The 144179-nt window shown below is 38.5% G+C and overlaps 1 protein-coding gene across 1 annotated transcript; it reads right to left on the bottom strand.

Annotated features, from left to right (window-relative positions):
* Window positions 1-37231: 37231 nt before the first annotated feature.
* PLCL2 (phospholipase C like 2) lies at window positions 37232-136670 on the bottom strand. Its single transcript, XM_041411412.1, has 7 exons — window positions 136372-136670; window positions 135141-135678; window positions 80109-82595; window positions 76517-76720; window positions 61157-61232; window positions 47097-47206; window positions 37232-38491 (listed from the first exon to the last, which is right to left on the bottom strand). The coding sequence occupies exons 2-7, from the start codon at window positions 135447-135449 to the stop codon at window positions 38312-38314; spliced, it is 3366 nt and encodes a 1121-aa protein (XP_041267346.1). The 5' UTR covers window positions 135450-135678; window positions 136372-136670; the 3' UTR covers window positions 37232-38311.
* Window positions 136671-144179: the final 7509 nt, after the last annotated feature.

The following is a 144179-nucleotide window of genomic DNA, read 5'->3' as shown; positions in this document are numbered from 1 at the left end:
TAATTAAAACCAAAGAAACCTCACACCAGAAACAGGACTATAATATTGCCAAATAGAAAAAAAAAAAAAACTGTATTTCTTTCCAGATATATACAAATTATAAGAGGCATTTTCTAAACTGTGCTTCAGGTAGCACTTGTGTAACTTGTTTGACTACAACAGGTAGCTTTGTGCAAACCTATCTTTGTTTTTAACTTGTAAAAGCCTAGCTGATGCCAGGATGTGGGGAGTGTTAAAATATATCAGCTGCAGAGGGAAGACATTGTGGTTCCATTTTCTGTGAATGGTAAGAATTTGATCCTTCAAATCCTGCTGATTTAACACTTTCACTGGCTTCTGTCGTAACAATGTGAAAAACCCTGTAATCATTTCCAGAGACCTGATGGGAACTCCACTGCTTAAGTCATCACATGCAGTTGCAGAGCTTTGAGCTGAGAAAGTTTTCACAGCTTTGCCTTTGACTGTAAGCTTTGGGGGCTGTAGCAAAACCAGGTTTGTCTGCATTTTTAACTCAAAGACAATACAAAGACACATTTGAAGATATTACAAATTATCATGTCAGTATTTGAGACCTTTTGAAATATAAATGCTTCACAGTTTTGAGATGGAAGAATAGTTGTCAAAATATCTGGACTGCCCACCTGCTGTGTTAATTGAATTCAGCGGATGGGGAATATAGCAGCATTCCCAGAGCATCATTAAGCTGCCCTTTCAAATAAGAGTATATCAAGCAAACAGATACTAGAAGGCAGATTGTCAGTGGTGTCATATAGCTTTCTGGATAATATATATCTCTCTGCAATAGTCAGGAACATGCATCATTTCTGTCCACAAATGGAAGGGCTTGCAACATTCTGGAACACGTGGCAGAAAATGTAATTGAAGGTGAGCTTGTTCATAAAAACATTTTTAAACTTCAAGGATTAGAATACACCAAAACGATTTTTAAAATATAAAATAAATACACACAAAGCTTATTTAGGCTTGCAAAGATTATCAGGTCTCAAAAAAGTTTCATTTAGTTTAGAGAAGTTCAATGGAACTGCAGCCTTCAGGTGATAGCACAGGGTGACTGACAGGAGCACCCACAGGAGGTTGCGACTGCAGTGAACTTCTTGTGCTTCGGACTTGTAACTTTCCGATTCTGGAGAGCATTAATTCCAGCATGTAAGCAATCAATTGCACATGTTTACTAAGTTGCAAAGAAGTCATGATGGGGGAATTCCTCAGCAGACCCTCTTTCCAAACTTCTTTTGTTCTCATTTCCCATACTCGAGCCCGTCTGACAATTTTGTGGTACCCATAAAAACTTCAGCTGTTTCATCTTCTTGAGTAACTGAATTCTCAGTCACTGTGATCAAAGTTAGCTGTTAATCATCTCAGGACTCTAATACCCTGTGCCTGCAGCCTGGCCACTAGCCCAACCAGTGTGCTTCTTGTTCTCATGTAAAATCTGAAATCTTATGAAAATCTCACAATACTTCTACAGCAGGTGGTATCCATATTCAGTCCTCATGAATTCCCTGTGGTAAACTTTATTGTAAGTTTTATATTCTGATGTTTTCTCTAGCTATACTTCCATTGCAATTCTTGCAATCAAGAGAAAAATAGAAGAAAATCTTGGCTTCACTCAGAAATACTTGGCTTTTTCTTTTCTGCCTCTACTGTTAAAGTCTCTTTGCTGAGAATTTTTGGTTCTGCTTCTTGTAAAACAGCCTATGTGTATTTATACTGCTTGTGGGGTAAAGTTCTGATATATGTTGCCTTTAAAAATGCTGAAACAAAACACTGATTTCTCCAAATTTTTTTCTCATAATAAATGGGGCTTGAGTTAAGCATAAACTGTAAAAAATACTATGAACACGAATAGTGTCTGTTTTCAATTTCTAGAAGACAACATCTTTTAGTAAACACACTGGAAGGCAAATAATGCACTCTACCAAACTATGCCATTTTCTTTTTTAAAAAAAAATTAAATTCCCTTTTCCACCTGGTGAAACATGGAGAGGGAGAACTCTATTTGGGGCAGGGTGCTCCTGGGCACAGGGAGGGTGGCCCATGGTTGTGCTTGGAGGAAATGTGGGGCACCCAAGGCCATGCCACACTGGCATGTGTTCCCATGTCTGGAGCATGGAAAGACCCACCCTTTTGCAGGGAACACAAGCTGCAGTGTTGCTGGACAGATGGAGGATCAGAAGATGGAAATTAGTGTATTTTACCTTCCATGGATCTTTTAGCTTCAGAGGAAATAAAAACAGGAAAGCAATTGCAAGCATCATTAACTGTGCTGGCATTGCAGTCACTGAAATGTGCTTTCCTCAGTGTTTTCTTTCTGTGGGATGCAAATTTTGCATTGTAGAGGAGCTTATAAAGAGCAAATAAAAATGTCTTTTTTCATATTCTGACATTTTTGCTGTATGTGAATATTATGTGTTTTTAAAGAGATGTTGTTATCCACATAGAGATTGCAGCAACTTGCCTCCTTCTCTCTCCTCCATGTATCAGACATTCTGATGTAAGCCAAAGAAAAGAAAGAGAGACAGAGCATCTTTAAAATTCTTGTAATCTATGTGCTGAGTTTTTATGTGATGGTATTAGCATGCTTGGTAGCTTGCACTGAGTAGAAAACCAATGTCTATTAAAAATTGCTGGAGAGAGAAAAAGTGTCCCAAATTTTTCATCTACATGAGCACTGTGTGTTTTGCCAGTGCTTGTTATGTTGCATCTGGCCTTACTGGAGGAAGCTATATGATGAATATGCCTTTTGTGGAATTTTTTTTTTTTTTTTGAGAAAGAAAATTACTTCTTGCTTTTGCATATAAGAGTTCTTATTGTTTTCTTAAATCTTTGTTCTCTGAAAGTACCTTTTTGTTGTGCTTCTTTCTGTTTATTTTTCTTCCTCACCATCCTCTGTCTTTTGTCTGCACCCTGGCCTGTACACAACCTGCAGAACCGTCTCATCTCCCCATCTCTGCCTTCCCTTCCCCAGGTTGGGATTTAGGAGAGATCCAGTTGCAAATCATTTGGGGAAAACTGCACCAAGGGATGTGAGGGTACAATGCAAACTGCAGCCTGACGCAAATGAGCAAGTCACACCTTGCCAGCAAACATTCACTGGTTCTCTGACCTTGCAAAGCCACAAGCACACCAAAGGTCTCGGGCTGTTGAGTCTGGCCTCTTGTGAAGGGGGAGCATTTATAGGAAGCAATCTGCATGACAGATTGTACCATTGTTTGAGAATAACTGTATCCTTTACCTTCAAAATCAGGAAACAGGAGTCTAACCTTCAGCAAGTTTATAAAATGCACAGCAAAGACCTCAAGCACAGAGAAGCAGCCCAAAATTGTCACATTTCATAAGCCTGTCAGTGCACACTGTGGATGCTGCCGTGGTCAAGATAAAGACATGCACTGGGAGCTGGTGATAAAAACATGAACTCCAGTTTCTGCTGCAAAATGCTGATGAGACCACATAGGTGAAATATATACAAAACTTTTTAAACTAATATATTTCAATTCATGATGTTTTAAAATTCCTTCATCAATTCACTGGTTTCTGGATGGAGGGGAGCTTATCTTTAATAAGAAATAAAATCTACATGAGGCAGGTGGGCCTGTGCTGCAGGATGATCCTTGGGAACAGAGCCAGGCAAGTTTAAAACTGAGATACTTAAAACAGAAAATGGGGCTTTGCAGCTTACACTCAAAGGCAGGACTGGCATTTTATGGGGCTGGCTGCTGGAGGTAGATGCTGACCTGAAAAATTCACTCCTCTAGCAGAGCTGGTAAGCAGCACTGTCAGGGCCAGCTCATACACTGAGGCAGATGGAGCTGTCTGTCCGTCAGTCTGTTGTCTTTGTACGTCCTGTACAATATCAAAACCACTAGCTGTGTGATTGGCATTCACCATATTTTGGATGAAAGACCTGTAGGTTAACCCAAGGTTTTAGCAGTGTGCTGGGCAATCTTCTCTCTAACTTTATCACACTTGCAGGGCCACCATGGGGAGAGCTAAATCCCCATTTCTAGAGCCTGCAGTGCAGACCCAGCCTGCTTGGATCAGATCACCCTGAGTGTGAATCAGCACACTTTGACTGATGCCCACTGCCACAGCAGCTTATTCAGATCAAGGTATGCTTTTTATCCAGCATCTGCTGGCCTAGATAGCCGTGTGCATCAATGGTTCATCACAGGGCTTGGGGTGGCACTGCAAGCCAGCAAGTCAGGGGAATGCAAATGGTCTCCAGAAGCAAAGGCACCACAGGGAAGTCTTGATTTATTTTTGATAAGAGGATCTGTTAAAAATTGAGAGTCTTAGCATAACAGAGGACTAAGCTTATTGAGAGTATTTTGTTTATCAGCTACATTGCTGCACTGGTAACTTGGGTAACCTGGGTATTGGGGAGAGCCTCCTTTCCCCTTCCTGCTCCATCAAAATAGTTCTGTGTTCGCACTTGTTCATCTCTGCTGATGAACACCCATAAGAAATTAGAGATCCTTGTCCTGTCCAGGGTCACTGGAAATGCCCACTGCAGACACAGCCCCTAAGTACCCCTTGGTCTTCAAAATACCAGACACTGATCACACTTGGACTTGTGGGTCTGCTTGGTTGTGCACAGAACATCCGAGCTGAAAGCGTCCTTGCATCTCTGCTGGGAGCAGTTCACCGCAGAGCCTCCCGTCAGCGCCCGCCGCAGCGCTGGTGGTGGTGCACAATCACGTAGCAAACCCCAGCGAGGGCGGCAGCAGCTCACACTTCTTGGAAGTCCTCGCCTCAGTTCAGGGGAAGTCTCGAAGAGGAATCACAGGCCAGCCAGTGCCTCTGCACTGGGGTGGGGGTGGGACACTTGCCAGCAGCCCAGCTTGAGCGCTAGCAGCACACGGACAGCAGTGCCTGGCCCTTGCCCGCTCCCTCTGGGGCTGCGCTGATTTTGGGGGCTGTGTGGGGCGCTTGGCACCCGTCCTGCAGCGCACTCTGTGTCAGACATCCTCCCCATGCTCTGCTCCCCGGCCCCCCAGCATCACATGTCACTGTTCTGGGGCTGCTGTGGGGGTAGTGGCAAGTTTGCAAAGGCTTTTGGTGTGAGTGGGCACTGAGCCTCATCCAGGCTGATGTAGTCTAATTTTCATACATCCATGCGTCCTCCGTGGCTACATCTGGGGAAAAATATTTCCCTTTTGGTTGTAATTGGCTTCCTACTGAAAATCTTCATAGAGCTGTTCTTGGGACTTGAACCCATCAGGGGGGTGAAGCGAGGGTTTTGGTGCTCTTCATTTTTCTGGAGTCAGGGAAGTGTTGGGGATTATTTTCTTTCTTGTAAATGTGCATAGTCCTTCCTCCTGGGGATGCGCACGCTACCTCTCCAGCTGCTCTGTGCCACGGGTGTTGATCACAGGGCTCCAACAGGCCACTGAGCATGTTCCAGAGGGAGCAAGGGATCACCAGGGATGATAGGAAAAGTTTGCATCTGAACAGGTAGAGCCATGGCCCTTGCCTGTCCCATGCACACCTGGAGATCCAGGCTGAGCCCCAGCCTGTGTCAGCAGGGAGCCGTGCAGCACAGCCTCCGAGTTTCCCTGTGAACCAGGCTCTTCAATAAGCAGAGCGTGAAGAGCCCCATCACCAAGGGTCCTCTGCCACGCAGTGCGTGGGCCAGGCAGTGCCCTGTGGGCTGCCAGTGCCCCACAGCACAGTGAATCTGCACTGACCTGAAACAGCATTAAAAATAGATCCCGAGGTACAAGACTGGGGAGAGCGGAAAGGCGAAGCATGAGCTCATTGCTGCTGCTGACTTTTGCATTTGAATAGATTTTCTTAAACAGTAAAGAAGCAGCTAACATCTGGTTAGACTTTTGTTATGGAATCCATGGTTTAGCACCATAATTACGGTTGCATTCAGAGTTTTCCTGAATTCCCTTATTTTACATCTCATATAGCTTAATGAAAGTGACTAAGAGATTGAGCTGAAAATGCTTGTGCAATATTGATTAGGAGGATAATTTTAGGAAGGCTTGGTAACTAGAACATTTCATTAAAAGATCTTCTTTTTCTAAAAAATGTTATACAGTGTCTTGTGATTTTGTGACCTACCTTCTCAGCTAAAGATTAAAGATGATTTTTTTCAAACCAAAGGTGTTGGAGAGTAAAAGAAACTAACTGTACCATAATAATAATTAGGAGAGGCTGTGAGAGCAGTGTGAAGGCTGTTGACTTCTAGTTGCCTCGAAACAGATTTACAAACAGCTCAAAGAATAAATTTAAGTACACATGAATAACAAGTGCATTAGTCGCATTAGGGCTTAATGAAGTGTTTATGAAGAGCAGCCTTGTAGCACTGTCCTTCAGAAGTAATTCACTAAGATGGGCCTGATAACATGTTCTGGATTTAATTTGTCCAGTGTTTAGGTCTATTAGGAAGGGAGACAAGGATAGGATACCCAACATTGTTTCAGGATTAACAATCAATTGGAGAAAGTCAGAAATTCTCTGTGAGCGTCTGTGCTTTATCAGATTGAACTTTATAGGTTGTAAGTTCATAGAAGCCATTAAAATCAAGAGTAGAATCTACACCGAGCTCTGATTTTCACAGAACTCTGGGTAGGAACAGGGCAAGAAATGGGGAGTTGAAGAGAGATTCTGTTTATAACAAAAGGAGGCTGCCAATCACCATTTAATTGCCTCAGTGCAAGGCAAAGCACTGCCTTTTCTGCCCCTCTTTCTTGGACACTTGCCCATGCTGTTTTTCTTTTGTGGATGTTTCCCTGTGGCCAGGGAGTCTGAGATTGTAATGCTGCCATCTCTGCCATAATCTCTGTGGTCATTATGGAAACAGGGAACTTGCTGTGCTCCCACTGCAGGTGCATCAAGTTCCACCAGCTACCCTTGGGTCATGCGGAGAACTGAGGAATCAAATGCTTCTCCTTGGCTGTTGGAGAAGACCTCTGTGACAGCTCATCAGCAAACCAGGTGTCTGAATTCACAGACAGCAGCAGAGCCGCACCAAGCAGGAGCAGGAGCTGGTTTGTCTTTGGTTTTGGTGTCATTATGACCCCATGTAATCTGCAAGGGTAAAGCAGGCTCTGCATAGGATGCTGAGGTGAGACCAGAGTTGGCATTGGAATGAATTAGCTGCCTCAATACCACTGAAGTGGATATTTGGATTTAATAGCTAAAATGCTTTGCTGCTTCTGAAAATACTGCCAGCAGCTTTAAAGTCTTGTCTGAGCTGTTCTCTATGCCCTTTTCCAAGCTCTGGAGGGTATAAATATAGCTCTTCGCTAATATTGCATAACGAATACGTGAAAAATGGTGTCCTCTGCTGCTGAGGTAATGGGAAGACCCTGCTGTACTTCAGATTGATAATGGAGTAGGTCTACTGATTACAGCATTCCTGAGAACTATAAACTCAGAAAAAAAAGAAGAGTAGTTGGCTGCAGATGTTAAGTCTAAAGGAACTATAGATCTATCACTAGTGACACATATTTGTTTGTATTAATGCAAAGAAAAAACTGCAATGGCCTGGAGGCTGAGAGCATCATGAATCTGCTCTGGTTTGATTTTCTTTGGAATTCAAGATTAAGGCCACGTTTGAAGAATAGCTTCGATCAAATAGGTACATGCAACAGAAGTAATCAGATGAGACTGTATTTGCCCCACTGAAAGAAAGCTGCTGCCCCAAAAAATCATTCTGTGACTTCAATAACTCTCAGGGCATGGAAATATTGACTGATAGATGCATGACTTCTCCTGAATTATCACTTGCCTATGTGTACAAATGTAGAAAATACAGACTGACTATTCTTTGCCAATGACTGGAAAAATAATTCGTGCTCTAGGTTACCTTTGTTGTTTTCAACAATAAGGGCTGGACGAGCTTTATGCTTTCATTAAGGATTAAATCCAGCACAGACAAAAAAGGGTGTTGGGTACGTCAGCCTCTGCACTGTTACGTGCCAATTTAGCCAATATCATGTCGTGCAATCTCTCTGCAGCATGAGAAAATGAAATAATTTAGAGCAGGTTCTTTTCCTCAGAGTCTTTCACAAAGTACATTTCCAGATCTTTGCTATTCAACCTATTCTGAAAAAAGGAAGAAGTAATTCTCTGTTTATGTGGTTTATTATTTCAGGTTGTTTATTATTTTTACATAAAAGTGCTGAATGTTGTTTGAATTCACTAGTTCATTTAATTTGTGGGAGAGGAAGGTTTCTGGAAAAAAAAAAATTAGTTGTAGAAGTCTGTGCAGAACAAATATGGTATGCTTCATGTTTGAATCTGGAAACCAAGACTTCTCCTTTTAGAAAGTGTGAGAAAGAATACCAATGAACTCTCAGAATGGGATGACTTTAAATAATCTTTCACCTGGGAAGCTCTAACATTAACAGAGGACCTAGTATCTTTGGGGAGCATAAGCAGGCCTTTATGGAAGGATGAAGGACTTTTGGACAAGGATGACCTGTCCAAGATCAAAAACCAAGCATTGGTTTGAAACATTTTGGCAGTTGCTGAATTTTAACTTGTTCCCTTTGTACATAATGAAAACCATCATTAAAACAATAAATAACTAGCTTGCAAAGTTTATCTGGCCTTAAATAAGGTACTACTATCATGGTATTTGAAAGTCACCATGGTCATAGAGACGAACTGTTCCTTAGCCTTTGCTTTAAAAAGAAAATCCCTCAGTGTGTCTTTGGTAAAGTAAGTTTTAGGAAGCAAAGAACTTACTGTAAAATGACGACATTTCCAAATTGGTCTTTTATAATTATTTACAACTGGTCTTTTACTTCCTCCGCATCTGAACATCTTAGGGAGTGAGATCCCTAATGGACCTCCCAATCTCCTCTGACCTGTCTTCTTACAGTAAAAGACAGAACTCAGCACTGGGCACAAATATTACTCTGTTGGTACAGATTTACCCTTCTTTTGTGGAGTGGGAGGAATGGGAATTCCTCTCCATCTCCTTTTATGATGGAGATGAATTTTCCTGGCATTGCTGTAGTTCTTAGAGAAGAGAGCTGTGTCCAAGAGCACACTGGAAAACATCCCTTGAGGATCAGGGCTGGAGTTTACCTCACCCTTAGATATCTGTTTTGAAGCTCTGAACTATAAAAATGGAATGACAATTAATAATTAACATGCTGTTTCCTCCAATTATTTTCCTTTTTTTTCATTGTTTTTATTGTTATTACTGTCTCTTACAAAATACCCAATGTGATTACTAAGGGTATGAAGCCCTTGCCTTGCAGATCATATGATAAATAACATAGATCAGGGTACTTTTAGTGGAGAAAAAAATCACCTGCTCACAGTGTCCTTCAGGAAGCAGGGCGATGTCGTTCTTGCATGTTATCTTACTGTATTTCCTGTAAGACTCAGCATGTTGGTTGGAGCAAACAAGGGTACACCCAGATCAGTGCTGCAGGTTGTTGTGGGTTGAAATAGCAGGTAGCTCACGTTATTTGTGTACAAAGTTTCAGTTCCTTAATAGCACAGCAAATCTTGAAACTAGATTTACACATTTCTGTGGTACGTGGGAAGAACGCCTGTTTCTCTAGGCTTTGATTATAAATTCTGTACATTGAATAATTTATGTTAACCAGGACTCTCAAATAAAACCAGTGAAAATGCAAATAATGCTTCTTCCTTTTTATGAGAAAACTTCTAAGAGCATATAAATATTTTGTTAGAAGCTCCATTTCAGCTAGCAGACCTCCAGAAATTAGGGCACTGAGCTGTAAATTTCACATCCTGTTTTTTCCTTAATACCATCTGGGGAAAATAATGGAATCTAGACTTTACTGTCTTTCCACAGATCATACACAAGCAAAAAGGCTATCGCTTGCTTTGTTGTGTTGGGACTGTCACCATTCATGTGAAGCCTAAACCCCAGATTAATCTATGAACCATGATGGCTTTATTTTCAAAGCAGCGAGCTTAACTTAAAAGCTCTGTGTGACTTGAGGTTCTGGCTGCTCTGGTCTCTAGGTCTCCTTACAATGGCCATATCTCATCCAGCTCCTCATTAAAAGGTGTTACACCAACTCACTGGCCTGGCAGGAGAAACAGAGGTGGAAAACTGACTCTAGATTTTTTCCTTCCCAAACATTGCAGCAAGGTCTATACCATGGGGGGTTTTTAGATCTTTTGTAGATCTTGCATGTTTTATTGACAAGTAGGGATATTTCATGCGGACTCTCCTCGAATTACTAACAGCCAGCAGCCAAGGAGCTGCATTCCCAGCCTCTGCCATACAGTCATTGCAGCTTTGTCACAGAAAGAGGAGACCCATCAAGGCTCTTGTTGCCACAAAGGATTTAGATGTCATGCAGAGGAAACAGCAGTCCTGTCAGTTTTTTTACCTAATTCTTCACCCTTCGAAAAGAAAAAGAATTTTGGTTCGTTTCAAAAATTCGGCAATGTGACAGTTCATGATCTCCATCTTGATCTGTGTTTTCAGAAGCCTCACAGCTGATTACTGTTAAAGACTTGAGTCTTCTTTCTTACATTTAATGTAACAGAATAATATTAATGGGGTTTGGGTGTTTGTTTGCTCATTAAACAGTCAGCAGGAGCTCACTTAATGGAGCTCAAACTCGTAGTTATTATATTATCACTTAATTATTCAGCACTGACATCACTGCATCTTCACAGCAGGCAGCTGCACAACTTGAAAAGGGGTGTGATTCACTTCAGCCTTGTACATCTTGATGAAAATAGGGTAACAGGAGTGGCTGGAGGCAGCTCTGTGCCAGACTGATCCTGCCTTACTTCATATAGCCTTTCAAGCAAACAAGGCCCTCATCACAGAGCACAAGCCATGGGAAGTTATTGTGAAATAGGGCAGATACAGGGAAGAGTAATCAGAGGAAAAGATCTGCCAGTAAAAATGTCACCTTGCTGTACAACTGTGCTTGCTGAGATATTTTTAGGTTGTTTAATAGAGAGGAAGGGGAGGGATGGATGCTTTTGCAGTGGTAAAAAGTGTTCACCTAAGTTTCCTGAAATCTCGATGCTTTAGTTAATCCACAAGTGAAACAAATTTAACACTATGAAACTGCTGTTTTGCTGTGAGTTAACTTCCAGTGTAGACTTCCCTGTAGTCCTTGAGGAGTTAATTGTTTCTTGTGTCTTTCCCAAACAAAATCTTTTCAATTGGCCAGGCAATACAATCCAAGATTATCCCACCACTCCACAAAGCTGTGTTACAGGGGGATGCTGTAGAGTTTTTGTTCTCATGGTGGAGTTTTAATCACTTTCCTTGCAAACACGCAGCACAGCAAAGGCCAGATGCCAGGCAGTGTAAGGTCTCAGCTGAGTCTCTTTGTACAAAAGCTACACTGCCAAAGTCAGTCATTGTTCAGGTGGCAAAATTGGGGTGAGTCAACGGTGTTCAGCTTTACAAGGCCACACACCAGCTCACTACAGAAAATGTGGAAAAGCAGCAAGGAAAAGAGGCAGTAATACTCTGCACAAGGGCTTGTGGGGTTTTTTCATTGTTCTGTGCAGAAGAATATGTTCTCTTAGTGCTTTCTCAAGGGAAAAGAAAAATCTCTTTGGGCAGAATTGTCTCTAACAGAAATGATTGGCAGACTCATGCAGAAGCACATTCCTGCAGATAAGTGATTGTTTCTTATATAAGGGAACAGCTTTGGCAGGAAGTCCTGAATGCACAACTTTTGAACATCTTGTATTCAGTGTTGAGAACACGTGACACAGGAATTTGTATTCACCACAGTGAGAGACCTGTAAAGTTTCTGGCAATGACTTTATAGATTATGTTTGTTGCTGTGTCATTCTGAGATTTAGAGGTGATTTTAAAGGGTGATGTGCAAAGGCAGAAATGGTTTTGTTCCACTGATGTTATAAAGGTGCCTACCTTTTTGTTGAGTCTATGGATCAGGGTCTGGGAATTTGCAGCCACAGAGGGATCTCTTCAACCCATTCCCTTCTTTGTTTAACTGTGTCTGTCTTTTTGTTGTTGTTCTTGTTAGCAAGACAACACAAAGGTAAAGTCCTTAAAGCCATGTTTTGTTTAGCAGAAATTACTAATTCTCTATTGCCAGAAAATTTCTTGAGGAGAGGAAGCCAAGAATGTTAGGGGGAAATACAGACAAACGACAGGTAACACATGAGGCTTGGGGAAATGGCTCTGATGACTTGTGGAATATTGAATTTTAGAGAAGAGTGATCCCATATCTGTAGATATGGTTTGATATCTACCTGCTGGAGAGGTTACTGCCTGGTATGATTTCATTAACTGAGTTTTTTGGATCTTTGGGATGTTTTGAGTAGACTTTAGAAACCTTTTGAGTGTCTTACTACATGGAGGCATACATGGGAGGTACATAAGATCACTGATATATTACTGTATAGTCTACATATTACTTCTATGGAAGCTCATAGAATTTTCATGAGGGAAATGTCCTCTGTATGCAATACAGGAAAGGCAGCAGGTCTGGCAGAAGCTGGGCAGCAGGAGGTCCTGAGGTCTATTGCATGCAGATGGTAGGGTTATGAACCCCACAGAAATTTTCTTCAAAGAGATGCCTTAATTGTATATTTAACCTAGGTAATGGCATTTGGGAGTAAGCATCCCCCAGATAGATAAATATAAGTAAATTCCAGTGTAAGGAACTGAACTGGCAAACTAGAATGCAGACTGGCATCACATTCAGTCTTTTGGGTCTTAGGGCATTCTGCAGGCACAGTATCTTCTTAACATTGAACAAATTACTCAAAGTCATCCTATGACTTCTTTTCCTGCCCCTACAATGTTACAGGGAGACCTGACAAAATTGTTCAGCCACACAGGCAAAGCATGATCCTAATTCAATTATTTATTCAATAAACAGTTCCTGACTTTCAATCTATAGCTTTGTTCCAGTGGAAAATAGCTATAAACATCCAAGGATAGTGACAATTTGAACTAGTATCTGGCATCAAGACAAATCTATTTTTGAGAAAAAGAAGAAGTGCCTAATAAACCCAGGACATACTTGGACAGTCGCTGTGGCCAGATGCTCATTACCTTGAGAAGTCTGAGAAGCTGCAGCCCTAGAAGGGCTTGGCCAGCTCTGCTCTGCTCCAAGGAGGCCAAGTTTCCCAGACATCAGGTGTTAGCTGTGCCAAAGCAGGATAGACATACATACAAAGGGTTCTGCAACCTCAGTGTTTCTGATGCTGATGCTGTTCAGGAGTCTGTATGTGTTACGAGTGTAAGGGAAAACAGCTACAAGGTGAACAGTGTTTAACAATGAAAGTGCAGAAGTGACACCAGGAGTGGTATTTTTCTGACTTTCAAGGCTCCCACAATAAACAGAATACCTCTGTTCTATGCTTTATTTTTGTCACTTCATTCTGCCTTCCACCTAAAAAGTGAATGTTTTATTCTCCCTTAGTTTGTTTTGTTCTGCTGTCAGTCAGAATAGTGACTTGTGACCTTTTAGGGTTGTGACCAGTTTTCCTGACTGTGCATTAGCCCAAGTTATTTCATGCATTATTTGACAGCATAGAGATGAAACAGCTAGCAGTGAGTTAACTGCAAAACATGACTCTTGCAAGCTCTGCCTTGCAAGCACTCTACCACCTTGGGAATTCATCTGCTTCTTTAACTTGGTACAGAGAAAGTCTCATCCTCATTGCTTACAAGTGTGCAAAGAGATGGCTAATTGAGCTGTTGTCATCTTTGTTGCAAACGAGACCAGCATTCCGGAGCTGTAGTCTCAAGAGCACTATTAATCATCTTAAAGTGTCCTTTTTACTGCAAGCCTGGAGTAATGTAGATTGATCAAGGAACTGGGGGAGAGATGTGTGAAAACAATGCATGTGACAGATGTGCCTACGGCCACTGGATTAAGGAGGAAGGAAAACTTGCTTTTTCTGGATTTGTATTTAGAGCTATTAAATGTTTAAAGAAAATTAATGTAGCTACCTAAAATGTTCAAATGGTAATAGTTCCCCTCAGATAGATGGAGCTGCCTCTGAAATACCCCTGTGAATTGCAGAAGGGACATCCAGGACGGTGGCCCTTCCTCCTGTAGCATGTAGAAGTGCAGCCCACTCTGATGTTCTCACTGCTCCTCCTTACTTTGTCCCTCTGATTTATTCCTGAGAGGCTGAGGCTAACAGGGGAGTGATAATTATGTGCCGACTGCTCTTGTTAACATTCAGTGACGTACTCCTGTTGCTTCACTGGCAGGAACCCCCCTTCCCATATTGTAGGGAAGTGACAGAGGTGCTGCTGGTGCCCCAGTGGGTGGCTGCAGTCTCACACGTGAGTGCAGCCATCTGTGCTCCCTGTCGATCTAACACATGTAAAATACACCATTAACATGATGAAGGCATTGGGGGTAGGTTAATGTTAAGCAGGAGAGATACTTTTTCTTCCCCTGTTCTTTTATTCTGCTACGTTGTTTCACCATGATCCTTTAAAGGGTTTTTATCTGCTGTATATTGATGCTTCTGAATAGTGCTGCTTGCTGAGAAAGCTGTGCAAGATGTGCCTCTTCGGGGTATTTAATTTTGATCTCATGTATGCCAATCTACAAAGGTATTGCTAACAGGAATTACTGCATCGTGGTTCACGTAATCTGCACTTCTATAGAGTCTGGGATGAATCCCACAAAGAATTTAGGAGCTGCTTTCCAAATAGTTATGGCTGGAACAGAGAAGCAAGGCGCTGCCAGCGTGGCTGGCACTTCCCATTTCAGCAGAGAGAGGACAAGAGACATCCCTTGTCTCCACCAAAGGATGCCCTTCGGAGTCCGCTGGCAAAGGGCTGGTACTGATCTTTGCCCTAAGAAGGAAAAGCACAGTTCAGATGCCAGCTAGGCAGAAGAGGTAGGTGCTGCAGTCTGTTCCCAGCCCTTTATGACATCTGTGGGGAAAGCAAGGACAGTGTATCTTTCTCCTTCAATCACCTACAACAATTGCTGTCATGAGCAGCTAGATCACTTTTTTCATGCCTTTTGTTTTCTGAACAGAAACCAGGCAGAATTACTCATTATAAGTTCTCTGTGGTTGCTTTAGCTTTCATCTCCCTTTTGCCCTGCCTGAGTTGATTCTCTATAAAAGATAGTTTTATTTCTTGAGCTTCCACTCAAGCTGTGAGGTGAGGGTGCATCTGGACAACACAGCACAGTGCAGAGACCTTCCAGTCTTGCACCAAACAGATGATGCCCATGGCTGGAATCAGGACATGATTACCAGGGCTAGCTTCTCCTCCCTCCCAAAAATATCCCTGAGACTGCCATCTGAGCACCAGGAAGCAGCACACTCCTAGCAGTTGTGCAGTAACAAGGACCATTTAAAACCATGTTCTTGGCTGTGCTGTTCAGGACCCTCAGTATACTGTGGGTCCTGCACAGGTATGCAGTAAGGTGGCAGCTTATCCTCGAGAGTGCCTCTGTTGAACACTTGCATTCCACTCATGAATTATCTTTGGATATACATGATGGTTTACACTAAGTCATTTTCTTACATGATTGGCTGTATTAACCCTAATTCACCAATCTTGTCCTCACCAACACATGTGTTTGCTTCACTTGAATAGCAAACTTTGGGTGTCTCAGCAAAGGATGCTGAGTTACATTTACAAATTGGCACAGAAAAAGAGTAGTTTTATCTCCAAAGAGGACTTTACTTCCAGGAGGATTAATGAATGAGTGCATAGGAATTAATTTTGAGTCTTTGTTTCTTCCCCTTATTTTGACATCCACATTTTATTTTCAGAAGAGCGGGGATGCACCTAGTCAACCTCGCTGTCTCTTCATGGAATATACTTTTTCTGAAAATGAAAGAAAAAAGGATCCATAGAAATGCAGTCTAAAACTGCCTTCATAACATAGCTTATCCCACCACACCCCCAAACCCCAAATTACTAATTTTGCTCAGCCATGAGGCACAGAGAAAAGAAGAAAGATCAAGGTATCTTTGACAGGGAACTTGAAGCAAACAGGGACTAAAAAATGAATGAATAACTGAGTTTACTCTTATTTAAGCAATATTGGCAGAAGTCCTTTGAATGACCTTCACAAAGCTTTGCTGAGGCATCCTTTTATACTCTTCTAGAAGATTAAAGCTAACTTTCATAGATTTAAATCTCCTCTTTCATAGATGCCATATGTTATCATCCTTGATATGCATAAAAGAGAGCTGATTAGAGAGCCACCTTGAAGACATGACTTTACCGAGTCATCCAATTTTGGAGACACATAAAATGGTTGCTGGTTTTTGAGAATTTCTCCTGAAAGGGTGAATGAACTGATTAAGCTGGAACTGTCTCTGGCTTTTTCTTGCCCAAAGAACCAGGCACTGCCTCTAGTGAGATGACAGAGAAGAAATGCTGCGAGCAGCTATTTCAACAGCTCTTTACCAAACAGATTATGCACGATTTGTCTGGCATTGAATCACTGGCTTGTGTAAACACCAGATGCAAGTGAAATGCGATGTCTTAACTAAAATGCTGTGTTTTGGCCTGTGAAAGCAATAGATTATTAAAGTTAGTGCTACGGTTACCTATATTTATGATGTGATATGTTGTGTGATTTTATTATCTTCCTTGTCTCCCTGGCTGTGCAGGGGCTGCTCTCACACCACTGGTCTAGTGCCAGGAAAGGGTGCTGCTGAGACCCCCATGTGTGCTTTGCCCTTGGGGTGGGCTCAGAGGGAATGTTTCTTGATGTCTCCAGAAGTCAAGTCTTGCTGTTTGATGCCCTGAGGAAGGACCTAAGCACCAGCAATCTTCCTGTTCTCGCTCCAGTGCCTGCATCTCTGTCCTTAGGGGTGTGCTGAGTCTAAGATCCCAAGGGAGAGGCAGGCACAGGGCCTTATTCTGGCCAGAGGGAAGATGTGACCTGTTGGGATGAGTGTGGAGGAAGAGAGACATCTGCAAACATTTAAACTGCACAGACACAGCCCATGGGGTAGATGCCTGCCATTCTGTCCTCCAATGGCTGCCAAGCGAATCTGCACAGAGATGCAGGGAAAGCACTGTTGTCACAGGGCTCTTGCCTTCCCAACCCAGTCTCCTCTGCAGCAGTGCTGTCCACACTTCCATGGAATGTGTCCAGGTAAGTGCAGGCCATGGGTCTGTGCAGCACAGCTCTTGCTGGGTGCTCAAAGGAGCTGGAGGAAGGCGTCCCACCTGGAGGTTGCTCCTGGGGCACCTGCCCACAGCCCTCCACCAACATGCATCTCATCAAGCAGTACATGTGCAGATGTAGTGGTTCAAGGTGCTCAGCCCTGAAACAGCAAAGCATTCAGGTGCTGGGTGGCTAACGTGGAGCCAACAGGGTTTTTGTAGCTGTTCATAGTAAACACAGCCCTGGGGATGAAGAGGATATCCATGAAGATGATATATATTCATGTGTGTACATATATACACACAGTCTACACCCCACCAAACTTTTCACAGTCTCACAGCAACCACGTGCCAGAACCTAGAACCACACCTGCTCTTGCAAGACCTTGCCTTTAATATTTTTTTCTAGATGGGCAACAAAACATTTTATTTCCTTCCCTTCAGCTCTTAGAAGAACTGCATTATCAAAATACTGCCTAGAGATATGGAGAAGAGAATGAGGAAAGCTATATGCAAAAGGACAGCCAGTGATGGTAGTTCCCTGCATATCTGCTGTGATGGGGGGATCCAAGACTGCCAAGAAGAGTTGCTGGTTTACCTGAATGGTGTGGCCAGCTGAGCAACAGCAGAATTAATTAATACAGTTTGCTTTACAAACAAACAATAATAAAAATGCATGGCATATATTCAAGTATGAAGGCTGATGTTACAAGCATTAGGTGGTGCAGAGGCTGAACTGGCAGGGCAGTAGTGATATATGAATATATGACAGTCTGAGGAGTTTAGTCACAGACACAAAGAGACTTCTGGAAACTGAGCTAGTTCTGCATCTTACGTACTGCCCGGCTAGGGTGGAGTATCTAGTCCTGTTCAGCTCTGCAGTTACCACAGCCAGTGAAGCAGTGCCTGTGGTAACTTCTTGGTTTCTCCTTCCAGTGGCCACATGTGGCTCCTCAGCTGGCAGGGAAGGATGAAGAGCAGCTCATGCTCAGCATGATGCCTGCTTCATGGACAAATTAGCAATTGAGTACAAGACCTGAGGTTTTCCAGTACTGTTCTGCCATGAGAAAAATAATTCAATTATCTGACAAAAAATATGACTTAGAGGTGCTGAAATGGGTTCCTTCTTGATGAAAACACATAATTATGGAAAGTCATTAACCTTGCTGCAGAAGAGCTGTATCTTGATGCTTTAGTAATCCAAAGACAAAAAGTGAAGTACCTGTTTCAAGCTCTCAGCTTTACTTAAGCCATCTGGGATCTGCATAAGCCATCTGATAACAGGTTTGCACCACTGGTCTGTTAAATGAACTTCATTAACCTCCCACTCTATAACAGTGTGTAGCTTTGTGCAGCTTTCTTTTTCTATCATGCAATTCATTGAATTACCAAATATGCAAGAAATCAGCATTCTCTGAGGCTGGGAATGGACAGAAACTATAGCTTTGATCACAGTGATCTTGAGTCTGAACTTTTTAAATTAATCCCCTGTTCCTTCTGACCTCTTTACCAAAGTAAAAAAAAAACCTTTTGCAAAAGGTTTGCAACCTTCTTTTCTATTGCTGTGGCACCACATAGCGAGTAGTGAGCTAGTGTTTCCATTACAAAGCACTTTTTCATTTCTCAGCATGCTGAAGCCTGGCACACAATGCTAACCCAAGATGCAGGGAGGTTTTTTAGCAGCTTAAAGCGAATTAAGTTTTCTTTGAGTTTTGGGAGCAAACTGGGTTGTTTGTTTCTGAGGGGAAAAACTGTGCAGCTTTAACTGGAGCCTGGCAAAATTGTGCATAAATAGAGCCAGGAAAACCAAGTTGTTTCTCAGGCTCTAAATATACTCTTTTCCCTTGCTCTAACAGAGATTTTATTTTTAAAAACAGACAAGATTCCAGCAATTTTAGTTCTTGCTTTGAATAAGTTCCCTCTTTCACTCATGTAATGTGTTTGCCTTTTTTTGTTTTCCTTATTTTGTTTTGCCAGTTCAACAATGAATAGAGCCATCCCCTGTCCTAGATTTATCTGCACAGGAAATCCATCCTGTTTCCACTGCCAGCAGCTTCTTTGGGTCACCCTTAGCACAACACTCTGTGGGCAAGGTGATCACAAACAACATATATATCTAATCCCTGCATGATTTCCAGGGAATGAAGAGAAGAATCACACTGGTCTTGCAGTAACTTTATCAAGACACAATCCTGGCCTGAGAAACAATGTCAATGTAATGAACATGCAGGGCAAGTATTGACAGGTCCAGTTTCCTTCTTAGATCCCCCCAACCTGAGATGTAGCTCTCATTCCCAAAAGAGGGAGTGGGCTTTTCTCTCCTCCACCACTTCTGTTGAGAAAATGTTAATAACACCACTGGTAATATCATGTGCTTTACGGTCAGTTGCCTCTGTTTTATTTGTAAAGTATTCTGAGATGCTTGAATAAGTCCAAAATAACCTCCAGCCATAAGCCATGCTGGAGGAAAATTGATTGAGTAAACTGAAGTCATTAGAGGAAGTAAACAGTGTTAAGCAAGATACATGAATGTATAAATCTACACTGCTGCTTTGTCTATTTGAAGATCACTGTGTAGTATAGATTTATGATCTCTAGATTAATTTTGACTTGCATTGGTTTCTGACTGTATTGGATGCTATTTTCTTACTAAAATTATGTTTTACAAAGAACTGGATTTTAAAAACTGGTGTCCATCTAGTTCCCCTTAAATCACTAACAGCGCTTGCAGAGGCATGGGTTGTTTTCACTTTTATAACACCAGTACAACAGAAGAAATTTCCAGTGTGTGCTGCCATTTATATGCTGCCTCCTCCTAAAGGCAAAATTGTCTGTGTGGCCATGTGCAGTGAGCATGATGAATATTCTCTCAATGTAAATCCACCCTCAAAAACTAATCTAAGACAAAATCTAAATGGAAAATTATTAAAAATATACATCACTTGTCACTAAAACCACAACACGGAAAAAAAATCACCCTTCTATAAGGTTAACCCTTTTGTGCTCCTTGGAGCCTGTAGCTCTCAAAGTTATCTGCCCAGGGGGAGTTTTCATCAGTATGTGCTTCATCCTCATGTAACAGAGGGAGGAAGCTGATACAGCCCATCTGTTTCACTTTTGAGGCAGAGAGCTAAGGAAGCTGATTTGCCCGGCGTAATTTGATGCGGTGAATGACAGCGCCAGGAAGAGAGCTCAGGTCTCGTGTGTGCACCACTCTGCTCTCGCTGCCTCAGATCAAAGCAGCCCCTTTCCTTTGGTGCATCTGTCACAGACAAGGAGCTACAGAAATAGCCCTGCAGCAGCGCTCGTGCTCTGACGAGCACATGATTCAATCCCTCGGAAGAAAGCAATGCTGAGCATAGTCACAGTTGTAGTTAGTGGAAATGTCCCATAGGAGAAATAGTGTCCAGTGCACAACTTGCAGTCCCATTTTTCAGTCCAAAAACTTTAAGCTTCAGTATCATTCTTTTTGGCTAATGATACCATATTTCCTACATGAAGAACCTCTTGTGATATCACTTCTGAGTCTTGTCAATAGTTCTTGTGTCCCTAAAACCACACTGAACACACAACAGCAACAGAAAAGTAAGTAGGTGGGGAGTTTTTCCCTGATTTTTATGACCAGACTTTCTTTTTGGTGCAAACAGAAAGCTTTCTGTTAGGGTCATAGCATAGAAGTCACATAGAAGTCACATTGTGCCATTGCCCCTCTTGGTGGCACAGCTTTGCTGGGACAGCACCTCTGTGAGTGATCTGCTGTGTGCATCTGTAGGAGAAATTTAGGTGTGAAGGTGATGAAAGTAAGGACTTAAATAAAACCTTCAAAAACCTTATAAAGCTGGCTTCTCATTTTAATAAAAGCTGTAATTCTCTTTCCTTATTACATGAAGTAACTTTCTAGCTCTAACAGCCAAGGACAGAAACCAAATTAAATAAAACCCACTTTAATGGTATGATACAAGGAATGAATACTTTTAATGTCCTTAACAGCGTCAAATTCCCATTTAACAAATGAACAAGAAACAATGGTATGCTTTGGTATATTACCTATTGTAGCATTCAGGCTTGCAGACATAGCAAAAAAAAAATAAAGCCCAATCTTGTGAGTCAAGTCACCTGCTAGAAATTAGTTCAATAGATCCAGGTACATGGATTCAAATGAAAACACTCTCTGAATTCATTGTGAAAATTCTCCAAATTAATTTTGTCCAAATATTCCCTGCCCAATGGGATCCCTGAACACCAGTTTAGCACTGACCTGGACTATCATCTAACTTTCCTTTTTCAGTATGGGCAGCCCATGCTCAGAGATCTTTATAGAGCATGGTGTATTCCATGTCATATTGATGGAGATTTGAATGAACAGTTTTAAGTGGAGATGACAGATACCTGCCTCAAACAAGCCAAGGGTGATCTGTAACATGGTACAAAATTCACCAAAACCCAAAGCTACTGTGATATTTCAGACTTGCTTCTCGTTGTAGCCCAAGTTTTGTTGTTACCTCAAGTGAGTTTTTTTCCCTGAGTACTTCTCCAGACTGGTGAAATCCTTGTGCAACAGAGCTGGCACCCATCCACCAAGGAGAACGGGCTCTGCAGCAGACACTGCCCCAGTGCCTGACAGCCTGAGAACTGCTGTGGTTAAAGGATCAGGCTGGGAAGTAAAACAGAGAAAGCAGCCATCCTTGCTACAAGCAAGAGGATATTTCCCACAAAATCAGGAGCTAAGATAAGCTTTTTACCAGTGAGGTTAGGCTGTGCAGAGAGGGAGACAGTGGCATCTCTGTGGCCACATCCTCAGGACACCCTGAGCCAGTAGAGGAAAGGAGATGAGCCAAGGAAAAGAGGTGAAACCCAGCCACACCAAGCTGTGGTTGTCTTCTTTTCTGAGAGAAGATAACCAGGCATCTTAACTAGACTAAGCACAAGAAAATCTCCTTGTGGCTGCTACAGATGCCTCCATTTACAGAGGTCCCCAGAGCCATCAGAAGGACACATAGGTTTGGTCACTCCATGGGCACAGCTCTGTCCTGGCTGCGTGAAGTCACCACTGAACTTGCCTGGAGCTTGCTTAGACCAGGGACATCAGCATTTCCTCACCGCTGAGGACTGAGGGGCTCCTTCCTGCAGGGACAGAGGAACACTTGGTCCTCCAGGGCTGCTGAGCCCACTGGGTATTCTGCAGGCAAAACAATGCCATTTGGGAATTCTGTTTTGAAAAAACCAAAAAAACCTCAACCACATCCTGCTTATTAAAGCCTTAAGGCTGGCAAAAGTCATCACAATGAGCTTTCCCCACCTCTTCCTCCAGTGACATTTATCTTCTCGTCGGTCCTTCTTGTATCCAAACAATAACAAATATGCCAGCAGTTTAAAGCTCATTTCCCCAGCCTGCCTAGGAACCACTCCAAGTCCTGACATTTACCCGATCCAGAAGCTGTTTATTCTGCCAAGGTTTCTCCAGACCCCACACACCACATTCAAAACCTTTTCTTCTCAACTTGCACCATACCTAGATAGTAGCTGTTATTCTTCAAGGCAAACTCGTCAAAGCACAGCAGGTATTAATAAACAGCTGCTGCTTTTCTTCTCAAGGAAAGCAATAAGAAGCTGCTGAAAATCTGTTTACATGATTCTTAAAAAGCAAAGTTCTTCTTTCTCCCCAGAAGCATTATTGATTTAATTGGAGAACTCCCCTGGGGGAGGGGGTTGCCTGCAGAAAGGTTACAGCCTGTTAAGAAAAAATTATCTCCATCAATTGTCAGCTCTTTAACCTAATGATGACAATCTTGAATAGCTTGCTCTACTCTGCAAAATTACATACAGCACTTAATTAGATTAATTAGCAAAATAGAGTTATCATAAAGAGTCTAGCTCTGTATTTCAGTGCCAGAAAGGAAGGAGGGGAGAAAAGGCAAAAAAAAAGTGCATACATTAGTCTGAATGAAACCTGTCACTCATTAAATAATAATTGATAACTGCAGTGGTTTGATTGTTGAAAATTTGTTTTCATTTCTATTCTGAAATCAGAAAAATAAACTTTAAAAACTTTTTTGATGGATACTTGCAATGAATGCAACTTAGCATTGCTTCTGCTGTCCTTCCAAAGGATAGTGTTTCAGAGCAATGACTCCATCCTTAAACAAGCAGAGAGGTGCTGTAAAGGGAGGCAGCATGAGGCAATGAGGTGGCTCTGACAGGTTTCTCAGCATCATAGCCCTATGCCAGCAGAAGCTTTACCAATTTCTTCAGAAAAAACATACTTCAAAAAATGAAAGAAGTGCATAAATTGTTGGTCTTTGCCAAGCCTGAGACGTGTGAGACTCAAAGAATAATGTTTTGTGGGTTTGCAGTATACACCAAAGTGAGTCAATGTTATGTTTCATATTTCCTGCTGGGGAGCATCAACACTCACATGATGCTCTGCAGCAAAACCCAGGCCCTGGTCTGTGTTTTGTTTATTGAGCATAAACTCCTGTTTCACACTGAAAATGCCATCTGCTCTTACTGTGTCAATCGATGTTTCTGAGTTGTACAACATTACTTCAACCAAATGTTTATTACTAAAGGAGTGGTACCTTTTAAGTAAGAAGGATGGATTTGGATCTCTTTTTTCATGTAGAAATATTAAAAGAATTGTTCAGAAACTTTCTGAACATTTGAATTTGTTCCTAAGTGTGGTAAGCTGAGAAAATTTCCAGGACACAAAAGCCAGAAGACCTGCAGTACTCCAAAGGAATAAACATCAACATTTTCATTATCTGGCCTTCATGGAAAAAACCAGAGTGTGTTATTTATGTTGGACAGCTGGGTAGGGGGAGAGAGGGGCAATCAAAGAGTGACAACTTACTCGATTTCAGTTAAAGTTATTTTACCAAGCAAAATGTCAAGTAAGCTTGCCTTCTTCTTTGATAAAATTTTAACTTGGTAATTTTGTACTATGCTCCATGCCATGCCTGATATCTTCAATTTTAAAATAATTCTAGCTATCTGAAATTAGTTTAATGATACTGATATGTAGTTAACTTCAAATGGCTAGACACCACCCAGGATTGTTTCTGGATGAGTGCCATGTAGTGCCTGATGGCTGCTTTCAGTTTCTTTATACTGATCTGAAAAACAAGATAATTAAATATCCAATTTACAGAGAACATATATAACTGTGTAAATAAGTGTAAATGAAAGTGAGGTGAAATCATTTGTACAGATGGATTTGCATCATTTGACCACCTGACACCATTAAACACATCTACAAAAGGAAAAAGCCTTGTGACCAGTAATGGAAGCTTATGTGATATATCACTATTAGGGATCATGTCTTAATGTCTCTGACATTCCCAAAAACGTTTTCGTAGTGTCAATGCCAAAATTTATGCTGAGAGATCAAAAAGGATAAATAATGAGAGCAAAAGTGTAGTGGGAGGCATTGACAATGCACTTCAGTGAGATACTTCAATCTGTTACACAATAAATGTTCCATCATGGTTAGACTACAGGAAAGATTTCGGATTATAGAGGGAACTGTGATCTTGGTGGATGAGTGAAAGCTCGAGGCAAACTCAATCTCAAAGTGCAAGTTCTACCATGAGAAAAACCAGCCTTTGAAAAACATAACCTACAAAAATTCTTTAGTTTTTAATTTTCATCATTTCAGGGTTCCAAGGGAGGAAGGGATGTAGATTTTAAAAACTGCTACAGGTGAAGAATCAGGCAGGACAGCTAGGAGAACTGGCGTTTATGTGTGGTGTTAGGCAGACTAAATTACCTGAAGTGTTTCAACTCAAATTTCTGAATACCTCTTTTTCTCATGTATTGAAAGGATAATTGCCAGAAATTTTCAGTAAAGTGTATCTGAGACCAACTTAAGGTTGCAAAGTGGCATCCCTCATGCTGAGGAAATGGAGCTGTGATGTTTTCTTTCCTTTCCTGCAGAGGTGCAGAGCAAACAGCGGCTGGTCAGTTCATAAATTTAGCTGTGTGGCAACTTTCAGCAAAGGAGACAAGAGTGTTATAAATAGGGGCAGGCAAACCAACTGAGATAAAGTTAGAAACAACCTCAGCCTGGACCACAGACTAATATTTACACAAAATAGGTGGTAAAATTGGAATATAAATAGCTGTCAGTGGCAAAAGTCAGGATGTTTTACATGAGTGAAGCACCCCAGGGAAGACATCTAATGGCTATTTGAGTCATGAATTGACAATTTCAAAGATGGGGTCCCAGAAGTGTAGCCCCACAAACCCTCATTTTCAGTGGTGCTTCTCTATTTTGAGAATTTTTTTGTCTGTGTATAGCCATTCCCAACAGCAGTGATGACATCCATCTGGCCCAGCTTTTGCTCACCTAGAGCTGAGTTCCTTCTAAACAGCTCATGAGATCTCTCAGTGAGTGAGGAAGTTGTTTAGTTTTGTTAAGCATTCTCAGGGAGACAATCCACAGCTCTGCACACAGGGTAGCCATAAATAGATTGTGGTGTACCCCAAGTAACATGTTACACATAAATCATACAGAGCCTTCCTGCCACATCCCAGGATGCCAGCACACCTATATTCAGTCCACAGACACTGGACTCAACAGCTGGGCTCAAGAACACAGTATGGTTTGAGGTCTACAAATATATATTTCTTTCTCAAATTATTCCAGGCCAGACCAGCCTCAGCTCAGTCTCCAAACACCCATGAGATCTCATTTCTCCTCTCAATTACAGGCACTAAACAACTCTTTCTCTACGTGCGACTGGCTTCCTTGGGAAAGCAATTTGGAGGCTGAGCTCGGCAAGCACAAAATTTACGATACTTGGAAAAAGATGAAATTCTGTTTCTTAGAAGGGTGTTGGCCACTCTTTATGAGACAAAGCCATTTGATTTCAGAGTTTTCCTGGCTCAGTGACAGAACAAGCAATAAACCAGTGCAAGCATTTGAAGGTCTCTGGAGACAGACAGCTCTGCAATGAGCTGGCAGACATGGAAACTAGGAAGAGCCCATAGTGGATTTCACCTCAAAATGTCTCTGATGCACATGATACATGCAAGACCCATGCACAAGGTCTGCTCATACCCTGCTGGAGTTCTGGATGCTGAGAATTTCAGACTTTCTGTGCTGACAGACTCTGATTCCCAGGACAGCACTTCATTTGACCTGAGGCTGTGGAAAAGTCTTCCAAAATTGATTGATAGCACGGGGATTACGGGTGTATCATTTGATTAGGAGTGTGTAATATCACAGGGTGGAAAACTTTTTTAAGGTTTTAGAATACAGCAATACATACGGGGCAAGATGGAGGTTTTAGGGCAGTGGCTGGTTGCTCTTCTTCACCTTCTTCTTCATGGGTTTGGGTGGCATTTTTTAATTGGACAGAAAAGTCCACATTGTGGACTTCGAGGGATTAGTTATTGGGTTAAAAGTGAAAACAATTTAGGTGTCGTTTCTTAATTTGATTAATTTCTTAATTGGAAGACTTAAAAGACCTTGAAGAGAAAGATAGCCATTTTGTAGCTTGTTAGTAGAATGCTGTAGAACTCACAGCTTGTAATATAGATAAGAAATAATAAACATCTAAGCCTGAACACGAAATAACCATCTCAAGTGCCTTCAATCCTGACCTTGACAGAGGCAAGAAAAAGAATCTGAGAACCAGCAATACCCATCTCATGTTCTTACGTATTTGCACATATTTATATGTTAGAAGCTTCTTTAATTAAGGACAGGCCTCTCTAATGCTCCAGCAAGACTCAACATCCTCTCCTTCATCAGTGCTGCATGCCAGCATCCAGCTTGGCAGAGCAAACCCAAGGAAAGCACCCAAATAACAAAGGCAACCATTGCTGTGATTCTTTTGAATTCATTGCACTTTCTATTAACTCCTTTTCTGAGTCCTCTCTGCATGGCTGCGAGGTGGAGGTGCAGCAGGATGGATGAGGTGGTAGGTCACGAGACCGTACGAGGCCTGGTGGAAGACAGGACACAGGTGTGAGCTGCTGACAGCACTGAGCCAAAAATTGTGGTGTTGGTGGGGAGTGTGTTCACACCTAATGTGTGGAGCCAGTGAGAGAACAGTGACTTGCAAAGTGCCCAATCCCTTTCCCCTACCAAAGGGCAAAGACCTGACCATTCTCCTGCCCTGCTCTCCACTCACTCCATGTGTGTGTTGGATGCAGAGGCAGCTGCTGTGCTGGGGCTGGGGTCTGGGCTCCTTGCTCACCACTGCTGTGACATTAGAGTTTGATGCACTGCAGGGAAAACAGTTAATAAAATCAGTTCACTCTGTTTCTCAGTAATTTAAACTATTTTCACATGTGTCAGGTTTCATTTCACAAACCTCTCATGGTGACTCTGAAACAGGTTGGCAGTTTGAAGCTTTTGAGAGCAGTTTCACAATGGATCATATAGTATGTGGTAATATGGCTTTATGGTACCAAGACTAGTGTTTTGTATTTCTGCCCTTTAGGTCTTCCAGCTGAATGTAAATTTAACTTAGTTTTCAGTGTAAGCATCCTTCCAACTCCAGATCACCTCAGCATGCTTCAAACCTCTGGAGAAGCCTGAGCTTTCAGCTTAAGTTTGCAGTTCAGCTGACTACAACAATTTACATGATAAACAGTTGGCAATCCATCCTATTTTGTCATCATCCCTGCTTCGTCTGCAATGTCTTTTGCTCTTTCAGTCCTAGAAAAGCTGTGTGCATGAGGAGAGCAAAGTCCTACTGATGAGACATTTAAATGCCATAAAATGTCACTACATCAGATAAACTTCAAGATCTTAAAAAAGGATTAAAAGAGAGTTTATTGGATGCTGACATGCAGTTAATAGCACTTTTGCATGCAATGACTTCACACACTGTTTCTATGAAGTTTTAAATGTCATGTAAGTGTATAAATTCCATTCAAATATAACCTTTATTATGAGAGCATCAATAACAGAAAAATCTAATTAAAGAATAAAAGGCTTGCTGGAAACATAACCTTTTTCATATCAAATTGGTAATGAATTCATAGAACTCTATGAAGGATATTATTTCAGAGGAGACTGACAAGCACAGAGAAAACCCTGCTTTCCACCACATGGTTTAGTGGAAGTTCCTCCTTTCTCTTCAGCAGCCCATCCTCTCTCCCTTTGTCATCCTGAGTGAATTATTATTCAAAATGGCTGCATCAAAATACATTAAAACAGCAGCTGCACCTTTGAAATCTCCCTGGTTTTTTTCAGCTTGAATTATCTGCACTGGGACACTTGCCACCTTGCCACAGCCTACTACACCCAAGCCTTTGGCTGATGAAATACAGCTCTGTGAATCGTCCTGTATAGCAAATTGCCAGCATATGAGAAGGAACCAAATATCACTACCAGCATTACAGAACACCATGGACAATGTAATGGCAGGCTACATTTCCTTTGGTCAGTGCTTACCCCAGAAAAGCAGGCCATGGTGTCCTTCAAACCATAATGAGAATTACTATGGAGAGGGTTGTCAATCTACATAACAGAAGAAATGAGGCTTGGCAGTTCAGAAAATTGGGGATAAGTACAGTAGCAGAACCAATTACTGCAAAAGGATTCATTATTTTCTCCATGCTCAGTCTAAAACAGCTAGAAATTACTCAGGCCAAAGTTGCTGCCTGATTTTGACAAAACATGCTTATCTGTTTCTAGCTGTTGATTTTGCCTGGAAAGACAGAATGTGATAAAGTTGTCTTTGGGGTCTGTCTCTCCCTAAACCATAGTTAAGTCCAAGCTATGAATCCACCACATCACACTGCAAATATATGATCAGGATCACTCTCATCTCTTTCTGGGTTTTTATTATATCCTTAATAGAAACATCATAAATATAAATATGATTATATATAAAAGTATTTTTATCTTGTTCTTTGCATTGCCATACATCACTTGTTTTTCTTCTGGACTGATTGTTCAAAATTTATTACGCTTCTCTCCAGACTAACCAAAGATATTACAAGCCACTTGATACATACTGTAGACTGACACTGAGAAGAAAGACTCAGAAGGGCATCTGAAGAGCACCAGATTTCACTTGCCTTTCTCTCTGACCCTCTGCTCCCTAATACTGCAGGGTTCCCTCACTCCTGTCTCAGAAATGCTTTCACTGTCAGTCCCCAGCCCTTTTCTTTCTCAGATCTAGCAGAACAGTCCATCCTGCAGCTGATCACAGAATCTTTGGGGTTGAATGGGACCTCTGGAGGTCATCTAGTCCAACACACCTGCTAAAGCAGGTTCACCTAGAGCAGCTTGGATAGGATCATGTTCCGATGGCTTTTGAATATCTCCAGAGAAGGAGATTCCACAGCCTCTACAGGCAATCTGTCCCATTGCACCTTCACAAGGAATAAATCCTTCCTTATGTTCAGGTGGAACTTCCTGTGTTCTAGTTTGTGCCCACTGTGCCTTGTCCTATCACAGGAACAACTCCAAAGAGATGACATCCAGGACGAGTGGTTCCATCACTTTTCCAGGGATTGAGGTGAGGTGACTGGCCTGTAGTTTCCTGGGTCCTTCTCACTTTACTTGAAGACTGGGCTGACACTGCTTTTCCTCCAGCCCTCAGGCATTTCTCCAGTTCTCTGTGACTCCTCAAAGGTGACGGACAGGGGTTTAACAATAACATCTTATCTTCCTTAGCATTCATGTGTGCATCTCATCAGGGCCCCATGGATTTGTGAGATCAAGTTTGCCTAAATGATCTCTAACACAATCCTCCTCAACCAAGGAAAAGTATTCCTTTCTCCCGACTTTCCCTCTTGCTTCCAGGGCCTTGGGATAAAGCCGCAGTTGCTGGACCCCACAGTTCAGCAGCAGCTCATGAAAACTGTAGTTCATTTCTGCCGCTCAAAAACTGCTCTATCCTGCCTCAAAACTGCTCTGCAGGGTGTTTTGAGCCCTGCTGCAGCCCACGCCAGGTCAGTGGTAGTTGTTGGAGGAAAGAACAGTAACCACAATGGCAGTTTTGGAAGCTGATGGCACTGGGGAAAAAAGAATGTGACCAAATTGTGTTTCTGAGCTCCCTACGAGTCTGTAAAGCACACAGCAGCCATCAGCAGCCCTACTGAGCTAAAGACATCTCTTCTTGTCAGGTGCTTCATGGATGCTTTGCTGCACCACTGGGAAACTCATTTAGATACACAACCTGGTCTCCAAATTCCAGTGTACAGGCAGGGCTCATGGGACTCAGTGTGATCATGTGCTTCTGAAAAGATCTGAAATCTGTGGGAAGTCCCACCTACTGTCACTAATGCTGGAGGAGGGAGCCTTGTTTGCAACATGTTTATGGTACAATAACTCTAATTGCAAGTTATGTGCACTAAATGTGACACAGAAATACCTATACAGAAAACAGAAGATCTCCTGCAGCAGGAGATCTGGCTGGCATGGCCCTTGACTTGAACCAGTCATTTCAGTAGATAGCCTAAAGTTCCCTCAAATATCATGAAACAGAGATTATTTAAGGCCCTGCTGCATGATATCTAATCATTCTTTATTTAGTGCAACACACTATAACTCTATTATTCTGTATAAATTGCGTGGTATCCTTGTTGAGCTTTCTAAACCTCAATGAAATCCTGTGGCTTGTGATTACTATCTACTATGGAGAAATCCTCTATGGATTTCAGTATTTTGCAGCCTTTTAATGTGTTTCACCATTTACTTACTTTATCTGTATCTGAAACAGCTCAGTAGAACCTATGAAACAGCAATATTGAATATCAAATACAGCAATTCTTACAGCATTATAGATACTATTACTTCCAGCACAGATCATAAGATAATTTCAATTTGGATCCCCTAATGAATAGTCTGTGAACAGAATCTTAAATGTGAGGGTCTAATTTTCAGAGATTCAGCACCTGGGGGAATTGCACCAATGTCATTTGCATGTTATATGCTTAGGCAATTTACAAAAGCTGCAATTCCAGCTTTCTTATTACAGTGTTATTTATTAACTATTTTCTAGTTTGTGTCTGTACAAGGAAGTAAGTATATGGCAAATATAGCACTGCTGGAAACTGTGGATGTGATGGATTTTAGAGCATATAGTGCTCCCACCCATCATGTGCATCTCCACCATTATAGGTGCAAGTTGTCTTTTCAGGGTCCTACTCTTGGATCATTCTACTTTTGGTAATGTAGCTATGGTGGGCAAAGTACATCACTGATTAGCTTGAAACACTCTGTTCATATTTAATCATTGTTCTTGTAGTTTTCCTCTGGGCTTTGAGCTGTGGCAGATCTTTTGTGTAGGTAGAAAATGCCATTTTTCTTTTGCAAGAATTCTTCTAGGGAAATGCTGTCAGAGTGCTCCATCACATGTGACAGATCATCACTTACAGAGAATTATCTCCAATACAAAATTGAGTTTTTATCTTGAACTGTCGTGTCTGAGAAGTCTTGGCTGTGACATGGGGTAGTGGAAGGAGCTGAATTTAGTAGCTGATTCCTCTTCCAGGACTGAACATATCTCTCATACCCTATCTCTCATACCCAGGTCTCCTCAGTTAATACTACTTCCAGTGCAGCCTCCCTGAGCATCAGACTGTGCTCACATTATAGTGACCAGATTTTCAGTCCAGAACTATGTGTTGTCACAGTGCTGACATCACCAATGCTCTTCATGCACTCTGGCTCTTACTATTTGTAAGCTATTAGGTGTTAAAATCATGTTGAAAATAGTGGTGTAAAAATACTCAGTTAGCAAATAAATCCAACATTCTCCAAGCAAATAAACTTTGAATACTGGTTATGAACCCAGGCTCAAAAAAAAAAAAAAAGGACAAAATATTGTACTGTATCTCAAGAATGATGTTTGTGAAATGCTGTTTCCAGTCCTGCTTGCTGACTGCTCCCTGACAGAGCCACGGGGCTCTGAACTGCAGCAGCAGCCATCACTCTCCTGGGAAATTTGCTACTCACCTCCACAATTACAGATTCCTGGTCTAAGATGAGATCTTTATTTCTCCATCCAACAAAATTGCTTTTTTTCGGTAATCCTGGCACAACTGACAGCATCAGTAATATCAAAAATATTTGAGTACTTTGTTAAATATTAATAGTTGAAAAATTTAATCATTATTTGGCTAAGAACATACCCAAACCACAGCAATTATCAGCAGTTCTCAAATTCAGAACAGAGACAGCTGAATCCTAAGGCTTTTTCTAAGATTTTTGTGAGGTTTTGGTTTTTTTATCTGGAGAATAACACATCTGAGAATAAAAGAAGTGCTCATGCCGTGAGCCACAGCATAAAGTCTGTATTATAAGATTATAACAAATTCTTTTTTAGTCTCTTACTAAACAGGAAAAATATTGGAAATCTCCAGGACCTGGGACCCCATACAGACATGCTTAGCTTGTAATCAGCTGATAGGATTTGTATTTCAAAACCCTTTTCACCGATCGGTGGCATGTTTAAGAATGCCTGCTAAGTACATGCCACGAACAGCCATGCAGGCATTAGTGTGCTCCGTGAACCAAGATCTAGCGAAACCTGAACGTACACGGCATTCAAACACAGAGTGCTGCCTTCCCGCAAAGCACTGATTTACACGTCAGCGTATTTCGCTCCCAGCCACCTCCTGAGGGGGTTGGTTTTTTCTGCCATTACACAGTATGTTTCTACTGCTACTTTAAAAAGTGGTAGATGTCATTTCCTCCAATTTATCGATGGAGGAAGCTGAGGGCTGGAGAACAAAGCGCAGGCCAAGTTCCCGCACCATTTCCTGGCCGCGGTGCTTCCCTCTCCCAAACAGTCCCCAACGCACAGGCCAACGCTGCAGCCAGCCAAGAAGAGCCTCTGCTCCCCCACACTTATCCCCCTGGAAAAGAGGTAACTAATTAAACTCCCAAGCTTACTCAGAAAGCTCTTCCACAGACTGCAGATAGCTTAACGAGGCCGGATTGCTCTTGACAAACAGGAGAGGTTCATGACAGCTGAATCACTGTTTGGTCATGCTATTCCCACTCCAGCTCAAGATGCCTCCTTTCATTCCACCCTCCCACACCACCTCTTGAACACTCTCCTCCTGATCACAGACACACACATCCTCCTTCCTCCCAACTCTGCTGTGCCAAAGTGGCACTCAGTGGGAAGTCCTGTGAGCTCAAGTGGCAAAAGTATGAACCTCAAAGCAGTGCATGCATCTAGGTCCAAAAAGAGAAAGTATAACAGTTTGATGTTTGTATCTGACCACTCTCCCAGCATCACTGCTCTCTTTTCCACACTAGATGATATTGGAAAGGTAAGAAACACTATCTTTGGTCTCAAAGTACCAGTAACCAATGGAAACATTAGGGATCTGTCAGGATGGTACTGGCACCATGCCATCATCTGGCTACCCACAATTTGGGCTAATTTTTTTTTTTTAACATCCAATTCTGCTTGTCTTTCTCTTTCTCAGTGCTGCCTTTCAATTCTTAAGTGTGGTTCAGCTCAGTTGACTACAATGGACATTCCCCCAAGCCTGTGGACTCGTTGTTCACTTGTATACCAAGTCCTATTTCTAATCTTTCTGCTGTGCTCCTTTTTGCTACCCTGTGCTTCCTCAGCCACCCACAGAAGAGGTGATGAGTCAGAAAGGGAAGTTTAATAGGGTCCTAAAACAGAAATAACAAGAAAACCTCAGGAGTTTTACTTAGGCAGTTTACTGACTTTTTCTTATTGAGAACAAACAGGTTGCAATTACTAAAGAACATCACACAGATTAGTTTTGAAAACTATCAGACTGATCTGTCCCACAGCTGCTTTCATAATACCGAGAGCAAGAGGAATCAGGGAGTGTTGAGAACGGTGCAGGGTTTGATTGAAGTATTTACAGGAGCTCAAAAGACTGAAGGCCCTAATAGGATACATGCAGATCTATTAACCTTTAACCAAGTTGTTAGATACTCCATTTAGAAAGTTTAATTGGTCAGAATGAGTAGGTGTGAATAGAGAGGGAAAAAAAATGTGGTAAAGCCCTACACTCATTACAGTCAAAAGAAGCTAGCTGTGGACATCACCAGTTTCAGAATTCTGCTCATGGTATCAAAACCCTATGGGCTCATCATCCTCCAGCAGCAGCACTCACTCCAACTCTTACATATATAAGCATAAAATTATTTCACAGTGAAGAACATGCCTTTGCAAGGGCACACTGTGCCACAATTATGGCTGTATGATTACCCTTCTTGCAAATATCACTCTTTCTATTAGTTTTTAACCTTCAGTTAACACAAATGCAAACCTAGCTAGGCTAAAGCTTATTCAAAGGTTATTACACCATGCACAGGACACTCAGGAGCTTCCTTGATTTGTGCAGCAAATGAATACACCAAGAAGAAATCAGCATTACTTTTAAAATCCATTCCAGAGAAAACTGTATCTGGAAATCATATAAATTGAAGGGATACTCAAGCACTGAAAGAGCAAAGGATTGGGTCCTTTCAGATTTGTTTATTTGATTAGTAGACCAGTGTTAAAATTTTTAGAATTCACTTCCATTTTTCACGCTGGCAACTCTGAATCATCTCTCTCTGCTGTTTCAACTTGAAAACAGGAAAAAGTGAATACAGTAACTGGCCATGGAGTCTTATAAAATTATTCTTGTGCTGTACAAAGTAGCTAAAAAAATGGTTGACTCATACAGCATCTTCATCATGCCTGCATGGGCCAGCTTGTGAAATTGTGCAGGGCATCATTTTTTGCTGCAGCAACAGAACAACACGAAGGTATAAAAGGAAAGGACCAGAGAAAAAAGGGAAGTTTTGCAACATTGCACTTAAAATCCCAGTCCTACTGACTCGAGTAGAAGACTACCATTGTCATCAGAAAGGCCACAGCTTCAACAGTACAGCCTAGCCCTCACCTCTGCTTTGAAGGCTTTTGCAGTTTTGGTGGCTTCACTAGGCTCAGAAGTGCCCCTTGGTAACTGCTGCTGGGGGAATTCCCGGAGAACAGAGCTGTCTACTATAGCTGGCTGGTGTGTACAGAGGATGGAAGGCACAGTCCTGGCTCTGTGGTTAAATATCCAATGGCTGCTATGTACCACACCAAGCAAAACCAATGAGGAACGGAGGAAGAATGCAGATGAGGTTTAGAGGTGCTCCTTTTTCAAACAGGTACTGTTTAAACTTTTTCTTGTCTTCAAAAAAAGAATTAACTGTTAGTGTCTATATGGTTAATCTGTATGTGAGCTTTTCCTTTCCCAATTACCCTTTAAATAGAGCAATATATTGACATAAACCTGTACCCCCTCAATGATTATTGGAGCCAAACAAAAGCTAAAAAGGCAGTCAGATAAATAGTCACTCATATTTTGGATCAATCTTCCACAGTTAAGGACTACGTAAACAATTCAACTGCATTAGAGCACATTTAAGAAAATAAAGGTCCCAAAAAAGTGCAAAGTCAACCTGTGATTAATTTTATTTTGAATACTTTGCTGGGTCTTGGTTGCATCTTTCTATATAACCTAAAATAAACATTGTAAAAAAAATGGACTAATAATATGGATGCAAAGAATGCTTTAAGAAAATACAACTGAAAAACAGACTAATACATTTGCTGTTGAAATCATCATCACTGGGCTAACAATAGAGCCAGATACTTCGCTTGCAAGTGGTTATCCTCAACTCTTTTAACATGCAACATGTAAACTTCCTGGAGCACTTTTAGCTACACATCATCTTTCAGAGTGAAAGATGATGACTCAGCTCATTTTAAGACTTTATGGTACATACAGTTTTGGACTGAGCATGAATAATGCACAAAAGTGAGTTCCATTTTAAGGAATCAGCACTAAAATCAGATGCTAATATATTTAAAGTGTCAGTTAGCTAAATGCATGTATATTAACTTCTTAAAAAAGATATGTATCTATATTACTCAAAAAATACTATCTTCCTTTTTAACAAAGTAGAACAGGATCAGTTCTGTAATGAACAACTACATGTATTGTAAGAGTGAAACACGCAAAATCTCTCAGGCCTTGTCTATGTGATAATCAATTTTCGCTTTTTGCCTTCACTTTTTTTTTGCCCTAAAACCAAGGAAAAACCATCAAACTGTGTTGAACCCTTTCAATGTTCCCTCACCTCTGTTCAGGTTGTAATGTGCTAAACAGAAATACGTAAATGCTAAGAATGCCCAAGACATCAGTTCTGATAACCTGGTTGGAGGAAGAGACTCTACAGAAATGCTTCATTTGTGATGTAAATTATATTGTTCTGTAAATGCCATGCAAGCAGTGCTGGGGCAGGACTGCAAAAGGAGCCTTACTGGTTTTTACATCTCTGAAGCATAATGTGAACAGTGATGGCATTTTCCCACAGCCTACATCTTTCAATTAGGACTAAAAGTCAGAAATAAAATTCCAGCAGCCTAGGTTTTGGGATTTCTGATAAAAGTGAAACTGACCTTGCATATTTATGATGCAGATGGATCTTGATCTAACACAGTTGTTTTGCTGTAGATAAATTTAAATCTAACTCTAAATCAGATTTAGATGTGATAGATTTGGGCCTGGAAGACTAATTTCACAGTGGCTCAGAATACAGTCAACAACGTGAATTTCAAGTTGTTTCCCATCAACTTCAGGTTCCATCAGAAGACTTTCAGCTGCCGACACAGAAAAGGACTGACGAAAAAGCAACACTCACAGATGTTTACCACAGGTTAAATGCTTCATTTTGTACTACACAGAATAGAACTCAGACCTAGCAAGATCCTAACATTAAGGCATACCGTCTGTAACTAGACACTGAATGAGCTTAGGACCTTCTAAAACTGCTCCTAACCCATACAGTTTGACATTTAAAAGTGCAGGCTCAAGATGTGACATTTACTATGCAAACTGTTTTCATCCCACCTTATCCCCACTTTAATTTTATAATGACTAGAAAATAAATTGAGTCCCTAATAATTCAATGACGTGCAAGTGTAATGGCGTTCTTGTTCAGAGCTATATTGAGTTTTACAGGAGTTATATGTAGGGAGATTTCATTACCCTCAGAGCAGAAAGAGCATCTTGAACTGGTTAAAACAAAAATCCATGTAGTATGCATGTCTTGAAGACTTCTGCTTAAAACAATGCTTTTCAACAAACATCACCATGTTCCCTTCCCCCCCGCAACTAAACAAAAAGTGCATTTTGATCTCCAGAGGATTTCACTTGTTTTTCTTCAAATTTATTAGCTTCTGTAATTATATAGTCCATTTTATTGTTAAATCAGAAACAGTAAGAGAACACTCTAGGTTGGTATAGTCATTTTACAATGAGCATATCAGCTACAATACCTTTACCTAATGTTGTCAGAAAACCAAAAAAGATCAGAACAGCAATTGATTTATTTTTTTGACAAACCTGCTTATTGAGATATCACCTATTCTGTAAGGAAGAAAATACTCAAAAAATAAAAAAGTTAAAATTTAGTTAAAAGCTTTACTTGTTTGGGAGCAATCTCATAAAACTCTTTTTAATATGAGCACTTCACTTCACAAAATGAAAAACTATTTACATCGTTTTGCTTACGGTTTGGTCACTTTATCTACACACATTTGCAGAAGATCTTAGGCAAAATAGGTATGTATCTTCTTCTGACATAGGCTATCAGATTGATTGCACATTTTCCTTTTACATAATGGCTCTCCTATAGTGCACTGAAGTCAGTGATCACTGTCTAATTACATTCTCATTTTAATTTATGGCTCAACAATAAAATCAATACCACTTCAAACCCAAATATCCAAGCGGCTGAACTACATATAGTGTGAAACATGTGGATTCCACTTTTTTAGACCTGATTTTCAAAAGAATTATATATCTCACTAGCACAATTAACAAACTGTGCAAAGAAACAACCTTTGCATCAAACTGGTTTGAAAATCAAGGCATCTTGCCAAATTCTGTCAACTGATTTCCTGCTATTACATCTCATTTAAAAAATGTTCATTTCCTGATGGCACTACAATGAACTTTTCAGCACGCGATTACTGAATTACAGTATCTTTTACATATATATGCTATATTTAGGCCAATAATGTAATTTCCATGTTACACAAAATCATTGCCTTCACAAGCAGAGTTGCTACATACATTCACAGTTTCAATAGATTGTAATTAGCTTCTCCAGTTGTGCTTTAAAAATTCCGAATATTTTCCAACAGTAAGTGCAAAGCAAATGTCCTATGCAGCTACAATTGGTCACAGAGTTATAAACTCCAAAATTACGAGAAGAGCCTTCTCTCATTCTCCATTTTCATCACCTGCTTTTTCAGGTATGACCTCCAGACTTCGACGAGGCTTTGAGATCTCTGTATTTTCAGTGCCTGGCTTATTAAGTCCACATGAAAGAGTGGCATAATGGATTTGCTTCAGATTCTCCAGTGCTTCATTTTTAGCATATTTGAGAAGATCAGCTTGCCCCTGTAAGGAAAAAAAATGCAGTTAGAATACACATTTGATAACAGCATTCTCTTCTCTTTTACCCTTCTGCTTGTTTTGGATTAAAAGTATAATTGTCCTGCTTAAAAAAAAAAAAAAAAAAAAGACAAAAAACCAAACCAACCAATGAAACAAAAAAAACCTCCTCAAAAAACAAAACAAAACTCAAAACGGATTATTTAGTGTTAGAAAGAATCAAGTTCTTTTCTTTCTCTGAAGCCAATCAGTGGCATCAGCAAAGGGGTAGGGGTAATTTCTGCCTAACAGTTTTCAAGAAAAGTAATCTGTGCTGTATTTTGAATCCATGGGGACTATAAATGTTTCTGCTTAACAAAAACTGTGACGATTGATTTTAATACCTCAGGGAGCCATTTAAAACTTTCCTGGTTTTTTGGTTCCTAGGGATTTTTTTTTTCCTTAGCAATGTGATTCACTCAATAGCAGGATGGTAAAGGACCAATGCTTGTCAATGCATGAAATATGAAAACACAGACTGGCGAGCAACACATAAAAAGGACAGTGATGACAAAGACTTCAAGGGCTGTCTGCAGCTCAGCACTATTGCTATCCCTCTTCAGAATGATAGAATCGTTTAGGTTGAAAAAGCCCTTTAAGACCATCAGGTCCAACCATTAACCTAACACTGCCAAGTCCACCACTAAACCACGTCCTTAAGAGCCACATCAATCTTCCTCTTCATAGCAATTAAGTTATAAGCAAAGCTGTAAGAGAAATTGTCCCAGGCTCAGGTCATTTGGCTCTAGTTCTACAGTCCTCCATCTCCCCATATTGATTAAAGCCCTCTAACAGCAACAGCTCACTGGGAGACTGTGGCCAGCCTTCCCTGCAGCTGGTATCTGCCTGCCCTGCCCACCTGCAGCAAACGAGCAAGGCTGCAGCACATGGCGACCCTGTCTGTCTTACTCGTGTGCACAGAGAAGTTCAAAAACAAGAGTAGCAAGTCTGCAAGGGCCAAAGTGTGCTGTGCTCGTGTTCCTGAGGGAGAACTGCTCCACAGCTCACAGGAAAATACCTGAAGGAGAGAAATTCATACCTGAAGGGGGTAAATATACACACACACACAAAGTACAGGTACTGTAGTTCCTTGAGACTGCCAGTACCAGTGTCCAGTAAGGTATGAAAACTGACTGCACTTTCTCCTGCAATGTCTGTCCATCCTGGGTAAATTCTGTCTCCTGACAGACATTTCTCTTGAAAACATGCTAGTATCTCTTCCAAAGATAATACGCTGCCTTTCCTCTGCCAAATAAGGTTGAAATGCAGTTTTACCTCTTGATTTTAAAAATACAGGAGTAGAGATAGAATAGCAGTCAGACAAAAACGTGTGCACTCATGGTGTGATACTTCTGATGCTTCTTTAGCAACTCAGAACAAAAATACTACCCAATGAAGTGAGTAGACTTATGTCTTTGAGACTCACAGATTGAAAACAAATTTTACTTTCTCCAAAGAAATAATGTCCCCCCATCCCTCACCCAAGACAATAATAGCCAAAGTCTGTTTTTCTGATCACCAGAGAGGAAAAATCTAGAATGTCATCAATCATAGCATAAGCTTCAGTAATAATTTCTTCTGAAGGGCTACTTTTTATAAAAATCACATACTTTTTTCCAAACTAACAAACAACTAAAAGCTAATTTAAAACACTCCAGCACACTAAATGAGTCATATCTGGAGTGCATCTGTTTCTAGCCCAAGTTGGGTTTTACATGGATTAGTAGAATATAGTTCTGGAATTTTAATCAAATTGTTTATTATAGGCAGAGCTGCTCGCAAACAGCCTATTAATAAGGTTGCCCCAAACTTCTCAGTTAAAAAACACCCCTTCTTTCAGTTACTTATATCCTTGCCAAACTTTAACTACTTAAGCTGATACTTTCTATGAAGGATTCTTGCCATTGGCAGATTTTATTATTATTTCTGTTTAATATTATTCTTTAACGTCATCCATATATTCCATTCAGTTCTGAGAATAAAGATAGGGAAATGCCATCATAAGTGTGTTAACAATCTTCTATACTTCCTTCCCTACTTTCATTTGGGGTAGGGACTTGTAATTCAAACGACTACAGGGCAGTAGATCCAAGTTATGAGCTTTTAATAAACAAAAATCAGATTTTGAATGTGGTTAGTAGAATCACTGAGGATTCCACTCTTGATCATCCTTCATCTCTTGACAGCTCCAGCAATGTGGTAAGAAAATGTGTATTCCGTTCCCACAGAATAATGAATGTGCATTAGGAAAAAAGTTGCATTTTTTCCTGGATGGCTTCTCCAAGCCACCAACACTGGGTTGCCAAGGCAAGCAGGCCAAAAGCAAGACTAGAGGGGAGGAAGGAAAAGCCTGAGACAGACTCTGTAGAAGAGGTGGATGGGGAGGAGGACAGTGTAAGAACGATCTCTGGGACTGACTTGGCAAGAGGCCTAAGGCTGCTGAAAGGGAAGCTGGACTGCAGTATACAAGGCAGATGCTAGATCTTACTGCAAAAGGAGATGCACGAATACAAACACAGTGCAACAACACTAAATTTGGATCTGACAGGTGAGCAGAGAAAGGGAAAGATTGAGGCAACATTTGGGATTGGAATACAGAAATAAAACAGATTGACAAAATTCACCACGTTGAAAGTAGCCTGAAAATTATATAAAAGTAGAAGGACTAACAACCCAAAAAAAGTGAGAGATTGGTAATGAGAATAAAAGCTGGTGGGAAAGAAAAACAAAAACACTGAGCAGGGAGAAGGCTGCTGAATGCAATAAATTGGGTAAGGTGATGAGAAATGAAAATTAACACTCATTGGGAAGGATCTCTAGAAGTGGCAAGGAGGAAGAAGAAAATATTAGGCACCAAATGGGAACAGAATAGTGGATGTAGGAATGCCAAGAAGAAGGAATTAGGGGTTAGCAGGAATGGCTGGTTTGCAGCAGGGAACTGTGAGTGTCTGGACAATTCCAATCAGGGAAGATAAACTCTGAAAACAAAAGAGGATCTAAAATAAAGGCTGGATTATTGCAAACAAGGTGTTCAGACTAAACACAGCTGACCAAGTGGTATCACATTCAGACCAGGGTGAAATAGAAAAATGTATCAGTGCTCATTACTCTCTTTTCCAATGCTCAGAATTTATTTCTGAATGCCATTGAACTCAGAAAAATGTTTGTGAAACGAACTGTGTTGCCATTATCTGCTGGTATGTCTTGATCTCAAGATAAAACAAGAGCCAACCACTACTACCAAAAATGCCATGAGCTCAAGTGAGAGAGCTCTGCACAATTCCTGTGAAGCCTAGTTCTGTTGATGTACCATCACGAGGACATATGCTGGGGAAATGAAACAGCATGCACCTCAAAGATTCAAGCTGTAGTCACAGTGAACACCATTGGAAAGTAAGACAATGCATCAGAAAGGCAGAAAATTTTAAAAGTCATCCAGATCTGGAAAAAAACTGCCATCACACTCTCAATTAAATAATTGCAAAGACTTTCTTTCTAGTTAGGTATCAAATCTGTCTTCTCCAAGAGCTCTCAAGGTTCCGTTTCAATTATTTTTATTTTATGCATCCTGATTTTCACAGTAGGTGCTGTTGACTTAATAGCAAAGTCAGTTGACTGCAAGCTGAAACATGGGAATCTCTCAAATCTGTGGACTACTCAGGGGTCCTTCACCTTCTTAGCAGACCCAAATGACTGTAGCAGCTTGCTCTGATAAAATGCATATTGTAAAGTCAATACAAGAGACCTACAAAGAGTTCAAACTTCAGGCAAGCAGATTTATCTTACAGAAATCCCAAAAAACCCACATTCCAAGAAATAAGCTGGTTTGTGCAGAGAACTTGATGCTGGGATCTGAAGCAGTTGTAGAAGCAAACCAGTGTGTTTCTTGCTGTGTGGAAGGGCTGTCTTCACCAGGCTTTCATCTCAGATTAAGTCAAAATGTAAATTAATTTAGTCCTTAGTGTTGTCTGGCAAGAACACCAAAAAACTTGAATTGACTTCCAACACTGTGGTTAACAGGCAGCTTGTGGTAATTCCCAGCTGGGAGCAGGATGGATCAGGCCTTGCAGAGCACTGGGAGAGCACTCCCCTTACAGCAGCACACGGCAACCACTGCTCCCTTTCCTTCACCATGGTTAAAATTCACTTACAGAACCGAGCACTGTTAACTTGAATATTTCACGTTTACAGGCTTCAAAAAAAGCTGCTTTCTAGGCAGACAAGAAAAAAGGCCTTAAAGAAGTCAAAGAACAAAACTGATATTCATTCAAAAGCTTTTAGTAAACAGCAGCAATAAAAAAGATGGATTCATTTGGGAGCCCAATTCAGCACCTTTTAAACCTCTCTGGCTCAAAATGCCCATGTCATCTAGTCTGGCTTATTTTTCTTAAATCAATGTTAAAAACATTCTGTTTGTTTTGAAACTTTTGGCTAAGAGGCAGTGTTTTTATATCATAGCTCTGTAACAGTAACTGAAAACAAACCCAAAATGGTTCCTATCTTGCACATCCAAAATGAGGTACCATTTCAGAGTCAATCAGATATAGAATCAACTAGAATGTTCCAGTACAGCTACCTTCATAAGCTGTCACGTATTCACTTATGATTTTTGATTAACTGGTTCTTCACTAGATATGTGAACCTGAAAGTTCACACTGAAAGCAAAATTGTACAGATGACATTTAAAATAACTGCATGAGCACCCTTTCCCCAAAAAAATCCCGAGATTAATGAGTGGTCTTTACCTCAGGACCTGGAACTTGAAGCTCCTATCAGGAAATTTAAGAAGCCACTATCCCTGTCTCAAAGTGCTCCTCAGAGTACAACAGAGCATTGCTTTGAGCAACCTGGTTGAGTGGGAGGTGTCCCTGCCAATGGCAGAAGAGTTGAAACTGATGACCTTTAAGGTTCATTCCAACCCCAGCCATTCTGTTATTCTGTGACATGCTACAATGTTCCATGCCCAGTTCAGGTGCTCCGAGTGCAGTTTTGGAATCAGGACAAAAGGCCTTAACTTCCTAACTTCTAAATAAGGGGTTAATTAGGAGACAAAATCCCATCAGTCCAGTAACATCAAGAGACTAGTAGCTTCAGATATTTAAATTGAACTGGGATGTGTTCTAAGGACCTACAGGACCAGGAAGCACCCATCAGAGGCTTTATGAATACTCTGTGGCTGCCAGAATTTACTTGGCAGATTTGGTTGAAAAAGTTCCGATTATTTAAAAAAAAAAAAAAGCTGCAGTCCTCTAAGTGCCTTGAATATTCCATTTATAAATACATTTTTTAAAATACTGTAGGTGCAGAGCCAATGCTATTACAGAGATAACTGATGCCATGGACTGTATGCCTTGTGAGAGAAAGTAATTCACATCATATAAAGTGACATACCTAAAGCTCACAGCCAACAAGAAACATCCAACAAATGCTGAAGTTAGGAGTCCCACCTTCATTCCAAATATCTCCACTGACCTCTCCCTTTGTGTTTAGAACAGCTCTTCATTGCTAAGACTAATTTACAGATGCTGTTTTGTTCTTCCTATGGGCATCTCAAATTCTGAGCCTTATAGAGGGTTTTTCTCAAAGTTTTTCTGTGCCAGACAAGTCCATAAATTTTTACAATAGGTTGGAGGAGTCTGCTGTAACAGCACTTAAGAGTGGTTTTCCTTCTTCAACAGTGTACTTTTGGCAGAAAATGTGGTTATCTATGTTTATAAAATATGAATTCTATCAGCCTGAGGAGTAACAATAAATAAATTACTAGCAAATAACTGTCTATTTGAAAGAGATGAATATTCTAGCAGTTTACAATCTCTGAATCTGGCAACAGACCAAATTTACTCCAAGTGATGTTGTGAAGTTAAATACCTCTGTGTACATATACAGGGTGAATAAGAATGGGCATGTGTGCACACACACATAGACAAATTGGACGGAAGTATTTCAGCCGAATTCAAACATACTATACTACTAATAAATTTGGCCACATGGTTTCAAATTGAGAAAAATTAAACCCTTTAAAGCAGTAACTGTAATGCATGTGCATGCAAAACACATGGATATACTTAATAACTGCATCAGATGTTCTGAACAAAGTTTCCCTAGAATTAAGCTGTCAATTTTGCTATTTTATAGAACTTTCCATTGCATCAACTGCAGTCAAAATGTCCCAACTGAAAGAGAATGATCAATATGTATCTTGAGGGTAAAATGCAGCTTGATCAGTTTGGAAAATACATTAGCCACACCATGTGAGCATGCCATGAATCCTCTGTGCAGGAGCTGAGGATGGCACTCATGATTTAGTAAGGGCTGTTCAGAGCCCCAAAATAATTCCTACATCACAGTTAAGAGTCCATGTATTTATTGTATATGCCACGTTCATTTTTGTATTATTTGAGAAGGAAGTTAATTTGAAGAAGGCAGGGAATTCAACACATAAAAGAAATTCTTAAAGTGGTTCAGACTGTTGCTCTTCTGCTCAATTTCTACTCAAATGTAGATGTTCACTTTTCATCCCTGTTCTCACATGTTTTTTTGAGAACTGGGAACATGGCAATGGAGAGACAGTGAGATCGAAATTATGATTGCAGATCTTTTTCTCCAGACAGGAAACATAGTGTCTTAGAAACTATTTAACATCTGTTTAACTATATGACACACAAGTATGATTATAGCCCACAGTTAAAAGAGTTTGGAGTGGAAAACCTCAGTGTGTCACTTCAAACAAATTTCAGCCTTTAACTTTCTGTACATCTAAATGTGAGCAACGGCACTTAGCAGATGCCTATCTGAACTGCAGTACCTGTAAAATAACTTTAAAGACATTCTGCAATGCCTCCTATTAAAGTTTCAACAACAGACTAGTTAAAATCTCCCTTTTTTTTTTTTTTTTAACAGAAGTATTAATTATGGGACAAATTGTACCTTCCAAAAGAAAGGATCTTAATCTCTGAGTAGAAAAATACCAACCGATCAGTTTTGAAGAGATTTTCTCAACAACCTCTTCAAAAGGAAGGCCTTCTAACTTCATAGTTACACTAATCCTAAGGACATGTACACAAGCCCTTCAGTGCTCCTCAGAGCCAGACCTACCATGTGGCTTCTCCAATTCCTGGCGAACGCAGAAATCACGACTTCACATTTCAGTCACTCACCAACTGCAAACCTCCCCCCCACCAACCCTTATGTTCAGAATGTAAAGCGGAGACGAAGCAAAGGTACTGCTGTTTCAGGAAGCATTAAAATAGATTTGCCTATCCAAGCTGGTATCTGACACCTTTGACAGAAAAAAAGGGATAGGAATTTATTTCTTTGACATTCACCCAAAGCCACTGAACTAACTCTTCTCTACCCTCTCGAAAGCACAGGACTGCTACCTGACACATCCCATACACTGTCTTCAGGAAACTTTGTTCTGATACAGGAAATGTGATATTCTGGTCCTTTACCTATAAGCAGAACCTGCATGCATATTTTTAGAATGTATTAACTGTACATGCTGTAGCAAATTTCACCAGTTTTTGCTTCTCCTCCGCACTGGATTTGTACAGTATAACACAAGAGGGATTGGAGCACCAAGCGACCTCATGAAAAACTTAACAGTTCAAACCAGCATGGAAAGCTGGAGAAATACATATGCATTACTGCTTTTCTGTCATAGTTCACTGTAAGAAGAGGCGGTATGAAACTGTATTTTCAAGAAGAACTAAAAATAAAAACTAGGTGGGAGAAAATAATTTTCTTTATAATTAAAACAGACTTTATAGTTTAATGTAGTGAAGAAGTATTTGATTGAGTGGGAGAGAAGAACTCATTAGTGGATGTAAACACCAAACTTGAATAATTTGAGCTAGAGTCGAGGGAATAAATTAAGGGAGGCAGATTTGCTACCTCTACAAATTTTGATATACTCTGCTGAGATCAAAGATCACCGGTAGGAAACCTGAACTGTTCCATGTTCTAGTTTCCTGAGGGTCTCTGGCTGAAACCTTTTCTTATACTTCACCATTTACTCTTTTGTCAAAATGTAAGCAAATGTGCTCGACAAAATGTAAAGAGTCTCTAGCTCATACACTCAATTTATCCCAGCCTGGATTATGAACACAATTTGCTTCTACCATTAATCACCATTCATCATCGACTGCAGCAGTAACAGCTTCCCTTTTGTTTTTCAGTAACTGCATTAACCTTAACACTTATTCCCCTTCAAATTACAAAACAGGGTTTAAACAATGGCATAGCTGCCTTCCAGCCTGAGCCACTTTGCAGAAGCCAAGACTCATTGTTTCAGTCAGGTATTAAAGATTAGCAAGAATCCTGCCAATGTTAAAAGACTGCAAGAAGAAATTGTCAGACAAACTAAATGAAATAAGCTTCGATAACACTACATGAGAATAACAAGTCCCATTGAGACTCTGCTGTGTTTCAAGTTATATAAACCAAATGGACCATGATTATAGAAGTGAATAAATCCAGTTGAACTGTGACACAGAGTAATGACCAGTTACAATATTAGAACGACAGTTTTGAACAGAAAAATACAGTAACTAACCAAAGGAAGACACATTACCTTTAAAATTGTAATGTTCCACGTAAAACTTTCTACTGATTTTTGCAGTTTTCTTTCTTTTAGGCCTTCTCTTGCTCCTATATTGTGCAGGTTTTCATGAAACTCCATTGCTGTAGAGAATAAAAGAGGTACAAATATAGTATCTATTTTAGTGCATTTTTGTGATCAACAGAGATAGCAACTTGAAATTAATAAGGCAAAAAGACAGTGAAAAAACTTCATAAATTTAATTCTTTAAGCACAAATCTATCTGATGTAGGAAGATGCAACGTTATACAACATGCCAATATATACAAATCTCTCTAAGTAGAAAACCACTGAAGCACCTGTTAGTGCTTCACTGCTATACAAAGATGGAGCCCAGCAATTATTTCCTATGGAAATATAATCTCTAAGCACAACTGAATGTGTTGTACCACATGTAAAAACCTTTTTATAGTTGCTATAGGATGGAAACAGTAATTTCCTTAACTACTCTAGCCCAACAAATTTATTTTGTGCCTTGCTCTTTTATGCATTTATATCACAGTTGTCCAGCTTACAGTTTATATGGTGGAGTCTGCCCAGAAAATAAACACTTCACCTTATCTCTGAGAATAAAGGAATAACTGTGAAAGAAGAATGCAGATGAACTTGCCAAGGAATGCCAAGGACATTATACCATACCATGTAAACTACTGTGTCCACAAAACCTGTATCTGACAAACTCCAAATCAAAAAATATTGGTAAAATTCAGATTAGCTTGATCAAAGCACTGAGCAGACCAAGCGAAGTTTTTTACACTGCACAGATAGCAGAAACATAATTTGCTTTCCATGCTGCTGTTACAAGCCATATAAAAATAAACTTTAAAAAGTTTCCTTCACACAGGAGAAGTCAAATGTCCTTCCATAAGTACATAGGGCAACCTAACATGGACTACCTAACAAGGATTTCATGGATTATGAAAGCCATAGTTCAGTTGTGCTCCCAGGATCTCCATCTCTAATAATGTACAGGGTATTTTGAGGTCAAGAGTTGGCAAGTGGTTGTGACATAGACCTATGAATGTAACAGTTAAAGCACAAATTATACTTTTAACTATGTTGATTGTGATCTTCTGTTTGCCCAGTGAGTGTATGTACTTCAAAATTTACATGTACTTTATTACCATGAATAAGCACATAAACTGGGGTTGGCTGTCAATCTGAGAGAAGACTGACTTTTAAGGACATTATCTCTTCTTCATAATCTCTTTATCCTACACTCGTGTCTCATTAAAAGAAAGAGAGATGACTGAATGTTTTCATTGTACACTCCCTTACCTTACTCCCACATACACAAACACACATTTTAAAAGGTATTCATAGATTCATTTGAAAGGCAAAATTGTTCTTTCTACCTTTTCTTGCTATTTTAAATTTTGCTACAAGAAAAATAAATGGCAAATATTTTCCCTGAATTAACATACTGTATAATTTTTATTTCAATCACTTCTCTATAGCTCTGCCTCTGCTGTCTCAAATATAATGTTCATCTTATATTTCTCCAAAACAGATTTCTAAACAGGTGAGAAATTAAAGTTCATAAACCCATCATTGTTCTAAGTATTCATTTCCCATTCATATAAACCAAAATAATAAACTTCCAATATGATTATGGAAAGATTTCACACAGATCCCTATTTACAATATTACACTTCTAGAGCCATCACAACAGTACAGATTTTCTGATCTGTACAATGAATTTTTAGACATAATGGTAAACATTTGAAGTTCTGCACCTCATTTCCATCTTAACAATTATTGCTTGTCAGCAATTGATAATAATTTGAACTAAAGCCACTCAGAAAGATATTAAGAATAATATTGACCGCCTTCATGTTGAAAGTGGAATTGGTGCTTTGTAGATTTCAGATTATTTTGATGGATACGAAGTTCCCGATATCACAGACATGGACACAATGGTGACCATGTATTCTGCCAGCCAGAAAAGCTCCTTTATGTTCACTGACATCCTTCTGTGGTGTTGCTCTGCCCAGTCTACACTCATGCTATGATACATTTCTGTCCTGCCAAAGCCATTCCACCCCAGCTAAGTACATTTGGAAGTTGGCAGGAACACTTCATCACCCTTCTTCAGAAAATGAAGCAGTCAGATCATCCTACCAGGGCATACACGTGTCACATGTGTCACACATAGAAGGTCACCTAAGCTAACAGGTGCCTCCTGCTTAAACAGCAATGATACTGATACTGATAGGGGCATCCTCAACATCTCTCACAGACTGGCCAACTCCTCATCATCATGCTGCACTAAACCTAAACACACAAGCAGGTACAAGTAAATTTGAATTTTATTTCCGCTTCCATTACTAGCTCTTGCCTGATGGATTGAAATGAATTATTTCATCTCTTTGTCTCAGTGTTTCCATCTGCTGAAAGGGATGAATTGTATTTGCTACACAATATATGGACAATTGAATTTTAGAGCATGAATGCAGCACAACATTTAACTGTTGACTATGTCTCTCTTGGCATTCATCTTGTATGTTCTCACTTGGTTTTCTTGCACTTTGCCTTGGAATTATTTCATGCTTTAACTACGACAAAGGAATAACACAAGTGTTAAATTCCAAAATTAAACTTATTACAAGATAACAGAAAAAGGAAAAAAGAGGAAAGACATTCCAATTTACAGCTAAATTAATAAAAGAATTTACATGTCCATATAAACCCATGTAAACTTGCCTTTAGGATATGCTTACAAAGAAAATTCAATGTTTAATTACTTTTTTATATACACAATTTTCTGTCTTCTCCTTGCAAATAAAAATTCAGCTCTCACTCTCATTAAGATATAGTAAATAAGGCACTTTTATGAGGCTTAATTACTTCTAGATTTATTAGTCAATTAGTAATTTTGAACTGCCTGAGAGCTCTTGAATGATAACAAGCATGCTATTAACCTGATGTATCACCCATTATATTTTTCCATATACCACCTCAATCAAAGAAAGCACAAGTTAGTCATATTTTCCATTTATTGTGGCAGATGTTAAGGAAGATTAATTGTAAAGAAATTTACAACTTTCTGAGTGACCACGAAGAATATATAGGATGTGTGCTCTTCTGTTTGGATGGTATTTTCTCTGTTTTAATTTTTGCCCACTGCACAAATGTATTTACCTACAATGAAATTATTACTGATTGTTGCCTTGAGCCAGAAAGCTCAGATCTAAAAAGCTCTTTTGACTGGAAACTCTTTACTAAAATCCTTATTTGCATAGAATCACTGAGGTTGAAAGGCAGCTCTGGACCCACCCCGTTGCTCAATACCAGCATCAGAGAGAACAGGTGGCCCAGGACTGTGTTGAGGTGGCTGTTCAATATCACCAAGGGTGGATATCCCACCTTTTGTGGGATTGAAGTGACACTGAGTGGCTTAGTCCTACTTTCCAGCTTTCTTTAACTTGTTTCTCTGTGCTCACTCTACTGCCTGTGACTGTGATGGGGTTTCAAATATCATTATTCGGTCCCCTTCTGAGTTTCTGCTTGGGGGTACTAAGGGGTCTTAGTTTGCATAACCTGCATTAAGAAGTCTGGTCATTGCTGCGTAAGTAAGGCTGAGCTGACAGAAGCCATACAATTTCCTAAGCATTTGCAAAATGAAAACTGATTCAAGTCTTCCACATTAAAAAGAGCAGCTTTCCAGTGAAACATTCACCCCCCCAACTACTGCAAGGCATGTAAATACACTGTAATGTATGTAACAGAACAGCAATAGCATGATTCAACAGCAGGTTTGTACAGTGAACAAAATACTGCCGACAAATTTTCCTAATCATAACCAGAGATTTCACAGCATGTTCTTCTCCTCTGCAGTACACTTGTTTATCCTAAAGCATTCTCATAAGCAATCCTTCAGTATTTCCAAATAATATTTTCCCCATCAATGCTGAATCTCTTTCTGGTTCCCCAGTGAATGCTGGTTAGTTTGAATTTCATGATTGTCTCAGCTTTTCCCTCTCTCTCAGACCCATTCCCACAGCCCTGGAATGCATTAGATGGCTTTAACACTTCTTTATTCCTCTGGGAATACCTTACATCCAGGATGCTACTCTGAAATTTTACAGACAATCCTCTTCTCCCATTCCCAATAACCTCAAATGGCATGAAGAAAAGAGAAGCACTGTAAGGTTACTTGATGCAGTAGGAACCATGTATCATTGAGACTAACAAAAATTTGCTTGGTTAGTCTTGTAAAAAGAAAACCAAAAGAGGAGCAATTGCTCTCTAGATACTCTAGATCAGTCAGGTAAGACCTCAGACCTCAAAGGATCACTGCAGCTAAAGGATAATATCAGAACAGATGTCCACCAGCAAAATCAAAATTTATGTAAAATGTATTACCATTGTAGATGTGGGTCTGTGATCAGCTTTAAAATGAGAAAATTACTCAGATCAAAAACTCATATTCATTTTAAAATATAGCTTGACATGATCAATTTTCAAGAGCTGTACTGGGAAGCAGAATTAAGGACCCTACAGTCCTGTGTTTTCTCAACAGCTGCAGGATGGCTTACAGTGTTCCATGCACAGAATGTCAAACCTGTATTGACTTATGCTTGCCATATTCTGATGGAACATTTATGTTTATAATCTCTACAAGGACTAAATGACATTACAGAGAGCAATGTATCTTATTGCCATGACATGCTTTAATAACAAGAAGTTTTCCTAAATAAAGCATACAAGGCAATATAATTGTCTTGACAGGATGATAATTTTGAGTCATCCCCTGTCAGAATAGCTTCCAGACTGGACTTCAGCTTTATGTCCTGGATTCTTAGTGTTTAATTTTTCACAAATATGTTCAGTAGATACAAAACCATTCAGAACTTACAACATTCATATGAGCTTAAAATAAGTGTTATTGCTCTACTGATGCTCAAAATGCTAGAACAAAGATGCCCTGCCTATTGTTGTAATCCCAACATTGTATTTTCATCAAAAAATATTATTTGGTGATATACCTCAAAAGCAACATTTTTGATACTAATAAAAGACACTCATCTTCAACTGTATTTAGCTTGAAAAATAGGTTCTTCCTTTCTTTAAAATGACGCTACTTCATATGAAATTCATTGTCTTTAATTACTAACTAGAAACAACACCTGTTGGAAGCTGGTTAGCAATTCCTCCCACTACTGGGCTCTCACTATAGTTCCAAACTACCATATTTAAGATATTCATTAAAATGTACTATATAAAGCAGCATAAGTGATTCTGTTATTTTTAAACTAGTTAAGAAGCATATATTAAAAAGGAAAGTGGCCTTAGGTCACTGAGCTGCATGCAATTATGGTTTTACATACAATATATGTATATTTGTTTGAACTGTCTGATGATAATTACACATTTATTAAAATAAAGATGTGAAAAGAAACTGAAACGTGGAAAACTGGAGTACATACCTGTACAGTACAAGCACAGGAACATCTGGAACTCTTGTCTGCTTTTGTAAGAGCTCCTATCACAAAGCCCTGGCACATCACAAAGCCCTGGCACCTCACAAAGCCCTGGCATACAATCTCAGTTTATAGCAAAAAAATTCACACCTTTTCTTTAACTCAGAACCAAGATACTAATTTTTCAAGGAATCTTTAGCAAAACAGCCAGCACAACACTTGCTTAGCTGTATTTCTAAAGCCAAATCTTTCCCTGACATGCTCATTTGTTTTCTTTGATGAAAGCTTTCTTGCCAAGAGATGATTTACAACCTAGCTGACACATGATTACACAGCAGGTGGGCTCCTCCTGCTATGTTTTTTCTCTTAACAAAGAACTTTATCAGTGAAAAAGCACAGTGATGAAACTCTGGCAATAAATGCATATACTGAGTACGCCTAACGTGAAATGAGTGACAAACAAAATCTGACTATGTCTATATGAAGTAAACACTTGTAATATTCCAGGTATGACGCACTTAAATTCAATCAAGCCAAATATAGTTTATTTCATTTCTGGTAGAGCTCTTTGATTTAAAATTAAATTAAGTACTTTTCAAAAGAGTTATAAATACAAAATAAAATTAAATAATCATTAAAAAGATTTTAATGTAAAGAAAATACCTCACAGTTTTTGATTAGGTTATCACACCTCGCAGGTCTACCACTATGCAGATTCAATTCAAACACTTACAAAGATGCTGTGAATAATTTGCATACACAGATTTGTTCTTTACAAGAAAAAAAAAGTCTAAGAAATCAGTTTATATATTCAAATATTTCTTCCTCCACTGTGTAGGTTAAATGGTAATAAAGGAAACAAAAAATTCTAGGAAAGTATTTAGGCTGTAAGTGTTCATTTCCACATATAAATATTTAATTTGCTTATACAGCTGCTACTCTTGACCACATCTTTGAAAGTGACAGCTTTAATTTTTTACAACATTAAATATGTTTCTTAATATTTTTATTTTAGATTACATTCCTTAAACAGTCAGCTATTTCAGCCTCACAAGCAATTTCCTCTTAAAATTAATTTTATCTGAGAAAGAGATTGGGAAAAGAGTCTGGCTACCAGACCATATCAACAATAAATCAAATCCATCATGTTAGAAAAGCAGTAGAAGTCACTATACTTGTAAATTCTCATATGTTTTGTAACATTCTTTACACAAAGATTTAAAATGAACCTTCATAAACCAATGCTTAGTGTACCTCTGTATTTTTTAAAAGTCATTACTAACTGCAAAAAAATGAGTCTTAGCAGGAACAAAGATTAGATGCTGAAGTACCTCCAAACACTTAGTTTCCACTGAAGACACTGAAAAAATGTTATGCCATAACTAGAGAATCAGAATTTCTTGGCAGATTCAAAGAATATTTTGCTGCAGATTTAAGATGCTCAAGGCATGAATTATTTGCATTCAATATATTCAGATAATTACTTGACAGTCTTAATTGTACCTTGTAAAAAAGCACCTTAATTAGTTGTTCAGTATTTTTTAATTACTTTGACCTCTTTGGCACTGTGCACTACTTCTGTAGTAAGTAGGAATGTTCCTCAGACACAGACAGACATGTAGGTACTGCCTCTAGTTAGGTGGTTTAAAACTGTTTTAGTGCCCAGTGTCCTATTATTCTTAAAAACAGTAAAGTCAAATTGCATACTTAAGAGAACCTTCTTATTCCAACATCCCAAATAACAATGGAATCACAGCCTGCCGAGCACCATCCTTCCGTATGAATTAGTATTTAGTCTTCCAGTCCAGACTCCCATGTGCAATCACAGTAATACAATTCTCCATACAAGAGACTTTCTTTAATGCTGGGGAGCCACTGGGGACTTAAGATGCTCACTAAATTGTTTAAGAAACACCATCGGAAGAGATTCATAGCAATCGCAGTACCAAGCTTACGCTGGTAAGAAGCTGAAAAGAGGAAACACGTAACATCTATGCTACAACTTCCAAGGGGTAAGTAACCAGCTCCACTCTTCCAAACATTTTCAAGAACAATCCTATGTAAAATTACTCTTCCACATACCACAGTCAACAAAAAGAATATCAACTTTTAAAACTCATAAAACCCGCACCAAAACAACGCTTCTACAAAATTCACAGAGAAACAAACCTTCACATAATAAAACAGTTGCTCTGGAAAACTGACTCATGGCATTCCACCCCCAATGTACAGAAAACTTTATTCTACAAATTCACCCCTCTGTGAATATAGACTAGATTTCTGAATGGGAGTCAAGTTCAGCCACTACATGTATGAGAATGAATTATGACTGTCAATAAAGGGCAAAAGAGATACAAAGGAGAGGATTTTTTTTTTTCACAGACTGATGTTTCCATCTTTTGTTTATCAGTCTTGAAACTCAAAGAGAGACCAATGAGAGATTTCATTGAAAAAAAAAACTTTCTGATTTTATTGAATGTTGGTGTGCAGACTTAATAAAGATATTTATTTCTGGCACATTGTAATTTTTCCCAGTGTTCAGATCAGGCTGAGCCCACAGTATTTCACTGGCAATAGTAATTAATATCTTACACTTCCACAGAAATGTAACTTCTTTCTTTTCTAGCATTACATTAACAGGAGGGGGAAAAAAGGCTTCATGTGTAGGGGCAAACTCAAGAGAGGAAGGCAAAAGTCTGTGCTGGTCAAGTATTTGCCCTTTTACCAATGAGTGAGATTATTAAGTATATGAGATGTCTCTAAGGAATCATCCACCCATGTGCAAAACATATCAGATTCACAAAAAAAAAAAAAAAAACAATACCATCCAAGGTATTACAGGGAGCTATGTATGAGAAGTAGTACAGGAAAAATGTGATGTATGACTGCTGTGAATAACTATGGTGACAAACATGTGAGCATAAAGAAAAATGACACATCACCTATTCACTAATACTATTTAAGTTGATCTAAGTGCAATTCTTCACTTCCCCTCCTCCCCAGTAGAATGTGGTTTGAAGAATATTCAAGGCACAGGAGAACAGGTTTCAGAGCCAGGGAGTACATGTAATGACAGTATAATCTGAGCTGCTGTGAGCTGTACCTGGAGAGGCTGAGTGGAGTTATTTGATGAGAAAGGACAAATAGGAAGAAAAAATACCAAAAAAAGGGAGTAGACAGGACAAAGAGCAAACAAGAAAAAAAACAGGTAAAAACCCTTTTTTTCCTTAACAATCAGCAAAAGCCTATTGTGCTAATAAAGATTGAAAATTATGTTGTGACAAGTGTAGAGAAAAGAGTTAAAACAATTTGATAACTGGCTGATTAAAAAATGAGAACATAGAGAAAACAAGGAAGAGCAGGTATTTCAAAAGCATGCAGACTGGCTGAGAGGGGTCTCCAAGTACTGTTTTAGCCATAGCAGGTGATGTTGGAGTTTATGTGATGGTGATAAATATTACAGATTCCTTTCATTTGACAGTGAATCTCATGAAAAATATAGCAATGGATCCAAATCAAAGATCTAACTTGAAGATCAGCACATCCTACTGATGGCAGTCAAAAAATTAAATACTCTCAGTGCAAAGTCCAATAATAACAGATAGAGCAGCATTCCTTCACTCCCTAGTTACAGAAGAGTAGTTTAAATGCAATAGCTTCTAACCAAGAGTCAAGACCTGCTGATGAGAGGCAGTATTTCAGACGACATGGATTAACATGTTCTGCTGAACTCGACAGTACCCAAACAATAAAAACCATAAATTCTCTTTCAAGTCAGGGATAACTGCAGAAATATTGGGAACCTAGTCATTGCCTTTCACACCTTAAATAAAAACTCAATTTCCCACCTATATACCAAGTCAAAAGTGCTCCTCAATAGTTAAGTATATAAATTTCTTTTGCTCTGCTAGTGGATCATCCAATCTGCCAGAATATTATTTTTTCTTACATGTTTTATTTTGGTGAACCTGAGTCAAAAATCAACTTTAAATGCAAATAACCTGAACAAACAGTAAGGGAAAAAAGCTCAGCAGCTCAGTGGAAGTGTCATTTTGCTGGAAAGCTTAAATAGTAACAGCGAGGAAGTAAGAGGTACAACTATTCAAACAAAATTGATTTTATTCCTTTAATTTTCAACTACCAGAAGCATTTGAAGTGTTTGTATGGCCATCATCCCAGTAATTTTCTGCATGCAGCTCAGATTATCCTTTTTCCAACAGATACTGAGTATTGTGTTTTTCTTTAATGGCATCCAGAATGGCTGGATACTTCCTTTCCTGAAACCATATCCTGTTACTGATGCTGCTGAAGGGCTGCTTTGAAGCACATGTTAGAAAATACACTCCTTCTCTGTCATTCATTACTTGCATTATTAAATAAAGTCAGCCACTGTACGGATGGCACAAATAAGACAGACTCTGCTCCAACAACTCAGAATCAAAGTATGTGGAAGAAAGAGAACAGATGGATACAGGAAGAGTGGGGAGTACAATGCAAACTATTTTGGTTAAGGTGGTAGGAGGACATGTGTCAATCTAGCTATATCTGTGGGATAATTTTAAAAACAAATTCAAAGGAAGTAGCCTGGTAGATGTTTACAGAGAGCCTGTGGGACAACATGACAAGGACTGAAAATCCAGCAGGCACTGGAAACTCTTGCTACCAAATGAGCAAATACAAGAAAAGAGAAAGCAGCTCAGTCCTGACGCACAATGAGGAAAAAAATACCAAAATCCATCCAGGGACAGACATCATCAAAACAACAGCCAGGAAAATGACGTGCATAAGGCAAAACTAGGATGGTCAAATGGAGAGAAAGAATAGTGCAGCTGAGAGCCCAGAAAACAAGAATCTGAAAAAGAATTCTGGCTGCACAGATGCCTAGAGTAGGCTATGCCTACCAAAAAAAAAAAAAAACCATATGGAAAGAAATATGTATGTTTTTTATGAATCTGAATTCTTAAAAATTAATTCATCCTTAGTTTGAGTAAACTGTGCTGAAATACACATTTCTGCATCATATTAACACTAAACTGACACTGCTAGAACTCTATACAATAACTTCATTTTCTGAATTAGTATAGAAACCTCAGAGATCACTCCTTGCAGGTATTGTCAAGGCTATCTTTTCCCTGACACTCATAAATTTACCCTTACTGACTGTATATTTCCCAAGATTATAGAATCATAGAATGGTTTGAGGTTCGAAGGGACCTTAAAGCTCATCTACATCCAAACCCTCTGCCAGGTGAAGGAACACCTTCCACCACACCAGGTTATTCAAAAATATTCCAGTCATATCTACATTTGATTAAGTTCAGTAGTTCTTCATCACCAGCAAGCTGTGTTTGGTAATTATCACTCCCCATAATTTAATGAATATTTGGAATATTCTGCTGAGCTTCCACTGCTGAACAACAAAATGAATTCCTAAGTCATGGTTCTCTCTTTTAACCAGGGATGAGCTCAGACAGTATTTGAATTATAAAGGAAAAAATGCAATAGAAGATTCAAAAGAGGAGTTCAGGAATTATGTGATTTGAGTATAAAGGAGGCTGTAAGTGGGGTAAGGTGACCTGAACATTCAAATTCTTTACTCTAATAAAGATACAGGACCATTTTAGGACTCTAAGAGATTCAGGGAATGGACCAGATTATCTTCAAATTCACTTTAGCACCTAGATTCTATTTTCTTGCAGCATCTTTAACTGGCTTAATAGCAACAAAATAAATGGCACTGCAGTCATCTTGAAGTTATGTGGATTTTTTTTAATTCTGAAAAGAAGAAAAGTACACTGGGAAGCAAAGCAATATCATGTTTTCATATCTTTTCATTATTCATGTATCTAAAATACTTTCAATAACTACTTAACTAATAACAATGTGTTGAGCTGAAATTAATATGCTGATATGAAGAAAACAGAGAGGTTTTCAATATGATTTAATTTTAAAGAACCAAAATTAGGAGAGATGTTTATAGTTAAATGTGCTCAGAGAATATTAATAGCAAAAAACCTGAATTCTGAAAATAGCCATCTCAGTAATTGTATCTTTACTTATCCAAAAAGCTATCAACCAAGGAAATAATACTGCATTTATTTCCAAATTAGGTCTGAATTCTGTAGGAGGCCAAAAGTCTTATTATTAAACTTAAAATAGAAAACAATTCAATAGAGTGAATCTACTTTGCCTATTTAACAAAATTCTCTTATAAGCCTGGTTATGACAACAAAAATTTATTGCTTATTGGCAGCTTGTGTACTTCTTATTTTAGCAGCTTTTTCACTCTTTGAGACACAGAAGAAAAAAGGCCAGACAAAGGCATGATTTTGCCTTATCCAGAAACTACATAAGAAAATGTATCTTTTACTCGTAATTCAAGTAGCATCTACTGAGATCATGAGATCAATTAGTCATAAGATAATCTTCCAAACCCATTGACACTAAAAGGTAATTCAGTTCAGCTCATTCATCTTAAAAAAAATGCCTTGACCCTGCAGGGCTGGAGCTGTCCTAAATAGAAGGATCTATTACATAATCCATATTTAGGCTTATGTCACCATGCTGGAGGGTTCTCATTTGAAGGAGATCAAAATCTCCACTATTTAGCACAGGCTTTAAGTCTTTAGCATTCTTAAGCAAAGGATTCCTGGACCCAACTGTCCCTCATGTAAAATAAGGTGGTTAAGACTCAAGAAAGTCACATATATGAAAGTTTACAGGAATCCATATGAGCTAGTAGAAAGCAGTCTTCTCTAAAAAGCAAAAATTCTAAGATAAAAAAATTTGGGCAACTAGCTTTTGCCTTACCTCTAACCAAGGATCTAAACTGCTTAAGACACTGGTGACACTAAAAAATTAAGGCACACTATTCACCACATAACTGGGAGATGATTTAAGAAGCAAGCACACTCATCTACCAGGCAATGTCCTCACAACAGCACAATACATTTTGTGTTTGGTGCCTCTGTGGTTTAACCCCAGCCAGCAACCAAGTGCTGCACATTTGCTTACTCCTGCTGGGTGGGATGGGGGAGAGAATCAGAAAAGTAAAAGTGAGAAAACCTGTGGGTTGAGATAAAGACACTTTAATGGGTAAAGCAAAAGCTGTGCACACAAGCAAAGAAAAACATCATCCTGTGTAAGCACTGCTCAGCAGCAACAAAAAACATCTCTGCATTATCAGCCCCATTTTAAAGCACTCTGTAACACAGTCCCATACCTGCCACCTGCCAGGAAGAAAAATAACTATCCCAGCCAAAACCACGACAGTATTTTAGATAAATCTCTGCATCTATCAATAAGGTATGTGAAGTAATATTTTGTCACTCATGGTATTTATGTTTGACAACTTCAAGTAAATAGGGCAACTTAAAATTTTCATGTATTTTGACAGTCCTATGGTTTGACAAAAGTTCACAGTGTCTGAGGAGTATATGCTGTAAATCAAGGAGAGATGTGGAAATTCCAAGTGGGATCTGAAAGCCAGGGTTAATAGGAGAGAGTTTGTAAAAGAAGGCTGAGGGTGTAAGAGCTTTTTTTTTTTTTTTTTTTTTTTTTTTTTTTTGGGAAAAGAAACAAAAAAAAGAGACTAGAATTTGTAGGAGAGCAGAGAAGCAAATCAAAGAATGGAACAAAATCACGGAAGACAACAGGAGCTACAGGATGCTAAAGATGAGGCAGATAAAAATGCATTTGTATATAAAAAGCTTTTGTTCCAATTGAGTCATGTAAACCATGTCAGTAAATGCTTTGGCTGAGTCTTTGGCAGCATTCCTGTTTCTGATGCAAAATGCAATGCATCACTTTGAGCACATTTGTAACATTATTTATAAAACAGTTAAAAGTTCAAAAGAAAACAAGTATGTTTAAACAACAAGGTCAGACGTGTTATCAAAACAAGCAGGAAACCTTCAAAACTCAGTTGTGTCCAAATGAGAAAACTGTTACAAAACATCATGTTAAAAAAGGGTCAGTTTGTGAAGGGGTCAAGAAGTACTTATATCATCTATTTCAAATCTACATCAGACCCAGGAAGCCTTTCAGAGAACTTGTGGGAACAACACAGAACCAGAGGGCATCCACCCGACAGATCTAAAGAAATACAGGAACCAAACATCTGAACTACTGCCACATAATTATCAGAAGGCAATGTTCTTCTGACAATTCAAGTTTTACTAAGGCTCCTGAAGACATTGGGCCACCACAACAAAAGAAGAAAAGTTCTCACATAGAGAAAGAGGAGTTTAAAAATTTCAGTATGAAGATCATTCTCTTTGCTTCCTGTAACCTTGTGTTTTCATTTATAGAAATAACTATACTGACAAGCTACTGTCCATGTATAAAATACCTGCAACTTCCAATTCAAGATGTAATTCTATGAATCTTTGCTTTTTATTACTTGAAATGTCTTTTCACTCTTACTGGATGTGCCTAAATTACAGTAATCTTTTTTTATATTTTTTGTTTTTTGTTGTTTCGTTGTTGGGTTTTGGATGTTTTGGGTTTTTGGGTTTTTTTGCTGCAGTTAAATACTGATCATAAGTTTTGGAAAATAAAAAAAATGCAGTAAGTTCTGTATAATATTTTTTAAAAGCAGCTTGTACTTACCTGCTTTCTGACACTGTACTATCTTCTCATATAAGCTATCTGTATTTTCAACCAGAGTCCTGATGGTGTGAATCATCTATAGAAAAAATAAATTAAAATATACAGAATATCAGTAAAATTAAATTTTTACTTAAAATTTTTAATCTGTAAATGATGCTTAAAATTGAACTCAAATCTATAAAGTAATATTTATCGTTAACATAATGAATACACTCCTTTTCCTGGTCATAATGAGGCAGAGAAGTGCCCTAAACATAGGATAAAGCCATAAAAAATACAATGATTTTGGGCTGGGACCTGTGAATACTGAAGCAAAATGTCTACTCCACAGTTCACTGCCTATCAGAGCAGCTGGAAATGATACAACCAGGCAATTCACTTTTGGTGGCTTGGTTGAGATAACCTGGATGCAATTTTCCTCTTCCTCATTCATTCCAACATTCAGGATGATGATCACTCATGACCCAGTGCATCCTTTTTCCCAGGCATCATTCCATTGCTTTTCCAGATTTTTTCCTCTACATTTTTCCTCCTGTGGCTAGACCTGCACTTATGTATAAGACAATGCTTTATGGGAGAAAACAAATCACTTGAGGCTGGTGGTGGAGGATAGGAAAAATAAATTATTCCTTTAGCTGATCTTTCTAAACAAAAAGCCTTTCAGGGAATCCCAGCTGAATGCGCTAAGATGGAACTGTGCAGAATTTTCAGCCTAGGGTATGTACTGAGAAGTAACAACTCTGCTTCACACCTTCCCCACTGACATCTCTGGTTTCCACTCAAGTAGACAATTTTCTCTCCCCTAAAACAATGACTAAATTTTTGACATGTTACTTATGTGGGTGTTCATGTGGAACATGCTTTTCCTTAGGAAGGAGACCACAATTTCCTTTTATGAGGAGGAACATTCCTCCCCATAAAAGCATGTTACAGGGAAAAAGGAATGTTACAGGGGAAAAAAAGCCTAAACCTCTCTAACACTCTTCCTCAGAGAAAAATTGCTGTAAGAGGCATGACTTCCTCACATGTATTAGAAGGAGCCCTCTCCAGCTGAATGACATTGAGGCTGTTTTTCTGAACATTGCTCCAAGTAAGGCATAAATCAATTTTGAGAAGCAGGCAAGCAAGTCTCAGATTTTTGATCATGACATGTGTGCAAGCAAGTGAGAAGGAAAAACACCTGCACAGACAAACTACTCTACAGGCTTCTGTAACTGTCAGCTGCACATAATCTGGTTTAAACAAATGACAAAGCATTTAAAAATAATTCTAGTTCTATTTCTATTATTTCAGTTTGAGCCAACAAAGAAAATGATGCAAACCCTGAATTTTTACTTCATGCTACACACAAACAGCATGTAAAAAAGCAACTTTAGAGTACATGGAGGTCATCATACTAGATAATTTAATTTAATCCTCACTTCCCAATTAATCTGTATTTAAAGTATCTACTTAGCCTGATTTATATTATGTCAGTTGTCGGGGTTGCTTTAAATAAATGTAAATTATAATACAGGAAGTAAAAATAACTTGATCAGGTTGCTAAGCTGCAAATGAAAAAATTTAGCTTACCCCAGTTTAAACTGGATTGTTCTTTGAATATAAATATCAATTTTAACTCAAGCAAAAGCAACCTATAAATAGAATTATGCTGAATACTATTTAAGTGTAACAATTTGAAGACAATGTAATAAGAGAATACTATATTTCACTCACATAGGGAGCACTGCAAACTGACTATTCCTAATCAGTCATGGAGAAAGCCCCATTTCACTGTGTTTCATTACTATTCAGTCTCTAAAACAGAATTCACAAATTGAAATAAGATCACTGTAAATTTGCTTGACAGGGAAGGATTTACCTGTTGCAGTATGTATGTCACATAACACATTTGCTTCTGCAATGAATTCTGCAATGAATTTAAACGGAGAGAACCAAAACACAGCTGATGTCAGCTGCATACTTCCAATAGCTGATGTTATTTTTTTGCTAACTAGATTAAAGGAAACTGTAAAGCGGGGTTCTCTGAATTGAAAATCACCTTGAAAAATGAAATGTTGAGCACATATGGCTCTTGGGTTTTTCTGGGATGCTAATACACAACAATAAGGACTAGAGAGGGATTCCCTATCAATACGAGTCCCTTCACCTGAGCACTCTTTTGACTGGAGTTCACAAAAAAAGAGAAAAACTGTGCTGCCTGTTCAAGGCATTTGTTTTGAAGGAATTGTAAGAAATATTACAACCACCCTACTCTGTTTTCCTGACCCCATGAGTTTAATAACATAATTTCTAAGTCACCTCAATTTAGGTCCAATTCCAGAGTCAGAACTGCTCTGCTTCCTTTGTATGCCCTACATGAACATCAGATAATTTAGAAGCAGCGGAGAACAAGTCTCAGCTGATTAGAAAACCTACTCTGAGACACTGCACTGATTTTCAGAAATAAGAGAATTCTAAGATGAATAAAAATGCTTACATTACTGCTTTTTTGTTTACTTTCTGTATTGAAAAAACAAGAAAGTTTTACTAGTTCTGCAGATGAAAGAAAAAGAAACTAATCACTATATTAGTGTTCTTTCATCTTGGTCAGGCTAACACTGAAGAATTTATAACATGCCAATTTCATATTTCACAGTTCCAGAACTGAAAGCTGCTAAATACCCTCAGATCAAAAGGAATACCCTCTTTGCAACTTCCGAAGGAAAATGGCATTTCATGTGGCAGAAATTATTCTAATATCTACTTTTATATTATCGAGACCAGTAACAGTTACTTTCATTATCTTTGGTCTCTAAAATACGTACAAAGCTGTATTTAAGATTAACAGCACTGCAGAGCAAAACTGGCTCAGCTAGCAATAATTCAGGGGTTGACTGCCACTACCATTCAATCATGAAACACCCCTATTATGGAACACCCCAGTTTTCAAGTGTCCTTCCCTAAGAAAATAATGGAGCAGTATGCCGTGTGCATGAGTAGGTGTCACCTTCTAGTTGTGCTTGATTAATAAAGTAATAGTATTGGTTCTTGAAAATTTTATTTTTACATTGCTCTTCACCCCACAGTAATCTTTTAGTATGGATTCAGCTATTTGTTAAATTACTGTTATGGAGTGTTTGAACATATGAATTCTTTCCAGTGTTCAAGCCAAAGTTTTATCCTCATGAAAACACCTATATAGACATTCACAGAGACTGAAAGACTTTTGGTAGAAGCAGCATATGGAACAACTATGTATAAATGCCTATATTTAACCAGAAAATTAGCCTAATCCAAATGATACTGGTATGTATATGTGTGATTGATATAAAAGTGAAATAGAACATTATGAGTAAGCAGGAACTTCAGTATGAAAAACACTATGTCCACAGCAGAGTAAGACATGAAATCTCAAGGCAAATTACATGTGGAAATTGAGGAGAAAGACCAGGAAGAATCTGCTTTACACTAAACTAGTCTATATTGAACAAGCCAATCGATAACTTTGTAACCACATCCAATTTCTACAATATTATCACTGACAAATCTGGAAAGAGAAATAGAAACAAATGTAATAGGAAACAACCAGCTGCCCCTTGATCATTAAAAATGTAATGCAAATTATCCATGCATATTCAAGAAAAGAACACATGCTACATGACGTTTAGTAAGCTATATTTTCTAGCAAGCCTCTTACAATACTGACTCACATTTCTAACCTATGTTGCTTTTTTTTCTAGAAGTAAAGATTCAAAATACCCAAAAATGTATTTTAAATATAGAACTTGCAAGATATAATGCTGAAATTGCTTCAACTCTCCTCTCAATTCCCACCCCACCACCACACCCCAACCTCAGCATGACCAGAGAACTTCTCAGGTACTCATTACAGACTGGACTAGCCTATTTTTTTTGTTGGTCAGTGGAAAATGGGAAATGCAGAATGGTATGCTTTATGTGCCTTGAACTCATCACATTTTTGCAGAGGCCAGGTTAATAGTTTGATCTATTTGTTGTATTCCTCAAACTCTATTGGATAAATCATGCAAGCATTTTACCTAGTTATTGTAACAAATTAATAAATGCCAAGAAAGATATTTTATGATTATTATTATTATGATCATCATTATTGTTGTTGTTCAGAAATAAATACTAAATTATTAGTCTAGAATTCTCAATGAGGATTGGAGACCTGTATTATTATATACATTGTTCCTACCTTAAAAAGCCAATGACGATGGTCAGAAATCATAATTTTTGCTTCAAACATATGGAACTGTATTGTTAACAGTTCATCACTTACATGATGCTGTCCTCACAAACCAAGTGAAAAACTCATATACTGAAAAAAATCTATCCTCCTTCCCAGCAAAACAGAACTCTCTCATTAAGATGGTTACTTAAAATTATATAAATAAATGTCTAGACTACCCTTTAGGACAGTTTTTTAATGTTTCTGTGTTTGTTGTCTGATTTGTTGTTTTATGAAAGAGTTAAGTGCTATGAACTAACACCATGTAGATCAATGCAAGTGCTCACATGTATGTGCACATGAAAGTATTTCAAACCATTTCTTTAATTTCAGCTGAATTTGAACAAGATTTATTTCTACTAGGCTCACACAGACAGGTCTTCTGGTAAAAGATAAAACATTCTGTTTATGCTCTCAGCTTGTGGAAAATATGTAACTGAACTCAACCATAAATATTTTAAATATCACATTTAACACACAGGCCTTGGGAAAGAAATCTTTCAAAAACCCCAGGATTTATCCAATCCTCTGCATTTGGAACTGGTTGGTAGCACACAAGAAGACATCAGCTGTATTTTAAAATGGAAAACTCAACCAATTATAAACTGTGTCTGGCTGATGAAACTCAGTGAGAGAAAACACCTTCACTGACACAACTGCAACATTAAGGATGAAAGTTATTTTTAGCAAGAAAAGCAGACCACACATTTAAATTCGGACATCTGTAAATGTGTTGCCAATAGTGCTAGACCTACATTCCAACAGCAAACCTGAAACCATACTTAAAGTAGGTATAAATCAAATCTTCATTAGAATAGCACTCACATTCTACTTTCATCCAAACCTCTGCATATTAGATATATTTCTGAAATCACAAACTACACCATTTCTAATAAATGTATGTATCTTTAGTATTCAGAGGCCAATCTGGAGCTCTTAACAGCAGTATTAAACATGTAATTTGCATTTTCTAGACATTTTTATTAAGCCCAGGATGGTACAAATAGCACCAATATCAAATAGCACTTTGCAAAAATAGGAAACCAAACACAGGGCATCCCAAACTGCTAATAGCATCTGCACCACTTCAAAAGAAGTGTGTAACACAAAAGATGTGTTACATAGTGAGGATCAGAAGCTGCTACCATTGCCCCAAGCAGTAACAGAAAGGAAAGGAACTCCGGTAGGGACTCCTTATAAACTCCTTGCCCTCAAGAACCACGATAGGTACCAGGACCTCAAACAAAACATGGTCAGCTCTAATTGAATGTCTGCATAAACTGTACCCAAGCAGTCCAGTATTCAATATCAAAGCACCAGAAGGCATCTTTGTTGTGGCACAGGAACAAGCAGATGAACAGTTCTTAGTCCTTTCAGTGACAACTGCCACGGTCAGCTTGCTCTGCAGCCACATAAGGAGTTGTTTTAAACTATATGTGCTGGCTTTTGTTTTCCACTGGAGAAGAATGGTGTTATACCAAATAAGAAAGGAAATTACCGTAAAATCAGATTGCAAATCTCACAGCTCAAATGAATTGTTCTAACAGTGTGGACACCACACTAAAAGAATTCTGAAACATCCAACTTCTAACAGACCACCATAAACAACAGAAGTTGACTTCTACCAAGAAAAAACCACTCACAGCTTCCCTCTGCCCTGCCAAGACTGTCACCATGTTGTAGAAGGCTACACACTGGCTAAGCCTGATTTCCCCTTTGTAAAGCCATGCTGAGTTTTTCCAATCTCTTACTTGTGAGGCTGCAGCTGGAGCATTCATCCCAGTTTGGGGGTTTTCAGTACAAGAAATACATGGACTACTGTCCAGCACAGAGCCACAGAGACTTAAGGAACTGGAGAATCTTTTATATGAATAGAGGCTGAGAGGGCTGGGACTGGTCAGCCTGGAGCAGAGAAAGCTTAGGGAGAGTCTTGGGTGGTAAAACACTGGAAGAGTTTTCCCAGATTGACTGTGGAGTCTCTACCCTTGGTGATATTTAACAGCCAACTAGACACAGTTCTGGGCAACCTGCTCTGTCTGATCCTGCTTTGAGCAAGGGGCTGGGGTTAGATGATCTCCAGAGGTGCTTTCCAACCTAAATGACTCTATGTAAAAAAGAATTATAGTAAAGTTGACATCTCCAGTCAAAATAACTGAGCTTTCTGGCTCAAGACAACAATCAACATTAACCTCTTTATAGTTAAACATCAGATGTGGTTTTGCACAGAAAGTTCAAAGCTCTATAAACAAAAGCTGATCTCTCTCCTATCCAAATACAGTTCAAAGTACCAATGTAAGAAAATCAAGCTGCTAACTGCTACTTCTCTACACAGAGGACTCATTATATCCAACCAAATTTCCTTCAAAGCAGTGAGATTTTTAGCAAATGCATTGTCTAAGTTAGAAAATATTTCTTCAACTATACAAGAAAATAAATTTAGCACAGAAGCATAGAGTTACTGAAGTTAGAAGGGACCTCAGGAGGTCATCTGGTCCAAACCCCCTTGCTCATGCAGGGCCACTTACCATGGCTGGCTGCCCAGGGCCATGTCCAGATGGCTTTTGAGTATCCCCAAAGCTGGAGACTCCACAATCTCTCTGGGCAACCTGTTCCAATGTTCAGTCACCCTTACAGTCAAAAAGTGTTACCTGATGTTCTGACAGAGCCTCCTGGTTTTCATTTCATGCCTTTTCTCCTGTTACTGGGCGCCAATGGAAACAGCCTATCTCTGGCCTCTTTGCACCCTCTCCTCAGGCATTTACACACATTGATAAGATCCTCCTCAGCCTTCCTTCCTCCAGACTAAACAGTCCCAGCTGTCCCAGCCTTTCTGTGTAGGAGAGATGCTCCATCACCTTAGTGGCCCTCTGTTTGACACTTCAGCACATCCATGCCTCCCTGGCACTGGGGAACCCAGGACAGGACACAGCACTGCAGGTGTGGCCTCAGCAGCACTGCATAGAGGGGAAGGATCACCTCTCCTCAAGCATAACTAATGTAATGATATAATCAAGTATTATGATTCTTTTTAGATTTTAAACCACTGCCCTCTTGCAAAAAAAAAAAAAAAAAAAAAAAAAAAAAAAAAAAAGCAGATAAAATTTCCATTACGCTTACTGAATTCACTAGCATATTATGATAAAAATTATGTAATACTGTACCCAACAGTGGCATTTTATCCATTTAAGTGGGAAAAACATCAGAACAGACTCATGGTTTCACTTTTTCAGCCTACCTTTCCTCTCTCACCTCTTTTTGAAATGTTTTATATTCTAAAAACGCATACATGGAAATTTTTTTTTCTTCAGAAAGAAGCAAGACAAGATTATCCATAATACTTTGCAGGATCAAAAGATATGAAATCCACTTACCAAAACTAATTCTTGTAGGCCTGAGGAAAAAATAGGACATAGTCTGTTCTTAATTCTGCAGCATCCCAAAATGAATTCATTTCCCCCAGTTTAAGAAAATTTACCAAAGGAGCAAACAGTCCACAAGTCCTCCATTAAAGAGAACTATCTGTTCTTAATTCCTCATGAGTCAAATATGTGAGAAAGACTTGGTTGAAGACAGAGTAAATATAATAATCAGCAGCTCTCTTCCAACCTATGTACCCAAGGACAATAAACCCTTTTTAAATCCAATAGTCATTGCTTTTCACTTTCATGATAATCTGCTTTTTGTAGCAAAATTATTTTCATAATTTTAAATCTAAAGCTGATAGAATGAAAAACCTTATGAAAAGTGGCAATAAGTAAGGACGTGTATATGAAATTAAAAATCCTCTATCTGTATAAGAAGCAAAAATCTATCATCTGTGTGAAAAAATTAATAGGTAGTTAATAGGTTATTTCTGAAATGAGAACCATCAGTAGCAGTTCTAATAGCCACAATTTTTTTCCACACAGATGGAATCAAAAAGACAAACACCAAATTTAAAATTTATTGAGAAAGAGAACTCCAGTTGGAAGTATGTAATACATACGAGAAGTTGCTATGCATCTGACCTATTTTTATGTTCCTCCATAAACAGTTCATTGGACTACATTAAAACAGGACAGAAGGCTACATGCACTCCTCTTCCTAAGTAGCTGTATTATTTTATGCTCTTATGAATACTGTGAGTCAGCCATTAGACATAATGGGATTAGTGAGAGGATACAAAAAGCTTCACTGTCCATGCTCTCAACAAGAAATGCAGAAAGCTTGACTTCACAGAAGCATTAAATTGTCATTATCAGAGCTTTTCAATCAATGCAAAACAGCTCATACTTTACAACATTTGGCACTGGAGTCTTGAGTACCCAAAATTAGACATTTGCTTTGTGGACTGAAAAAGCCCAGCATAAGCTAAGGTTATCATCTGCAGCTCTGTTTTTGGAAGAATAATTGCAACCTTCATGTTGCTATAAAACAGGAAAATAAAAACTGATAATAAGCAGCACAACTCTTTCTGAAGAAACTGTCCAAGCTATTCACTATATTTTCCATGAATGCTTTGTTTTCAGTTTTTATGACAGACTAATAGCTAGACAATCAGCAACAATTTCAATTCATCTCAAAAACCAGGACCTACAATTACTATAATTTATTAAACATGGCAAAAACCATTACCTGGGCTATTTGCAATATTAAATTGCAATGAATGATGTACGTTTTCCCTTAGATCTCTTCACCACCAAACTATACCCATTTATTACTTAAATAAAGACAGTTCTATTCGGCAGAGACTGATAACGAAAGTAAGCAATACTGCAGAAAGCCAGAGGCAATAATGGAAACAGTGAGACACTGTGTGTTATCACAATTTAAATACTGCATTTGTGTTGCCAACTCTGAAACTTACTGTTTTAACACATGTTATAACAATCTACTACTAAGACTGAGAAAGTTGAAAGTCTAAGCAGCTACATACTTCACACCTTGATGATCTTCGCAAATCTGGGGGCAGCATTAATTGATACCGCTTCCAGAGTGCTTAGCTACTTTAGCTAGATCAAAGTTGCAGGAGCTACACCTACTATCTCTAATCCACTTATCTGGAAAACACACCCTTAATGCAAAAAAATCAACACAAGCAACTGTCTTTAACAGTACTTTTCCTGCTGGAGCACCAGGTTGAGTCCAACATTCACTTTAGATATCAGAAAAGATCTAATAACTTCAAAAGTCTAAAAATTTAGTGGTAACTTTATTTTAATATGAGCATTTGAAAGGAAACTTTGTCAAATGCTTTGGAAAATCTAACCAGACTGATCTGCTGTGTCGACATGCTTTTTGACATCAAAGAACTCCAAGGGATTAATGAGCCCTTCATTTTATAAAAGCTGTATTGACTCTTCCCCAACATGACACATTTCTCCATGTTTCCTCTAATTTTCTTCTTCAAAACTGTTTCTACCCATTTTCACAGTACAGATGTCAGCCTGTCTGAGGTGTAATTTCATCATCTTCCCTGAAAATCTCTGAAAACACTGGTACCACACTAACAACTTTGATAGTCAGTTTCAAGTGAGAGAATACACACAACAATTAGCAGTTTTGATACATCAACTCCTGAGATCTTTCAGAACTCTTAAATGAGTATCTCCTCTTTCTGGTGTATTGTTTTCCCAGTCTTTTGCCTTTCCTATGTAGTATCTTCTGTCAGCATTTCACTTACAGATGAATTCTGCAATTAGTCTTTCATAAGGAAGCGTTTAATGTGAAACCTTGATCTCTACAAGTATATGGATGCAAAAACTAATTAAGTGTTGTGGCTTTGCCTCTTTAGTTGGGGCTTTCTTTTAAACATTGATCAGCTAGTGAACTTACATAATCTTTGACTGACTTCTGTTTCTACTTTTTCAAAGAAGAGGTTACTGTTATTTTTAAGTCTGTGCAGATCACTTTTTTGAATTCTTCACTGTCAGTTCTCTTTTATTTCTTATTTAACCATGGCAGGATTAAATATGGATCCTGTCTTCCCCATTTGCACATTGCTTCAGCTATTTGGAAGATGACTTCTTTTCATGAGAACCTCCTCCATTTTGTTCTCCCCAAGTGATTTTTGATAAGTGGTACATATTTACTTCAAACTCCCCAGGCGGTATCTTTAGTGTCTGTGATGTCTGTTCTTTTGACTACTTCTTTTATCTTTTTGTTTTGTTTTATGTAGTTACGCTCTCAAGTATAAAAGCAAGGAATAATAGCTTTTCAACCTTCCATGCAAAGCATTAAATTCTCTTCTTCATAAGCCAGATAATGCTAAGAAGTAAACTGTAACATGGAAAACTCATGGAGCTTGACTTCAAAGTCATGGGCTCAAGGACAACATTCTGAACCAATTGGGCTCAGAACACAGCTACAATTGTCTATGCCAGTCACATATTCCTCAGGAATGGTACTATACAGACAAATCTGAATTTTCTTGAAGTGCACAATGCAAGTGATGAGCAGATGCTATGATGTGATTTAAAATCATGTGATATCCAAAGATTGGGTCCTACTACAGGAGATCAGTGACAGTGAACTCAGCCTCCCCTGACGCAATCAGAAACTGAATATTTAGGCCTGTGCATGAGTTGAAGCAACATATTCACTCAGTTTTAGGAGAGAAATACTAGCAACTTTTGGTTGCCCCAGAAGTATGCAACCACAAAGGGTAATTTGGGGAACAAAGGCATCTCAGCTGAATAACCAGGACACATTAGTAGACTGAGCTGAAATAGAAAAGTCTTGCTCTAGTTGTTTCTCAAGCTACAAATCTATAATCACAGCATGACTGTAATCCTCCTTACCTTATTGGCACAGTAACCATAACCAAGGACCCACATGAACAACAGGAAACTAATACAGATTTTACGAGCTAAATGTAAATCAAAACAGATCTACTAATCACTCTTTCTTAGGCCCTGTGAAAGAGGCAATGGATATAACCTTTGCTTCCTTCAGAATTATGGAGTTCAATCCAACATGCCCAATAAGGAAGTGCTCCACTCAATTAATCTATGTTAATATCAAGATGAGTTTTAAAAGCGAAGAATATTTAAAATTTCGAGCAGCAGCTGAAGTTTGAGAGGACTACTAACATTTTACCAAAACCTTGACAATCGGTCCTTTTCAGATAAGCTTTTAATAAGCCCTATTAGTATCAGTCCAGTCTGTAACTCAACCAGGTATAGCATCAACTTATCTGCTTTCAAGTTCAAAATATAGCCTATCTTATTTATTGTATGTCATTGCTGAAATTTCCAGCTCTGTAACCTGAAGTTAACTTCCGCATGATTGCACCTGCAATCTGCTGTATTGAGTCAGTAGCTGGAAAGAGCCAAAAATAAGGTAACCGGATTTAAGCTTACTACAGCACTGCTCATCCCAAGTGATATGGTGTTTTCCAATTTTATAGTGCCACTCTCTTTTAATACCTCTCATTTTCATTATCTCACAACTCTCACCACCAATAAACACAACTTGCTTTCAAGTCCTTCCCTAGGGTGTATATATAATATCTATTAATCATGTTTTATTTCATTTAAATCAAAAACAAACCTATACCACATTCTGTAGACATTCTGAATTACAAAATCAGCTCAAAATTTTAAAACAAAAATTAAAAACCACCCCAAAAACTGAAAGAAAAAAAAAAATTGAACTAGCAGCATTATCTAATTAGGATTTAATAACATCTAATCATAATTACTGTAGCAGCACTACTGATTTTTCACACAAGTAGTTATCTGCCTGTTCTATGTTAGTTTTTCTCTTAGAAGTAAATGCCTGCTTGCAAAGTTCAGAAAACCTTATCCTCAGCAAATGGGATACTTCATCCTTCACTAAGGGCAGAGACAGTCAAGTTCTCAACAGTATCTGGCTTTATTTGTATGGTACTGTAGCATATCTCTAAAGTGCTCTTATACTCATCACTGAATAATGCTGCAGACTGAGGGCGAGATAATTTATTTTTTCTCTTGCCATAGTCTAACTTTTAAGTTTTACTTACTGTTTATCTTAAAGGTTATAAGACATTTTTAAAAACATGCAATGGTGTGGAAGAGGCACTTGCCTTAACTCCAAGCTTCAGTCTGCAGCACTGATCAGTGATGGGTGTGATGACACCAACAGAGTGCATGCTGAAGTATCACATAAAGGAAGCTGAAGTTCATGAACAAGAGGGGAAAAATAAAACATTGTTAAACAGTGAAAAGATGGTAGGGTGAAAAATACTCAGGAGCATGGAGAAGTTAAAGAAAAATACACACCTGAAATTTCTGCTTTTCTCAAAAATTCCTAGATATATTTGATTTTTTATTATCCATTAATGATACTCCAGTTCCTATAACATGGGTTTTTTGACTCATGACTAGTACTAGCCTTGATCACTTGACAGCTCCTCCATTAAGTGAATGCAGATAATTTAAGAAAGCACAATGTGCTATTTGTTTAAAGAAAAAAACCCCAAATATCTACTGACACACTCATTATTTTATTATCATTGTTTCTTTAAAAAAAACTATGTTACACTGAAGATACTCCTTCCTTTCCATGTGCTCCTACAGTATTACACTTATCTGCAATTACTTCAAGGTGGACTGACTGTCCTGCTGTTAAGGTCTTGCATCCTTTCTCACTTGACAGAGCAATGAGTCTCCCACTGTAAACAAATTCTGAATAATTAAAATCTTTAATATTACTTTCTATGTTTATTATCATTGTATAGAAGAGAGAGCATTTCTGACACATAAGAATCCCTTCATAAGCTAAAAAAATCATAAACCTGAGACAATCACACTTTGAGAATGCCATTAACATGTGCCACAATGAGAGGACACACAAGGCAGTGACAGCCTATGCATGCATTTATGATATACAAATCCAGGTTTGTTTCATAAACACTAAACTCTTTGTTATCCACATGATCTCTTACAGTACTTGATACCCTAGAACTACACAGTTACATCATTCTGACCTGTACCTAGGCCTAAGCCAGCAGAAAGTAACACAAGTAGGTAATCATTACTTTGTCAGTACATCTACCCTTTCTCAATTTGGCATGAAGAACTCTCATTATTAAATGGAATTTTACACCCACGTATTAATTAATCGTGACAAAAATATCCCAAGTCAAAACTAGTGAGGTAAGATTTGTCCTTTTGAGGGCTCATTATATAAATACAAACCAAAATCATACAAACCCCCCCAATCTATAAAACTGTCAGACTCTAAACACCTGCCATTACAGCAAATACCCATATATGAACTAAACACTCACATTTCTTCACATTTCTTCTTCTCTCTTTGAGGAAAGGATGATACAGATGTCTCCCACTCTTTCATAATGTGCTTTCAGAAATAAGAGCACTTAATGACTGACTTCATTTTCCAGCATACCCTACAGATTTTAATTGCCTAAAATCTTTTGTCAAACTGAACAGAGTATTGGCAAAAGCCAAATGTCACAAATTTAAATGCATCTCACTATTTTAACTTATAACTTATATTTGATTAAAATAACCTTAAATTTACTTATCTTCAATACCATTTAGAGCTAGAAGCACTATCATACTCCTTGTTTGAAATTGAGTGTATTTTAGGAACAAGAAGATGGAAAAATGCTTTTGTTGCCAGTAAAAAAATGTTCAATTACTTTTACATGCATAAGTAGAGTACAGATTTCTCAAGTACAGAAATATTCAAATCATGTATAGAGTATAAGATGCCTGTGGGAAAAAACATATGTGAGAGCCAAAGAGCAAACCGAACTTTGATTGTATAGATTTCTGGAGTCACAAGTCACCTTTGTCTAAGTGATATTCAAACAAAAAATGCATTCCAGAATGTATTCAGATTTCGAACTAAGATTTTTAAGTAGCCAGAATAGCTTACTCACTAACAAGCAGCATCACCACATCAGAACAAACTGCAGGTAGAGACATCTCCAGCAAGAAAACAGAACTTCTTTACGTGTTGCAGCTGTAATCCCAACAGTCAAGCTTGTTTACATCCTAATTACAGCGATATCCTGTAAGCCACCACTAAGAGGATATACACTATCTTCTTGTAGCTCTGCTATCATTCCAACCAGATTTTTGTCGTATTTATGGCACAACTGAACTACACAAACTCTGCCTACATTGCTAATCATCAATGAGTGGTTTTTTGACTTTGGGGTAGCATATGTCTAAAGCTACCTTTTCTTCAGAAAGCAGTTTACAAGATATATATGAAACTGGGATACTGATTAATTTTTGTCCATTTTTTTTTTCAGGCAAGTGACCTGATGCTGCCAGGAAAGGTTTCTCATTTTAGCACACAAAATTATTGTAAAATTATAATTACGTGAAAGAAAGCATTAAATAAATTAATAAATAATCAATTACAATCTGCCAGATTATTTCAGTGGAAGTAAGGAGGACATTTCAAATCACACTCTTCTTGAGCTTTTTTCCACATTTCAAATTAGTGCAAAGAAGATGTAAATCAGTATTTATTGGCGTATTAGTTCTTCCTTCTTTTTTTCCTGCAAGATGTTCAATTCCAGTCTCTAAAGAACACAATTTATGTATTTACTGAAACATAATGTCTGAAGTTAATGTTACAGCTGCTTACATGTGTAAAAATGGCTAATCAAATGACATCTGTAAGAATGATAGAGAAAAGGAAAATAAAAGAGCATGTATAGAATTTTACATGCCAAGGTGCTTATACAACTACAATGCCTAAAAGCAGTGCCTGATGTTTTTGTATTCGATGTGGAGTCAAAGCTAACATAAACCAAGGTCCCTAAAGTGGAAAATGTAAAGTAGTAAGAGGTTTATAGATATACAGTAAGTTTCAAACTACTGAAAAACAGGTAAACCAATACATCCTCTTCATGTCAAACCCTCTTGATTATAACCACTTTGCCTTCTGAAGTGTACAAGCACGTGTTTGCATGCAGTATATCAATAATCTCTAAGTCTTACTCTGTATGGAAACACTACCACTGCTGTACATTCATGGGAATAACTTAAGCACAAGTAATGAAACACGAAATAGGAAGTCACAGGTTAAAATTACTTTTAAAACAGGCATGGTACAGTATGTTACATATATACTTTAAAAGCCGTTCAAACAGAAAATATAAGACAACCACAAAAACTACTCACCATTTCATATGCTGTTACAATCTTTTTCAAGACCTCTGGAACAATCCCTTGGAGCTCCATAGTTGGATACTGATCACTGAGATTCACCACTACCAAGGGTGTATTATCAGGCCCAACCAAGTGCATAGACACTGCCAAAATGCACTGCATAAGATTTGCTACAGGAGAGAGGCCACATAATTCTTTGAATGAAACTACTGCATTCTGCAAAAAGGAAAGAAAGAGTTTCCTTTACAGTTAAATATGAAATTTAAAGTCTTGTTATTTCAGGATAAAACACCTCACTGTTATACCTGAGCTACAATGGTTGTGCTACAATTACCACAGTTTTTCCCTGAAGAACTGGCATTTTCAAAACCAACCAATATTACACATACATTTTACAAAAATCTTTAAAATTCAAGGAATGCAGTACATGCCACAGAAAAAAAACCATCTATTTAGAACAAGTATATCGCCTCTCTATCACGGCTAACATTAACTGTGGAAATAAACAGATTCTAAAACATAGTGGTTATATATTTTGAACATTTTCGAGACTTTTTTTTAAATGCCACCAAAAGAAAAAAAAATTAGACACTGAATGTCCCAATTAAGCAAAGTGAAGCAGAAGGAGGAATTCAGCACATTTGTAACTTTAAACATACCTGAACTACAGTCCAGATGTGCTGTGGATCTGTGGGCTCCCATTTGGTGTGATTCACAAACCCAGCACTACACTATTGAAGCATTCCTATCACAGAGTCACATTTAAGCAAATTTTTAAGGTACCTTAACTTAAATACTAATTCTGTACCTTTCCCTAAGATTTTTTAGTCATATTTTATATCCAGTATTGTAGAATATAAAGCCAGAAGTTTAAACTTGAAGAAAGTTTACAGCATTGGAAATACAGTGTGACTCCAAGTAGCCACTGACATTCCATGATGGGAACACTGTCAGCACTGTACAGAATTTAGGATTTTGTACCAAATGGGAACTGGTGATCTATGGCAGGTCTGGAGTTTGTGTTTCTGTAAGAAACAAAAATGAAAATATGGTATATTTAAGTTACAAATGTGCTCAGTGCTCCTTTCTCTCATGTTGCACCCAGGCAGAGTATCTGGTACAAATTTTCACTTTAATCCAAACCACCTTCCATCTTGCTGGCACAGTAAGACTCATTTGTGAACATGTCTCCTAGAAAGACATAATGCCAACAAGAATCAAATGTGAAATATTTTGCTGTTCCTTGATCAGACAACATACCAAAGCAGACTTCCAAATATGTATATACAACATATTCATGCAAAATTATGTGAACGCTAAATTGCACCTACCCAGTCACTTAAGAGTGTACTTTTAGTAAATGTCCAGGAAACAGAAACTTCTTTTATCAACCAATGTACACTTCAATGACACAATAATTACACAGCTCAAGAGACAGACATTGGGAAATCCATTCAAACAGATTTTGCTTGAGATAAGTACATGGCTTTTTGGCTTGAGATAAGCCATTATGAACAACCATTTTACAGAGAGGTTAACAAGGGCCCAGGGATTGTATCTATTCATTAATGACAGGCAGTACAGGACTAATATGTACTACTACTGTAACTCCTGCCTTTGGACTTCCAATTCTATATCCAGAGACTACTCCTCTTGCTGTTAAGTAACTTAAACATGTAACATCACATCCAGTTCAATCACCCATACTATACTTTTATCAGTGATTGATATTCAATAAGTTATAACATCAGTTTTTGTCATGGTAATATAGGAACAAAAGAAACAAAAAAGGCTATTCTTATACAGATTTAGAGAAACTATTAAACTCGCTGCTGCACATTTTCTTTTTCCCTCTTATTCCATCTTGTATTAAAAAAAAAATCAAACTAACCAACTTTGCCATTTATATTCTGGCTTCTGAAGATCTATTGGTCATAAAAACCATTACAATTTGTAACACAAAATTTCAGTAATACAAAAATTAAATAAATCTCAAATTCCCTGGCATAAATTGATACTTATTTTAATTGAGTGGCTGATTTGCTTTTATTAGCTGTAAAAACTTAGTTACACAGAGTTTAAATGGTGCACATTATATAATCTGTTAGCAAAGTTAAGAAAAACTAATCTTCCCTCATGTGCTTAAAATATCTTCTTGATAGCATTCTGAGATAATGATAAATTCAGTTGATAGCATATCTTTCAAACTGACAGAATAAAATACATAAAATACCTTTTAATATCTCATGTTCAAAGAAACCCCACTGTAGAGTCTGTTTTCAATTATGTCATTATAATGTGCATACTGCAGCATGCACATTCAAGAGTTTAATGTAGCTACACAAAATTCTGTGTTTTCACTGCTTCCTCAATTCAGTTCTTCCTTGAAAAGTATCTTAAAATACAGTACTCTTCACATGACAGAATTCTAGCCTTCAGTAGGTTAACTACAGGTAAAGTTCAATGCAGCCTGTAATTTGAAACATTCATTAGTCAAAGTATCATCCCTGTATTTTTAAAATTATCTTTTAAAAGAGCAAATTTATATACCAAGTGGAATGGGAGAACTGCATAATGATATACTAATTTCTTCTTTCATATAAAATTAGCTTTAAAATTGTATTACTATCAGAATATTTTTAATATAAGATTATTTATTAAGGAAATTTATATACAATGATGTGTCTTTAAAATCCAGAATCAGGTCTCAGACATCTCCTTTAATCTCTTTTCCTTTAACACTGTATAACACCAAGAGGATTTGATAGGTCAGTCCATTTGAAATGAAAATCTTAATTTTGTTGATCAATGCTAGTATTCCATCAGAAGTTAATAAATAGCTTAAAGGTTTATTAAATGAAATGTAACTTTAAAACTCAATTTTAATACATTTCTAAAAGGACTTGGAATTTCTAAAAGGACTTGGAATCTCACTCACGTTTTTAAGTGACGTCTCTTAGCTTCCACAAAACACAGCACCTCAGACTGCACTTTTTCCCTAAATTCAATGTGTTTACTAATATGATATCTAAAGTAGGACAACTTCTTCTAGAAGACGCCTTCTAACACCTTAGTGCTAATGCCATGTATTTCTAACATAACTAGGAAGAATCATGGAAAGCAAATGGATCTTTCTTGAAAGTGCTGCCTTCTATTTGGGACTAAAGGAAAAACCTAACTTTGGTGAAACTATGCTAAACATTCTTAAGACATACAAATAAGGTCTCTGATAAGCATTAAAGTCTCCCTTTTCTACCTGTTGTATATTCTTCCCACATTTCTACTTAATTTTTAAAAACTAAAATATTGCCACACTTTCTTTTAGTGTATTTCTAATATTCCTTCAACGATATAGGACGAGGGTTGAGTTCTAATACTGGAGTCATATTTCCACTTCACACTCAACAATATACACATGTGCATTCAAGGCTGCATTAGCAGAGAGTTCACCTAAAAGGCTCCTCTGACATGATCCATTCTTAGAGCTGTTCAGAATTAGACTCAAATTGTTCAACATACAAGACACTTTAAAAAGCAGGTATTCCATATGCACCATAATACAAAGGTACGCACATGAACCAATAAACTGATTATAAAACTGTACCTGCATATTTTCTCTCAAATCCGTAGCATCCCGAATAGGTTGGAGGGCATTCTTGAATACTTCATCTACTGTTTTAATCCATAATGTTCTCATAGAAGCATATTCCCTTGATTTCTTGCCCTTCCTCACAGAGAGGCCCCTCTTATGAGGTTTCCCACCACCCCTTCGATTAGTAATGGCCACATGCACAAACAAGGAAGCATGAGCTAAACTTTCACCAGTCAATGACTGCAGAGGAACGTGCCGATACCCAGTCTGGAGACACTCAAAGGGAATAGTGTACTGCCCAATAAACTCGTCCCCAATGTAATCATCATCCAGTACTACAAAACGCACCATAGCTAGCTCTGGTAAATTTATTTGAAATTCAAAGCTTTCATCAAAAATTGGATTATCCCCGTTCTGATGCATAGTTTTCGTCCTTTGCTCAGCACAGTCAGCAGGGATTCCATGTATTTCAACATAGACATAAGGATCCACAACATCACCTTTGGCACCTGATCCTTTGGGTTTAGGGAAGTTTTGCCCACTAATGATTTTAATATGAAGCAGCTGAGGTGAAACTCCAGGCACGGTGTCTTTTGTATTCGCGCTAAAGAAGGAAACTTCTTCTCTCATGATAGCAGGACGAAGGACGTAGCCACAGTTTCCATTTTGTCGAAACCAACCAATGTTAAGGTCCATCATTAAGCCAGGTGTTTGAAAGTTCATTGCTACTATCTGACAACCACATTTCCAAAAGTCCTGGGGATTCATATTACTAGAGTCAATCCTCATAGGACTGGGGAAAACCCTCGCGAGAAAACGTTTGTTATAATTTACAAAGTCTCCTGGGTTTTCATTGGCATATTTGCTAGCAAGCACTTCGTTAAAAGAGCACACTTCCCAGTACTTCTGGAGCTGAAATGAAACTTGAAACTCCTTGAACTGAACTGATTTACATATGCTTACCAGCTCAGAGAGATCTTTGCAGAGCTGAAATCGTTTCCCTGTCATTGAGTTTTGCTGTTCCACCCCCTCTTTCGCAACTCTCTGTGACATTTCTGCTCCTTCGTCTTCATCTGTAACATCTCCCTCTAGTCCAGAACAATTAGCAGAAAGCTTCTTTGCTTTAATTAGTATTTTCCCTTTAAGTGATTCCGGTGATGGTAGATAAGACTCTTCAATGTTTGGAGACTGCGTATGCAGTTTGTCTCCCAAAATTTTCTTCATGTGTTGTACCATCACTTTCTGCTGCTTAATAGAACAATGATTTTCTAAACACAAAATAAGAGGGTATTCTGAAGCAAAAAAGGCATACTTGTTAATAATGTCAATCACACTACGGAAGACAATTTGTGATGTCATTGTATGCCCTGTGTAAATCACGGGCTCATTATCTGGACCATCCCACACATCCAGTTCAACACTTCGACAACCCATTTTTAGAGCACGAATGTAACCCGTGATGTCAGAAGGCCCTCGAAACTGATCCTCTATCAAATATGTATTGTGAGATGAATTTATAAAATAATGAGATAAAGGTTGTTTCATATCTTGACAAACTTTTTTATGCTCTGGATCAAATATGTGGCAGTCTGGTGAAGTAAGGTAATTCGTAAACCCATCTATAGAAAGACAACCCTTTTCCTGGCCCTCTTTGGCTGGCTCATATTTCTGAATAATTTCAAGGCTTATTTCTTCTGTGACCTGTGCCATACCCTGCTCTGCTTCCAAAAACATCATGAGGTCCTTGGTATCTAGAAATTCTTTATTGCTTGAAAACTGAACTAACAGGAAATAGATTTCAGGTCTGGTACAAAGCTCATGAAAAACTTCAATAAATTCTTCCTTTGTTACTTCAGTACCAGCTTTTTCCCTGGATCTATGTAACTCCTTGAATTTTAATTCAATTTTATTAGTTTTTAAACCAGGGTTTAAGTCTTTTATAAATTGTACAGCATTACATAGGGGTATATGTCCCAAATTATCTACATCTGATTCACTGAATATTTGTGAAAGCCACGAAGTCCGCATATTATCTTGAGTAGTTCCTAACATATCTAGAGTATGTTTTCCATAAGAAATCAGGTATCTTAAGCCAGTAACCCAAATATTTGCAACATCTGCTGAATTAGCAACCAGATCTAGTGACTCGTAATTTTCTCCATATATAATGGAAAACGCACAATCTTCTGATATCTGGTCATATATTCCATTACTGCGAAAGATATCCGTATTTTTTCCTGTTCTTACTTCTTTGATTGACTTGATATCAATCTTTGCTTTCTCAGAATCCTTTTTCGAAGGCTCCCAGCGCAGAGACTGCATATCAGCATCCAAAAGGAAGTATCGGTGATACACCCTGGAGTTGGATCGGACCTTTTTGAGCTCAGAGCCTTCCACCATGGCGTTGATACAGTCGCTTGCGCTGCTGATCTTCTTCTCTGTGGGCATGCTGCTGAACGACACAGTCTTCTTCCTTTCTCGCTTCTGTTTTGTGCCATCCTGGTAAACAAGGGGGTGGGGGGAGAAAAAATAATGTATCAGTGTGATTTTGCTCAACATTGAAATAGGTTTCAACTTAAAGCTGAAAGTTCATCAAGCAGTTCAATAAAGTCAGTGTAATGACCAGTAAGATGGAAATTCTTACTGACATCATCACAGTGAAAATACTAATAATGCCTTCACATTTGCTCTTGCTTCTATAAATAATCTTCCAGAGTTTATTTTTAGTACTTTTCATGGACACAAAATTGAAAAAACTGAGTTTTGAATGCTACCAAAATAATAATGCTGAATTATTGCATACATGTATGTGCATTTTATTTTATGAGTTGTACCCTATTTAGCAAGAGAACAGTTTCTAGAGTCAAGGCAGTAGGAAGCAAGCTTTTCTCCAAGTCCTTATACAGTCCTACAGATACTTGCCAAACTTGTCAGTACAGAATATAATGCTTTAGTACCATGCTGACAGGGTCCTTGGACCACAGAAACATTAATACACAATTAACTACATAAAATCCATAGGACACAGTCCTAACTACATAAAATCCACAGGACATGGCCCTAATCTAAGCATACAAGACTTAGCAAGCACTTCTTTATGCAAAGCTACCTTCACTAGAGCACCCATCCATGTTCTTCCCACAGGCTGCCTCCAGCACTCACACATCCCTGCCCTTAGCAGGAAAATACCCACAACAGTCTAAACAAGCTGCACTGAAACACAAGGAACTGGACTGGAGCAGATGTAGCTTTGCAAGTTCTGAGCTTCAGAAAATACAGCAGTGACTCAGAAGGGAACTTCTGAGACTGGTAAAGTTTTACTGTTTTCAAAAAACCTTCATGTCAATAGAGAGAACTTGAGTAGAAGATCTGGTCAGGAAGGGAAGCAAAAGTGATTCACCATTGCTCTTAAAGCAATGAGATAACCCAGAGGTCTTACTTTCCTACAGAAAGCTTGGGTATATAAGGATATATAAGCATAAAAAAAGGGGGAAAGGTAATTTAGCTACCTTTATTGTACCTATTTGTATTAACTAAAACAAGTGCAAATAAATCAGCAACACATGATTTAAGTACAAACAATTTAATAAGAACTGAATTTAAGAAAGTTTTGTGCTTTCATTATCTGCATTTTCTGAGACTGAAAAATGCTAGGATTTTTCTTCTGAAAGCAAACGTGTCTTGAGGAGCTAACTTTTAGTTTGAAATAACACTTGCATTAAAATATTTTATATTAGATATCTTAATTAAAAGTGTTCTTCTTATAAACTAGCACAGTGCAAAAATTACTTTTCCAGCTTTATTAAAAAAAACAAAATTTATATTCCCTGAAACAGTTTTCCATTTGAAGTATGTTCTAGTGCAAATCAACATTGCTTAAATGGCAGAAAGGAAAGTGAAAGAAAACTTTTAACGATTGCTATGCTGAACAGATGTTCAAATAAAAACCATCCATTACAAAAAGCATTTCCAGCTCAGTAGACATGTGCTGTGTGTTTAATTTCATTAAATTAAAAATGCAGAGTCCTGGTTTTGTGATTTAATTTATAAGCATCTGAAAAGAATTTCACTGAAAACAATGATTAGTAAGTGAGCAGCCTTAATATTTGATGCTCTGTGTTGGAGAAAATTAATCAACCATACTATTCTTGCACCGTTAATGACAGCAGAATTTGCTTTGTTCAAGTTCTCAAGAGACCAGTAAAAGTGAATAACCCTGCAAAGGACTATTTCATTTCAAACTGCAGATCAAACACCTGCAATGGATACTGCACAAGGTGGACTCTCAGAATCTCATTACATGTAGTTTAGGCATAAGGATTGTTTTCAAACAACAGCAAATTTCCTTAACTTTAAAAAAAAAATCAAACGTGATTTTTGTTTACAGAGGTTTTTTGTTCTATTTTAAGCCTAGCTTTTTTGTTTACCTATTTACATCCTAACCTGAAAAAGTGGCAAAGGACAGTCCCAGATAAATGAGCAATGACATTCCTGCCTGATACTTCAGGGCTTGGAATTAAGCATTTTGAAACTCCTTAATGCTCCAGATTTCTCAGTCACAGACCTGGGAGAGGAATACTGTTGATTGAGTGACAGCTGACACCAAAACCATCAAGGCCTGGCAAGTATTACCTGACCATGATCAGAAGAAAGGTCTACACCTTTCTCTATGACCAGGACTGTATCTGATCCAAGTCACTGAACCACAAAGGAAAAAAAAATACTTTCTATTTCTTGATGCAGTCTGATGTAAACAAGCCCATCTCAAGGCAGTTCCATTGCCAGCTCTGGTTACTGAAAGCTTAAATTGGAGTTCATGCATGTGGACCAGAGGAGCAATTCAATATATCACCTGCAAAATTATTTTGCCTGCCTGCCTGATGAATTCACAGCCAGTTCAGCAGTACTCTTCATTTTTGCAGGGTAAAGGAGTCTAGCCACTCAGATTATTTATATAAAGCCAGCACCACAGTGTGAATTACTGTGAAAACATTCTGAGCTCCAGAACACCCTTCCTAACTTTTTGCTTCTCCAGAGATCAATAATCCTAAATTACCACGCTGCCTGTGCAAGTCCCCATCCTGACAGACACGGAAGCCATGATCAATCTCTGTGTGATCACATTAACCTCAAGGATATTTTAGCAAAGACACTGTTGAGAAGAATTCACTTGTCTGAATTACTCACCTGTCTGAAAAGACAGGGAAAAGAAACTCTCACTCTACAAGCTGAGCATGCAATTGCACAGAGCATGCACAAACTGTGTGAAACTCATTTCTGAGCCTTGGCAATATAGTCTAGCATGGAGGAGACAGATTTATTCTGCAATAAAATGTGGAGGATTTCACCCCAAAAGTGAGGTGACATTCATGAACCAGGTCAAGTCTCTCACAGCCTTAGATCTGCCTTGAATCAAAAAGAATGGCACATCAGAAAACTGCATCTGAACAAACATAGGAGTGATTTCTTGGCATTCATAAGACTTACAGGGTGCTTGCTGTTCAACATGCTCAAAGTGACAGACTCTAGAGTGCAGATGCATAATTCAGTCCAAGGCAGCAGCTACAATTTTGTGCTGAAACAACTTTCAGTCATTCTAGGATCTCTCACACAATGAAGAACCATGTCTACCTACAGTTTATAGCATGTCCTGTCATCATTACAGGATTCCCCCTAAAGACTGTCTGTGCTTCATAAGACTTAATCACTGAAACCAGAACAACCACCTCATCAAGACATTTCCTAATACTCTTCATGCCCCAGCCAAGGTCACCAGCAAAATGTTTGGAGGAATAGACGGGACCACAGATAAAACTGTTTTGAAACATTGCTCATAACCACTACAAGCGACTACACAAAAGTTTAGTTTCTCCAGAAGTTCCTAGCAACAGAAAGCAAAGCATCTAGCAGTTTAAAAACCAGAAATAATCCCAGCTGTCACCTGTGGCACTTAAGAGACAGAGACAGCTGGAGAAAATGGATTAAAAGCACAAGGAGGGAAGAATATATCCATGAAAACTTTTTTTATTACTCTCAAGGTACCAAAGAAATAGCTATGTGACTAAGACAGCACTATCTACAAAAGAGAATTCTGGAGACAACAGGGAATCTTGAATCAGACATTGAGAGAGACACACCTCATTCCTGAACTGCAATGCTTTTAATTTATGCAACTTTATGATAAAATTACTTAAAAGGCAGTTCCAATAACCTCTGGTACTGATAGGGGCAGAGTTCAAACAGAGATTTGATAATGTAACAGATTGGGATGATAGAGGAAATGATAAATAGTGTATGGTTTGTAAATATCTCCCAGAGGAAAGGAAGCAGAGAGAGAACTTTATGACCTGTAAATGCCCAAATGAATCATGCCCCAGAAGCAGTACTTAAAAAATATTTAAACACCAAGTTGCCAAGATGTTTAAGTACCACATGGTTGAGTGGAATTAAGAACACAGACCAAGGCAGGAGCTTGCCAACCCCCTCAAAGTGGCAAGTTTAGGGCTTCAGCAGGAGCACAGTGCAGGACACTCCTTCTACCTGCCAATACAGAACGCTCCTCACACTGCCCCATGCAAACTTTGGAGATGGATGTCTGTGATCCTGCCTCTCTCCATGACTGAAGAGACCTGCTCTTTTCAGAACAGAGGATTTCAAACAGAAACGACAACAGTACGAAGAGGAAGTGACACAATGACAGATTTTAGAGCGCTCCTCTGGGAAGTGAAAGTCCCTGATGTCACAAAACACAAACATTTCACTTGGTGACCCTGAACGTAAAACTTAGTCCACATAGCAAGGACCTGAACACAGAATTTTTTCCTCTCGATACACACCTCCCCAGGTGACAGGTCCTGCTACTACCTGTTTGTGCTCTAACCATAAAGAATTTCCATTCATTTTTATATACCAGAGGTTCACCAAAGCATGGAAGGCAGCTCCAGGCTCATCTTGAGAGCATGTGGCTGAGCACTCCAAGGTGCCCAGGCAGAGGGGACAGAGCCCAGCCACGAGGAGCTGAGTGCTCTGCCAGCCGAGCAATTACATAAGAAACAAGAACAAAAAACACACCTCCTGAAGTGCAGCACCTCACTGCAGGATTTTTGACTGCCAAGGGCTGAGCTTAGACAACCCCTGAGAAAACTCACACACCTTGAGGCAATGATGGTACACAGTCTGTAGGAGCCACAGTCCCAGCAATGCCCACTTAGTTCATCCCAAAGAGGCTTAGAAACAAGATAAATATGAACTATTCAGCCTAGCAAGGTCTGTACAGAGGCGTAGTAATAAGACTGTTATCATATACAGCATCTCAAGAGCTTTCAAATTTATTTTTCTTTTGCACGTAAGTTCTGAATTGAGTGGCATGCTCGTGAACCTGAAGGCCAGTGCTGTGCCAATACTCTGAGCAATTACAGGTGAGTAGGTGAGAAGAAATGCCAGACCTAAGTTTGGTAATTTTAATTTTTATCAAATTACACCATTATTTCATATAATACAGAGTGAAAGCTATTTTAGATGCAATTTAATGTACATCTGTAGCCAACAGTTTCAGTAAAATTCAATACTTTATGACAAGAACAGGCAGCCTGATGATCTACATAATGAACACAGAGTGCACTACTCTTCTGACACTATGCAACTCATTGATGACTTTTTTTTTTTAATACTAGAATTGATACTTATGTAGCAAATTTGAATACAAGACCTGCCTGTTTTCATCAAATGCAATTCAGCAGTAATTGCAATATCACCTAGCTTGAAGACGTGAGATGTATAACAAGCCTATTTCAGGAAGTGGTAAGTTAAAAAAAAATACAATTGACACTTCATTTAATTAAGATTCTTAAGCATTTTTCATCAAAACAAAAACCTTGAAATTTATAGATTTTCCTCGTACTTAAGGAAGCATATCTATACATAATTAAGTCTACTCAAATGAAAATAAACACATCTTTAAGTTAGTACTTTAAAATACTAATTTTTAATGCATTTTGTTAAAAGTACTATAATATCAGTAACTTGTTCTTTTCCAAGGTTCCACCTGTGGTTTTAGCGACACAAATGCTGGTGTACATGAGCAAATGAGATACAAAAGCAATGTCAATATCATATCATCTTTATAAATATTTTTAGCACAAAAATATGTAGGGTTTTCTTTGAAAAAAACACCTGTAACTTAAACAGCAATGATGAACAGGACCACTTGTTTTTGCCAACATATACAAAAAAAAAACCATATTATGTATAGTTTACCTATGCACAGCTGCCAACTCATTTTACAACATAGAATGCAGCATTATAAAAGAAGCTAAGCAAGTTTTTGTGTAAAAGAGGCAGTAAGAAAAAAGGAAGGAAAATACCAGGTAACTGAATTTAGCAGTGATTTCAAAAGTTATATGCAGTTAAAGGCAGAGTGAGAATCCTCTTTGGAAGAGTGCAGGGAAAAAGGGAGAAAAGAGCTGGGAGGAGGAAGGAGAGAGGTGGTGGTGCAGAAAAGGCACTTCACCATCCTTGTCCTCGAGGTCCGCTCTCTCAGCCTAATTCTCCTGGAATCAACAACTCAGCAGAAGAATCTGCTGACCACTGAGCCACCACTCAGCCCCTCTCTTCCAGCCAAGCATCCTCTCTTCCTAGTCAGCACTTTTCCATTTGCCATTACCAGGAGATTCTTACTAACACAGTGACCCCGATTCACTAAAAGGCACATCCTTTCTAACGCCGTTCCACAGCTGCCTAAAGCTTCCAGAGCACGTAGAAACCAGACGAAAAAACTCTCCAAGCAATCAGCAGCTCAGCTGACAGGATCCCAAACACTTCAGAAATGGCACATGTTAAATCAGACTGTGTCCAACAGATTCAGCAGCCGCTGTTTAACTGCACACAGCTCCCAGCAGTTGTATAAAACAAAGCAGAGTCCTCGACTGAAACAACAACTATCTGAGGAGTGACAAAAACATCAGCTATTTGGAGAACACAAGTCCTCCCACTTGTTGTGAATCACTGTATTTGTGCTCAGCATTTAAATATTTCCTCAAAAACCGGCACTCATGACATATCTGTTGTTTGCAGAAATCTTTGAAGAGGAACATGTTTTTCGAATGTGTGGCGGGGTTGACCCCAGCCAGACCCAGTTACAACATGTTATAAATAACAATGAGGAGGACTGAAAATAGGATTAGCTGAATAAGTAACAATTCCAGGCTGATTTTTTTGTTGATGTTGGGTGGATTTTTTTGGTTTTTTGTTTTGTTTTGTTTTGTTTTGTTTGTTTGTTTGGGTTTTGTTTTAGAAAATGTATGGTTAAAGGAATATGGACACAGATGCTCAATATTCAAACAAAAATGACCTATATTATTTCAGATGAGCAAGCTGCATGGTTCATGACACAGTTAAACCAATTCTCTCTTCAACCCCTCTTCAAAATATTAATTTTCTGTCCTGTCCCTTCCTCCTCCTGCCCCAGTTGCATCTCCCTTCTCCCCAGTTCAGCTCCTCAGGCCCTCATTAGCAGCTGTCTAACACACAGTAAGTTAATTTACCTCACTACCTCAGGAAACAAAAAATCTATTTTCTTCCAAATTAGTTTTCTGCAATTTTAGTGAGCTGAAACAATTGTCCATGTGACCAGCTAAGTATCAGAGCTGGTTCAAATTAACTACTAGAAGCAAGGAACCAATTAAAAATGGGAGGAAAGAACAGAATCACTCACTTTTATCAAGAAATTAATTCAATTAAAATCAATGTAGTTGAAACTCTTCTGTTGAAATCTGATCTTTCATGAACTGACAGTAGAGCTTTATGTCATTAGGTTCTGTGGTGGACTTGATAACCTTAAAGGTCTTTTTCCAACATAATTCTGTTAGGGAAAACAAAATCTCTCATCTTGATCCACCTCACAGAGTACAGCCACAATTTCACAAATACATAAAACATAAAGGCAAGCTATAAGAAAGAACTGCCAACATCATAAAATAACAGAATTGAGGCTCTCAGGCTCTTGGGCTCATTTTGTTCTGCCTCATTTCAAGAAAACAGGACACAAGGAAATTTATGATTCAATGACATGAGAGAGATCACTTTCATACTACCTATTAGAAAGACCAGAGAAAAATAGTAGCCTTTGTTGGCCTTGTTGCTGTTATAGCAGCAATTTAACACAAAAGACTGTGACCCTGACGAGCCAGGAAATAACAGGATATGGTTTTGCAAATAGAGTCTAGACTAAAGGCTTTCTTTGCAAAACTTCCTACAGAAGAGCTTATTTAGTCATTTGATCAGCTTACCAAGAGTAAAGAAACCATCTTTTAATACGTTTTTTATGTTGCTGTCTAAAGTATCCCCAGGTTTTTCATTATTCAAGTGCTCTCACAGGATGTCACAGGGGAGATTTCCCTGTGCTCCATGGCACAGATACAGATTCACAGAATATTCTGAATTGAAAGGGACCCACAAGGATCATCAAGTCCAAGGCAAAGACTTCCTCCACAAATATTCCAAAGATATCCATGGGCATTATGCTGTTGCTCCCTTCTCACTTGGCTCTAACATAAATCCACTCCATATTCTTTTGAAGAGAAACTAAACAATCTGATATTGCCTACTCTGCTGAAAATAAAGGACTTGGAGCTACTTTTACAATGTTTGACTTTGACCTAAATTTTAAGAAGTCTGTGGCAACTAAGACTTCCACATTCTGCAGTTCCATGATGCCATTTATGTTTGCATTCTAGCAGCAATTACTAGGATACACCACTCCAGGATTCTGTCATTTTATAACATAATTTTATAATTTAATTATATTATACTATGTATGACATTATAATTCTATAATACATTGATCTGTTATACAAATAATATTGTATCTGAACATTAAAACACAGTAGCAAAACCAAAATTCAAACACCACTGAGGCATTCTTCCTTGGATCAGTTCATCTGCATATCTATGAAATTAAAATGAAGGGTCATTTGGTTTCGGTGGTTAATTTCCAATAGAGATTAGCAGGGCAAAGGGGAAAAAAAGGCCAATCTGAAAAGAAAATAAATAAGAAGCATTTAAGGAAACTCCCCAGACTGCTGTGAGCACTGAGAGAGCCAAAGCCTGAGTTATGCTCGGCATGAATGTCTCAGTTTCTCGGTGTTACTGAGTCGGTTGCAGTTCAGCCTTCTGGGGAGCATTTCCAACAGAGCAAAAGAGGTATCCCATTTTCACAAACCCGATAAAAGCAAAACATGCATATTTCAGATCCAAACAAACAACATCTTAACCGAATCCATATAAATGGCAATAATTGTTTATTAAAAACCACAGTTACTAAGTCCTTAGTCTTAAAATGAGGAAACTACACTGACAGAAGGCTGTTAAAAATGCTTGATGGTATGAAGAGTTTTAACCTTATGTAAGTAAGTAGAGAGGTTTTTAGATTTCTAATTTCTCACATACTAAGAAATCATATAAGAATTAAATCATATCTAAACCATGACAAACAGGTAATTTTAACTACTACAGAGAAACTTACGTTTATTATAACCATTTATTTTTTCTGCCATCAATTATCAGAAAAAGCAATAGAAGGTACAGATGCTTTTAGCTTGAATAATAACTGAAGGTATCAAAGCTGATGCTGCATGTAAAGGTACTAAAGGATTTGAAACTGGCTCAACAAAAATGTTCAACAGGTTTCAGCACAGCTCAGGAGAGAAGAAGGCTCTGAGTTTTCAGTTATCCCTAAAACCAGCAAGATGCTCTTTCTGCACACATGCACATCTATTTAACCTCTGAGCATTTTCATTTTCAGGTCATCAATAACATTTTAAATACCCAAACATTATAGCTAAAATACACTTTCAGGTGCATTCTAATCAAGACTTATAAACAAGATTTAATATGCAGCAGTCTGAAGTTGAGTATCAGATTCCCTTCAAGAATTCATAGCTGCGTGTTAGTTCCACTGGTTGAAAGCGCGGCTTTTTTCCATTTCTTGTTTCAGTCATAAACAGCAATTTGACCGAATTGGCAAAATACGTAGCACAGCTGTCAGCCTTTAAAGAGAAAGTACAGCATGTGGGTGATTTTGAAAAATAACAGAGTAACTATGTTCAAGATTTCTGCAATTTCAGATGCAGGCTCTGTAGAAAGCTGCTTCATCTCTCCCTTCTGCTGTTCAGTGTTATAGGGGAAGAGAAGCCAACAGCATCACCAGCAAGAGGTGAGACTGAGCGCTGGCTCAAGACTCCCAACCCTTTTTCACTCTTAGGAAAGCCTTCTCAGCAGCTTTTCCAGATCTTCCCACAGACATAAGTGTTAGCTTCGCTTTACTTGTTTTTTTACCAACATTCCTGCATAGCAGGCTGAGACTATCCTACCTGATTCAAAACAAACCAGGACAAAACCACCTGACAAAAACAAGCTTGTAGAGTGTGCATCTTAGGATGCCACTACAGGTATGTACTCCATGAAATTACACAAATTTAAATACTAAAAAAAACACTGATATGGAAAACAATTACTTACTCCACGCGGACAAGATTCTTATTTTCAATGCTGCATATGCAGCCAACAAATGAAAATAATTGTGTTTTTTATGATTGACAAATATAGTCAGAAAGCAGAAAAGTACCTCATCTCTCTCCATTACTGTAAAAGGAAGTCTACATGATATTCCCTTAACTGGCAGCATCTCTTGCTCACAAAAAATATACAGCAGATTGACCACAAATGTGTTAGCTGATTTACAGGAATGGCTTTTTCACACATCCTTACAGGTCAATCTTCTGACTAAATCATGCATTTTTGCTTTCCCTGATGTGGCAAAATGTTCACTTCCACCTGTGCTGTCAATTTGTGCATTTTGTCCAAATTTCAATCCAAATGTCATCTGTTCTCTTGGAAAGCTCCTGGTGTTTTTGTGCCTTTTCCTGTCGCTGAGTGTTTTCCAGGGAACAACACAGAAGTAAAACTACCACATACAGATTATTTATTCCAAGTCAGACATTCAGGCTACAGAGTAATAAAATGTAAAATGTTTTTCATTCTAAAAACTATCATTATCACTGCCCTGCAGCTTTCAATTCATCAAGTGATTTTCTTCACTCTAGTGATTGATGAATTGTGTCTAAAGATTTGCTTCTGGACTAATTTTAATTGGACTAGCAAATTTCACAAGATAACTTAAAGAAATAAATGGAACTTCATAGACTGAGTTGTTCTCCTTGTGTGGTTTGAGACAAGTTCCTTTTTGTCAATTAGGAGAGTGACTATTACCAATATTAACTCTTCAATGCTACAAAGAGTTCATGCAAATAATTCAGTATTAAACACAAAAGTTGGAACTTTTAGAAACTTACAAATGCTAAACAAATATCTTGTAAATTCTTGAGTTGCTATTTCAGCCCTATTACTTAGGTGGCAATGATAATTAAACAGTGTTGATTTTTAAGGATAATTCTTATGATATAGATACAAAATACTAGCTTATCACATGGGCAGACAAGACATGAGTACCCAAGTACCTTTGCTAACCACATAAGGCTGTTTCTGACTTGTTTTCCTTGTTGATTTTCAGGTGTATGAAATTTAGAGTTGTCAAAAAATTACAGGAAATTCTCAGGCTGAATACTACATCAATGCCCTTCTCCCCCCCTAAACTCAGTTCTTTAATTATTCATGGCAGTTACAGGCACTTAGGAAAGAACAGTGAAATATAAATATTTAATACAAGATGCCTGTAACAGAAAGACATGAGAGAGACTACAAAAATCAAATAAAGTATTTGTTTATCCTAAGCAAAATAAAAATCAAGGCAGGTGATCTTTATATTTATATAAATGTTCATAGCTTTGACAAACCAAACCTAATAAGTTGTCAGCATGCTGTACCAAATAATTACAACAAAACAAATAAAAACTGGCAGGTATACCAATTTTCTTCAGACTTTCAGTATTTTAAAGGGATATATTTTGATCACTTGCTATAAGTTCCCTTGTGAGGAATGCTGAAGGAGTATCACTATAGGACATTACAGTTCCAAGATGTTAAAGGATGCAAGAGTCAAGAGCAAACACACTGAAGACAATTTTTAAATTCTCATCTACAATAGCAGCATCTTAGCAAGTAGCTGCTGAAAAATTCTCAATATAAATTAGAATTATAGCACTTGGAATGGTAAAAAAGTATGAAATAACTTAAAAATATTGTCAAATACATTTTATAAGCTTTCTAGTTGTGGAGGAAGGCTAAGGATACAGTGTGCACTCAAACTTCAGTACAGTATGGCAGGCAAAAAAATTCTAACTTTTAATTTCCAGAACTCACGGTATTTAATATTTGGTACAGGCAATAATGAAAATATGTTAATACCATAATTGTCTTCTGTGGAGGAAAAAAAAATTACTAGGAAAACAAGACTCCTTTTTTAAACCACTAAGTCATACAAGGGAAATATCATTAATCTTTCATTACCATGTTCACATACTGTATCTCAGTACCCTGTATGCAGCTTTCTAAATTTTTTACACACCGCAAATACTCAAAAAGTCACAGTGTAGAGCACAAAAATTAATTCACATGATATCCAAAACTAAAACCAATCACAGAAGCAAAACAATGTTCTCATCTGTTTTCTTCAAACTGAATTACTTTCTGCTCACTCTGAAACCACAGGCCTCCACTGATTCTGCTCACAGCTATCCCTGTCCTCTGAAATCAGCTCAGGGTCCCACCATGAAGGCTCCCCTGCCTAAACCAACAGGAAAAAACGTGCATGCCTGGGGTGGGCAAGAAAAGGCTGAAGAAGAAAAGTTTAGATAATCCTTAGAAACTACATTAATTTTCCTTATCTCAACATTATAGCCACCCACCATGAAAACTCACAGTGATTAAATGATTTCATGGGGAGAAGTTTTATTCTTGTTCGATGCAACAGAATGAGAGACACAGAAACTAGAACTGTTCCCTTGCAGTCAACACCCTCACTCTCCCAGCTTCCTATTCCAACTCCTCTTTTGTTATAACTACTGGTTAAACAACACTTTCCAAACATACTATTTTACTAGTTCATATTTTCTTGTTTTAAAATGATTTGAACATTCATCTTCAACATGGAAACCTTTGTGAAAAAAATGTTTTATTTTCCTAAAACTGTTAGTCAGAACTGAAAATGTATCACAGGAGCCAATTGTGTACCTAAAGCATGCTTATAGTTTAATCAAGATGTGGTGGAGAATATATTTAGATTGTACTAGAAAGTTTGCCTGTACAGTGTACAGTAATGAAAAGAAAATCCCAGCTGTAAATGACACCAGTGTACCAGGAAAAGTACTAGAACGGACACAGTTATATCTGCAAATGTGTCTTTTGGTTACCTGCCTTACTCCTCCCAGTAGTTGAATTATGCCGAGAAAAGAAAGCCTTCTGTTAGAATTTGTGTGGTCCCTAAAAATGGAGTTGGCCCTCATGTCACCTACACCAATAAATCTAGCCAAAAGCAGACAAGCCTTTGGTATTAATATTTACTCTTGAAACCTGAAAAGAAAGGTAAGCATTCAAATGCCATAATGAAATCTGAAGGAACAACATTTTATATATCTAAGAACTCTCAGAATAGTTCAATGGATACAAAGACTAAAATAGTAAATCCTTAACTTCTTACAAAACCAGAGAGATTATTAGATAATGATAATTAAACAGTGTTGATCAAAAAAAAAAAAAAAAAAAAAGGGCAATGAAAAGCATTGACACTAACATTCAAAACATTGACACTAACATTCAAAACTTTTTTTTTCTTTAGAAATAGATTGTATGTAAAACATTTTAAAAGCATGTCTTCAACAAATTTCCACGTTTCTGTAAATTCATGCTTGCCCCATTGGACTCAACAGAACTGAAGTTTAAAATGACAGAGGAGCTAAAGGGAAGCATGAGAAGTGAGAGGAAGCAGAGGTGCCATTAAAGGAATGCTGCTTTGGAAGATTTAGATTTTTGTACTAAGAACAGAAAGAATACATCCAAAGGAAAATCATTTGCTGAACTAACTTGATGCAATGTCTAATTGAAAAGTTAACCAAAATATTAATTATTTGAATAGTGCATTTTGTATACATATATACACGTAAATATAGAATTCAGTATCTATTTCCCACTTTGAATCCTGAACTAAAAATAGCACATTATCACTGAAAATGCTATAAATCAACCAATTTTCTGAGAAACAAAGTTAACTGAACACAGCAAAAATATTCTGGCAATATTAACAGTACTGTCTATTCATGTTTAGACCAACTTGTTGCTGGCCAATTTTTCCTTATCATTGGATTTTAACTGTCAGTATGGTGCAGTAGAAAAGAACAAACAATAAGTGGTATAACTATTTCACACTGACATTTGATAACATCTCATTTGATATATGTTGAATGCTTATTTCAGCACCTTGTTTTACGATGCAACTCTATCTCAATCTTCCAACCAAGTGTAAATTAGCTATTTAAACTTGTAGAAATACAACACAAATTTTACAAATTTGGAAAATCAACAACAATTTGGTCCCAGCCTGTTGCACTGGATTATTTACTTTAACATTTTTAAGAACAATTCTAGCTGCACACATTACATAATAAAGAATAAATTTTGGCCTCCGTAATTTATTATAAATACTCTTATTTTAAATACCCATCATCTTCTGCCAGTCTCATCCAGCACAATATTATTTCCAGAAGGTTAAGGAGCTGAACCTTCAGACACCTCTGTTAAATGATCTGTTCTCAAATACAGCAGAAATGTCCCAGTTTATACAGAATCTTTTCCCTACCACAGTATTTGCACACTTCTCACAATCGCATTTTGTTACAATGAAAACTATTTCTTAAAAGATTTATGAGAAGGAAGGAATTCGTGGCAGAGTAAGCTTCGTGATGATAAAAGTGATTGAGACAGAAGCAGGCTGTTTCCAGGGCTACCAATGAACCATATATTATGTTTTAGATGGTTTCCTAGGAAAATAATCCTAGGGATCACATCATCTAAGAATGCATAAGAGACACACATTCTCCTAACTTTAAAATGTATTTCTTTATTTTAAATAAATCTGATAAAAGAGGAGATCTAAAGATGATCTAAAGTCCATAGACTTGCCAAAACCGTTGGGAATAAAAAAGAATCAGCAAAATTCAGATTATTAAAGAAAGCATAGATCAAAAGTTCACACCTCCTTTGACCCCCAAGTCCACCCACAAGACACAGTCCCAGTGGAGCTGGTGTGTCACTTGATACTTTCCACGATGTAAAATTTTAGCCTAAAGAACAATTTTTTCCCTTCATTTTTTTTGCATTCTGGCTTCACTTAAGTGGAACAGATATACAATCCTGAGATCTAAACATCTGAACTCTTTACTGCCTCTCACTGAGATTTCCTCAGCAGACATTACGGCACAGCCGAGAACTCCCAAGGGCTGGATAAGAAAAACAAAAGCTTGTTGTTCAACATTATCAATCAAACCCTGCTCCAAGAAGGGCAGGTGTAGAGCACCTGCCTCTTTAAAGACAACGTTCTCTGCTACTACACAGACTAAGATTCCTTATCTCTTCTAGGCAAGACACCAGAGAGGCTTATCTCATCAGAGGATGACCTGCTGTCTTCCCACAGAAGTTCCCAGTAATTTTGAAAGACAGCAAAGGTTTCAGAAGAGATCTTAACCTGCGAAAATCCCCACTGTAGTAAAGTGGTTTTTTCAATGTAGGAAATTCATGTATTGCCTGAAGTGCTTAAAACTAGCACTGTACTCTTCACCTTCTTTTTCTACCAAGAGAATTGCAAACTGCATCTGACCAAAACCAGCCACCCCAGTGCCCTTAGCAGATACTGACAGGTGACACACACACAAGAAAGTCATTAAACTTCCTTGTATGAACACATTTTCATCTGTGTTGGAACACCTGAATTAAACTGCAAAATTTCAGAAATTACTCCTCCTCAGATTACCCTAATCTCAAATGATTTATTTTCTTCAGGGAGATAGAGCTTTGTACGAGGGTGACAGGAGCAGCCTTCTGCAGACATTGCTCCTCAGGGGCAGTGGGCTTTGAGCTTCCCACACACAGGTCAGTAGCCTCAGGATACTCAGAATCACATTTACTGATAACTGATTGTTAAGACAATTTAGTGCACATATGTTCAAAGGATAACAGTAAATGGAGAGCTCTTTACATGTGGATAGATAATCCTGTGTAATTTTTGCCTCAAATATACCAAGAACACTTAGTAATTGATAAATTAAGCTGCCATCTCCCTTGACCTGCTGACAGCACTCTACTCAACACATACAAGATACTGTTGTCCCTCTTTGCTGCAAGGATGAATTATTGACCAAGTGTCAGATTCTAATCCAGCAGAGTCCTAAGGTCCTCCTCAGTAAAATATGAACAGTTTTCATTGATAGCTCTTAAAAATGGCTAAAGGACTGTCAACAGGAAAAAGAAAAGTTAATATGGTAGTGATACATATACTAATGCTAATTTTTATCACACCTTAGAATCATTTCTGTGTAATTTGTCCATTTTAGGAGGTTTGGTCCTAAAGATAGTGTGCTCAGTGACATAAACTGAATGAAAATCCATTATGCAGAGGGTTCATATTGGCTGCAACCTATTATAATTTCAGTATAATTTAGCAGTTGCTTTTGTTCTCAACAAAGTGCCAATGTGGTCACAGTTTCTTTATCCATTGTTAGGAACGCCTTTGCTTATTATTTAATAACTTGTTTCACTATCATCATCAGCCTCACCAGTGCTGAGTGCAGGGTGACACTCACTGCCCTGGTCCTTCTGGCCACACTACTGCTGATACAGGCCAGGATGCCAATGGCCTTTTTGGCCACCTGGGATTGTTCCTGGCTCATGTTCAGCTGCTGTAAACCAGCAGCACCCCCAGGTCCTTTTCCTCCAGGCAGCTTTCCAGGCACTCTGCCCCAGCGTGTAGCACTGCTGGGGATGATGTGACCCAAGTGCAGGACCCACCACTTGGCCTTGTTGAGCCTCTCATGATTGGCCTCAGCCCATTGATCCAGCCTGTCCAGATCCCTCTGCAGAGCCTTCCCAACTTCCAGAGGATCAACACTCCTGCCCAACTTAGCATCACCTGCAAACTTACTGAGGGTGCACTCCATCCCCCATCCAGATCATTGACAAAGATATTAAACAGGGCTGGCCCAATACTCAGCCCTGGGCAATGCCATTTGAGACCAGCCACCAGATGGATATAATTCCATTAATCACCACCCTTCAGACCTGTCCAATGATCAGTTAACTCACATATTTGTCTATATGCTGTATATTAGAGACAAAAGATACCAATGGGAAGGCTGTGTGCTCAAAGGGTTAATTAGAAAACACCAAAAGATGCAGTGTTGAAAAATCTTTAAAAGCCATATTATACATACCACAGTTTCCTGATTAGCTTTCTAATGATGATTATAAACATTCTGAAAATTTCAAGAGAACATCCTCTACACTCTTCAAGACTTATGACTTACACTCTATGCTTTTCCCAGACTTTCTGGTTAATTTCTAAGCAATACAGAAAACACAAAGCAAGCACAATGTTAGAAACTTTCCCTAGTATAACTTTGAATGTCTATAAACTAGACAAAACTAAAATACACTTAAAAACCCATGAGAAAGTTCCAAAATGTTATTGTTATTACATAGACCCAAACTTTCTGAAACAGCTATTTCTTTTTGGAGTTCAACTTTCAGCTCTTTCAGCAAACCTTTTTAAATTATCTATTTTCCTGATCCCTAGCAACAATCAGCCACTCTTTTAAGGAGCCCCAAAGTGAACAGTCCAACATCATTATCAGTTCCTCATTAATGCATGTTCAACTTCAAGCAAATCTTACAGGACTGTAATCCTTTTTCAGTTCCTAACCAACTAATAGTTGGTGAAGTAACATCATACCAACAGTATTATGTTTCAAGATGCATGAAAACATAGCCAAAAATTTTCTCCTCCATTTAGCCGTTCACTGCACTTTGTGTGAATGTATCACAGCTACAGAATTAAAATTCTAGTTTTGTTCCCATATGCCAGATTGAACAAATGTTAAGCAGAGAAAATAGATACATTTTATGGATGTATGCAAGTATATTATTCACTGATTTATAAGACACTGGTGGCTAACAAGAAATATTTACACAGGCAACCTTCCTAAAATTCCATGTTGTATGGTAATAGGACTGCAATTCTGCCTGAGATTAGAAGTAAATTACTGTATCCAAAACCACACTCCAGGTATAAACATAACTTTATGAACAGCAAGTCTGCCATACATATCATTTTGTCATGGACATAACTGAACAACACACACATTAGCAATGCAAGACTCCTCAAGAAAAACTGGCAGACTTGTCACAGCTCTGGATCCAGCAGTGTGTGGAAAACTTCTAAAAATGTGTGACTGGAAGGCACCAAGTGCTGCTGGTGAGACTGCACACACATCCGCTGGCTGGTTCCAGAAACAAACTGAACAGCTGAACCCGAAGGCTAAACAACAGCAAATCTTTTGGATGCTTCTCATCCCAAGACTTTAACCAGTTTTAGGAAAATGTTCCAAATCCAGACTGCAACTCTGCCTCACTGTGTAAGATTCACTTGTTTTGACTAACTTTAGATGTCACAAATGTAGCCAAAGTCTGAGGAAAATGGACAGGGTCACTTACTGTCATCAGATGAAGAATGACAAAGAAGACGGAAAATATAAAGACAAAGATTCAGGAACATGAAAGACACGGGCTTTGATCATATATTCTTTACCTCACAGCCATCTCCCTAATATACAGCAACAGAGATGAATACTACTTTTGTACTTTTGTTTTTCTTTAGTTTATTGCCATGTTATCCCAGTAGGCCGGTATTTATAGAATGAGTAACATTGTGAAGCTTCTTTGATACAGTCATAACATTCACCTGGTAAGCTTTTTTATTTATTTAAAGACAGTATTTAGCAAAAATTACTTCTGTAACCACAGACTGGTTTAAAGAATATCGCTTTGATTCCCTTTGAAAAATAAATCAGCATTTCCTTCAGGAGTGGACCACTCTCACTTCACTGCAAGATGCAAATACATATCAGTTGCATACACTGTTACACCCTTTGATATTTTAACATTGTTGTTCAATTCTTTTATTCACCATCCAATAATTGTCAGCAGTGTATACTTTTCTGGTTTTCTTATTTTATTGAGATTACAGCAGAACTAGTCTAAATTCTTGTTTTACTAAGGAAATTCCATTGAGGTATGTTTTGAAACCAAGCTGTACAGTGACTAAATTTAAATCCTCACCACATGTCGTGATTTAAGTAAGGATTCAGAAGTCCCACTTTTTCTTACATGGAACAAACTAGACTTCTTTCTACCATTCTTATTTATAGCTCATCATGAAAACCACAAAAAAAAAAAAAAAAAAAAAAAAAAAAGAGCATTTTAGAAGCCAAGGTAACTATGAGAGAGAAGGCATTCTATGACTTAGGCAATACTGTGCACCTTCCAACTAAAAGCTGGTACTAACACAGCTCAATGTTCCTCTGAACTGCATAAACAAATGCAAGGTGCCAGCACTACTAAGTCACTTTATGCTCCAGGTCTGCAACTAAGAGAGTGGGAGGCAAAGAAAGGGAAGAAATGCCTAAAATTATGACAATTATTCCTTAAGATGAAAAGATGTTGAACATTCCATCATTGCATAACTGTTTTCTACCGAAGCTTTTATAAAAGAAGCGCTTAAGGCAGCATTATTTTTGTCTTCCATTTAAAAAATTGTATCCTCTTGGCTTCCTTCTTTTAGAGACCAACAGTACTAAAGTACTTTAATCCACACTTCTCCCTTTTATGTCATATGAAGGCAGAATTCATTCTTCTAATGAATACTACATGAATTCAATTTTTTAGTTATGTTATTAAAGTAGAAGGCATCATCAAATAATGATTCATCATTTAGGAGAGTGCACATGATGCCTTTTTAGGAATTTTTAAACTACATAACTTTGAAGTGCATGCAATCTTTCTTATTTTATATTTGGGGAAGTCTGCTACCAAAGACACCTTGATAACTAGTTTTAAATATAAACATAATTACTCAATATTTTTAGACATTACATTGGCATGTAGACTTTGAGACATTTTTCAAGTGTATTTCCAGAGGCTCCTGGGACACCAGTTACCAGGGCAACCTCTGAGGTCACACGAGCTACTGTAAATTACAGAAGTTTCAAGAGACTCCAATTTATGTTAAAATTGCATGTACCATGCATGACTGCAACCCACTGCACCGCATCGAACCCATGCAGCTGCTGCAGCCCTACAAGACAGCCCAAGTCCAAAAGGGTGCTTCAGGGAGAATTCCTGTCAACAAAAGTGACAGAGGGGAATATGGGGAGGAAAACAGCAATTCTCAGCCTCAGCACACCTCACCACTGCCTGAGCCATGTCTTCTCACATCTCCAGATTCTATGACAGTCTCATGTCACACTAAGCCCTGTGTTCGATCACATTCCTGATTTTCCCAAGCACGCTCACTCCTCTCCACTAACCTCTTCCCATCTTGTATGGTCCCCTCCCAACACCAGCAATGCTCCTAACCAAACTCATGGAAATCCTGACGCTTTCCTTTGTTGCCATGGCTTGCAGGACAGCCAAGAGAGAGCATGTGTGCTCATTTGGAACAACACCTGGGCTGGAAGGGCTGGCAAGGCAGACCTGGCACCTGCCCAGTAAGTCAATGCTAAAAGAACAGATAGTGACTGCACTTTCCCCAAGTTACTGCCACAAAAAAGAAATACTGCCTCTTTTGGCTTTTTTTTTTCCCCCAGCTAAGTAAGGAGATCCGTCTGAATCTCTGGATCATTAAAGGGAAAACACATTATATGGCAAACATATTGTCTGAGCACTCCAGACAGGAAGCACATACTAAAGATCTGTCTCCTGCTGGCTTTACAAAAACCAGATATCTTTTATAGAAGTGAAGAGACTACAGACTTGGAGAAAACACAGTAAAACCTGGGTGTTTTCTCATTTATCAAAAATGCTTCCATTCACATACAGTAAGTCATGCTGCCACACAGAACTTGCTCATCTGTTTACTTTACTATAGCCACTCTTACATTTGAAACTAATTTGCACTATTCTCTGAAAAAAAATCACAGCTTTCTGTTTAGTTTAGTTTAAAAACCTTTTGGTACAATTTTTAATCAGCAATATAGAAAAGTATCTGTTCTTTATTATGTCCTGTTCTTGGAAGGAGGCTAGACAAGCCAGCCTGTAGTATTTAAAAAAAAAAAAAAAAGCTCATATGTAGAAGATACCATCAGTTAGTAAAAAAGCCAGCAGACTTCCATTATCTATAGATTCTTTCAACAAAACACATTCAGATAATCAGTAAGAGTTTTGGCATCTTCCTCCAAACTCACAACTCCAGACAGAATAAAGCACAGCTCTGAAGCACTTCCAAAACAGCTGTCTCTATTCCTTTTCAGCACAGTGGTAACAGGAAAAACAGATCATCCCACTCTCCAAACCTCATACTAAAAAAAAAATAAAAAACAACTACCAAACTCTACAATATATTAAAAACCAATATAAAAATTTTGAAGATTCTCAGAATTTTTTCATTCATTCAAAAAAGCAAAAGTAATATGTTTTTCAGAAGTAAAAAAAAAAAACCTACTTTCTTATACTTTGACTTTCTTATGCATTTTATTTCAATATTAAAATAATGTCTTATATACATCTTATTTTCTAGAGTTAAGAACACTTAACAGTAAAGGTCAAATTTCTGAAAAAGGACATGTTTTTCTGTTTTTTCAGTGGAACCAAACCATGACTTCCAAGCGTTGCACATCACATGCTCTAATAAATGAATATACACATGTACTGAAACAGCAATGATTCCACCTGGGAGGGGAGAGAAATTTAGGGAATACTGGGTATGCAGATATAAATATATGTAAACACAAAAAGTCAAATAGAATGGGGAAATAGCCATCTTCCAGTCTCATATAGTTACTACTTTGAAAAGAAGAACAAGGCCCTGCATTCCATCTAGTTTTGCTACCTCTGTTACACATATTCTGTCCTATGTGTAGGACTATATGGTTTGATTGAATCAGAACGTTTCTATACCATTTGTCATAGGCAGAAGTGCCCCAATTTCAGAGAAACAAGCTTTCAAAACTTAAACAACACACTTCAACCTGATTTTTCAGTGCTTTACAATTAGTAAGAATTATTCAGATCCATAAATTATGGGGGATTGCATTCAAAAAACTATATAGATAAGCACTGGAAAAAACTGTTTACAAGAGTTTCTAGAAACAATGTGCTTTCCTTCCAATGAAAAATGTTATTTGAATTACAAGGTTCACCCACAACATCTGAGGTCCAAATGATGCATAAAATATTGCACGCACTATATAAATGGGAAAGAGAAAACAATAGCTGGTATTCATTCTGAAAGCTCAGTGAAATGTACCAAAAAGGAATGAAAATGAAAACAGAATTATAAATGTTTATTTAGATTGGTCTCCAACTATTAACCAAACATACTCTCTATGTCTTTACATCTGTACAGTGCATTCTCCACAGTTTATAACTATGAAAGTATGCAATATCGTTCTCAGGAATAAGAGTCAGAAAACGTCTCCAGGCATTTCCTTACTTCTAAATACACAGTCAAGTCTGCATACCTATAAAAGAAGAAGCAGAAGCTCCTTTACTGTTGCAAAAAGTGACATTCTCAACATTCTCTAAGTCTCGAAATTCCCCCCAGAGAGTGCTAGCCCTTCACATTTCAATGCAAATATTTTAAGACATATTCAATTACTATCAAGCAAGTAGCAAATTACTCCCAAAAGAATGTCCTGTACTTTCAGAACAAATGTTTTGAAGGTATTAGCTTCATATTCTGATGGGAAAGAGGGAAGAATCTTTTGATCCATGTACTTCTGAATCACAATTGTTTTGTAATCTCCTCTAGAAACACCTGCATTTAGAAAGCCATACCATATACACAAACATACATAAGGGACTGATCTGGAACTTCCGTGATACAGATAATTTTTGAATTCTTTATGTTTGCTTGGGTAACACTTGACTCCATAGGTTTATCCTGAATCAACTTTGTGTGTAAAACCAGGCAAAACTGAAAACTCAGAGATGACTAAAAATAAGTTTATCCAGTTCAGACAAAGCCAGTGAATGAAGATCATGTCTGCTCTGCAACCCATCCTTGCAACTGATTCTAAACCCATAAATTCAACATCCACAAATTAGCAGAAAATACAGTGGAATAAGAAACATTCATTTTTATAAGAATGACTATATGTGACAAAAATTACCTCTTATAAGACAAAAATAAAGGTTCAACTTCTAATCAAATATACTATCACATTTTTATATTAATCAAATGGTCTCTTCCCCTCTTCTTACTACACGCATTATTTGCCTTCAATTGAATTTCTTCAGTAAGTGCAAGCAATTTGCAAAATGAAAACATGCCTGAGGTCTTTCAGGAGTTACTGAAAAGCACAGGAAACAAAGTTATTAAAAAATTTCAGGCAAAAACTGAAAAAAATAAATAGAAAATAGAAAACAAGAGAAAAAAAAAACTGTAATGCCATTTTAAATAAGAATTTTCTGTTCCAAAATTGATGACCCTGTCTCTAATTTCCCCAAGAGAAACTTTCTCAGCTCAAGCACTCTCTAACTACTACCTGCAGAATAGCAAACAGATTTCCCCTTACTGACCTGCTTTTAAACCAAATGCTAAAATCAAGTATTCTGGTTTTGTAGTGCAGTGCATCTAAGCAGAATTTGACTCAACAGCCTTAAAATTACACTAGAACTAGCTTGTTCTGGACATTTTTAGAACATAACTGTGATCCTATTGTTCACAGACTCCACTGCCTTCCTTATATAATTTTGTAGGAAGTTTATTCTAGTATGCACAAGTTTTAGTTCATGTGTGGGTTTTTTTCCCTTGCAGACACTACAAAAATGATCATAGCATGCATTCCAAAAACAATAATCATGATAGAGAAAGTCAAAATTATTCATCATTTCCTAAACATGGTACTGTGTGTTTTGTGAAATGCCACAATTCTGGACTTTTCAGTATTGTAAACCAATTGTTCCTAGGCAGGTAAAAAGACAAGAAAGGGTGAAACCAATTTTGTATTGACCCAGTGATAACAAAGTTAGAAAGCAAATTCTTTAGTTAACAGCAAAAAAAATGTGTTTTTTCATCTGATAATGCTACTTTAGATTGTCAGAAAGATTACCACCCATTTTGCAAAAACTAGCAAGTGTTTTTCATTTAGAATTATTCGCCAAGTCCCCAACCACAAGATCCTCTAACTGCCGCTCATAAAGCCACTGACTATACCACAAACATTAATTAATCAACCACTGCAATAAAAAAAAGAAGAAAAATCAACCCACACACACAAAAGAAAGAAAAAGAAAAAGAAAAAGAAAAAGAAAAAGAAAAAAAAAGAAGCTCTTGGAACTCATATTTTAATTTTAGAGGCTGTACAAAATATGTTTACTAAAATTAGCTTGGTAAAGCACTGGGCCAAAAAGAGTTTAAGTACAGTTTATTCTCTTTCCTGCTGCAGCTGTTTTAGGAATAATTCAAAAGTTCCCCTGCCCCCTTTTCAGGCTGTAGGGTTCAAAGGACAGAGTAACCTGGCATCAGGAGTTAGAGAGGATGCAGCAGATTGAAGGAATACAAAACATATTCACCAGAAAGCTTCTTCAGCCAGGCTCCAGTTACAAACTACAGTACATGAAAAAATTACATAGCATGAGAAGTAACAGTCATATTACAATCACATTTCCATAGCAAAAAGCTCCCCTAAAAAGAAAGCCAGTTCCTGCAGAAGAATGTCAGGCAGGAAGTTTATGACAGATTGACAACTGAAGCACAAGAGAAGTCACATAAGGTCTTGGAATTCTTCCAAACAAAGGGGGTTTTATCCTTATTGATGCAATTAAGTGTCATCCTTCAGACACAGGTAAGTCTGTATTTTAAACTAACTTTCTCTAAGAACACACAGATCATCAGTAAATACTGTAAATGTTCACCTAGCTGTCTGTCTCCTCCTCTTGCGGTTCCCTACCTAGAGCTATTAAACGTATTAGCCTGTGTTAAAGAAATCTGAAAAAGGAAACAGATGTCTCAACATTATTTTATTGCAGTGGTTTTCCTAAAAATTGATGAGAGAAAGAGGGAGACAAGATGGGCAAAATAAAGATGCCCATGAAAAGCCATCACCCATCTGGCCAATCTATATCTACCTATACAGCTGCCTCTTCAAGAATGGGGCTTAACATGAGAACTTTGCCATTGTGTTCATAAAGTTCTTCATTTCCTGAAGGTATGTATCAAACTTTACAATTATTTTTGTAAAGCCTCATTTCTTCAACTAACTGTAAAACACCTTGTATTCCTAAACAGAAATATGCACTAGTGTTCAAGAATCTCAAGATGTGCACTGAATCAGATGTCTTAGAATTTCAAACAAAGGCATATCCTGCACTCATCTTCAGCTTCTTTAGACGGCAAAACTGTAGCTGCTGATTTGGCAAACTCCTACAATGTCACTTTGGCCAGTGTCTCACCTATACTGATTACATTTCCAGTTTCATCTTCTCCAAAATGGAAAAGTGGCCTTCAAGAAATAAAAATCTCAGTTTTGACTGGAAAACTGTTTCACTAACACTGACTTCCAACAGCCAAGCTTCTTTTGCTGTAGACAAGGGCTCAGACACTCTGCTCAAGGAGATTTTACATAGTCTACCACTACTGATAAACAGCCTACAGCTGGATTTAAGATCTTAAGGTCTTGATATACACAGTTAATCCACTCTGAAACTGGAGTAGTTGCAGCAGATGGTATTCAGAAATCTCTCATCAGCCCCAGAATATCCTCATGGTATATCTCCTATAAATAAGGCATACCCCTTTCCCCCGGGCTGTACAACTGATTACGGAACATAGGAAGTTTCTCTGGATTATAGAATGCTCAGAAAGATACGATGCTGCCAAAGCTTATATCTCATAGTTTTGGAGTGAAGTATTTTTATGACAAAGTTAATGTAGTTTAGAAAAATGTCTGATTCATTTGTAGCTTATGCAGTCGCAATTTTAAACTAGAATTTCTCAATTTACTAATGCAGTTTCTAAAGCATCTTTTGTCTTACTACTGCTATTACGGGCATATTTTGAGTTTTACAGAATTGCAGTCGGCTAAGAATAAAAATAATGAAAACTGATGACCTAATTTGATTTTTAGAATAAATTAGCTCTATACTTTTAAAAGCTAGTGCTACTTATTCAAAGCAGAAAATGGTACATCTGAGGTTTGATCACTGTTGGTAGGTAATGAGATATATTAAAAACAAGACATCTCCAAGAACATTTCAGCATGAGTCCCTTAAAGAATCCTGACTTTAATGTCAATCAGGGGAATAAGGAATAAGGGGTGGGTATAAGCTGACTCCAAACATAAAAACAGTCATTATACTGACTATAGCTTTTACATGTTTACTGTAAAAGTAAACATGTAAAAGCATTAATTTCTATGTCTTCCCATGCACATATAAATGTATAGAAATCTGATACCTATCCAGTGCTTCTAAAAAATAGAACCTGAACCAAATATCACACCACTTTGAAATGCTCTTTCAACTTTACTTTCCAAAAATCAAAAAGTACTATTTATTTCTCCCCTTTAAATATCACCTGCCAATGAGACCATCATGTTCTGAAAATGTAGCAAAACAGTACTTTCAATTACTTCTTGAATGTGGCGAAGTCAACAGTTGTTGTTACCTCTTCTTGCAACAAGTTGCAGGGTCTAGGTTTTCCTTGGCTGTATGGTCAAAATTAAACTTTCTTTTCATCTACTCTTACATGAGGTTATAAAAGTTCACCAATTAAGAACCACATAAGCATCAAGATTTCTTGGTGGCCAGGAACCTGATTACTTGAAATGTAAAAGAAATGCAGACTCCATCTTTTGGCATATGTTTATATTTGCAAAAAATTTCCTCAGGCAACCCTGCCCAACAAAATTTCAGTGTTGCAGCAGAACATAATCCCTACCAGGACAATCATGTGAAACACTTCAGAATATCTCTGAAAGACTTTAGAACCCAGTGAACCATAATACGACACCTCTAACTTCCAAGCATTTTATGGCAATTTTAACAACATCTGCATTAGCAATTAATTTATACTGTGTTCCTCAGAGATCTCTTCTCCCAAAACGTATTTGTCTATATAGAATGTCAACAGATTAAGCTATTATGAAAGTTCTGATTACACCAGCAGCACAGTCAAGTACCCAAATAAATATAAGTAATTGAAGTAATAATGTTTATTAAGCAATCAGTACTTCAAACACTTCACTTTCAGTTTTACATCTCCTATTTACAACGACACAAGTGTTGCAGACACAGTCAATGCATGAAAACAATTACATATTTTTTCTAATAATATAGATCATAATGATCTGATAAACAAAAAATTATTCTGCATCAAACAAGTCTCTCAGATATTGGGGCGATTCAGACAACTTTCAACACCAAATGTGGAATTGCTTGGGTTGGGAGGGGAAGAAATTACTTCCTGTGACCACTGACGATCAAACCCACACACAAAAATATCCTCTTGCTTCTCAATAAAGCAGTGAGTAATGTGCCTGAACTCTGCATTTACTAAGTGTATGCTACAACATTATATAAATGGTTAAGTGTACCCCAGTAAACCTTAAAATGTCAACACCAGTCACAAAATAATTTTCAAGTTCTGATTTCTAATGAAGCTATTTAAACACCTGTATTGATATGGAAGTTTACTATCACAGGCTTTAATAACAATGGGCAACATTGATTTACCTTTGTTCATTATACCTGGAAACTTGAAAGTCAATACCTTACCCATTTTTCTGTCATCACACTGTATATAACCTTGCCAAATTCAAGCTCTTATTGCTATTACCTTGTGATCTATAACACTAGCATTCTCTACCCACAAAGTCCTCAGTGAAAGGCGACATTCTATATGAATAGCAGGAGTAACTTTCAGAACACTGTCTTATCCGTTATCTCACTTGAACTTCTGTTTAAACCACATATACACTGAAATAAATACCAGGAAACTGTGATGTCAGTAGGGCCAATATAAATATTTTTAAGCTTTACTAAATTATAAAATCTGGATAGCATACTTATGGATACATATCACAAAAACAGGCTGCTAATGTCAGTGCTGCACTCTACACCTATCATTATTTACAACTGGTAGAAGCTGCTGCTTTGTAATTAACTAATTGCTGTTAGTTACATACTCACATTTCGAGCTGCCATGCCATAAAATCTAAGCAAACACTCACACCTACTGCAAGCATACTAACTACAGACTTATCCCAGGAAATTTATTCTGCTCTTGGGTGAGAGATTATAAATGTTTGCACACATTTCACTAATTCCTGAAGGCCAGAAGTAGGAAGAGACATTAACCTCTACACTGACCTCCAAAGTTTGAACAGAAGTGGATGCAAAACTATGTCAGTTAAACAATTACTACAGTATGTTGTGATAATGCCCAGAGGCACAGTTAGGAAAGGCACCTGAATATAGTTTTTAGACATTGCCAGTTTCAGAGTTTACAGAAATAAATCAAGAGTTCATAGGTTTTGCTCTGCAGTCTATAAACTGCTAAACAAGGCTGAATGTGTCATTAAAAGATCAGGATTTTTTTCATACACTGAGCTACCAGATCCTTCAGTATTAAATCATGCACAGGTATACTGCCTTTCACTGCTGTAGGGCACACAGAATGAACAGCACAGAGGGAATAAAACAGCATTTGCAATCAGCAAGCTAAGAGTCCTTGAGGGTGTCCCACTGGGATGAAACCTAGGGAACTAGGACAAAACCGGATAGAACCTAAGGAAAGCACAAATAAAAGGAAAATGATGCATAGATAAGCAAGAGAAACAACAAGCTATTGTAGCACCATAGAAAGCAACATAATGAGGGCAACCAGAGGAAAACAATCAGCACTGGTGGAGAAGAAAGCAAAAGCCACATTACTTCTGTATAGTTTTTGTTTGATTGATTTTAAGAAATTAAAACTGGATTTTGTGCCAGTTGATAAAGACTGGAAAGTTCTGCTTGATCCACAAGATCATGGAACTCAAGGAAAAGGTAAAGGCAGCCTGAAGAAGCCCTACAAGGAAAAGAGGGTAAGGAGGAAAGGAAGTGGTGACTTGTGAACACCATTTCACATGGTAACTAACCTATCACCTTTGGGCCACTTCCCACTGAAAAACACCACGGCACTGGAAAGACGCTCAATCCCAAGAAACTATGTCCTCAGGACAGAGGTAACACTCCTTCCCCAGCACACAAGACCCTTGCAAGGTAAATGCACTAGCCTCAGAATGGTGCGCAGACACATTTAGACATGGCAATACAGAACTATTTTCATTCTTACTCCTTGGAATAAGGATATGAACTATTATTAATAGCATTAAAAAACATTATCATTAATAATCTGCAGTTTTAAACATTTGCATCTTAACTGAGTACATCTCCAGCTAAAGATTCCTTTCTTACTCCTTTCAAAAGGTATATTTATACTGTGACCAAGACCAGATAATAATAGGCAGACCAAATTAGGCTGCTGTGGCCTGCTATGTCTCTGCAGGAGTACAAATCTTTATACAAAAAGATCCTGAAAGTCATTCCATTTGTGTATTTCTGCAATCTTGTCTTTATTAATTATATCCAAGCAACCTAAGAATCAACTGTTTTCAAGCTTTCATGATTTTGCTATTATTTTACTGTGTTTTAACAAACTGCTCCTTGTCTAAATACTACAAGCAGTCTGATAAAAGTTGAAAAGAAATGGAAAAGTTATATTTTTAATTTCAGGTATCTTCAAACTATATACTCCTGCAACTCAGAGAAATGGTTTTGGGCATACAGTTTTTTTGAAACAAAGTACTGAAGCTTATCTTCAATTTTTTTTATTGTTTCTGACTAAAAGTCAAAAAAGCAGTGCTGTTCAGCTGACCTCAGAATCTAGAGAAAAGGTTCCTTCCACGGGTAAGCTTAATGAAGTGGGGGGGAGCCAGCCACTCACAGTCACCCCTTTGGAGGCAATGCAGAAAAGTGTGATGATTATCTCATTGTTTAAAATTAGCAAACACAACCTTTCAGGTCAGATCCTATTTTCAGAACAGCACGAGCAAAAATTCTCATACACAACACCAGAAGTTAATTTTTTGCTTTTACTGGTATGACCCTTGCACTAATATGTTTAACACTGGGCCATATAACAGCTGCTTACTTTTGCTTTAGTGAGTGCAAAGTGCAATATAAGTAAGGTTTGCCTTCATTTCAGCACTCCATCAAAAAAAAAAAAAAAATGCAGCTGGCTGTGTAACATGCAACATCTCACAAATCCTTTCTACCTTCATCTATTAAATGTAACCTTTTTCTGTTTTTAAGCTTCCAAACATTTTAAAAAACCACAACACTATCTTATACTTAAAAACTAAGAACATAGTAACACATATAAGTATTAGAATCCAGAAGAACTATTAGATTCTGAGAAGTGAAATTTTCCCCCCACCGCTGTTTCCTAACTTTTAAATGAATGCTAATTAAGAACCATGCTCTTCCCATATTGTCTTTAACTTTGGCAAGTTTTATATGTTACATTACAACAACTAAGGAGTGAGTGTAAAAATGCCAAGGAAATACATGATAAAAATACCAGCTTCAAAGTATTGTTTTTAACAGTGTAATGTCCTTGGTTCCATCATTAACAATACTGTTCTCTTCCCAAATCTTAAAAAAAGACCAGTTTTCTCTTTTCCGGTTTAAAGATACCAAGTCTAATAGAACCCACATGCCTTAGCAGGACTAATGAACTTTTCCTAACAAAGACAAACAAAAACCCCAACTATCTGTCATTTCAGCAACAGCTGATCAAAACTTGTTTGATAACTCAGCACTCCTCTCTCTGCAGCTTCTGTGTGGTGTGAATGGAACACAGTCTGCATCTCACACTGTCCTTCTATCACTACTGCAGCGAGAAAGAAAACAGGCCAGAGGATAAATCCAACACGGTCCTGGTGCTGCTTTCTCCTGCTTCTGGTATTATTACTGTGCTTTTTTTTAACCTTTCTTTCCTAATGTTTCAGACAGAGTATTCACAGATATTTTTGGCTGTGACAGGCTCAGGAATGTAATTTTCCATCAGTAACAGCTCAGTGTCCGGCTGCCTTCCCGGCCCTCTGCTTCAAGCTCCCGAAGAGCTCTTTGCTTGCCCGTTCAGCAAAGCCAGAGCTCTGCACAGCAAACCAAAGGGCAAGACCAGGTAAAAGGGCTTTCCCATTCCTCCATATGTGTTGTGCAAAACCACAAGAAGAGCCTGAGATGCTAAGGACACTCACACACTGAGCTCTGTAACAAAACAGAGGTAAAATTAGCACTCCCTTGTTTTATAACATATTCTAAGAAACATTAAGCAGAGAGTGTACAATATGCATTCACATGTCAACCAAAGAGCACTTCAGCTGGCAATATTCTGATGGCTACAGAAAGTCGTAATAGATGTATGCCAATTCAATTAATGCTAATTTAGCACTTGGTGTATCTCTCATTTAATTCAAAACCATTCATGTATAAAATTGCACCTATTTGTGCCAATGTAGTTAAGTTACAGGAAAAGGCTTCAAGTCAAGCTTTGCATTTTTTCTAAGCATATCATATTTTTACAAAAACCCATATAAGCTGAAGAATAACTAAGAGAATCAGAATCATTAGCTGTTTTTACACAAAGACACTAACTTTCAGTTTTAATTATAGGTTCTATTAAGTCAACCATCTAAACCAAACTTTTATGCAAACTAAAATACACAAAGACATTGAGTACCAGTCAACTTAAGGTTCTGTTGTAAATATCTACACACAGGAAAAGAAGAATAGGAGATACAAAATCCAGGTCCTATTTCTCTAACTCCTGCTAAGCTGTATAATAATAATAGAGGATATAAATCAGCCTGAACAACAGAACAATAACTATGATAATTTCTCTACAGTTTCTGTGTAACAGTTTTTATGTAAAAGATAAGCTTACTTTTCCCAAATATAAGTACTTTAGATTACAAGGCATAGCACTTCCTCTTAGAATTCAAGACAATTTTTTATAGTTCAGAAGCAATTGTTTTACAGTGTTATTAAAATATTATCTTATCAGCCTTTTTGACCTACATTCCTAAAAACTGACATATGATTTCTGAAGTTATAAGGACGTTTGATGAACTCAATAGATTGTAAAATGAAATGTAGAACTGATCAAAGTCTTCCCTTGTTACTATTATTAAAATTAGTACTTTGAAAATCCATTAAGATTTTAGCTCTCTGGCACTGAGAGGAATGAAACTACCCCTTTCCAAATGACCAACATCTGTCTTTTTTTTTCTTGTTAAGGCTGAAAATACATGACAGACTCAAGATTTTTTTATGAATGCCACTCTCCTCAACTGGCAAAATGACAAGAAGATGCATCTATGACTGTAGAAGAGACAGAAAATGGTATTAGCAGCAGCCAGGGAAGTTTGAAGACAGAGCAGTTTCAAAGCCAGGCTTGATGGCCTGCACACTGTGCCAGCTTTGCAATGATTCAATCTCTATGACAGATGGAATTAAAAACTGTAATTAATGTATGTAATACTTAAAAAATTAAGTACTCTGAGGAGCTGTTGAGCATTTACATGCAATCATTTGTAGCTGTGCAAAGGTTTCTGATCACAAATCTATCATACTCCTCACACTCATCAACATCAAACCACCAGAAGAGATTTATTTAAAAGACATCAGTGTACCAAATTGAAATATGCAGAGAAAAACTTCAGACCATACAATCATGTATTTATTTTAAGGACTTGTTTTACTCTGATGATTCCACCCTGGCACATGGGAAACCCATGGTCTGGCTGACAGTGTTGATTTTCTCCATAGCCTGTATGGAGCTGTGTTTTGAAGCTGTGCTTAAAAGAGTGTGGATAAGAGAGTGCTTTAGCTGCTGCTGGATGGTGCTTACACAGTGGTAGGGCTCCTTTTTCAAACCCTCACTCTGGCCCCATTCCAGCAAATAGGGCTAGGGGTGGACAAGAAACTGGGAGGGAAAAGAGCCAGAAGAAATGACCTGAGCTGGTCAAAGGGATATTACACACTGTATAACCTCATGCTCAGCCACAAAACTCAGGTAGCAGAAAGGAAAGGTCTGACTGCTGAGAGCCACCAAGATACTTGTGGGAGGTAAAAAGTAATTTCCTTTGCATCACTTGTCTTTCCTCCCTCTTTTTGTCACTTGTTACACTGTCTTTACCTTAAATCAGGAGGTTTTTTGCTTTTGTAGCCATGGGACAGGCATGCAAGTGAGCAACTGTGTGGGTGCTTGGCTGCCCTCCAAGGTCAACCAACCCACTACATGTTGTAAGTTTAAGATCCTTTCCAACCCTGTCTTCTGCTAAAAGGATTAACACTGGCATCTTCTTGGGATTAATAACACTCTCCTCTTGTATTTAAAATGCCAGTATATAGAGGAAAAAAACATGGAGAAAAACAGCCAAGAAAAATGCTGCAGAGAAATAACAAAATGGCTAAGTATCTGGCTAAGAAAACTTACCAACTCGATTTCTTCTCATTACTTTGATACTAAACCTTTATATATTTCTATAAGTCAGGGAAATAATTTTAGATCCTTAAGTTAGAAGGAGTCATTTTACCACGTCGCTCAACAGCTGTGTTGCCAAAGCATTTCCATTTTTTTTTTCTCAGTATCACAGAAACTACCATTTGTTTAATCTAACCAGTCACAGTCCAGATTGTTTTTTCTAGATCCTGCTTCCAAATTATCCCTGGTTTCTAGTACTCTAGACAGAAAATGTGTCCAACAATCTTCTGAGGAACTATCCATTTTCTGTATTTCCCTTGGGAGAAAAGGAGGCTTCTCTCAAAGTTCTTGACATAGACTGGAGTTCAAAGCATCCAACTAATAACAAAAGTAACAAAGAAATTCTCACTTGAAAACAAAACTGTAACTCCTAAGAATCCTCCAGGCAGAAGCTGTCATTATAAGCAACCAGATTTACAAGGTCATCTTACTTACAGTTCTGGGGTTTGTGTTTCATTCTGTGTTTTAACTTAGATTTACAATTAAAAATAAAAAATACTGGTTTAAAAAAGCATGAAAATACTATAAATAGCTTTATCTCTTCTTTTCAATAATAAATTCAATAATAAATCAATAATAAATATACATCAGCAACAAAGCCTGAATCCTTATCATGAGCTCTGGAAGAAAATTTCTCTTGCATCCTCAGTTTTTAGGGATGAACACTGAGAACTGCCACCTCTGGAGAATATACTTCAGTTCCAAATAATTAAGATTGACCTGCTAAGGACCCTTCAGATCAACTGGATTTTATCAATTCCCATCAGTATATTGCTAAACACTATGGACAACCAGCGAAGATTTTCTGTTCATTTTCCTCTCTCGTACACACCACATTTCCCACTTCTCTGAGTGTGAAGGAATAATTTCAGTACCACCATGAGATTGCCATAGGTATCTTAAGTTCAATGCAAGAACTTTGCTAATAGATTCAAGCAGCAAGCAATTTCTGTTAACAAAAGACTAGCTTGAACTCCTCAAAAAGAGAAAAAGGCATCAAGAATGAAGAAAATAACTTTCCTCTCTCCCACATGCAGAAGTCATCAAATTGTTCCAATCATTTTGAGAGCTAAGGGCTTTTTTCTTATATGGGTGAAAGAGGTGAATGGAAGGGGAGGAGAATAAGTAATATACTAGCTCCTGAGAGAGGCCAGTTCTGGGAAGAATAATTCCAAGTAGATTTGCAGAAATTGGAAAAAAGAGAGTGAGCACATGCTAGAATAAGGCTTCCTATAAAGCAAAAAAGAACAGTATCAGTGATTTCATTCAATACTTTCCTGTGACCTTTCAAATTTTAATACCTGAGAAAAGCTGTGAAGGATTCAATAGCTCACAGTTTATGAATCCTTTGTGGAATAACCACACTAACACTATATACTGAAAATAAGAGAGAGGATAGAAAGAGACTACACTTCAACAGAGACAGAGGATAAAACAGAACAGAGACATTTAAATAATGCACATAAACAAGATGGAGAAACAGGAATGCCAAACCTTAAACAAGGATGTTGATGTGACAGATGTTTCAGAAACTCCAGGTAATGAAGACTTTCACTGGGAAATTATTGCCAGCACAAAAGTTCATCAAGTTAAAATAAGTTGTTAGTGTAGAGGGTTCTGCTATCCATGGAAGTTGGATACAGTTAAATCAGATAAACTAATTCTATCAAAACATATCACAAGATCCATATGCACTGAGATTTCAAGTGTGACCAATCTACCTTCACATATTGAGGAAAAAGAGGCTGAGGGACACAGCACATTATTAATAAAAGGTTTCAATTCTTTCAAAGTAAATGCGACAGCTGTTATGTTTCAAATAACATGCCAAAGTCTTAAGAAATCTTTTAATCTATACATCATCCCTGACTACTTTATAAGAGAGCAAACATGGCATTAGAATACAAAGTAAAAGAAAGAACAATAAGGAATGATTTCTCACCATCTCACCCTATAAAGAGAATAAAGACACATCAAATGAAATTAGCAGGTGGCAGATTCAAAATAGAGAAGAGTGGGTACCTTTTCCTCACCAGCACATCCCAGATACAGAACTCTGAGCCACAGGTTGTGCTACAGACACCAAAGTGTACAGGGATGAAAAAGAAACAGGGAAAATAAATGGGAGCAAAATCTATCCTTTAAATGTAGATACGAACTATGAGAATACCATCGCTGACTCCAAGAACCCTTGAGCAATAGGTCACTGGAAACTACTGGGTCAATACTGAGGGATAATGATGCAGGTTAGTTCATCCTTGCACTTCTCCCTGCAAAAAGCAGGGCAGGGGGAAGCAATAAACTTTAGTAATGAAAAGTCAAAGCACTTCACTGCCTGTCTCCTCTTCTGTGCACTCTGAGGCTTCTGAGACAACAGGGGCTGCTGTCCTTGCTTCCACACATGGCTGAGCTTGAGAGGCTGTTACAGCACATGGACACCTCCCTGGGGCCTCTCACCCTGCACACAGGTGAGGAGGCTGCACAGCTGGATGCTTGGCTGCCTGGTGCAGCTCTCACCAGCATCCCTGTGCTGGCAGCCTTGGCTGCAGTCAACAGCTCCAGGACCAAACAGCCCAGGAGGCAAAGGCAGCAGTGAGGGATGGCTGCACTGGCCCCAGTGTGGCCATATCCTCTAGGTGACCCTACTGGAAAGCACCTGGGTTGGCAGAAGGCCTCCAGCATGAAACTTTAATTTATATTCCAGTTTTTAATTTATTCTCTGATCCATTTCAGGCTATGGAGATTGTTGCGCCACCATGCCTGCTTTACAGCACACCAATGAACAGAGCAGCTCATGACTACCAGATTAGGAGCTTCCAAAATCCACCTTTTGTTTTCCAGGAGCAACAAAAGCTAGATCAAAGTGTTTTACTGAGGAACTTACATAGAGAGCTTTTGCAGCAAATCATGGCAACAATCCTACTACCACCTTTGTGGATGGCCCCACAAGGAATATATAATCACAGAATGGCTGACAATGGAAGGGACCTTAAAGATCACCTAGTTCCAATCCTCCCTTTCCCCATCATGGGCAGGAATGCCACCCACTAGAGCAGGTTGCTCAAAGAGCCATCCAGACTGGCCTTGAACACTTCTGGGGATGAGGCATCCTTCTCTGGGCAACCCATTCCAGTGCCCCACCACCCTCAGAATAAAGAATTTCTTCCTAGTATCTTATCTACATCTCTTCTCTTTTAGTTTAAAACCACTCCCCCTTGTAGCACAAGGGTAGTTTTGAGATATTTTCCATTTCCTTTATCCTTGGCTGTTTGAAAGTGTAAAGGAAAATGAAATGTTAAAGAAGTTGAGCACAAAACGTGAAATTTCAGTACTCTGTAACTTTCTCTCTTTCCTTTAAATAAGCACTCTCCCTTAAGGCTGTGACCTGCTTTGTTACATGTTTTTTTAACAATACAAACTTATTGGAACAGCAAACTGGTATCACAATGGACCAGATGCTGCTTGGCCCATTAGGAACACCACAGCAATACAATATTCTCTTCCTGTGTACTTAATAATCTCCAAGCCATGAAATAAACCCCAAAAGAAACTGGTTTTAATTAGTCTCAAATTAAATAAGGAACAGTTTAAATATCTCTGCTTTTACACTTATATTGACAATTTTAAATGCAAGGGAATTCTGTTTTATTCCCACATCTGGCTCTTCCAATGAGCCCTATGAAGCAGGAACATTCCTACGAATCAGGAAAAAGATAATGAAACTATAATTCTGATTCACACATACTAAACTGAGTATTTTGTCTTCCTGGTAAATTCACCTTCCCCTTTATATATATATATATATATATATATATCCACCAAACTAAAACTAGTCTATTCAATTAATGCTGCACATCAAGCTAAATAGGATAAGCTTACAAGTTTGACCCAAGAAAATAACACCACCTTATGCAACTACCTTTAAAGAAAAAAGATGTTTCAAAAACATGGGGTGATACACAGTGAATACACATGCTACAGAATCAAGAACCATATATAATAAAATAATGCTATAGTAGAGATAAATAAAATTACTCTACTCTTTTTGTGGTTCTTCACTACCAACACAGGTTAACTATTAAAACTCACATAATACTCAGGCCAGACAAGAGACCTCCCAGTCTCACACACAAAAAAAACCCCAAAAACATAAAACCCCAGAATCACAAAAAAAAAAGAGAAAAGGGTAACATGAACAGAATTAGAAGTGAAGATTTACATTATGCCACCTTAAAAGTCAGCTTTCTGCATCATTTGCTTATTTCCTCTATTTGGAAAACTGGCACATTTCTTTCTGAAGCATTTGTTAGGGAAGATTTTCTTAATGACGCTTCTGCCCCTTACATAGATTTCTGAGATCTTGTTTCTCATTGATATACAAGTTAAAAACAAATGTCTCAGACCCAAGAAGCTTTGCAATAACTGAAGGAAAACAGGTTATGACAGCTAAGTGTAACAAGTATCTTCAGTAAAGAATTCCAAAAAAATTTGGGCAATGAACTGGAGAAAAGGTACTCATAACCTCTGAAAGCTCTTTCAAGTTACAGTTTAAAATGTGGGGCTTCTGTTTTTGGGAGGAGGGATGGGGTGGTTCTAAATTTTTACATGTAAACAAAATAGTGTTATAAAATTTTAGCAGGTGTCACCTTCTCCCAGTCATCTATTGTGAATACTGAAAGAAAAGGCATGTGAAATAAGTACATTTTTCAGTAACAGTTTGGTTCAAAGTCTCCTAGAGTTTTAGTACATTTGTTATTGCGTTTTACAGTAACAAATTACATTAAAACAAAGATTTCCTGGAGGCAAGAAGAAATGGCTTTTCATTGCTTATTTAAAACAAGTAATGAGTTTGGCAAGCTACAAAGACAACAGAGCTGGAAATGAAGTCTTAAGCAGCACAATTTCTGCCTCAGAGAACTGCAGCTAATGTAAGGCACAGAATGACCACAGACATAGTGAAGAGAGCTCTCCTGTATGATCTGAACACAGCTGGATGAGAACATTTCTTAGCAGTAGTATAATGCAAGACACAAGTTCAAACATTTTTTATTTTCTCTGAAGTGCTGCCTCTCTCCCTTTCCTCAACATAGCAGGTGCAAGAATGGCAGTCTTGGTTTTTTTTTCCCACTGGAAGAAGCCTGCTCCCTGAGATGACCATAACTTTTATCAAAAACAGGGTAGCAACAAAACAAAAATATTAGACACAAATTTTATTCTGTCTATGTTAAAAAAGAAATCTTATAAACCAAGAACTGTCATTAAAAGAACCATATTTCCAGAAAGAGAGTTAAGAAATGTCACATTCATTTCATACACTGTATGCTGCAACATGATTTGACAAGCCACAGAGGGATTTTGCTGCTGCTCAACAGCACCTTTCACAATAGATCTCCCAAAACATTTTCCAGCAAGAAATTAACTGATATTCCACAAAGAAAAAAACAAACAAGGAAAAAACCTGCAAAATACTAGTAAATGCAAGCTTTCCAGAAGGCTGTACAGCGCTGAAATCTGTGAAAACTATGAGCTACCAAAGTTGTAGGAAAAGGACTCAAAAATATTTGTCTCAGTCATGTTATTCTTTGCATAAAACTCATCCTGACCTACAACCAAAAATCTATTCTTTTTTTCATCAGCTTTCAAAAACTGCCCTACTACTTAGCAACAAGGAATATATTCCACACCTAATGTACCTCTTTCTGTTTGTTATCATATGGAATATTGCATTTTCCAGGTAACTCCTTTAAATATTGTGACTATGATTGATATCTCAGCTGTCTGTGAAATCACTGTATTTCCCCTGCAACCTGCTTGCCTCTGGTTTCAGGAACCTTGGATTCAGATTTCAATTGCTGCCAAGTTGTTGGCCTGAAATAATACAGAGCTTTTTTTCATCCTTTCTAGTTTAACAAATTGAGAGCTTTGAATTGAGGCCTTGCTCTTTTTTTCTCAAGTTTTGTCTGTCAACAAGAGCATTTTAAGAACCTTCAACTGCATAAGCACCTGATCAGTGCAAGACCAATACAGTTTACATTGTCCTGCAAGGACTCCCAGACTCCCAGAAGCTTGTTACCAAAGACTCCTCAGCAAGTAAAAAGAGGAAAGTTTATGCAACTACACTGTTAACTATTACACAAGAATTCTTGGACCTAGAGTTCAGTCTGTAATATATTTTTGAAAAATCCTGGAATAAAGAAGCAAACACAAAAGCCCACCTGGCTTATGAGAAAAGCAGCCACCAGAAGTTTTCAGCAGAAACCCATGATTTATTCCCATTAACTATTGTAAGCAGTGCAGATGAGACATTTAAAATAAGAAAGGGTTATAAAGTGTACATTTCTAGACTACAGAACTGTATTCTAAATATTTTAAATAGTAAGGAAAAAAAAAAAAAAAGTAGGGAGTAGCTCTTACCACAATTCTTTTTGATTCTTTCAAAATGCAGTGACATGACAGCTAGGAGTAGGGCTCTGAACCAAACAGGAAAAACCATAATAGTGCTCTTCATTTGTCTTTTATACTAAAAAAATTTTAGTTGCATTTATTTCACACAAAAACGTCTTAAACATTTATCAGCTATGCTGTATTTTAACAGAATGCATCAAAAAATCTTCTTTCTCCATCACTTCAGCCAAAGGTACCATTTGATAAAGTGCACTGAGCAGATTTACATAAAGCCTCTGTGATGGTGGATAATCAGGTTAAATCACCAGTCACCAGGTTAAATCACCAGGTGACAGGCTTTTCCCAGCAAAAGATGCATTTACTTGATGGCATCCCTTAATGTAATTTTACTAAATTCGCCAGAAAAAGTGAGGAAGTCCTGAAACCAATTCAGTAATTCAATAAATTCACTTGAGAATACTTCCAGTACATGAAGAAATGGTTTGGACACTTTATTATAAATATAAATATTAGAATGTGTTTTTTTAATGAGATTAATTCAAGATTCTTTGGTATATGGCAAGTGGTTAATCTTGTAAATAATTCTTATTGGTCAAAGCTTTAATCACAAGGCACTCAAATGATTATAGTGAACTTTATATATCCACTAAGGACTGAGTTGAATTTGGCATTAGATGGAGAAGAAAAAAAATGTATTTTCTGCAGCTGAACCCACTGAAAGTATATACTTGAGCTATGATTTCCAACTAATATAAAAATTCATCAGCAATTCTCACGACAACAAATAGCGAAATTTCTCCCAGCAAGATAAAACCTTCAAAAATAGTAGTTTAGGAGTTCAAGTTCAATATTTGTGGAAACAAATATTAATTTCCACATGTAAAACAATGAAAATCCATGTCAGGTTCTATTCTTGCTACTCCAACTGAGTGTATATCACTTACACACAGAAGAAAAATAGCACATAATTAGACATTTTAGAACAAGCAGGAGAGTTACCTGAAGCTTTGAGACTTAATTGCACAAAGATAATGCTGCTGACAGGGATGCTCAGAAATTATGAGTCAGACATTGGATTCTTGTCACAAAATGGTCACACAAAAGCACAAGGATTCAAAAATCTTCAGGAATTCAGGAATAACCAAGGCAGGTGTCAACAGAGCAGCCCAACTGAGAAGGAGCAGGCTAATAGGGATTACTTTCCCTCTCAGTAGTAAGAAAGTAAAGAAGAAGGGAAAGAAAAACCAGTTTTCTTACTCAAAGGAGAAAGACAGACAAGCAACAGTGTTGGGATTTCCTTCCAAGATAATGTTGTTGTATCAATCTTGTGGGACACAGAAACATCTAGTTATCTTTGTCCTTCGTTGCTTACTGTATTTAATAATCTTTTTAATCCTTGGTTGAATAATTCTCTGAAGTGAAACTTCAGATGTTCTATTTCCAGGAAGCTATCAGATCTCATTGTTATACTTTGTGTGGGTTTTTTAAAGCCTTCTTGACTCTTCTGGACTCTGACACAGGCATTCTGAAGAGCCTCAGACATTATAAAATAAAAGAAATAAAAGCTTGAATAGAAAAATTCATTAACATGAGTGCTGGACAAGAACCTTGAAAGTCAACCACAGCTAGAAGAGCTTGATGTGCTATGTCTCCTGCAAGGAAGTTCATGGCAGCCACTTCCAGCACAAGTATCATCAGCAGCATTGACCTTCTTACACAGTTCTTTAAAAAGAAGGTTTTAAATATTTAGCAAAAGGTTTTAACAGCACTCTCCCACTGCCAATTAGCAGCAATGATACCATTTAAATATTTGATGATGACAACACTAAAAATAAATAGCTTAAAGTCAAATTTAGTATCACAATATTGCTAAACTTTCATTATGTTATAGTGGATCTACACATTTGACTGGCACACATTTGGAATACCATTTTAGTCCTGCACTGCAAAAAATTAATAAAATGGAAGGAAAAATACATATAAAAGAGAGCCAGAATTAAAAAAAAAAAAAAAAAAAAAAAAAAAAAAAAAAAAAAGCATAGAAAAGTTTCAATAGGTGGAACAACTAGAACATTAAGATTTTTTTTAGTCCAGAAAAAAAAATTACATAAAGCAAATGTGAGGAACACCTCTCAGCTCCTTTGTGGAAAAGAGAAAGTGCTGCTCTAATGTAAGAACCAGGGGATACAGATAAACAGCTGCCTAGAAAAACCATGTAAAGAAAAAAAAAAAAGAGGGAAAAAGAGGACTTTTTCACCCAACATTTAGTTAAGAAACTGCCATAGGATGTTAAAAGCTTCCAAAGTCAAATTGGCCTTTGACAATTAATGGGGAGGAAAAACCACCTCTAAGGATTAAATGCGCCTTAGCTCCAGATCACTTAAGGCTGGAAGCAGATGTCAGGAAAGGAGGCTTTTCCATTCTTCCTGTTGGAGGCAACATCATGAGCCAAATGGACTTTTGAGCCTGACCCCAGCAGCCATCCTTAAAATTCACAAGGGCTGGGAGCTTTTGAAGGCTGGGGGAAACAAGCTGTGCAGTCAGCCTTCATCACAGACAGGTTCAAGCCCCAAAGCCCGTGGGACTCCAGCCCACTGTGAAGGTTGAGTGCCTTGCACTGGGCTCTGCACTCCCCTTTCATCACTCCTTTTCCGGGGATTCACAGGCAGACACCAAGTACTGCACAGAGCACACGGAGTTCTGCTCTGCTCCAGCCCTTTGCTGGGAATAAAAGGTTCTCCACCAGCTGTTCCAGACAAAAAGCAGAGTGTGGCCAGGCTGTCACTGCTGAAGCAGGAAGGCCAAGCTGTATGAAGGATGCAGAGAGAGCCAAGAAAAGGAGGGACAAGCAGGCAGGGTGACACAACAGATGAGGTGACAGACACAATTCAGATCTAGGCCAAGGAGGCCAGTGAAAGACCAACACTATCAATTCCACAGCATCTTTCTAAATCTACAAAATACCACGAGATAATTCTCATAACTGAAATCATTCAGTGCCTCCACACTACACCACCACTCTCAGAGCACATTCCAGCCCAGGCAGGCTGCTCCCTGAAGGACCACGCACGAGGCACAGGGAACACGTTATTTAAGCTGAAAAGTGCTAACCTCAAACAATGCTTGTGAAACACGTCTCTGCAACCACCACAACGGGGAAGAACAACGAGAAGTTAAAGGACACTTGGGTTTAACAAATGTAGTACATCCAATTAAGCCGTGTAAAGAAAGTCCTTGGGGGGGTTCTTCAAAACCAAGGAAACCTATTACTTAGGGACTCAAACCATTCATGTCTGATCTATCTTTCTCCACTATGTGGTAGTAATGTGCCATGCCTAAATACATTCTCATTTCACATAAATATTAGTCTTGAACTCTAGAATTAATACTGCCTTTTTGCAACAAACTGCCATCAACATATCTCAAAAAAAAAAATTATTTAGGGACCGTTCTCTGTAAACAACAAAATACATTTCAGTTGATACAAGCCATTTCCTGAAGTGATTTATTTCCAGCTATTATTGAGTTTTTTCCTGCCTTATGTAGCAAAAATGTATGTATTTACATTGTAAAGTGAATATTGCAATGATGGAAGTATTATTTCAGCAGCTCAAAACTAACATTTGCTACAATACATACATGAAAGAGATTAATTCTGCTTTAAATTTACTAAACAAAGAAGCATGGTACAGTATACAAAGTCAACTGTCATGACTTTTTGTGTGTTTTTGTACTGTTCACAGGAGTTACTTAAAATCAATAAATAACTGCCTAACCTAAGACCCCAACAATTGGAAAGAAAACATTCTTAACAAAAGCTTCAACACAAGCTGTATTCCTGCCCTTTTAGTCCAAACTACACTTTGGCAATAAAAAGCAATGAAATTACATTTTTCTAAATAAGCAGTCATTTACATTTTATTTCACAAAACGCAGCTAGAGCAAACACTTGGCAACGTCAAACTCCTTTATCACAAGGAACTAGGTAATTAAATATATAAAGCATCCTGGATTTTCCATCATAAGAGGTAGTTCACAAAACAAAACCCATGCAGACCATTCTGCTTCTGCAGAATTTCACAATCATTCTTCCTCTCCTATCCTACAGTAAAAAGGGCAGTAAAGGATGGGGATAGGTCCACAGATGCTAAAACACCAAAGCACACACAGAGCTGTAGAATGCTCTGCCTTTTTTTAGTGCAAGCAAAACAATAATGCTGGCAAGAAGAAAAAAACAAATATAAGAAAATATGGGGGGAAAGCTATAATCACAGAAACTCAGCGATAAAATGGTCTTGGAAATTCTGTAGATGTGTTTTTTACAAAAAAAAAAAAAAAAAAAACAGTATCCTGCAATACTGATTGGCAATACTGATTATCTCATAATTTAAAGGAAATAGCAAACCATTTTAATCAATTCTAGAAAAGGCATTAGGACAGTCATTACACTAATAGGCATAATACCAATTACCTGCAGTATACTTGTAAGGTACCCATTTCTTATACCAAAATGAAACACCTAAATAACTTTCTTTTGTTAAAGATGTTTAGAGTTAATTTTGGAATCCCGCTTAATATCTTGCTATTTTTTATTGTTCATTTGATAAAACTGTCAGCTGCTATTCTGAAAATGAGTTGGTTTGTTTGTTTAAAGATACTTCCTGTCTGTCTGCACTTATTTCTAGAATGTGAATATTTGGTATCTGAAAAGATCCCTGAGCATGGTATACAATCTGAAGTACTCAGGGATATTTTATTACTGATTCCAAAAGGTCAAATGACATTAAAAGGAATCCCAAGAGAGGCAGAAATGAATCATAGCTATTTTACTTTGCCAAGGCTGCACCAGGTAACACTGTGAGCCTCAGTACTGCCAATTTCCAGTCACTCACTACAATGCACCCTTCACTGTTTTGACCATTCATGTTTTGTGGTCTAGGAGGGAACAGGTGAGTGACACAGGGATGTTCCTCTTCAGAAACAAGGGACAGATGAGTCTGTACAGACAGCTCTGGAAAAGAAGCCATTTCAGTAGATATTAAGAGAAGCACTGCAGCCAAGAGGATGGGCAACAATCCTTTCAAAGGACTGCTTCATGCACAGTCTTCCACAACAGGGAAAAGTAAGTGCAGTGATAGCACTGCCCTTTGTTTCAAAGGCACACCAGATGTGAAGATCAACTGTAAAACAGTAACAATACTCTTCATAAACACAGCTGCAAAACAGGCAAAGAGGCCATTTGCTACTTACTCTCCTTAAAGACAAACAAACCAGCCCCTTCCAAAGGGCTCTTTTTGTGCCAATGCTGCAATCCAGTAATAATAATAATATCAATTTGTATTTACCAACAATTATTTTAATATATTTAGAAGGAACAATATTTTCTCATAAATTGTATTTTTTGAACTAGATTCTGCAACATCATATTGTTCTATTTAAATTTAAACCAATTTTTATTTTAGCCATGGAATATATAATTTGATCTTGTACCAAAGTCTACAATCACTTAACAACAGCAGGGAAAAAAAAAAACAATCACATACCATGTATGATAAAATGAGAGTATCATTAAAACAGGATGTTTACCTGAAGGTGGAAGAGCTGCATGTATGTTAGAAGGTAAGCTAAAACCAGAAAGAACCTGGCAAACTGAAGGTATAATCTGAAATAATTAGAATGCAGTTAGTAGGACAAGTACAAGGTTTTTGCAGATGATTGCTTTTGCCCATTACAAAGAGGAACAATCAGGCAACAGCCTGCATAGAAGGATCATAATGAAAAGGTGATTAAAAGACAAAGGCATCATACTGAAATTTATTAATGGTTGATCCTGTGGCAGAGCAGTGGAGCAGAGTAGACTGACCTCTTGAGGTCTCTTCCAGCCCTATTTTTAAACCTTCTTCAATACATATACATTGCTGATTTTTATCACATTTTTGTAATTTCCTCTTCTCCATGTATATTACACATAAATTATTATATGCCTTTCCTCCCCCAAAACTGATCTGCTAGTTTATATTTACACTTACACATTTTGAACACAATCCCACATTTATGTGAAAAGATAAATAATTTACAATCCATGTACTAATATTATAATATGTGTTCCAAATTTATTTGGCCCTTAGAGATTGATAATTGGTGAATTTTATATAAGAGTTTTTCCTAATAGAGTCAGTGCAAGTAATACAAGGATTGATAGCAATATCACCCATGGACCAGCAAAGGCTGGGAAACTACACTATTAACTTATCCTGTCAGTCTCTGTTTAAATTCTTTTAATCTTCCATGAATGCAATCAAATCATGGGAGCACAGTGTATTACTTGTGAGCCGTGGGCAGGACACCACTGCTCTAATTCCTAGTTTAAAAATAGGCTAAACTAGTCGTGTCACTGATCAAGCCTGATAATAGGCATAAGTAAAAAATCTCATCAGGTATTCATAATGATTTTTAATTCCATTAATTAATTTTTCACCACTGAACAGAATGAACATGTTTTGTGTCTAAGGTTTTGTGGGCAGAGGGGGTGAAGGAGTTGCTATTATTCACACTAGCCAAACTCTTTACTCAGTCAAGAGAAATAGGCAGATAAGCTCTTCCAGAAGAGAAGTCAGAGAAGCTAAATTCATCCAAATTAAGTTCCCGCTCCAAGTCAGCTTTTGGAAAACGTACTTCTCTTCATGGACTATAGTACATAAGCTAACTAAATCCCATAAAGGCAGTATCCTCATGTATACATTTCTACAAACAACTTTCTTTTATGTGTTGCATATCTTGAAATTAAATTTTGATTACTGTGGTTTACAGAAACTACTCATGCAAATAAAATACATTGCACAACATACACACTCAGTGGCTGTGACATACAGTGCCATGGTTAACAAGTAGGAAACTGCCTGATACATAGGTCTACTTTATGCAAATTCTTAAGCTTTTGTATCACAGAGGATATAATCTTTATGCAGTTAAATATTCTTTTTAAAATATTATACTTTTTAAAAAAGAGGAAGCCAGTATATAATTAATAGTAGAGGATGGAGAAGGAATACAAAAATGAATAGGTGCTGGTAACCTTCTACAATCTAGCTGAGAGTCCAGCAAATCACACAGACAGCATCCTCTAAAACACAGCTCCAGGATTCATGGAGTAAAATTAGCTATTCAGATCTCTCATACTGCCAAGCCAGAGAGGTAAGACAGATCTACATTAAAACAAAAAGCTAAGAAACAAACAAAAACAAACCCAGAAACTGCCTCTCAGAAAAGCCAACACTTTGGCTGCATAGTTGAATGGCTGTCCAGGGTAAGATGTAGGGGGAGCTCAACTATCACAGCCTTCTTTCATAAATATATGCTTTTTTTGTGCTGTCATTTTTGGCATCAATTAGCACATGTGCTCTAGGCAAAATATCTTTTACTGCTGGGACATCCACGTCCTTCTTCCAAAGATCTTCTGTAACCAGAAGGAATTCAGCTGATACTGTCGCATTTTGTTTCCAAGGGGAAGGTCGTAAGTAAGCCAAATATGTTGTTTCCTTCTTTCCTCTCCATGGCTGTTTTCAGTGAACTTAATGAACCTTAGCATCTTTGGGCCAAATCAAATTTACCTGCATCATTACACAGGTTTTTTTGCAATATGAAAAATTATTGAAAATCAGGTAATTTCATATACTTTAAACTGTGCCCGGCAACCTAATTCCTTGATATTCTTTCAGATGGAAGGCAAATATGTATGAACTATTCCTGGGCCTCCATGAAGACCTGCAAACATTGTGGCTAAGATCATTTTGGACTGCAGAGAACCTAAGTCCACTGAAAACGCTACATTGGAGTTTACCATGAATGCAAAAGGGTTTATCTTAAAGCCTTTAAAATAATCATAGTTGTAGAAAACACTGTCCAACATTTTCCATGTTTTGTATTTTTTATACCTGATACAAATGGGTTTACAGTATGAACTAGAGATCACAGAAGACTGAACAAGTTAGCAACATACACTGGCATTCTAACAAGAAAGAAGATCTTGATGTACATGCTGTCTAAATCCCCTGTCATAGAAAGACATGGATATGTTTAGTTTCAAAGCAAAGCTCTGCTGAAAATTATACCCTAGAGTATCTACCTGCTAAATTTGGTTCCTCTCTTCTTACTGGATTTGAAAGATAGAAGTTTACAATGCTCAGCAAGTACATGACTACAGAATGAAAGCTTGAATTTAGACATATAAGCAAAAAAGAAAGATGCAAATTTGTTTAAGTTATCAGCCAAGAAATTTATTGACACTGAGATCAGTATTGGTATATGCAAAAGAACCACCCTGAACTTTGCTTCCACACACGTTGACAAAAAACACTCCTGCTCACAGAATGCTAAAGCCACCTTTCTTCACATGTTTCTCACTGCTGCCTTACTAAATAACTGCAGTCTCTCCTAAGTGTATCTCTTCTCATTTTATTACTGCAACCTGTCTCCTAATAAAGACATATTTATCCCCATGGATCTCTTTCTGTCTAGGTCTATAGCTTTGGGAAACCATGAGGTTCTGTAAGTATTTATTGGACACCCCTGGAAGCAGGCAGCCCTGAGGAAACATACCCATACACCACCAGTCTCTTGCTGCCTGAAAGATTCTCAAACGCCTACCACCTCAAAGTCTCTTTAAGAAAGGCGTGGAGGAACCTCACACAAAAATAAAGCAAGCTCACTGCCAACTGTCAGAGCAGCTAAGAAAAGTTCACAGGATGCTTAAACCCACTTTGAACTGAAAGATGTAAATTAATTTCACAGAATATTATAGGAAATGTTGTAGGAAATTACATAATAGGAAACCACAGCTAGCTGCACCAAGGAAAATATTATGGAAAAACAAAACCCCAAAACCCACTACATACAAACAAGTGGTATATAAATTAGTTCACAAGTCAGGTATCCAAGACCCTTAATCCCATGGATGCACAATGTATCACCACTATTGCCTTTTGAAAAATCAGAATCTCATAAATACAGATAATAAGAAATAGAAAGTGAAAAACTCTCTATAAATGCATGTATGTAGTCCCTGGCCCACAAATTTGGTGAAACAAAGGCAATCAATAAAATAGGCGATTCCATTAAAATTGCTACAAATGAAGAGTACAATCTTTAATCCTTTCAGCCTAAACACAGCTGATAGATGAAAGGCCAAGTAAACTACTATGTATAAAGACTGCGTTACTTTTTCCAGTAATAGCAGCTGCAGCACCTGTCATCATCCTAGGTGACACCTCAGCCTTGAAGAGTACATCATCTTATACCAAATGAGAAAGAAAAAGTCAAAATTAGCAGGTGCACAAAATAGATAAAATGGAAAAAATATGGAGCTACCGGAAAAAGGGAACAGATACTGCAAGTAAGAAAGGAAAGGGAAAAAGGCAGCAACTGCTCTTCTCAGAGTTATGAAAATAGACAGCCAATGGAAGCACAGACTGAAACCAAAATAAAACACGGATCTGTGCTCTTGATTTTCATGCACAAACGTGGTTCTAAAGAATTTAATCTGAACTAGAACTGTTATTCAAATGTCAATTTTCCGTTTGTGACCCAAGCACCTACACAGTAACTGGCAGACACAACATTTAAGTATTAGATATTCCATAAAAGTGCATTTTAAGATCAACTACAAAGTCGTGTTTTGAGTGAATGTATGAAATCTACCTCTGCATGAAACAGACCTGTTCCTTAAGGTTACTGTATCTTCTTTAAGAGCAATTATAAGCTACTAAAACTCCAGGAACACTTTCCAAAAGCATATTACATCTTACTTTCTCCACTCTTTACAGACTTCTGCTCTGCAAGAGCACGAAAGAAATATCTTCAGGTTTACTACCCATGCCAGATGTTCCAGAAGGTTTCATAGTGAAATCCAGGCACCAACACACCTGGACTCAAACCACCTGAACTGTTGAACTAAGCAGGCAGAACAATATTATGAATATATTTAGACAAGTGATTTTTCCCAGAAGTATTAAAACAGTTATATCTAAAATAAATATGGACCACATAACTTTAAATGCAGTGTTGTCACATTTTTCCACCTGAGATAATTATTCAAATAATAACAGAAAGTTTTAGTAATCAGTTCTTGGCTGCTGCACAGATTACTGTTCACATCTGCAAAATGGTTTTCAGCAGGAATAACAGCAGAAAGTTGAATAATTTTGTATTCTGAAGCACAATCATTGCTGTAGAAACTAACAACCTTGACTCGGGTATCCATGAAATGCAATTCAAAACCTATTTCCTTATCTCATGCTTCTTGATCTTAATATATCAAAAATCCCTAGGTACTGTGACCTTGCTTGGTCCCCAGAGAGGCAGAAGGTTGCAGCATAATTAAATCATACACTACAAAGTAGTAGAACAGCATGGTGCACACTGCAAACAACACTACTCTCTTTCTTGGGCTACCACAGAAGAAAGAAGAAACTGTTAAAAAGCATCAGACCTCTAAAAAAAAAATCACTGACAAATCCAGCAAATATGAAATTATTCCAATACCAAGCTCAGCTGCCCCCTGTCCATTGTTATGATTTCTTTAGCGCACACACACACACACCCAGCATCACTGCTCAAACAGGAAGGGTGGGTACAGCCTGTCAAATGTGTTCCACTGCTCGCTGCCCTTGCTCTCCCCTTGGCTTTTACAGCAAGGCCCAGGAGATGGTAACACAACTTTCAATACACGATTGTGTATTGATATTCTTCATAGTCTACACATTTTTCTATCCAAGCAACAGAACAACAGAGATAATGGGTAAAACACAGATTGTGTGAAATTTATGTTCTAACTGTGGTGAATTGTGTGTGTTTTGTTTGGTGTTGTGATGGTGCTGTTTTTGATTTTGGCGTGGGGAATTCTTTTTTGTTGATGTGACTGAAATTTGTGAAGATTGTATGATGGATATGGATTTTAATGATAAGGGGTGGAATGTCTCTTGGGTTTGCATGACAAGATTTTGGGAGCAGGGAGGCTACAAGGGTGCCTTCTGCGAGAAGCTGCCAGTAGCTTCACCTATGACCAACATAACCAATGCTAGCCAGCTCCAAGATGGCCAAGCCAGCCCCACCAGTGACTGTGGTAGTGCCCCTGGGATAACAGACTTAACAGGGTAGGGAAAAAACACTGATCAGAAGCAACTGCAGCCACAGAAAGTGGGGGACAACAGACAAGTGAAACAACACTGCAGACACCAAGGTCAGTGAAGGGGTGGGAGGAGGTGCTCCAGGTGCTGGAGCTGACATTTTCCTGCAGCCCCCAGGGAAGACCATGGTGAGACAGGCTGTCCCCTAGCAGCCTGTGGAGGACTCCATGGCAGAGGAGGTGGATGCCTGCTGCAACCCTGTGGGAAACCCACACTGGAGAGGGCTCCTGGCAGGATTTGTGACCCCGTGTGGGAGCCACACTGGAGCAGTTCATGAAGAACTACACTCTGTGGGTAAGACTCAGGCTATAGATGTTCATGGTCCCTCCCATGGGAGGAGACCCATTGCTGAAGCAGGGTAAAAGTGTGAGGAGTCCTCCCCCTGAGGAGGAAGGAACAGCAGAAACATGCGATGAACTGACCACAACCTGCAGCACAGGAGAGGGGCAGAACGAAGGGAAGGTGCTTTTAAGATTTGGTTTTATTTTTATTATCCTATACTAATTTGATTAGTAATAAATTAATCTCCCCAAATTAACTGTAATTAACAAATTACTGTCACATTTTGTCCTTGACAGTAATTTCTGAGAGATCTCTCCCTGTCCTTATCTCAACCTATGAGCCTTTCATTCTATCTCCTCTTCCCTGTCCAGCTGAGGAGGGGAGTGATAGAGTGGCTTTGGTGGATGTCTGGAATCCAGCCAAGGTCAGCCTACCACAGCCGATTTTGGAAGCATAAAAATACTAAGAAGACAACACATCTAGCTTAATTTAGATCTAGCTGATCTTGATTAAACTCAGATCTTATTACTTGAAGTTGTGCCTCATTTCACAGCTGTTATACCATTGGAGCAATTTCTCTGTGTTGTTTCAACATTTTCATTGGAATTGAGAAAGCAAACCCAACATATATCTCAGGAGCCATGGATTTAAGAAACCAAAATGAGCGTATTTGTAGAAATAACTGTATTTTTTTTTTAATCCCATTCCTTTTTGCCCAAGCTACATTCTACCACTGATGCTCCCCCTACTTTTCAAGCTGAAACATAAGGGTTCAGAATGTGCAGAGCTACATATAAAGATTTTCTATAGGTGAAGTACAACTCAGCCTACTGCTAAACGAGCTGTCATTTTTAAAAAGAAGAATGCTCCCTATTATATACATTCTCCCACCCCCAGCCCAATGAGATCCTGAATCTCTCATCACCTGCTGTGTGCCTGTCACACACACAAGCCAATGGAGCCACTAAATTGCTCTGCACAGGTGCATCCCAAATAACAAGCATACTGTGCAATTCATGTCTTTCCCTGCCAGGCTGGTGCCCATGTTGTCTTGTCACAAGCCAGCTAGTTTCTCTCACCTTCCCTAACAGGAGTTAGATCCTTCTACTTTAACAAACCTCAAAACACGACGCCCTGCTACCCCCAAGCGTGGATGTATACAAAGCCATCCTCTCACTGTTGTCCACTTCTGACAAAGGAAAAATCAAGTCCCCTCGCCACAGGGGGGAGGAAAAAAAGAGAAAGAAAAAACCTGCCTGTCCTTTCATCTAGAGCCAAGGCTCTGTGAACCCAATGTATCGCCCGCACCTCCCTGTCTCTGTCACAGAGAAAAAGACCCCGATGGGGAGGAGCAAGAGCTCTTACCTTAATTATGCTGCTCCTCCGGGGAATGCCGGGTTTGCCTTCTCGTTGTTGACTGGTGGAATATCCTCTTTCTTTGCTGCTGCTCTCCGGGCTTGCAGGAGGAGCTGATCCCGGCTCCTCACCGGCTCCCGGCTGGGCACAGTCCCCGTTGGAGACCCGGCTACCCGCACTGTCAAAGCGGGATCTCCCGCCGCCGCCTCCTCCTCCTTCCCCATCTCCTGCCTTGAACGCCACCTTGCCTTGGACCGGCCCGGGGGAGGAGGGCAGCCCCCCGCCGCCGGTGCCGCCACCGCTGCCAAACTCCGCCATCAGCCTCCCTGGCTACGGCAGAAGCACCACCGCTGCCCCCCTCCCCTCCTCCCGCGGCCGCTCGGCGGTGGCTCTCCTTCCGCTTTCTCTCTATTTACGATCGGGGGATTTTGAGCCTAAGTCTCTCCCCCCCGCGCATTTGGCAGCCGAGGCCGCGTATCTCCAAGAGGGATGGGGGGACGGACGAAACGTGTCGGTGGCGGCTCGGCGAGCACCAGTCCCGCAGCACCTGAGGAGGGAAAAGGAGACGAAACGTGACAACCGGTCCTCACACGAGGCGGGGGAGCGTCGCACCGCGGCGCGCTGCCCTGCGCGCACACACGGACACGCGTGGGAGGAGAGGGGCTGCCCGGGGTCCCCGCCCGCACACGCGCGACCTGCCGGGGGCACCGAGCCGACAGAGCGCAGCCCCGCCGCGGGGACAGGGACCGGCCCGTCCCGGCCGCCACGGGGCGGGGGAGGCTGGAGGGGACCGAAGGAACTGCGATTTTGGGGCTGCTCAGCCGGGAAAAACGAGAGGCGTTGATGGCGGTATTTTCTCACCCAGACACAGCGACACCCACAATCGCTGAAGCAACGAAGCGGGAGCGAAAAGAGAACTTGCAGAACAACACGCCCCAAAGCCTCCGGCCCCGGCCCGGGGGGAAGCCCGTCCCACGCACGGCGGGGACGATCCGCCGCAGCCCCTCTCCGGCCACGAGCGGCGGCGAGAAGCGGCGGAACACGAGCAGGGTCGCCGCCTCCGTCGCCCCGCGGGGCAGCCCCCGGGCGCCCTCGGCAACTTTTCTCCCTTCCCGCTGCCTGCCGACATCCAGCCGCTCTAGAGCTGGGACAGCCCGGCCGGGGCAGCGGCAGCCCCGGCCCCCGCGGCACCCTCGCCCGCAGCCGCCCCCCGCCCGCACGCTGCGGCCCCGCTACCCACCTCGGCGGCGAGCGCAGCCCCCGGCTGCCGCCGCTGCAGGAGCCGCTTTCCCCTTTTCCCCTCCTCCTCCCCGCTATGGTCGCCGCCTCTGCCCGGAGCCGGATACAGAGAGAAACTGATTCATGTGGCTGCTTCCCTCGCTCTCCGCTGCTGCTGCTACCGCCGCCGCCGCCTTCCCCGGCCCAATGCTCGGTAGCAGTCCCGTGGGGGGAAACGCCGGCAGCGCCGAGGGGAGAGGCAGCCCCGGCCGCCCCCGCGAGGAAACTCTTCGGGGAAGGCTGAGCGAGCGATCCGGGCTCGCCCCCCCTCCCGCCGCCGCCAGTCACAGGGCCGGCCCGGCGCGGATTGGCGGCCCCGCCGCCAGCACCCCCTCCGGCAGCTCGGGGGCGCTCCGCCCGAGGGCAGGACCCGCGCCCGCCCCTTCCCGCGCCCCGCGCTCACCGGAGGATTCCTCCGCACACTCCCGCCCCGTGCCTCTCGGCCGGGCTCCGGGCCGGCACAAAAGAGCCCGCTCCCCGGCCCCCCGCGCCCGGCCGCATCCTCTGCTCCCCTCCGGCCCCCACGGCGGCTCCTCCCGCCCCTCCCGTCGGGGCGCTGGGCCCTTCACCCGCCCTGCCCACCCGAGTGAGGGGCTGTGGCCGCCCGGGCCCAGGAAGGGCAGGGGGCGGCGGTGGAACGGCTGTTCCCGCGCCCTACCGGGCGCTGACAGTCCAAGGAGAGCCCAATTAGTCCGATTAGAGCCGTTAATTATTAAAGGAATTATTTGGTGGAGAGCTGGAATATTAAAAGCTTAACGGAAACTGGAACTTGATGGTTACCTTCAAGCGTGTCCACAACGCAGCGTGCTCTCACATACCCCATGCACAGTCGTTTAGGTTTGCTATGAGACAAACAGGAGGGACTTAGTGGAAGAGCAGTAATTCAGAGAGACATATTTATTTTTGCCTCTTAACACAGCTGCATGTTGCAATAGCTTGATATTTCACGATTAAGTTGAATAAAGGGAAATGAAATGCCATAGTTGAGGCACTTGGCCTAAAATTCAGAAATTGAGTCAGTTCGGGGGACAATACATTGAGAACATGAGCAAAATAGGAAATCGCAGAAATAAGAGTGCAAAGAGTCACAGTGAGCAAAGAGACACCTAAGATGGCCCACACCAGCTGACCTTCAGCATTTGGCTGAAGTGCTTAATGCAGGAGCTTGACTCAGATTATAGTCGAATGAAAGCACTACACTTTTAATTTAGGTTCCCTCAGTTGCCCTCAGGAGATCACTGACTGTGCCTCGAACCGCTGGCACAGAGATCAGATACCTATCCTAAATAGCTTGAATAAGGCAGCAAAAATATCCCCCTTCAGCATACTGGTGGTGAAAACACTGGATTGAAGGGTACATTTTCAGTCATGTTCCCCAGCTCCAGGGTTTTACTGCATAGTGCCACCACACCTTTGTGGCCCACTGCCCTGAGCTGTCTCCAAAAGCAAGGCACCTCCATCTTTTCCTTCAGAACACCAAGGGAGAGCTTACTCCTGCAAAACATAGAGCCACAGGGATGATGTTTTCTGTTTGCTTTTACTGTTTAGATCACATGGAGCACGAGAGCCCCCATTTCAATCTCCACTTCCTGAAGAGATTGACATCTGTGTCCCCACGATCATTAAACAGCCAGCAACTTACAGACTGGTGCTGGTGAGAGCATTTTCTTCAATATTCTGTCTGCAATGGTGCTTGTCACTGCAACAGAAAAGAAACTATAAAGTGTGATGCAGATTGGAGGAAAGTATGAAGTTCTTCGGAAAATATTACTTATTCAGTATCATTTCTAGTGGGTCAAGGAAGTTCAGAACCTGACACTGCTATGTGACTCATATAGGGTCCCAATTTAATCAAACTATTAATAAAGCTTAAGGTTAAATGAAAACGTGCACATTTGCAGCATTTAGACTGTAAACACTAGGAACATCAATATTAAACTTAAGATCTGAAATAGCCAAAGTTTGTGGTTTTCATTAGTTGGTAATACAGTGATTTTACCATTTGCCCTTATGCGAACATCTCTTGCCTGAACATCTTGCCTTGCCATTTAACTAGGAAAAGCCAGCCTTGAATATTAAAGATTATCCAGTATTGTACCTACAGATGTGGACGTCACAAACCATCCCTACGGGAGACACTTTGTCATTAGGACCGTCACTGTTTCTTCTGATGGATGAAATTTATACGCAACAGGTACAAAATGTTATTAGAATAATTTGTCACAGAGTGTTGCCAGTGGTGAGGAAGATGTGTGCTTTCTGTCATCTTGCTGCTTAAGATGCACATAGTAGAATACCAGTTTTAAGGCCTTTAGCAAAATTTGATCAGGCCTGTCTCAGAGAAAAAAGGATTAAAAAAACCCTTTTCAACTCTGCTTATCAGTCCAACCTGTAAAGAAACAAGATAACAACACTGGAAAAGAAATCATTTAACTTTAGCCTTGGCAGTTCTGTAATGAATGATATCAAGACCTGCAGACATTGCCAGACTTTTGACTGTGAAGGTGATGAGTGAATACAAAGGAAATAGTAAAACTTCTGAATCTGGTCTTAAGGATACATGCACACAAATCAATACAATCGTATCTGTATTATGCTTATTCTAAATATTGACATTTAATTACTGATAAAAACATTGTATCAGACTCTAAATGAGAAAGGTTGTGCTAGCAAGATGGAGGTAGCAAATTCCCCAAATATGAGATTTCTTCTGATGACATTCACTGATTTTTCTTATTATGCCATACTGTTTTACAGGACTTCTTTAAATTAACCCAGTGTTTATTCAGATGCATTTTGAATGCTTAAAGTTGAAAAATATTTCCATATACAAAAGGAGGCATTTCTGATAAACCAAATCCCAGAAATGGGAAAATCACCAAGACTGAGCTACTCATAGAGACCTTGTTTATCTCTGTGAGCTCAGGTTTCCAAAGTAGTTCATGTGATACTAATGTGAACTATATACTTTCTTTGCCAGAACTTTTTGAAGATCAAGGGGTGAAGAAACTTTTTCATTTTCATTATTCAATAGTGGCCTCAGCAGGCTCTATTTGTTTAATTGTTAAATGAAATAAGGATTATAATAGAATCAAAAGACCCTTCTATGACAATATTTAACGCTGAGAACTTGCTGCCATGTGCACATATTAGCTATTTTCATAAAATCCTATTAAATATCAGAGTTCCACAGCTAAGCTAACATTACCCATTGAACTTTTCTAACTCAAATAGTGTGGCAGTAGAAACGTGCCAAGAAACAGGATATGTTTAAAACCCTAACCAGTGACTAAAAGAGTCGTGTTTAAAGGAGCCAAATACCAGATTATTGCTAATACACTAAATACTTTTTATTCCAAACATGAAAAACTTTAATTAGCAATTATCTTGTTTAAATGTTGCTTTTCTGATGCCTCTGCTTGAAATATGTTTTTTCATTATTGTAAGTATCTCTACAATTCCAGTGATAATTTAAATTGCTTGACTTGATTGTTCAGGTCACAGTCTAGCACATACTTGTTTGTTATACTTGTTTATAATTAAGTATACATGTTTAAGCAGTCCCATTACAGTCAGAATCTGATTCATAATTAATCCAAAGCAAAGATTATCTATAAATAATGCATTATTGTATACAACATCTGTAAAGTGCAGGTGTGTTATATGCACATAAAATCTGCAGACTGTACAATGTGCACTAAAGGTGGCAAAAAGAGGTAGAAAAACATAAATTGACAGATTTGTCTACTGCAGAGCATTTATTAACATTGTGTACATGAATTTATTTTTTTTTCCCACTTTAGGAAGTTCATTATACTAACAGTGACTATAGTAGTCAGCTGGGAGTTGGACTTTGATGATGCTTGTTGGTCCTTTCCAACTTAGGATATGCTGTGATTCTGTAACCCTAAGTACAAGGATTTTTTTTTTAATCAAGCAGCTCAACCATTTTAGCCTATTAAATACAGCTTAAGGAATGCTTGCTCTCTATCCTACCTATAATGCCTTTCAGTTTGGCTACCAGCCTACTCAATGTGATGGTTCAGAATTAACAAGAGCTTAACAGTAAATCTACTATTCCCCTACAGACTCTTGAATCCTGGAGGAGTGCTTTTCTAAATCAAGATAATGCAACAGTTCTTCTCTAAACTGTCTGTTTTTAAGACTATCATGCTGCAGTGGTTAGTTGGTTGCAGCATAGCTTTAAATCACATTGCCATGAAAATGAGACTCTTTGTATATATGTTTTAAAAAAAGGTCAAGGTTTTTAAAAACTGAAAGAGAGTATTCCCTTCCTGACCATTAAAAGAGAAGTCTTTAAGGGAAAGTTAAAGAGCAGACAGGAAGGACTTTCTGGATATCAGAGGCCTCCCTTAAGGCCTCAGTTTGCAAACTAGAAATTAAGTGTTTTTAAAAAGTCTTGACCTAGGCACTAAATCTGAGTAACTCTTTTAGGAATCCTGGAGTTATCTTTACAGGAAATTACAGCTTATCTCATTCTAATATCATATTGTTAGTTTGCCATTCTTGAAAAGGCTGAAAATCAAATCTTTCTTTGTCTTTAATATCACCATTTGGAAAACTTGTTTTGTAGCAATACTATTTGAGGTATTTTTGGATAAAATTTCAATGGAGTAAAATTTGCATTTTCTTCTACTAGGAAAGGCAGGCACCCTGGAAAAGACTTGTATAGTGCCCATTTCAGCAGAGGCACATGCATTTTATCAGGGAGACCAGGACAACAAACCTGTTCTTGAAGTGTTTCTGATGCATCATTAAAAAGAACATACATACAGTGTTTCCCATCTCCTGGCATTGTACTCTGCCCTCCAAGGAGAAGTTACAGTTACAAAAGCCAGACAAGAGCAAGAACTCTGCAAAGGATTGGATTTCATTTTTTCCCCCGTCCCCTTTGTTAGTAAGTACTGGGTATATACAGAAGCATTTGACTTGTGAGACATAAGACATTTCATAAGTCATCTATTTTTGTCATTTGAAGCATCTGAATCTATTTTTACAGGAGCATGCCAATAAAATAGCCCACAATGAGCTTTTATAACTTATTCAAACCCAACTTTTTTAAACTAACAAAAATGTTAATAGTGATCAAAAGCTTTCATTAAATTTGCACAAAGAAAAAGACATAAAACTTTTAATTTGTAATTTCAGCATTATATGCTTTGTGAATTCCCATCACAGCAGAATATGAAACACTTTCACTCCTTTGAGAAAAACTGCCTTTTTTCCATCATAGGTGAATGGGCAAATAAAATCAGTAGGATTTTTTTGACAGCCTGAGTTCCTTCTATATTTGTCTTCATTTTATCATGTCCATGAGGGTAGACACTGGGTCCACATGTGCTAAGTAGGAGTTGCAGTGTGTTGTGTCTTCACCTTTGAGGGTTTAATGGGAGAGTTAACACATACACACTTTTGCTGATAAACAATTGGCTGTGTGCTGGTGTCAGCTTGTCTTGTTAGAAATATTGCAACACAATACCACAGAAAGAGGAATATATATGTATAAAAGAGGAATTAAGTGCTTTTTATTGAATGGCAGTCAAAATCCACATAATTTACTTTAGCCTAGCAACTTTTCTGAATTACAAGAAATCATATTTTATTCTTAGTATATGCCCACAACAGGGGTTAAGAGAGGAGTTGATTAAACTTGTTATATTCCAAGACATAAATGCATTTCTTTTCAGTCATGTGAGAAAAATCACGCAACACAAATCATTTGAAGCAGGTTTAAAAAGGTCTGGTAACACATGGGGAACATAGTTTTTCATGCTGTTTGACATGGATACTGGTAGACTGCAAGACAACAGTCAGTGAGATTGTTTTCTGTCTTAAAGCTTGTAATGGAGTTCCTTAATCTCATTAATTTTTGTATTGCTCGCATTAGCAATTAACATCAGTTACTGTCCCTTAGAGATGGTAGATTTGGGTATGTTGCACTAACCAGCACAGTTCTTAACAGAAGTCAATTCCACCATTTAATTTTTAACCAGTATTCCAACTTGTGAAGCATAAGTCAACAGTCATATTTGTTTTCTTTATTTTTAGTTCTAAAAATGCTAAAAAATTGCAGTATTTATAGATGGTTTCACATGCATATTCAAACTTCTTTTACTAGAAATAGGCTTATAGTTAAAACTTCAGGTCAGAAGACCTTAACAAAATATCTATTGTACAACTCTCACAAACTGACAAGAGTCAGTAGAAGTAATAGACTTCCTAATTTTTTTGAAACATTTATATTTTGCATAAACCAGACATGAAATTCAGGGTCCTGACCACTAATGTAACTTTTCCTATACTCTCTGAATTTTCAGAAAAACATCTTTATGTACAAAACTCTCTGCTAATGTACAGCCTTAATACAGTTAATATACTCACTTTCTGAGTAAACAGCAGCTGAAGTAAAGGGAAAGTACCACTTTTATTTCTGCCAAAAACCAGAAGGAAATTCCCAGCTTCTGTTCTGTTCTTTGCTATGGCAACCTACTCCTGGAAGAAGAGTCACCAGGAGTGAGAATCTCTGTTGGGATAACAGTAAAACGAAGCAGTATTTTTGACTTCATGTATCAGGAGACTGTGAAAATAAAGTTGTTGCAGCTGGCACGCCTCTAATTCCTTTTTGTAGAGAAAAAGCCCTTCCATCCTTCCTTTTCTTATCTGACTTCCCTTTTCTGTAGGGATCTATACATTTTTCTTGAATTCATTGTACAAATTGCTTTTTCCCCCTCCATCTAAGACAAGAAGTTGCAATGAAGTTTGATCCTCTGAGCATTCCTAAGTCACTGCTCAAGGACAGGAGAAACTACAGAAAAGTTAGGAAAATAGTAGGGGAAGAGCATGAATGAAGAAAATTTATGAAAAGGGACAGCAGAGAAGGACAATAGGACATAATGGTAAAAGCATTAACCTTTACTTATAATAAGTTTCAGGACTACTGTTATCATATTTCATAGCACTAATATAGACACAGGAAAAAAGAAAAGAGTGAACACTGAGCGAAAGAGCAAGTCAAAATTAGAGAGGGAGACCAAGCCATGGAACCATGGTGGCAGAAAGAGAATAAGAACTGTTAGTCATTAGAATTGAAAAACAAGTTTGAAGACAGAAGAAGACAGAAGGAAATTAAGTAAGATTGATAAGATGGAAGAAAAATATTTTATTGCAGAGAAAGTCTTAAAATATAATATTAAAATAAAATTCAAATAACTTAACTTAGCTGCCAAGGGTTATGACTGTACAGGGGAAGAAAGAAACTAGACTGATCACATGGAATGATTATGAATGCAAGAGCTCCTCACATTCAGATGCAACGAGGAAGCAACAGACACAAGCTGAAGAAGGGATTTTCTCTTGCAGATTACATTGCCAACACTGATATGTTCCATATGTGTTTTGTCCAGCAGAAGCAGCTGAGGCCTAAATGCATGCTTGACTATTTGACATAGCTCATTTCAGTACTTAATAAAATCACTTTCTATGGAAAGAGTTGCTGCATTTTTGCTCTATTTAAAATTCTTTCTTTTTTCCCTCTTAAGTCCCTAAGTTCTTCCTAAGCAAGAAACAAGGCATTAATTCAACTGTCGATGAAGAATAAGATCAAATTACTGATTTTAATATTTTTTAAATTATTTATATTTGTACCTGTGCTACAGAAAAGCCTAAAAGCCCCAGTCAACATCGGCTTGCTGCTTACTGCTGTTGACACCATATAAATGTGTGGATCCTGTTTAGAGCTGGCATGTAGCC

The sequence above is a fragment of the Onychostruthus taczanowskii genome, unplaced genomic scaffold (assembly GCF_017590055.1).
Source record: "Onychostruthus taczanowskii isolate IOZ18803 unplaced genomic scaffold, ASM1759005v1 scaffold36, whole genome shotgun sequence".
Lineage (NCBI taxonomy): Eukaryota > Metazoa > Chordata > Aves > Passeriformes > Passeridae > Onychostruthus > Onychostruthus taczanowskii.
Note: the sequence above shows the minus strand (reverse complement) of the source record. Positions and strands in the feature narration are given on the sequence as shown.

Bases quoted from the DNA above. Each gene is read 5' to 3' on its own strand.
- PLCL2 (XM_041411412.1), bottom strand. From the start codon at position 135,449: ATGGCGGAGTTTGGCAGCGGTGGCGGCACCGGCGGCGGGGGGCTGCCC. The intron at 76,721-80,108 runs GTACAGTTTTAT...TCCTTTTTGCAG, and splicing joins ATTTGAGAGAAAATATGCAG to AATGCAGTAGTTTCATTCAA. The intron at 38,492-47,096 runs GTAATGTGTCTT...TTTTCCTTACAG, and splicing joins GGAACATTACAATTTTAAAG to GGGCAAGCTGATCTTCTCAA.